Below are 144,179 nucleotides of genomic sequence, written 5' to 3'. Positions count from 1 at the left end.
TTTTTATGATTTTTCATGCATGTCTTTTATTTTTTCACTCCCATTTAATGCCCGTTAATGTATCTATGTATATAATACATTCACGGACAATGAATGGGTATATTGTATGTGAATTTTGTATGTAAATGCATTGTATTTGATGCTGTATTATTGCCCCTGTATGTTATGTTTATCAATCTGTATGGATAGACATACAGGGATAATAAGTGATTGTTTGGCTCATGTTTAGGTTCTTTTCATGTATGGATAATGAATTTTGCATTTTTATTTTGTCATTGTTGTGAATAATGTAGTTTGTATTTAGCTAAAGGCTTCTTTATGGTACTTACATTAGAATGATGGTGGTTACTTTAAATAAGAATTTTTTTGGCAATGGTTTGGCTTTAGCAATTTAATAGGGAATTGTATAATTGATTTGTATTGTATTTTAATTGTTTGAGGAAATGGATTAATTGACTGATGCTAATTGTATTGATGTTGGTTAGTTTCTAATTGATTTTCAGGATGGCATTGGTGGTTAGGGGACATTGTTCATAGTGTATTTTATTGTTACATATATTTTGCATAGTGTTATATGATGCACTGATTAATTGCATCATGTACACACAATGCAATTGTGTGACATTTCATAGACATTTGTGTAGCTGCATTTTGTTTTTTTTAGATTTGCAATGGCTGCTGTATTTATTTTAACATGCAATGTGGTGGTTTTAAGATTAAAAATTCATGTTTTGATTTGTGGATGTTTTATGTGTTTCATAATGGGCAAATAATATATTATCCATATCTGGATAATAGTTATTTGGCACCTTATTGTACTGTAGCTGTTGAGGGGGGGGGGGTATTGGCCCCAAGTGTATGTGGGTAGCCCTCCATTGTGGGTAGTGGGTGAGGGTGCTTAGGCCTCACGGGGTGGGGGGTTAGAGTGGGAGGGTATGTAGGCCTCCCGAGTGGTGGGTGAGGGTGGGTTAACCCCTTAATGACTGTAGCGGTTAATAACCGCTATGGTGATTAAGGGGTTAGGGGACATTACATTGGCTATTGTAATTGTTGTGCATGTTTTGCAGCACCTTAGTGGCATGGGCAGAATGAAGATGAGGATGAAAACGGCTTTCATCGTGTGTGCCTGTAAAACGTAAGTGTTAAATGTTTTTATTGTATTTATTGTAATTTATATGTATTTAAAAAGGCCAAATGCATTATTATCCATATTTGGATAATAGTAATTTTGGCCATTGCTGTATAGTATGTGTTAGGGTGTGTATTTAGTTAGAATGGTTGTTTTTTATTTTTGGAGGTGCAATAGTGGTACCGTAGGCCCGCGGGTACCCCGGGACTCCCGCAGTTACCCCGGGACGGCCGTGGGGACCCCCGGACTCCCGCAGGGACCCCCGCACTCCCGCGGGGACCCCCTCTTGGTGAGCCGGGTACACCCGCGTGACCCCCCGGCTCCGTCGGGACCCCCGCAGAATCAGCCGGGGACATCCGCCGGCCTGCTGTATGGGTCTACTCTGACCTGACGTGTTCTAATCAACGCAACTTTCGCGTTTGCTAAGATTGCGTTGCTTAGTGCATCCCGCTTAAGGGCAGAATTTCACGCAAACAGTGCTGCGATCGAGCAAAGTTGGACTTAGAAAAAATCCCTGAAAAAAGTAATCTTTAGAGTGCAAAGTGCCTGTTTGCATTGCTTAGTGCATCGGGTTGAGCCAAAAATCACAATCGAAGAGCACTTTGCGCTCTAAAAGTGACTTATCGGAGCTTAGTGCATAGCCCCCTATGTGTTATACCGTCTGCACTAGTGTGCTTTCTCTTTTCTCCTGATAAGGTTCTACACAGTTCACCATATACTACTGTAAATGTTTTTGCCACTGTTTTGCCACTTTAATATCATGCAGAAGTTGTGAGTAAGACCAGTATCCCCCGTTCCACATATTTCAGCTATTTCAGTTGGTAACTCATTACAGTATGTTGTGTTTATTTTTTTATTTTATTTTTAACTACTGAGTTGGGCTCCCCTGTGGAAGAAAATATGCTCTAGAGGAAGATGTCAGGACATCCGTCCACGAGCTGACGCAGATCCAAGAGTGGAAATACAGAAAGACAATGATCTTAAACATATCAGATCTACAAAAGTATGGCTGCAGAAGAAGAAATTGTACGTTTTAGCATGGCCTAGTTAATGCCCAGACCGAAACCCCATCAAAATGTTGTGGCAGGACTTGAAGCAAGCTGTCCATGCAAGGAAACACTCAAATGACAATGAGTTGAAGCAGTTCTGTAAGGAGGAATGGGTCAACATTTCTCAAAACCGATGTGAGAGGCTGACGGCAGTTACAGGAAATGCTTAGTTGAAGTCATTGCTGCTCTAGGGGGTGCCACCAGGTACTGAATCTAAAGGTTCACATACTTTGTCACTGTGAGGATTCGCCATCCTGGCGGTCGCAGACCGTCTCCTCACCTCAACAAGCCTTTCGTAACGGATACTCAGGATGCGCGATCTCGTGGTCTCAGTACGCACGCTGACATTGCGCGGCCTGATCCTCCGTCCGTGGATTTGGACCCCGTCTCCCGCTCTGACGCACGACTTGTGTGTTCGGCCAACCTCCCTGCTGACACGCGGTACAAGCCCCCAGACCTCCGTGACGCACGCAGGACGGCGTGCAAACTGTTCCGCCCCCATCCCCGATTAGGCTGCATCATAGGGCACACCTGTGTGCACCAGCAGCCTATCAGTGCTTACTTCCTGGTTCTGCCCTTGCTGGCAATTGGAGGCTCCGCCTTTATATACCTTCAGTCTGCTCTCATTCTTTGCTGAGCATAGTCTAGTGTGACGCCGTGCCTTGCTGCATTCTAGCTCCAGACCTTACCTTGCCTTGTCTTGCTGATAAACTTCTTGTTGCCTGGCCCTGCTTGTCTCCTGGATTCCGCACTTCTCCTCTCCTGATCCGACTCCATACGACCATTCACCTGTCTCTAGTCCTGACCTTGGCTAAGTACTCCAACGATCCGCTACTGTCCAATCCAGAACTTGCCTACTGACTATGATGATCCGCAACTCTCCACTCCTGAACCTGGCAAGTACTTTGACTATTCTCCTATCTGTAATCCTGACCTGGCTTGAACGACTACTCTACATCCTAAGCGCGCCCGCGTGGCTGTGGGTCAGCGTTAACCAATTCCCTACCTCAGCACCGTGGTCGTGCTTCGTTTGTGGTGAGCTACGCGTTACAGTCACACATGGAAATTGAATGTTGAATCATTTGTGGATTAATAAATATTGAAAAAGTATCATTTTTTTGTGTCACTTGTTTGATCAGGTTACTTTTTATCTATTATTAGAACTTAGATTAAGATCTAATAATATTTTAGGTTTGAAATATGTGGAAATCCTAAGGGGTTCACAAACTTTTTCTCGCCACTTGTACTTTAAATACATTGTGGCTATTGTAGACAATTGAGACATAAGACTCAGATTAGTTTTCTGTGCAAAATTTTAGGATAGATTGTGCCCAGTGCATGGGCAACCTAAGAAAGCATGCATTTAACAGGAAATATTTTATAAAAGATCCCTCTTGTTGCAGTAGAGCTATAGAGTGAGGAGCTAAGAAAATGAGATGCTGGGGTTGTGTCCGCCTGTCTCCTCCTGTTCTTTTTATTTTGCACTGCTTGTACTGCATTTCAACATTTGGTCTAAGGCTCCAAAAATTGTTTGTGAGTAGTGATGTTAATACTTTTTGAAGATCTCAAGGATTGGATGCAAGATAAATCAAAACTGAGAGAACTGTTCCTTACACACCAACAGCATATGTCAGCAGAAAAGGGAAGCTGGTAAAAGGGTCAGTGTTGTCCATCACATGAATAGCTGATACCTAAGAAGGGCTGGTAAGGTTGGTCATATAGTTGAGATGGCAGGTTCCACATGGTATTGGTGGTCATGACTCACTTTTCTATTGTGGAGGAATGAACCATGAAGAATACTTTATTTACACTCTTGATAGTTTCGTAACAATCTGGTTTCAAGATCTAGAATCTTTTAGTTCTAGGTAACTTTTTTCATTGTTTATCTTAAAAAAAATTAAAAACGGATTATTGTAGTGTGAGAAGAGGAGTGATGTAGGGAAGGGATTGCTTTTTGAACTAATTTTCCTACTTCCCACAAACCTCCATTATTACAATGGTAAGTAAAAACATTATATTAGGTATTCTAGTGCAGTGATGATGGAAAGCATCTATTTACCATGTATATACTTTTTTATTACATATAACAAAAAATTGAATGAACTGTTTTTAAGCTTCCTTTAATTTCATTATCAATATGGAAATAGTATTTTATATAAACAATGAATATGGCCCTCTGAGACTTTGGAACTCCTGCAGTCTTTGGTTATTGTTGGAACCCACATGCATATTTTGTTTTCAAAACTCTTTGATATTCTGGTTGTGGTGATGATTATGTAGAAAAATGATTGCTTTGGATTTTTTCTCAACATTCCTCAGATGGAAGAATTTTGTTTAATGAATAGATGTGGGAGTTGGTGAATACAAAAATAAATGGAAGATGAGCTATTTCAAGTAAACAGATTTGCCGTTTTAAAGGGCACATACAATGTGCATAAACCATTACTGAATCAGGTCAAAAGGCTTCTAGACAAAAGAATAGAAAATATTGCATACTTAAAAGGTCACACTGTATGATGAAGCTTCTTTGTGCCTCACCCCAACAGTGTGAGAGCTCCACTGATCTCAGCAAGGTATTCTCCAGATGTAAATATAATATTAAAGAGCTGCTAGTCAAATTTCAATGAATAACACTTTATAAACTTTCTTACATTTTTTATTTAATATTTTTATTTTACAAATATGTTTCACCACCATGACATATTTTATTATACAATTCTTCAGTATTGTCCTTTAATTGGGAAAAAAGATACCAAATAATATTTTGGGGGCTTATAAAAAAAATAATAATAATTGTTACCTTTCAGCCCTGATAATTGCAGTTTTGGAATCACTCAGGATTTGTTACTCAGTCAAAGAGAACTTTCACTCCAGTGAAAGCAGAACTATGTATATGTTCAAGGTTAGGCTTGAGGACCTAACATTAAAAAGCTAATAAGCATATTATAATTAAATAAAAATGAAAAAAAGACTGTAATACTACGTAAGCTGTTAGATGGCACTGTACGAAAAGGAGACTCTGGCGCCCAGAGAGTAACAATAAATTCTTATTGAGAAAAACAATGGACTATGGCGAAATATCAAGAACAGCAGTTACAAATGGAAACAATTTATTAAAAGTTTTTCTCAAGAGAAACAATTTAACGTTTATTATAGGCTAAAGCAGTAAAATTCCGGGCATTATTAAAAACCCTGCTCTCTGATTGGTTAAAATTACGGGCATTATCCAATCAGTAATGCCTGGAATTTTAGCAGCTTGCAAAGTGCAGTTTTCAATGTGTTTATTTCCAGCCAATCAGCTTTCAGAACAGCTGAGACAGGGCAGGGGATTGGTTAGAATGAAGTAACAGCTCTGAGACAGGGCAGGGGATTGGTCAGGAAGTATCAGCCATGGGTTGACTCCTCCCCCTCCCGAGCTGACTGAGATTTTCTGAGCAGATTAGTTGAATTGGGAGGGGGGAGATGGTGTCTGCAAAGAAGTAAGTGGCTGTCTGCAGTTTCTTTGTGGCTGCAGTTTGTGTGTGTCAGTAGTAGTATGTGTGTGCTGTGCTGTTGTGTTGTATATCTGTGTAGAAGTGCTGTGTGTGTATAGAGCTCCAGTGTGTGTGTGTCAGTGACAGCAGCAGTGTTTATGGGTGTAGCATGTTTGTGTAGCAGCAGTGTGTGTGTGTGTGTGTGTGTGTGTGTGTGTGTGTGTGTGTGTGTGTGTGTGTGTGTGTGTGTGTGTGTGTGTGTGTGTGTGTGTGTGTGTGTGTGTGTGTGTGTGTGTGACAGTGTGTAGGTGTGTGTGTATATGTGTGTGTGTGTGTGTGTGTGTGTGTGTGTGTGTGTGTGTGTGTGTGTGTGTGTGTGTGTGTGTGTGTGTGTGTGTGTGTGTGTGTGTGTGTGTGTGTGTGTATAGAGCTCCAGTGTGTGTGTGTGTGTGTGCGTGCGTGTGTGCGTGTGTGTGTGTGTCAGCAGCAGTGTTTATGGGTGTAGCATATGTGTGTAGCAGCAGAGTTTGTGTGTGTAGAGATGCTGTGTGTTGTGTGTGTAGAGGTGCTATGTTGTGTGTGTAGAGGTGCTGTGTTGTGAGTGTAGAGCAGGTGCTGTGTTGTGTGTCTAGAGCTCCAGTGTGTGTGTGTGTGTGTGTGTGTGTGTGTGTGTGTGTGTGTGTGTGTGTGTGTGTGTGTGTGTGTGTGTGTGTGTGTGTGTGTGTGTGTGTGTGCACAGAGGGGGCGGCAGTGTGTGGATATAGATATCTGCAGTGTAAGCGTATATAGAGGTGGTTTCATGTATTTACCATTTTATTTTAATAAAAAAATCTATTTAACTATACAAAAGTGTCTATTATTTATTAAATAAGCCTACATTTAGCCTATAATAGAAATAATCCCCTCAGAACAGGGCATTACTGGCCAATAATGCCCTGGCTGGGTTAAAGTCCCTCGGCTAACTGCCGTCGGTTAACGGACTGTCAGATTGTGGGTCCCATGTTAATCAGCGGCGGTGACTGTCGCATAAGTGGGCCCGGCGATGGATAAGGCGTCCGGCGGAACTGCATTATACGGCGTCGGATAAGGCATCCATCAGAAACCGGGATGTCAGTAAGTGATGACCACCTATATATGTAATTACCCATTTAACCTGTTCAGTTTCTAATTGGGTATGCCAGGGCCCTGGCATGGAATAAGCTCATGTAATGTGTCAGTAGAGATGTTTGCCACTTTTTCAAACTTTGAAAAATTTTACTTTTGAAAAAGATTGCAAGGAGTTAGGGGTGGGCAATTATTTTGGCTGGCAGGCAACTTCACAAGACTTGGTGAGATTTGTGGCCCTTACATTTAATATAGATCCTGACCAATTTCCCCCCACATTCTCCCCTACATCCCTGTTTCTCCCTTATATACTCTTCTTACCTGCATCTCCCCATATGCCCCCCTTTCAATATATTACTCCCTTCACTCTCTCACCCCAACTACCTTTCTCTCATTCTCCCCCCTCCTTTCTCTGACTCACTCATTTTTTCTCACTCTCCCCTCTACTCTCTCACTGCCCCCTCCTTTCTATAAGTCATTACACACCTCCCCTACTTTCTCTCTCACTCTCCCTTTCTTCTCTTTTAATCCTTCCACTTATCTCCCCCTCATTACTCTGACTCTCCCTTCTCTCTTGCTCTTACTCCCTTCCTCCTTTCTCTCACTATTTCCCCTTCTCTTTTAATCCTCCTACCCATCTCTCTCTACGCCCTTCTCTATCTCACTCCCACCCTTCTCGTTCAATATTTCCCCCTCTTCTCTAATTCCCTCCCCCTTCTTTCTAACTGATTTCCATCCCTTTTCTCCCAGTTTTCTCCCCCACATATCTATCTCTCTCTTCTCCCCATTCTCTCTATCCCTCTTCACTCTCTTGCGCCCCCCCGTTCTCTCTCTAAGAAATAATATATATATATATATATATATATATATATATATATATATTTATATATATATATTCATGTAGAGGTATTAGTACCGTGTTAGCCGAGCTTCAATAATCAAAAAATAAATAGATGATACCGTTCTGTGGCTAACAAAATGTACAGTATAGTGGGTTTGGGTTTTGTGCTTACTAAGACTGTGTATGTCGTATGTCGTATTTTGCTCACCCCTGAGTTAGAGCAAAATAGGTTAAGTGAATTTTGGCAAGTTTCACATCTCTACATATATATCAGGTATATCCTCATGTTATTGTTCATTTTCAAGAGGCTGATCAAGCTAACGGCTCCATTTGATTGCATCAACTATATCACAGGGCCGCAAATTTCGGTAGTCTGGTGGTACTCTGGTGTACCTGCATACAGTTTGATTGCGACAAATTTAAGTGCTTTTCCTAGTAATGTACTGGTAATGGTTAATAAGAGCTTCAATCAGACTTAGAACTATGCAACTAATTTTGACAGATTTATTATAAATCATTCTTCCTGGTAATATACAGGTTATTAAGAATTTTTTTTAGTGTTAGTGTTTAGTGTTTAGTGTGAGATGTGGTCTGCCTTGGAGGGGCTCAAGGGCTTACAACACTTTGGCCAAAGGGTTAAACTAAAAGACCATTTTATTCAAAATATATATATATATATATATATATATATATATATATATATATATATTTATATATATATGCAAATACAACTGTATGCTCATCTGCATGTCTTCCATTGTCACCCAGCATACAGCACTTCCACTGCAGCAAGGGATTCTGGGAAATGACATGCAAATGAGCACACAGTGTCACTTTTTGCCTCAAAAACCATTTTGACATGGTTCCCTATAGGCTTAAGCTTGCTGCATGGTCACAGCTTTGAGCACAGCCAGGGTTAAGGTGCATACCCAGGAAACCACCCACAGACAGCTGTTTCGACCTTGATGGGTCTCATCAGTGTGGGGTTGATTTTAATATATATATATATATATATATATATATATATATATATATATATATATATATTACAGACAAAGAATAGACTGCGCTCCTCAGGTGTAAGCTCAGACCAAATCACACTGATAAAAAAAATACATACAATATGTTATAATAAAATGCTGAGTGCCAATGTTTAAAAAGCTGCTGTGAACACAAATATATGCCAATACCAATATAAAAATGGCAAATGTCGGTGGTAAAGACTTCTGCACAAATGAATCCCTCCTGGATGATATTCAATGGATGATGAATAAAAAAATGTATATAAAAAAATGACACTGAATGTGTCAAAAAATGAAAAAATGAAAATGAAAAAATATATATAAAAAATAAAATAAAAATATATCAACCAAACCAAGGGTCCATGCTAGGATCTGGCTGCTCTCATCAAGGACCAACGAACTCCCAGAAATCTGTGAACAACAAAAAAGAAAGCGCCCGATCCTAGTGCAGCATGAAAAAGTACAATTTAATAAAAATGAATAAAACCAACAAATGTGAACTCACAAACAACGGATAAATAAAAGCATATATTGAGTATACTCAATCGCCAACCGCCCACGATGTGCCTTGGATGGCGCGCCCTCTCTCCGTCTGCACTCTCTCAGCTCTTCCGAACCGACATCCAGCAGGGGATACAGGAACAGGCTCACCACAGTGTAACCTGGAAGTCCTCCACAAGGTTAGTGTATTCCGGATAGGAGATCAGTATGTGACCCCGCGATGCAGGGGCTGTGAGAAAAATCTCTCTGCACTCCCAAAGGCAGTCCGTGTTAAGGTGGGCAGTGAGGATGGAGTAAATTGTGTATCACAGTGTGACAGCAGCTAGAAAACGCTCCTCCCTACGCGTTTCTTCACACTAGGTGATTTCACGGAGAGAAATGTACTTTTTCATGCTGCACTAGGATCGGGCGCTTTCTTTTTTGTTGTTCATATATATATATATATACAGTGGTTGACAAATCACCAAAAAATCTACTCGCCGAACAAAAAAATCTACTCGCCACGATGTTAAATCACTCGCCCGGGGCGTTCAAATATATATATATATATATATATATATATATATATATATATATATATATATATATATATATATATATATTGTGACAGAAACCAGGGGATGGTAATAAATTCCGTATATAGGGCTCCCAGGATACTAGACAGTTTCTATCCTGTTTGGCCTGGGAGTGCAGCCTTATAATACATACACTCCATCCCACAGTTTGGCAAGCGCTGGAACTGAGGGATGAGAGATCCAGACCAGAGTTTGTCTGCTGCCTGATTTCTGTCACCTGTCATGCTAATTAGGAATCAGGTATGAAAGACTGATTTCCTGTTTGCTCTGGTCTCTCCACAAGAGCCAGGAGGCTGGAAGGCTGCTGAACTACAGAGGGGAGAAGCCTCTTCCCCAAACAGGTTCAATCTTTCTGTTCATTTGTGTAAGACTGCAAAAGTACCTTGTTTTGTTGTTGGGAGTGGAAAAGCCACTTCCAACCCTGAGTCAGGGATATCTAAGTTAAGTTATCGCTCAGGTGAGCAGCTTTTGTTTTGATCTGTTTTCTGTTGTATGCACTGTGGCAGTCTCAGTGCCTGGGACTGAATAAACCAGGCATAGCCTGTTTAAAGGAACAGTACGTGACGCCTCATCATTTTAACCTACCCTAAAAGACCGTGTTCTAAACAGTCCCGGACAAACGACGGAGCCCCGGAGTAAGCCGTTTGTCACATATGGTGGAGAATGCGGGCAGAGCACTAGGGGGTCTGCGGGTTGAAGAACTTTGAAAGAAAAAAAAAAAAAAAAAAAAAAGTTTTTTTCATCCTCTGCAAACAAGATGGAAGACGTGGTGGGTGCGCTGGTACGCAATGTCGCTGCCCAGAAAGACGCGAATGAAACCCAGCAACAGCTGTTAATAGCCCAGCAAGAAACTAATGCAAACCAGCAGAAGACGAATGCAGCCCAGCAACAGCTGCTAATAGCCCAGCAAGAGATTAATGCCAACCAGCAACAGGCGAATGCCAACCAGCAACAGGCGAATGCAAACCAGCAAAAGACGAATGAAGCCCTGCAAAACGCGAATGCAAACCAGCAAGAGACAAACCGCTTGCTGAGAGAGGAGCAACAGCGGTTCGCTCAGGGCTTACAGCAGGAACTCGAGATCCTGAGGGGGACTATCAGTAACCTTCCACTGGCAGCGGCAGCCCCAGTTCCGAAAATGACCAGGGCAAGCCACTACCTTCAGAAGATGGGACCCTCGGATGATGTGGAAGCCTATCTTCTCACGTTTGAACGCACGGCACAGAGAGAGGGATGGCCAGAAGCTGAGTGGGCTGGTCTAATCGCACCCTTCCTAAGCGGCGAACCCCAGAAGGCTTACTTTGATCTAGAGCCAGCCGAAGCTAACGTCTATGCAAAATTGAAGTTCGAGATCCTCGCCCGCCTCGGCGTAACCACGGCTGTTCGCGCCCAAAGGTTTCACGCATGGTCCTTCACGATGGATAAAGCCACCCGAAGCCAGATGTATGACCTCATCCACCTCGCCCGGAAGTGGCTACAACCCGAGATCAACTCAGCCAGCCACATCGTGGAACGGTTGGTCATGGACCAGTTCTTGAGGAAACTTCCCTCTGCCTTACGCCGTTGGGTCAGTCGGAGTGACCCCCACAATGCGGATGAGCTTGTGGCCCTCGTAGAAAGGTACAATGCAGCAGAAGAGCACCCGCAACCCACAGTCGTGGAGCAACCCCACTACCCGAGGTTCCAGGACTCTTCCAGAGACGGTAAAAGGGTACCGGGGTTAAGGGGCGCTGAAGAGCGGCGACCCCCTTCACGCAGCACAAGCAACAGTGGTTCGCACACTAAGGGCAATAGCCAACATGGGGAGCCGGGAAAAGGCTCTAAGTGGGACACAGACTATGTACCTAAATGTGTAAATTGTCATGAGAGGGGCCACACAGCAAAAATCTGCCCACTAAATGATGAGCCCATGCAATGCAACAGCGTGGAACCTTATTCGCTGTTGTCCCAATGTATGGGCCCTAGCCCAGAGGACCCCTTGAATAACCATCTGTGGGCATTTGTAAAGGTTAATGGTAAGAGGGTTCGGGCACTTCTTGACTCTGGGAGCATGGTCACACTAGTGTCCGAATACCTCTTGCCCATTAAGAAGAAACAGGGAAACAGTTCACAAAGAGTGGCAATTTGTTGTATACATGGGGATAATCATGAATATTCCACTGTTGATGTTTTTTTTGAAACAGAGTTTGGTTCTTTAGATTTCAAGGTGGGTATTGTACCCAAACTGGCACATGATGTGTTAATAGGGACCGACTTTCCCCATTTTCTAAAAATGTGGTCCCCCGCTCAGAATAGCGCCCAAAGTTCAATAGCGGACCATAACGAAGTATTAGAAGAAACAAATCCTTTCCCTTTTTCAGAAATGGAGGTTGACGAGGGCCCAAATAAGAAGGGGGAAAAGGAGGAGTGCTGTAAAATTCCCTTCCCCATCACTACTTTGGTAGGGAATACCCCAAATCAAGATGTTGAGCAGACACTTACCACCCCAGAACCGGATAAGACCCTCGCTGACCTAGAGGTCAGTCCTGGGAGTTTTAAGAAGGCCCAGTGGGAGGACCCCACATTAGCGGTAGCAAGGGGAAATATACGGGATCAGAATAGTACTCCTGGCCAACCAGATAGGTCACTTGCTTACCCCTACTTCGAGGTAGAGAACGACCTAGTATATCGGGTTGATAAAAGGAAATCAGTTACAACTAAACAATTGTTGGTACCACAGACATTCCGTAACGTAGTATTACACCTCGCACATAGTCATCCATTGGGGGGACACCTAGGGGTGGAAAAGACAAAAGAAAAGGTTCTCCGAAGCTTCTATTGGCCTGGGGTTCTGGCAGAAATTACGAATTATTGTTCCTCATGCCCAGAATGTCAGATCACCGCCCCGTTCAAGGCGTACCGCAGCCCATTGGTACCCCTTCCCATAATAGAGGTACCATTTGACCGGATTGCTATGGATCTAGTAGGACCCCTAATAAAGTCTGCTAGGGGACATCAGCATATATTGGTAATATTAGATTATGCCACCCGATATCCGGAGGCAGTTCCCCTACGTAGCACCTCAGCTAAAAACATAGCAAAAGAGTTAGTAGTTCTGTTTTCCCGGGTCGGGATTCCTAAAGAGATTCTATCTGACCAGGGAACACCATTTATGTCCCAAGTAACGAAAGAGCTATGTAAACTCCTAAAAATCAAGCATCTCAGAACCTCAGTCTATCATCCACAAACAGATGGTTTAGTGGAAAGGTTCAATAAAACCTTAAAGAGCATGTTACGGCGGGCGGTTGATAAAGATGGGAAAAACTGGGATTGTTTGTTACCGTACCTGTTATTTGCCATTAGGGAAGTTCCCCAATCATCCACTGGCTTCTCCCCGTTTGAACTATTGTATGGCCGACACCCAAGGGGCTTACTGGATATAGCCAAAGAGACTTGGGAACACGAGGTTACCCCTTACAGAAGTGTAATAGAGCATGTTGCCCAGATGCAGGACCGCATTGCTGCAGTCCTACCCATAGTGAGGGAACACATGGAGAAAGCTCAAGAAGCACAGAGGAATACATATAATAAGGGTGCTAGGGTCAGAATTTTTTCTCCAGGTGATAGGGTACTAGTTCTGGTTCCCACCGTGGAGAGTAAATTCCTTGGTAAATGGCATGGGCCATATGAGGTCTTGGAAAGAGTGGGAGAAGTAAATTATAAGGTAAGACAGCCAGGTAGGAGGAAACCTGAGCAAATTTACCATATAAACCTACTCAAGCCCTGGAAAGATAGAGAAGTCTTGTTAACCCTAGTACCCCCAGGTCCGTCAGAGAATCAAGAAACTGACCCAGAGGTTAGCATAGCTGAAACCCTGTCTGTTCATCAGAAACGAGAGGTTCAGAATTTAGTGAGAAGAAACAAAGAAATCTTCTCTATACGGCCAGGTAGAACTAGCGTAATTGAACATGACCTAGTCTCTGAACCGGGGGTCCGAGTTAACCTTAAACCGTACCGAATCCCAGAGGCCAAAAGAAAGGCTATAAGTTTAGAGGTTAAAAAAATGCTAAAACTAGGTGTAATTGAGGAATCCCAAAGTGGGTGGAACAGCCCTATAGTCTTAGTCCCAAAGCCAGATGGTACAACAAGGTTTTGTAATGACTACCGGAAACTAAACGCGGTGTCAAAATTTGATACTTATCCTATGCCCAGGGTAGATGAACTTGTAGAGAGACTGGGCAAAGCCCGATATCTCACAACCCTAGACCTAACAAAAGGGTACTGGCAGGTTCCCCTCACAGAAAGGGCAAAAGAAAAGACAGCCTTCTCAACCCCAGACGGCCTCTTTCAGTATAAGGTGTTGCCTTTTGGCTTACATGGAGCTCCCGCCACATTCCAAAGAATGATGGATAAAATTTTAAAACCACATGCTCGGTATGCTGCCGCCTACCTGGATGATGTGGTAATCCATAGTGAAGATTGGCAATCCCACCTTCCAAAGGTCCAAGCTGTGCTTGACGCAGTCCGGTCTGCTGGACTAACTGCTAACCCCGCTAAATGCACTATTGGTCTGGAGGAGGCCAAGTATCTGGGATATTCTATTGGCAGAGGTTTACTCAAACCCCAAACACTCAAAGTGGAGGCGATACAAAATTGGCCAAGGCCAGTTACAAAAAAACAAGTAAGGACCTTTTTGGGGTTAATTGGGTACTATAGAAGGTTTATTCCCAATTTTGCAACTAAGGCAACCCCACTAACTGACCTCACAAAAGCAAGAGGACCGCTAATGGTAAAGTGGTCCCCGGAAACCGAACAGGCCTTTAGAAGCCTGAAAGAAGCTCTCTGTGCCCAACCAGTGTTGGTCACACCTGACTTCTCCAAAGAGTTCATAGTCCAAACCGACGCATCTGAGGTAGGGCTGGGGGCGGTACTCTCCCAGGAGTCTCAAGGTGAGGAGCACCCCATCCTTTATTTAAGTAGGAAACTAAATCCCCAGGAGAAAAATTACTCCATAGTAGAGAAAGAGTGTCTCGCAATAAAGTGGGCTGTAGAGACGCTCAAATACTATCTGTTGGGGAGAAAATTCCGGTTGGTCACAGATCATGCACCCCTTACCTGGATGTGTCAAAACAGGGAAAAGAATGCTAGAGTGACCAGGTGGTTCCTAAGCCTACAACCCTTTAAATTTTCTGTGGAACACAGGTCAGGGCACAAACATGGCAATGCTGACGGGTTGTCAAGGATGCACTCCCTAATATCCATGGTCGCTCATCCCTCGAGGTCTGAGCTGGGGGGGAGGATATGTGACAGAAACCAGGGGATGGTAATAAATTCCGTATATAGGGCTCCCAGGATACTAGACAGTTTCTATCCTGTTTGGCCTGGGAGTGCAGCCTTATAATACATACACTCCATCCCACAGTTTGGCAAGCGCTGGAACTGAGGGATGAGAGATCCAGACCAGAGTTTGTCTGCTGCCTGATTTCTGTCACCTGTCATGCTAATTAGGAATCAGGTATGAAAGACTGATTTCCTGTTTGCTCTGGTCTCTCCACAAGAGCCAGGAGGCTGGAAGGCTGCTGAACTACAGAGGGGAGAAGCCTCTTCCCCAAACAGGTTCAATCTTTCTGTTCATTTGTGTAAGACTGCAAAAGTACCTTGTTTTGTTGTTGGGAGTGGAAAAGCCACTTCCAACCCTGAGTCAGGGATATCTAAGTTAAGTTATCGCTCAGGTGAGCAGCTTTTGTTTTGATCTGTTTTCTGTTGTATGCACTGTGGCAGTCTCAGTGCCTGGGACTGAATAAACCAGGCATAGCCTGTTTAAAGGAACAGTACGTGACGCCTCATCATTTTAACCTACCCTAAAAGACCGTGTTCTAAACAGTCCCGGACAAACGACGGAGCCCCGGAGTAAGCCGTTTGTCACAATATATATATATGCACTGTACCGTGTATCTGTGTTAATGGATGTAGCACTGAGCTCTGTCTGTGTTTCATGTTCTGTCTCTGGTTTTAAAGGTACTCTGGTGTTGCCAGATTTCCGGCAGTGAAAAGGATAGATCTTAAAGCAAACGAGTTTTCTGTGCTATGTTATCCTGTTAACTGTCTTAAGTAGTTAGCTGATTTGATGTTTACCTCTAAGAGGCAAACGTGCCTGAAGTCATTAAAAGAGCCATTCCATATAGTGGCCCAGAAAAAAAGGTTTTTTTTTTTAAACAACTTCTCAAAATAATCTGCTTTCTTAGGAAGATTCAATTAACCTTATGGTAACATTTTCACTTCTTTAACTGTTATGTAAAATTAGTATTTTTCTATTTTCTTTGGGAACATTTAATTCCAATCTTATCTGATCATTTTTATTATTTCACAGTATCTCTTTAAACTAATTATGCTGACGGGGTGCGTGTGTGATGTCACGCAGATGCACGCAAGCTAAGGAACCTCAGTGCACTCTGCCAGCATATTCAATTATAACCCCCGATCGCCCACTGATCGGTTCCATAGGACCACCCAGTGTCCGGGGGAAGCAGCGGGGATGGCTAACAAGAGAACCCGAAGCCAAGGACCCACAATCTCTCCCGCTTCAGCTGCAGGCAGCCAGCAGTGGCTGAAAAAAACAAAAAACAAAGATCGCACTGCCGAGCTGAGCGCGCTTCATAAAGGTAAATAAAGAAGGCGAGAGACAAACTGCGGGACCTGAGGGGGATATCCCTGATAGAAAATCAACCCTTAGAACCTCTATAGTGAGAGCCACAGCAGAGGAGGGGGCAGGTGAGAGATCTGCTTCCAACAGTGAGCTGTATATGGCTGAGGGTGACACAGTAATCACAAAGCAGGACCTCCTGAACATGCTCAGAGAAATGCAAGTGGGCTTTCTGTCAGCTCTGGATAGAACTGTAAGGGAATTTAAAACAGAAGTTTCCTTACTGGCTAAAATAACTATGGAACTTGAAAACAAGATGGATATTTCCCTACAAAATGAGTAAAATACTGACGATGAAGTCCTGCGTCTCAATGACGAGATAAGAGCTATGAAAGATGGCATAGATAACCTGGAGAACAAGGAGCGGAGGCAGAATCTATGAATCCATCATGTCCCTGAGTCAGTGTCTGCAGAAGCCCCCCAAGCCATATCTAAAGAGAATGTTTATGTCAATTGACCCCCAGCTACAAGATGGCAATCTTTTGATGGATTGAGCCCATAGAGCATTAGGTCCGAGATTTGATGACCCTAAAAGAGGCAGAGATGTAGTTCTGAGACTCCACCAATATGCAACCAAGGAAAAGATTATAAAATGCTGCAGAAAAAGCTCCATTGAATTTGAAAACAACTCCTTCCAGATTTTCCAGGATCTGTCCAGGGTGACAATTAAAAGGAGGAGAGGACTGTGACCTGTAATGGCGGTACTCCAGGAAAAGGGTATTCACTACCGGTGGGAACCTGGTGGTAAACCATGAAGGCAGACTGATGTCGATCCGCTACTCCAAAGAATCAGCATCTTTTCTGTGGCGCTAGGTCTGACCCCCAGGTATGGATCGGGCCAGCACCAAATACCTTGAGAAGACAACACGGATGATGATCGATCAGCTGAGGGTGCGGTTGCCTGAAGATAAAAGATTTATGACCGACTGTGATGTTGTGGGACTCTCGCCGGGTTTGTGGCCATCTCTTTGACTGGCGAACCGGCAACCAGCGGCAACCCAGGGAAAGATACCCTGGAGGTATAGCTATATTTCGTTTCTCTTTTGATGGGGGATGGGGTTTTGGCCCAATGACTTGGAAAGGCTAGGTGTCTTTTGTCAGGGGACACCAAACCTCATGGACAAGCCAAGAGCAATCAAAAATGTAAGGTTAATAGACATTGAACATTGATAAAATAGGAAACCAGGTTTTTATATTTGTATTCCTACCCGGGTTCTTAGGGATTAACATGTTTTATAGGCCATTTTATATTCTAAGTGGGCCACAGTGAATGTGCGATCAGGGGAGGGTAAGCAGATAGAGGCGGGGTATGCAGGTTCTTGGAGCCCTGCATGCCCATTGTCAGGTCACCCACAGTAGGGCCATATGCCCACCAGGCCTGGCCACATAGGGTCTGGCTGCAAATCTGGGATGAGTGGCTATTTACACTCATCGTACTTTATAGTTTACATTTTTTTTTGTGTTCCCCAAATCCCGGAGGGGGAAAATCCCTTCCCTTTGTTTTTTATCCCCATGTGTTTCCTACAACCATTAAAGTCTCTAGATCACAACTTTCTCATGAGAGAGAGACACGATATCGGAAATGACTAGTCAAGTTCCATTAAAGTTAGTATCCCTGAATGTAAAATGTCTTAACATTTTAAACGTAGTCTAGCCCTAAAATAATTCAGGAACTTGAAAGCAGATATTGTTTTCTGGCAAGAGACGCATTTTGATGCTCTTTCCAAACACTTTCAGCGGGATATACCCTATAGCACTCTACTCTTCCTTTACTAGCAAAAAAAGAGAGGTTGCGATACTGATTAAATGGGACATTCCATTCCATGTATTGAAGGTTAAGAGATAAAGGGGAGGTCCTTAGGTGTTCACGGGCTTCTCTCAGGCCAACATATCACGTTAGTGAATATATATATATGCCCCCAATGAGGACAAATTGATTTTTTAAGGAAAAACTGGAATCCATGGAAGCTAGCCAAGAGCAACTACTGATATTGGGTGGTGATTTTAATATGGTACCAGACCCAGATGTGGATAAGTCCTCCCACTCAGATCAAGCACACTGTGCTATGACATATAGTGTAGCCAATAAATTTAGACTGCTATTTAAAGAATATGGTTTATGGGATGCTTGGCGTAGTTCACATACAGGACAGAGGGATTACTCCTTTTATTCACCCCCACATGATTTGTACTCCAGAATTGACTATATGTATCTTGAGTTATTGATCCACTCAGATCTAGGGCCTATCACATGGTCAGACCACGCCCCGTGGCAATTTTGTTCGATCCCCTTTTTTCTAGGATTCAATCATTCCATTGCAGGATGAACGACTCATTACTGAATTATCCAGAGATTAGCTCACAAATTAGAGACCCTCAAAAATTATTTCCATATCAACAATGGCTCCGTAGAATCAACATATGGCCATATGGGAGGCACATAAAGCCATGATCAGAGGACAGCTTATCTCAATAGCATCACACAGAAAGAGAACAAAAATAGAAAAACAAAATTCAGAAAAAATTGTAAAATTAGAACAATCACATACAAAAAATACATTGAGGAAAATTTATAAAATCCTAACCCAGGCAAGAGAGAATCTTAACAGGGTGCAATTAGAGGATGTAGAGAAAGCTCTTAAGTGGACCAAACAAATGTATTATAATAAGGGAGATAAGGTGGACCGTTTATTGGCTAATAAACTTAGAGGGGTCAGGTCAAGAGAATTAGTTCCTGCTATTAGGTTAACAGGGGGAGAAGTGCCTTATAACCCCTCAAAGACAGCAGAGGAATATGCTAAATTTTATACAGATCTCTATGATCTCGACAATTCAACTTCGAATGCTAAAGTCCCGGACCTGACCCAGATTGAGGCCTGCCAGATTGAGGAGATTGTAACCTCCCAAAACTATCGGAGGGAGACCATAAAGTTTTCAATCAAAAATATCCCGATTAGAGTTATTAAGAGCCGCTCCGGGCCCAGATCGTTTCTCAAATCTGTATTACAAAAATTTTATAGGAATCCTAGAACCATGTTAACTAGATTTATTTAATGATTTTATTAACGGGAAAAAATTCCCACACAAATGACAAAAGCCAATATAGTGGTTATCCCTAAAGAGGGTAAGGACCCTTTACAGTATGTTGTGGAAGCTACAGACCAATCTCATTGCTCAATACAGATCTGAAAATGTATAGTAACATTTTGGCGAACAGGTTGAACCCAATACTCCCTAGATTAATCCATTATGACCAAGTAGGTTTTGTGAGAGAATGCAGGTGTCGGATAACACAAGGAAAATTATTATAGATAGTGTGATAGATCAGATACATAAATCTAAGACGAAAGCAATGTTGTTGAGCCTGGATGCGGAGAAGGTGTTTGATAGGATAAGATGAGATTTTTTCGATAGAACATTCGAGACATTTGGATTTTCAGGCCTTGTTTTTACATGGGGTTTGGCCCTCTACAAGATGCCGATAACCACTTTGAAGAACCGGGGGTTGGAGGGTGAGAGGAATCTGATGACAATTAAGAATGGGACTGGACAGGGCTGCCGCCTCTCTCCTATTCTTTGTGCCCTGACAATTGAACCCCTTGCGGCAACAATCAGAGCTTCCCCAAATATACAAGGGATTAATAAAAAAGATGAGTGTAACAAATTATCTCTTTTTGCTGATGATATTATCATTACTATAGGTAACCCATTGACATCACTCCCGAATTTACAATCCGCTCTCCGGATGTTCAGGGAATTGTCTGGGTATAAAGTTAATGTGGGAAAATCGGAATCGCTAAATTTAACGCTAATGGAATGTGAGGTCGATGATCTTAAACGACATTTTGACAATAGGTGGAGATAGACCCATCTGAGGTATTTGGGGATATACCTTACTAGGAACAACAACTCATTATATAAATATAACTAAGATTAGAAAAGATCTAGAAGATTGGAAGTCTCAATATATTTCCTTTATATTACGTTTAACTGTGGTTAAGATTAATATTCTCCCCAGACTTCTATATTATTTCCAAACATTACCAGTATCTATCCCACATACAAATATAAAAGAAATCCAAAATCGTATTATGCAATTTATTTGGAAACATAAACAACCGAGAATAGCTAGGTCAATTATGTTGGAGTCTAAAGAGGGAGGGTGTCTAGCACTTACAAATAGTCTAAAATATTATATACAGATGCAGCGACCTTAATTCGAAATCACAGAGCTGTTTTCGTGCGCTCTGCTGTATTCCACGCGTCATTAACGTGGCCGCTCACACCAGGCACCTGTGTTTTCGCGGTTGCTTTGTGTGCATTTCTTGGATTCTCTTTCTTTGTGTGCAATGAAATGAATGCATTGTAATGTGTACAGTACTGTGCCAATTTCAGGTGTTTAAAAACCAGAACAATAAAATGCCACTTTCTGCACTCACCTGCACTCGCGTCTTTAGGCGGTAAGGTTGGAAGAAATCACACGCCATGATGTGGGTATTCTGAGGTATACAACGCGTGAAGTGTTCGAATAATGGCCGCTGAATCTGTAGCTTCTCATTTGAAACAAAACGTTTATTGTATTCCCCGGGAGGGTCCTATGCTTGGTTGGATCTGGGAAGCTCACTTAAATACCCAGTTGGCTTACCTACTCTGCTGTAGTCGAGTTCTAGGACTGGGTTTTGGAGACAGCATGAGCCGGCGGTAATCGGGATTTCTTTGAAAATCTGGCAGTTAGCAAAAAAGAAATACACAGTTATGTCAACACCATCTAGATTTACGCCCCTGTTCTGTAATCCAGGGGTTTCAGGGTTGGGGTTTTGAAACCTGGAGACTGAGTGGAATTCTAGAGAAGGTAGATTTATTAGAAAAAGATAAGTTGATGTCATTTGAGGAACTAATGAGAAAATATGGTTTACATCGGACAAAGGTGTTTAAATATATGCAGGTCCGAAATTTTGTGCGCCAGGATTTTTATGAGGAGGAATTCCCTAAATATACATAGTTTGAAGATTTATACAAAACAAAAAAATATCAAAAGGGCCTGATCTCATCCCTGTACCAAGGTTTAATCCCCCAAAAGGACACCCCGGTCCATAAATATATGGACCAGTGGCTCTGAATTTCCAGACAGAAATAACAAGGAAGGACTGGAAAGATATATGGGATAATGTGAGCAAAACTTCTATATATACAGTAACAAAGGAGAATATTTACAACATTTTGTTACGCTGCTATTACACTCTCAAATGTTTAAAGCAAATGTTTTATGGGGCGACCGATAGATGTTGGAGGGGATGCGGACAGATAGGGGACTTAGCACATATACAGTGGCGGCCGATCTGCGTCTAAGACAGCTAGATCCGTGGCTCTCAGATTATCCCGGTTAGGTGCATTTTTTTTGTCGTTTTCGCCCGGAGTGAACTGCGTTATTTTCGCGCTCGTGATATTAGCAATTTATTCTCGCTGTCTGCAATACTGCAATGCCGTGTAAAAACTCAGGGGGGCCTTTGCGAGCTGTTGTCTTGGAAGTCTATTACCTTCGCGGTTCAACCTACGTCAGTACACAGTCTGTGTGTGCGTGCGCAGTAATTGTAAATTTGCATATTTAAAGTATACATGCATTTGCAGTGCTGTGCTGCTGTACGGTATGTCACATTTGAAAATTGTTGAAACGCATAGGCGTGTACAGTACTGTAACAGTGTCACATTTCGGCATATACAGCGCTCTCCCCTCGCCCAGGATAATTAACTGCACTGCGGGGTATTTCAACTTCTTATCTTCTGTGCAATGCAGTACATCTCTCCCATACCATTCCTTTGAACGTGTCTCTGGTTTCAATCACATTCCTGCTTGACAGCAGGAATTTACTGTGCATGCGCCTGTAACTTCGCCCACCACTGCTTGCTTGCCTGAGTGAGTGACCAAAAAAAAATTAAAACATTTTATTGTAATTTTTTTTTCTCCACAAGAGACTGCAAAACCCATCTTACTGTATTACGATATTCAATCTGTGCTGTAGCTTTTGACTGCGACCCTGCACATGGTTGATTTGTGTGCTTTTTACGTACTGTATTTGGGGGTGTATTATTATGATGAACTGCCTTTTGAAATCAAAGTATGTCTTTAGCTTTGAACTTCATGCAGCTGTACCCTGCAGCCCCCTCCCCCACGAACGCTAGCTGAAGGATTTGAAATTCCCCGGAGTCGTTAATTTTCTGAATCTTGCCATTGTGTTCTGAATCCGTCCATAGCCTACCTACAAAGCCTCACTGCACCTGCGTGTAATCCTTTTAGAGATGGGAGCTAGCTGCTTACTGCGCATGAGTCACCCAACCCCCCCCCCCTCTCCACAGAGTCGTTAATTTACTGAATCTTGCCATTGTGTTCTGAATCCGTCCATAGCCGACCTACAAAGCCTCACTGCGCCTGCATGTAATTCTCTTTGAGATGCGCCTGTAACTTCACCCACCACTGCTTGCTTGAGTGCCCCCCAAAAAAATTTTAGTTATGATTTTTTAACTGTTATTTTATCCACAAGCCTGCAAAAACAATCTTGATATTACGATATTAAATCTGTGCGTTTGCCTGCACATGGTTGATTTGTGTGCTTTTTGTGTACTGTATTTGGGGGGGAACAAATTACAGTATTATGATGAACTGCCTTTTGAAATTACAGTACTCTACAGTACAGTACAGTATGTTATTTCTTTGAACTGCTGCACAACTAATCCTTCATCCCTCCCCCACGCACACACAAACTCTTATCGACAGACACCTCTGCAGAGTCATTCATTTTCTGAAGTTAGTTAGTCATTATGTTTTTAATCCGTCCCTAGCCAAGCGTCAATCGCCTCACTGCGCCTGCGTGTACTCTAATCCTTTTAGAGATGGGAGCTTGCTGCTTACCGCGCATGAGTCACCCAACCCCACCCCCTCTCCACAGAGTCGTTAATTTTCTGAATCTTGCCATTGTGTTCTGAATCCGTCCATAGCTGACCTACAAAGCCTCACTGCGCCTGCGTGTAATCCTTTTAGAGATGGGAGCTAGCTGCTTACTGCGCATGAGTCACCCAACCCCCCCCCCCTCTCCACAGAGTCGTTAATTTACTGAATCTTGCCATTGTGTTCTGAATCCGTCCATAGCCGACCTACAAAGCCTCACTGCGCCTGCATGTAATTCTCTTTGAGATGCGCCTGTAACTTCACCCACCACTGCTTGCTTGAGTGCCCCCCAAAAAATTTTTAGTTATGATTTTTTAACTGTTATTTTATCCACAAGCCTGCAAAAACAATCTTGATATTACGATATTAAATCTGTGCGTTTGCCTGCACATGGTTGATTTTTGTGCTTTTTATGTACTGTATTTGGGGGGATCAAATTACAGTATTATGATGAACTGCCTTTTGAAATGACTGTACTCTACAGTACAGTGCAGTATGTTATTTCTTTGAACTGCTCCACAACTAATCCTTCATCCCTCCCCCACGCACACACAAACTCTTATTGACAGACACCTCTGCAGAGTCATTCATTTTCTGAAGTTAGTTAGTCATTGTGTTTTTAATCCGTCCCTAGCCAAGCGTCAATCGCCTCACTGCGCCTGCGTGTACTCTAATCCTTTTAGAAATGGGAGCTTGCTGCTTACTGCGCATGAGTCACCCAACCCCCTCTCTCCACAGAGTCGTTAATTTTCTGAATATTGCCATTAACTCTGTGCCCAGGATATACTTGAAAACGAGAGGTAACTCTCAATGTATTACTTCCTGGTAAAATATTTTATAAATAAATAAATAAATAAATAAATAAATAGTGTTCTTAATCCGTCCATAGCCGACCTACAAAGCCTCAGTGCGCCTGCGTGTAATCACCCCCCCCCCCAACCCTTTGAGGCTTTGTTTACGGTAACGCTTTGGAAAATCCCTTCTCGATTTTGAAATGTAAATCCGATTTGCACAGCATTGTGAGAATTGAGAGTTAAAAAAACCATTAACTGATTCATTGGTGTACTGTAGGGGTGGGGGGGGGGTTGTGGTTTTTGTAAATGATTATGACTAGCAGGAATGTGAATAAATACTTATTTTATTTTATCAGGAACCAAAAAATACAAATATAAAAATAATCATGAATAATACATAATGCAGTCTTTATTAAGTTCTTTTGGCAGATTGAAATTGGATAAACATTTAGAAAACATTTCTAAAACATGGGGAAACATGAATAATGCACATTTATAAGAATATTATTTAATAATATATACTGTAATGTATTATATATATATATATATATATATATATATATATATATATATATATATATATATATATATATATATATATAGTAATATTGTTTTTTCCGTCTTTGTCTTGTTCCTCATTCTGTGTACAGTACAGTAGTTCATTGAGAGAGGAGAGGTTATGTGTACATCATTACTGCTGTTTATATACTGTACATTTTACTGTACAAAACAGATTAGACTGGACACAAAACCCCACCTCCCCCCAGGCCACCCTTTTTTCCTGAAATGACAAGAAAACAAAAAATTAGTGCAGTTATGTGCGTACTGTATTATGGCATTGTGTGATGTGTAGTACTACTGTAGATGGCTGGTGCTGCTTTCTCTGGAAAGAAAAAAATTGAGCAGTTAGTAGGCAGTTACTGTAGTACTGTCAAACTAGTCTATACTGGAACTACTGTATACTCTGACTACTGTTAAATACTATGTACTGTAACCTGATGGCTGGTGCTGCTCTCTCTGTAAAGAAAAAACTGTAACTACTGTATACTCTGACTATTGGGAAAGAAAAAATCTGTGCCATACTTACCTGTATCATACTGTACTTACAATACTACAGCACAGTACTACTTTCCTGATGCTTGCCCATTACGCGCGATGACAATGGGCAACACAGTGGCAATATGGTCTATATATTTATTGCAGCGTTCCACGGTGAGTACATCATTCCAAAAACTCATTATGCCTTTCAACAACTCATCCTTTTTGGAGGGTTTCGCCACTTTCCGGATATGGTCCTTCAGCTGATGCCAGACCATTTCGATCAGATTGAAGTCTGGCGATCTGTCATTGGAAAAAAAGGACAATTAGTTTAAGAGATACAGCAGTACACAGTAAAAACTGTGGGAAACAAATGAGACACGGTTACCGCACTTACTCCACTGGCGTCTTCACCCAGTTGATACCGCGCTCAAGGATATGCGGTGTTGACGCGGTGTGCTTCAGATCGTTGTCCTGGTAAAAGCAGTGACCATTCGGGAACTCGCATGTGATCTCAGGGACAATGTTGTCTTGGAAGAAAGCTTTACTCATGATTCCTATAGCAAGAAAAGAAAAGTGCTCACAAAATTGCAAAATAGTACAGTACAGTGCATACAGTAAGGCTACATTAGTAAAATACAGTGCATAAGACTACATTATATTTGATATATTTTACCTTCAAAGATGACAATGCATCCTGGTCCACGCTTAGAGATGGCACCCCACACATCACTTCACGGGGTGTTTTGGCCACGGCTTCAAAGATATGCGGCCTATTTTGTGGAATGCAAAGCTTTCAAATCTCTCCAGCAACACAGTAGACTCATCAGTGAAGATGCAATCCTGGAAAGTTTCCCCACTGTCGATCCATGCCTGGGCCTGGACCACTCTTTTGATTTTGTTTGCGTCCCTTATCATGGGGTACGCTCTGTAATGACAAGGAATAAATAATTTTAGCGATAAAGTACAGTTTCCTAAACAACACTTTTACCTCCTGTACTGTCCAGTACTAACCTCACACGTCCATATTTCCATCCAATGCTGCGTCTCATCTTCTTTATGCTGGTCTCGGATACAGCGAGATTGTGATTTTCCTGCAGAGTGTATTTGACCCTTAATGCACTCCTCTCATCATTCTCCTCACTTATTTTGTCCACCAGAAGAGTTGTCTCCCTACAATGTAAAGAAATTATATTGTTTTATTAATATGCAGCAATATAAAATCTATGTATTAATATACAAAATAAATATACCGTTGTAATATAAATATAAATATACAAAATATATATACAGTACTGTTGTAATATAAATCTACAAAATATATATACTGTTGTAATATAAATATAAATCTACAAAATATATATACTGTTGTAATATAAATATAAATATACAAAATATATATACTGTTGTAATATAAATCTACAGAAATAACAAAAATATTAAATACAGTACTGTAGATGTACTGTACAGTACATTTTTGGATTAATTTTTTTTTAAAAGTTTTATAAATATACTTACGCGTTAGTTACCCTTGGTGCCCTTTTGCGTTCTCTGTTTTTTCCATGTGCTTGATAGCTCACGGTGGTTGCTGGCACAACGAGGCCAGAAGTAGCTAACCAGCGTTGGATAGCAGCAATTTGGTGTCCGCTCGTGTAGATCTCCTTAATTCGCATGCTGAGATCCTTGGAAATCTTTTTAACAACCATTGCTGCAAGTAGAAAGAAATACAAACACAAGAATGTATATTCGATGTTTAGTCGATGTGTATTCAATGTGCAGTGAATCCACAAAATGGATGGTGTATTTATACGTTAATGACTCACATTAGAGTACACCTACTTTCAGCACCTGTACCTCGCCGCCATGCATAAAAGGTTACACACTTTGCATAGCCCACCACTCGATGATCTTTATCTGAACTTGCCCTTGTCCAGATACTGTACTGCATTGTGCCACCTGCTTCCATGGAACAACCCCGATTCTACGGATGCAGGAACCCTCTAGCCTCTGCCGTGCCTGTAATGCAGAAAAAGCGAAAGGTGGTTGCCGTTTCCACGCCAAGGCAAAAGCGACAGGCTAAGGCCAATAAAGAAAACCTTCTGCTGACCCCAAAGGCTAAGGGTTTTCATAGACGTCAGCCTTATTATGTCAAGAAGAAATACGGTGATGTACTCTCGACGCAAAACGAATGGGAGCCAACCCATAGAAACCGCAGACAACTTCCTCCCATACGCTTCGACGACTCTGCCGCCGCTGTCCCGGAAATCTTCAGCCCGTCTTCTACACCCCTCGTCCTCGACGCTGTCGCCGCCCTCCCGGAAACCCACAGGCCATCTTCTCCGGTTCTATCCAACGACGCTGCCGCCTCTGAAATCCACGGGTCACTTTCTCCTTTGCTCTTAGACGACTCTGCTTCTCGCCCGGAAATCCAAAGGTCACGTTCTCCATCCCTCTTCGACAACACTGCCGCTTCTCCTCTACCGGATATCCACAGGTCACCTCCTCCACCCTTCTTCGATGTCGCTGCCGCTTCTCTCCATGGAACCCCCATCTCATCCTCCGTTGCAACCATCCACCCAGATGTCCACACGCCATGCACAAGAAGCAGCTCGTTAGACCGGATGCTGAATGGGATAAGTGTGGATTTCCCCGGGAACTCTATTGTGCATGCTTCTGGAGACCATGTTAAATGTGGAGCAACGGATGCTACATATGGATCAACGGATGATACATATGTATCAACGGATGCTAGATTTGGATCAATGGATGGATCGATGGATGGAGAAGATAGAGGCTGACATAGCTGGTATACATCGTTTGCTCGGTGTTAATGCCCCTGTTTCACTGATGCCGGAGCAGGGGGGTGACATAGATGTGATGAATGGGAGCATCGACCCCCTTCCATCACCAAGCGCACCCCCTCCACCGGAAGATGTAATGTACATGTATGCCGTTGAGGAGGACATGACAACCCCGTCAAGACCACGACAGGAGACAACACGGCGACCAAGAACGGAAGAAAGCTTCCTCCCAGACAACCTACCATCGCCCGTCGCCTCAAGCACACCCGCTCGCAGAAGACCTACATTCGCTCGCATCGATACGGTGCCCAACATCACCCTGCGCGATCTGACACCGGCGCTTAGGGAGAAGTATAGGGTGATGAGTGCGGGTGCACCCCACAAGTATGCCTTGTTACTTTTTAAGCACCATGTTCCCTACTCGTTGTACTGCGACTGGGCCTTCAAAGAGAACTACGACGGAAATCGCGTAAAAAAGGCGCTTCCTGCCAATTTCTGAAAGAACATTCTGGATGAGATGCGGCGCTTTTATCCAATTACAGATCCTGTAATGAAAGGCGTTCGAGACTGCATTAATGGCGTTTTGCGCCATGCAAGGAATCGGCCATGGACGGACAATGTGGTGGACTTTCTGGATTAATCACGGGAACTGTAAGACCATACTGTTGTGCTGAGCTGTGCTGTACTGTACATGTTTTGACCTGCTGTACTTAAATAAAGAAGATGTTGTTGTGTGTTTTTTAACTTGTATTTATACATAAATGTTTTAACTTGCTGTACACACACACAGGACCTGCACAATTCCAGTCCCTGAGGGCCGCAAACAGGCACGGTTTTCAAGGTTGTCCTGAAAACCGGGCCTGTCTGCTGCCCTCGAGGACTGTAGTGGTGCAGGCCTGACTGACTGTTTTGCACACCATCCCACTGTACTGTATACTGTATGTTTCTTTTTAATAAAGTAGATGTTGCGTTTTGTATACTGTATTTTATGAATAAAGAATTTTTTTAATCACAGGTAAGACCATACTGTTGTGCTGAACTGTATTGTACATGTTTTGACCTGCTGTACTTAAATAAAGAAGATGTTGTTGTGTGTTTTTTAACTTGTATTTAGACAGAAATGTTTAAACTTGCTGTACACACACACAGGACCTGCACAATTCCAGTTCCTGAGGGCGACAAATAGGCACGGTTTTCAAGGTTGTCCTGAAAACCGGGCCTGTCTGCTGCCCTCGAGGACTGTACTGGTGCAGACTGTTTTGCACACCATCCCACTGTATATGTTTTGTCTTGCCGTTCTTTGATAAAGGAGATGTTGCGGTTTGTATATTTTATGAATAAAGAATTTGTTTTTAAAAAATGTGACTGTAAACTATACTGACTGACTGTAAATGTTTTTACTTTCTATACATAAATGTTTTCGCAACTGTTGCAGTAAACCATACACCTGTTGATGTTTTGAATTGCTGTGCACTTAAAATGTTTCTATATTGTACAGTATTTGTAAATAAATGTTTTTGTACTTACTCCACCAATAAAAGAACATGTTGATTTGTTTTACATTGTTCCATTGGCTCCGTTGCTACTGTAACAAAATACAGTGTTTCTAGAATGTACACTACTGTCCAGGCACACTGTACTGTATACAGTACTGTAGGCATGCTCAGTACAGGAGTATTAAAAAAAATAGAAGACACATACAGTACAGCACTGTATGTACTGGCACTGTATAGAAGACACATACTGTATGTACAGTACTGTAATACATGTAGAATAAATGCATAGTTTTTATTTTTTCGGTTTTATTACATAGTATACTGTTTATAAAAAAGTATTGTATACTGTACGGCCGCAAAACATCAGCATAGTGTACATCAGCCACTAAACTGTAGACTCCGGTATGTGGGTTTTTAAATCCGATTCAGCAATGTGCAGGCATTGTTAGACAAAGCGATAATATCCATCGAAATCCCTCCATTAGCCGTTTTCTTTTCTGAGGAAAAACAAAAAGAAAAGTTTTACTGTAATGGTCTAAAGAAGTTCCCAGCCAGTCCTACCAATAATTTTCTCGGGGGGCGTCTCCTGTTCACATGCGCATGCGCCTACCGTTGATGTAATGACACGCATATTGTATACGTTTCAAGAAGGTTCCAATGCGCATGTGCCTAGCGTTCCACCAATAGTTCAGTATCTGCAGTACAGTACTGTAGAAGCCGCTCAGTCAATAATATTGCTTACAGGAGAATCGCTTGACTTTTGAATCGCACCGATATTGATACTGTATTGTTAAAATAAAAAAAAACACAGAAAATAATACGGCAACAATACTCACCATAGAATTTCCCATTCAGCTGGCGCCGGCGCCGGTCCACTGCCAGTCCAGCGTTCTTGATCATCCACGTCGATAGTTTGCAGCGGGATTAGTCCACCGGTAGTCAGTTGATGAGGCTGGAAATTGCTTAGGTACATGCAAGCTTGATCGAAACTGCACGCGAAATCCGGCTCAGGCTCAGGGTTGTCACTGATGGCGGGACCGTCATTGGAAGCCGGTGCTGGTGCATTGGTTGGCAGTGACTGTCGTTTCTTAGTTGGTTCTAACACGACCCTTCGCCTTTTGCCGTCTGCATGATCATAGATACAGGAAAAAGCCGGTGATAAACACCAATACCCTCCAACAAATTGTGGCTCAATACGATAAAAACAGGGATCGCTACATAACCTTTTCCTTATTGCACGCTTCCACGTATGAGGAGCTGGCGAAAATTTGTAAAATTCATAGTTTTCGATAAAATACTGATAAATTTCAACAACTGTTGCCATCTTATCATCTGTTGCATTAATCGCGGCCCATATCAAATACGCGTAACTTCTGTCGGGTTTTTGGAAAACGGGCTGCACTTGAACACTCATGGCGGGCGGGTCTCTGGAGAATACTGTAACCGAAACTGGTCTTTTTCTTTCTTTAATATGAAAAGCCTAAATTGATACATTTTTGCAACCTCTTCCTTCAGTCTCAAGACCAAGTTACAATAGCACACTGTGGTATCTTTTTTAAACGAAACACCTGCAAGTCGACACATTACTGAAGCGCATGCGCATTACAATTCATGAATATCTGCCATCTGGCGGACACGCGAAGAATTGCAACCTATTAAATCCGAACCATTCTCAATAAATGCATCAACCGCGCGTCAACCGCACATGACCCGCGCATGACCCGCGGTTGGGAACGCAAAATGAATGTGGCATGCTCCAGGTGAAGTGCGTCGCATTCCAGGAAAAAGCAAGGGAAAAACCGGCGATGTGTTAGACTCAGATGTGCCGTGTTTGACGAGTCCTGGCCTCATCATTGGACATCCACATAGTTCAACGGGATGCCCTCTTCATGTTGGCTCAGGCTCAAAATACGCTCCATGTACTTTCCTTACATTGGACAATTGCATAAAAGAGCAGGACCCCCTCCTCGCCAGCTATGCTGCTGCTTGGCAGTTCCCCTGTACTGCCAGTCCTGTTGCTAAACCTGTGGGTGTATCTCCCTCTCCAAGAAATGACCAAACTGTCCCACTATCACTGCCCCCTAACGTAGAAGCTGCCACGGTCCCTAATCCTGATTGTACCTCCGGTTACTTAGACCCCAATGATATGTCTACGTTAACCCCATCCGATCAGCCCTGTGAGGTTCCCGTGGAGTATACGTATATTTCCCTAGCCAACGCTAAGGGTCTAGTGTTCGAGAACGAACCCCTTCTACCCTCTATTTCTAACCCAGAACCCCTAACTTCTGACCTTGATCTTATCCCTGTCTTAACCCATGCTAGTCAGGCCTATGAGTTCCCCACTGTAAATCCCTGCATTTCTCAGGTTTGTGTGTCTCTCCAAGACTATGAACCCTCCTTTCCCTTACTTTCTAACTCAGAATCTCCCATTCCAGCTCTTGAGGTTTTTCATGCTTTAACCCCTGCTAGGGAGTTCTGCGTGCTCTCCCCGTTAGAGAAGGAACACCTTCTACTTCCACGTTCTAAGTTTGAATCCCTAAGTTCTGTTTCCAAGGTCATTCCTGTATTTATCCCTGCGGGGCAGCCCTATGAGTTTCCTTTGTTAATTCCCTGTTCTCCGCCAGCCAAGGTCACGTCCTTAGCTCCAGAGGAGGAACTCTTTGTGTCCCCAATTACAGAGGAAAAGCTCCCTATTTTTGACTCTCAGGTACTATCTGTATTAACCCCTGTAAGTCCTTGCTGCCTCCAAGGGTAATGCTTTCTTTCTAGCATCAGAGAATGAATCCCCGAGTCTGACAGCAGAGGTTACACTGAATGACTTCCCTAAGGTTGCGGAGTCTTTGAATATTCTTTGCTATAGTTCCCCTGCTTAAGCGCATAGTCCCCTTGTCATGGAATCTGCAGTCATTTCTGGTTTCCCAGACACTCCTTACCAAATACCTTCTTCAGAGACCAGCACAGCTGTGGTTGCCCCCCTTGTACTGTCTGTGTTTTACTCTTCTCAAATCTTTGGGCTAAAAGCGTACAGTGGTCATTATGCCCCTCCTGGGGTTAATGTTGCTGTGTTCCCTGGAATGTTTGCTGACACACTCCTCCCATTCAAAAGTGATGCTTTTTCTTATGTACTAGCCAGAAGCCTGTACACAGTTCCCCCCTCTCTGAAATTTACCTTGTCAGTCCCGCTACTCTGAGAGGTAAAATTCACCCTTCAGATTCAAAAATTCTTCCCTTAAAGGCCATCCTTGCTTTTGGTCCCCCTGATGCCTCTGTCCAAGCAACCCCTCCAGAGATAAGCGTGTCTGTTGTTAAGCCCTTAGTACAGTCAGAGACCACCCTGCCTACATTACAAACTCTGGTGTTTAAATCTGAGCTATTTTGTTATCCTTCCCTTGCTAAACCTCAGTCCCGTAGCACCACATCTAAATGTACTCCATCATCCGTTGGGTTACTCTGGGCTGAAGTTAAAACTCCTGTGTTTAAGGGTACCTTCTCACACATGTCCAGCAAACCTAGAACTTCCCTGATTGCTTCTAAGTCACATACCACAGTATCTGACTTTCTCACTAGTGCTACCCAGTCACCCACATCACTTACTAGCAGTTCCGTTATCAGAATTTTCGCACTAGTAAACATACTTGCTTCTGATTTTGTCATGACTAGTATCCCTGTTAGGGTCCTTGCAGTTTTGGATAAGACTCTTTTTCCTTCTAAGGTTTCTGCTATTAAGAGTTTCCCCAGTTCCAATTTTCCGCTTATTGTCTCTCTAATTCCCATCATTACTCCCACACTACCCGTCATTGATTTCCAGGTACCAGCATCTGAAGCTAGTTCTTCTCCTACCAGTGTCCCTGCAGTGCTAGATGTTCCGGTTATAGATACGCAGGTCCCTGCTCTGTCTGATTCTCAAGGACCAGATATTAAAGCCCCAATGCCTATTCCTACTCCCACTTCTATGACAAGTATGATGCCCTTGGAGTACATTGCAGCACGTAGTCCGTCCCACGTGGTTGTTCTAATCTATGTAAGGACCAGCATACCTTTCTCGGACCCTGATGCCTTATCTGAAGTAAACCTTGCCGTACTCCAAGTCATCAGTGGGGGAGGGCAGCTTCTCTTCACTGACCATACGATAGTTCCTGAAGTACCACAGAATGACTTTAAATATAGGGTTTCTCTCCCTATTGTCGCTAAAACTTTCCACGCTGCCTTTTACTTTGCGATCTTTACTTCCCAGACAATATTACCTCTCCCTGAGGTTTCTACAGTATTTTGAAGCTCCACTGCTGTTTGCTTCTCTGCCTCTGCGAACCAATGGTCATCCCTCTCGGAACCTTCTTTTGCTCCTGTTTTTTCCTCTGTCTCGGAAATACGTATGTACCCCAAGATTTCGGTCTCTAGGCCTGGTTTACTGCTTGCCTTGTCATCTTCCATACCCATACCTGGCAATACCACCACCCACCCTATACCCTCGCTGAGCACTACATGGAAAACTTCTGGAAGAGAAGATCCCCTCAAATTCCTACGTGCAGATGTCGGCAAAGACTTTGTCTGTCCGGAGGGTCGCCCTGGTATACTTGATCAACTAGCGGTGCCGCTTGTCCTGAACCCTGATACCTTAACTAGGGACTGGGCTCCCAGCTGGGTTCCTTCTGCCGTTTCTGCTCCGGAACCCCCTGGTTCCTCACAGTCTTGAATTTCCAAGCCATTTCGCCTGGCAAGCCATGTACCAGTGGCTACTCTACCACCATTCTCATTTCATAGTACAGTACTCATCAAGGAATTGCTCATTTACGGATCCCCTTCCCGCCTAAAGCACTTTAGGAACAACTCAGTGTCCCCGAAACCCATGGACGGTCCTTTCAGGCCGCAGTTCTCACCGGGGGGTGGGGGTATGCAAAAGAGTGCCCACGAATCTCTGGACCACGATTCTACCCTCAATCCTAGACAGTTCAGGAAAAATTCCAGGTCCCCCAACTCTATGAGTGGTCCTATTCACCCGGAGGTCTCACGTGAAGGGGGGGGGGTGGTACTGTATGGAATCCACACCTCGGTTTACTGCTTACCTTGCCTTACAGACCTGTGCAGTCCTGGAACACTCCCCATGATATATTCTGCAGCTGTGCAAGCTATTACTGCAGCCCCAGCTTGGGTTCAGTCATTGGAGCAATGCTATCACACGCCCCTTTTGCTATTGGTTCGCTGACCTTTAAATACAGCTTTCCCACAATGCTTCTCTGCCGAACATAATCCTTTCTGGATGTCACATGTGTTTTGCCACAAGCCCTAGGCTTGTTATCTCTCGTTAAGTTTCTATGTTCTTGTCCCATGTTTCTAGTTCATGTCCTGGTTCCTGTGCTAAAGTGGAGGACTCTCCAGTGTTACTTCAGCTTCCTGTTTCCTGAGGTCAGCTGTCCTTCCATAGCAGAGGCCTGTCTATTGGTTCCTGGTGCCTGCTGCTCTCTTTCCATTGCAGAGGCCGTGTCCTGGTTTCTGTGCTGAAGCAGAGGACTCTCCAGTGTTACTTCAGCTTCCTGTTTCCTGAGGCCAGCTGTCCTTCCATAGCGGAGGCCTGTCTACTGGTTCCTGGGGCCTGCTGCTCTCTCACCATTGCAGAGGCCGTGTCCTGGTTCCTGTGCTGAAGCGGAGGACTCACCAGTGTTTACTTCAGCTCCCTGTTTCCTGAGGCCTGCTGCCCTTCCTTAGCAGAGGCCGGTCTACGAGTCCTGAGGTCTGTAGCTCTCTCTCTCCTTGCACTGGCTCGTTCTGGACTCTTGCGCTGAAGCACTGGTTTACCAGTGCTGCCAGGTGGTGTGCCCACTCCGGTCTGCCTATCCCTTCCTGAGACTGGTACCACGCGCAGAACCCACTCCCGCCCTGCAGCTATTACGCTGAAGCGGGAACTAGTTGACTTCCTGTTACCGAAACTCTGCTTGGATAACGTTTACCCTGATGTCTCCTATCCTGAACCTGGATCGTCCATTGACTACGCTGCTCTCTCCAGTCCCGACCCTGCTATGTACGACTACGAACTGCGCAATCCGGATCAGCCTGCGCGGTCTAAGGTCGGTGCTTATACAACCCCACTTCAGCCACGCGGTCCGACCCTGGTTTGTGGCGAGCACAACCGTGACATGAACATAATTGGCAAATTTCAAATTGTTCGGAAACTTCAGCAAACATATTGCACATCTAATTGTTAGTCAACCACATAAAAACAGAAAAAAAGCTAATATCACAAATGAAGCTATATATAAATAGATTAAAAACCTATCATGTAAAAAGTTTAGATAGGTATAAAATGGAAAAAAATAAACATAAAAGAATTACAATTTTTACTGATTTATTTAAAATTGTTGCCACCTTAGTAAGGAAAGATTACAGGGAAATACTAAATTTGATTCAGGGAGAAATCTGATATTCTAATCCTTATGAGACATCATTGGATAATGTTTCTGGAGGTTTTTTTGCCTTCTTCTAGATTAATATAAATGCAAATATAGGACACATACAGTATCTGTCGAGAGATGTATTTCTCTGGAGTCTCAAATTCTATATAGAAGAATTGGGGTACCTGATCCGGATCTTCATGGCAGATGGCATTGGATGGAGTTTCAGGCCTTTTCGGTACGTGAGTTTCCTGATTCCCCAGGAGTCGGAGGGCCAATGCTTTTAAAGGTATGTAAAATATTGAATGTGTGTAAATTATTTTTTTTACAGGTTTTTCTATTGGATATGTTTTTTTATGTTTTTCATTGCCCTTTGATTGATAATGTATTAATCTGTACCCCTTTAGGGTACCAATCAATACATTATTAGCCAATGCATTTTTTTGAAATTGCTTGCTTTGTTTTGAGGGTGATTTTTTTTCTATTTCAGTTTATTATGTGGATGTAATTGGTTGTCATTTTGCTGCCTTAGTTTTAATATTTTGTGCGATTGATATTCATTTTGAATTAATGATGTCTTGTGTTGGGTCCTACTTTTAATGGTTGTGTTGCCTAGTTGTTTTAATAATGAATTGCTATGTTGGTTAGTGATTCATTAAATTCATTGTTGTATTGGTTAGTGCTTTTATTAATTGCATTTGTTGGCTAGTGTTTTTATTTATTGAATTCGGGTTTTTAAGTGTTTGTGTATGTTTTATTATTGTGTCTTTTGGGCATTCATGTATTTTGATTAGGGTGCCCATTGACTGCTATAGTGGCTTATCATGCCCATATTATATGGGTATGATGTACCACTATACCACTCAATGTGTACAGGGTGGGTCTGGCAATGGGTACAGGGTGGGTCAGGGGTGGGTGGTTAGGCCTCCCGGGCAGGTAGCAGGGCAGGGTGGATTAACCCCTTAATAACTATAGCGGTTATTAACTGCTAATGTGATTAAGGGGTGAGGGGCCATTAGAATGTATTTTGCTGTGTATTCTTTCTGGCAATGGAAGACATGGACATGCCATAAGCTAACAAGTACAACCTTCACATTGGCAGGGGTAAGTAGAATTGTTTTTATTTACTTTATTTATGCTGCATGGCTAATGTTGTGTTTAATAATGGCAAATAATATATAATCCATATCTGGATAATAGTTATTTTGCCCATTACTGTACTGTATGTGTTATGGGGGAGGTGTATTTATTGCAATGTAGGCCATGTTTTTATTTTTTAAATACAGGAATGGTACCGCAGGCAAGCGGGGACGCATGGGGACCACCCGAGGACCCCCAGACTCCCATGGGGACTGCCTGAAGACCCATGGACACCTGCGGGGACCACCCTAGGGCCACCAGACCCCCGTGTGAACAACCCGAGGGCCCCCAGACATCATGGGGATGATCCAAGGACACCCAGACACCCACAGGGATCACCCATGGACCCCATTGGGGCCTGCTGGGACCACCTGGAGGCCCACGGAGCCTAGCGGAGACCACCTGAGGGTCCCCAGGCAAACGTGGGAACCCCCGTAGTGCACTGTGGGGCCTGCAGACACCCATCGGGACCACCTGGTGACCCCCACCGGCCTGTGATATTAATTCTGTGTGTAAAAAAATTAAATATGGTTTTATGTGGTGGTGCAGAGGGTGGGTTGTGTTTGGTGGTTATTACATATTTTAATTTAAATGTTATTACTAGTGTATTGTAGCAGGGGTCTCTGGAGCATAACCTTGTAGATTTGAGGTCCGGGGACCCATTGCTTCCCGAGATACAGGCCCCATTATGGGGTGCTGGTATCTCCTATGCATGTAAATGTCTCTTGTCACATGATCGGGACATTTCAATGCATAGGAGATACCGGCACCCCATAACGGGGCTTGTATCTCGGGAAGCAGGGGTCCCCGGACCTCAAACAAACACGGTTCTGCTTCAGAGACCACCTGCTCACATACACTAGTAATACAATTTAAAAATATTTTTTTCTGGCGAGATTTGGCAGAGAGAGAGGCGGCTCTCTATCTGCAATAGGTAGAACTTGCCAGGTGAGCTCGTTTCAGAGGGCAAACATCTCGCTGCCTGCACCTCGCAATTTTTGCTAATGTTGCTATCACTGGTTTTTGGGGATTTCTGCATACTGTGATAGCAACGCTGCCAAACATGGCGATTTAAAAAAATGAGGTTGTGTCAGTTCACCACAATGTATAAAAACATAACTTTCTGTACCAATAAAAAATAACTAATTAATGTGTACTGTAGTGAAATCAAAGTTACGCAAATATTCCGAAAGAAATTGAAACATCATTCCAATGATAAGGCAAATTCATGTCTTTTTGCTCCGACTATTTATCAATGCAAAAACCATGGAAAGGATAGATTTTTTCGAAGATTACTTAAAAATCACCTATTAATGTATCCATTTGTACGCAAACTATACATTTTAAGTTTTAAAAAAAAATATTTGGCTTCTCAAATAGGCACTTTTTTATATTTTAAAGGTTTTGTAACAGTATTGTACAGTATGTTATCTGTTTTTACTTCTCCAATTTGTTACTCTTCTCATTGATTTTTTTTAAACGGTCTTCAATTCCTAAAAAAATTATCCCAAAACTTACACTAATTGAAATTGTATACTAAGCCCATTTCAGTTAGAGATACTTGTAGACCTCAAGGAATCTTATATGAGAAGATTAAGCTGACATTTTGTAGCTCTGTGATGCCTTGCAGATTGAAAAAAAGTGAGAATAAATAGCAGGAGTATGCAGTATATTCTCCTTGTATTATGATGCATGTGTTGAACTACTCAGGAATTTGTGTGTTGTTGGTTACTTAATTGGTTAGTTCTCTGTCAGCAGAAGGATTAATTGTTGTTTAAGCAATGAGTGAGATATATGTACTGAAATGTCTTTGTTTACTTTGGCATTCCAGAATTCAGAGACTAATTTTGCTTTGAATTGCTTCCTTTGTCAATTGCACACTTCATTTGCCTTAAAAGGATTTTACCTGGTTGAATTAAATTATGTATGTTTCCTTGGTCTCTCAGGCTTAAACAAAAATGGAATAAAAATATCTTGTTAGTGTCGTCCTTCAAATAATATTATTTAGCTTATGTTTATTTTAGTAATATTCATATTATAGTTTCAGTGAATTAAAAGTAGCACATTAAAGAAATAATTATTGATAACACTAAGGCTGGGCAGGTTTGCAGGTTCGAAATCCAAACAGTATATTTAGGCCACGTGGAGTTGAACTTCTATACTAATCCATTTTAATTATGTTTAGAAACTGGGCAAACTTTTGAGTTCATAAAGAATAAAAGTCAACTTTGCCATAGTTAGAAAATTTGTCAAAAACATAAAAAATATTAGTAAAAAAAATAAAACTGGGGATGTGGCCAGCAACTGAATACAGCGGTCTCACAGCTTTGGAGCTCCGAGAAGAATATGACTATTTTGGTTTTATTACCCATACAAAAGGTAATCTCATCCCAAATCCTCAGTTTGTGTAGTGATACCCCAACCCAGCATTCAAGGTCCCCCTCACCCCCCCACCCTGTGGAGGGGAGCCAGAGGATTGCTCTGCATACGCCTTACAACGTGAAGGATGGTGTTCCTGTCCCACATGAAGCAAAACAAAATGGTGAAGGTCTGTGCTTTAGACTTCAGGCCTTGTCTTACAGCAGCGACAGACTGAGGCAGGCGGGCCTGGGGTGGCCGGACCTCGAGGCACACGATCAGCAGGCTGCAGCAGGTAAAAATAAAAATAAAATAATAATATATAGATGAGACCCAGTCCCCAGGAGGGAAAGAGGCAAGGGAATCCGAGATAACACTCCTGAGCTGCAGTCTCCACATCAGCACTGATGAGTGCCTGCATTTCTCCGCCTGCTCGCTCTGAACGAGAGAGGTAGTCGTGCTGCATGGAAACCTGGTGTGTCTGATGCTCAACAGAACAGCCCATAGAATATGGGAGAAGCATCCCCCACAGCAGCAAAAGCAGGGGGGCCATGCGGCAGACCATGCCGAGGCCATGAGGCCTACTCTTTCAAGCATCCGCACACCACCTTGTCAGTGCACCCAACGGAGGATGGAGGTGAGTCCTCAGTACTAGGGTGGAACTAAGAAAAGGCCTCATGAGTTAGGGGGCATCTCAGCACACACCAGACTATGGTAGCTACTACGTGGTCACAAGCAAATATACATAACCTCAACATGCTTCTGAAGACCAAGAAAACTCACCCCTTTTTAATAAAAAAAACTCTGCTATAGCATAGCCCCAAGAGCAGGAAGACACTAATGAGAGACTGTTCTGACTCAAAGTCAAATGTTGAGCAGGGGGCTTCCCTTCAAAGGGACTTGAAAACATGGGTGGGTGAAATAAAATCAACCTTCCACAATGAACTACAGCAAGCCCTAACAGATTAAATCTGATCTTTCCTCTATATTCTCAAGAACTTTTTCCCTTTAGACAGAAGCTATGGATGAAGTTATTCAGAAGCAAGTGGATAAATACATCTGTATCAGATAAATGCAATAGCAGATTGCCTATATGCTGGAAACCCAAGAAGACTCTGAAAACCTAAGGGTAAGCCTCCTCCCAGAGACCCCCCCCCCACAAACGCTTTTATCGTGACAAAGCACACCATGCACTAAGACCTAGAGAAGTGGATGGGGGTCGGCCAAGAGACATAATATTAAGGCTGCACTATTTCACGGTGAAAGAAGAGATCCAAAACCGAATGATAAACTTCAACGTCATCACATTAAGAGGGTGTGGACCTTCAAATTTTCAGCGACAAAACACAGATTACTCTTATGATGAGTAGAGAACTAGTGTAAGAGATCACAGGCTTCCTGAGAAAGCAGGATGTTAAATACATTCAGAATACAGGTCACAAATAAAGGCAAAACTGCATCCATGAAACTTCTGAAGGAGGGCACCAAATTCATGGCTATCCTGGGACTGGAGGCTCAACCAGAGATATTTAAGCCCAGGGACATCCCCCAGCAACAGCCAGCCAAGCAGAATTGCATTAAACCATGGGTAGGGCGAGGGACGCTCAACCCAAAGGGAGGGGTACTCGACGGATTTCACAGCATGTTCCACTGGATTTGCCTCCCCATTAAGAAGCCGCCTCCTTCCTAGGTACTGTAGGACAACATGGCAGACCTAGGTCTTGCATTTTAACTGTAGCCGTGTTCCTAAAGGACAAAAAAAAGGATTATGTGCTACAGCGCTAATGCTTACCAATAAATAGTGAACTATAACACTAGTAATAATATCAAAATGGTGCCTAAAATATAGGAAAGGCTGCCTGGACCAAGTGAAATCATTACAAATCACATAGATAGATAACAGAAAAAAAACGGCGCCTCAAAAAACAGTTCAGTGAAAAAAGACCTGACCATAATGGAAAAGACCGGTCCTGTTGAAACTAGAAGTCCTTTGTAAAGTCTTTATAGTTGTCTCATATATTTGGAAAGAAAATCAGAGACCGTTCATAGTGTATAACTGTAGGACACTTCCCCACAGGTGTCCCCCGTGGGTCCGCAGGTGGTACCCGTGGGCATCCGGGGGTCCTCAGGTGGTCTCCATAGGTCCCTGCAGACCTAAGGTACCAACCCTGTATGTCAACAAATAAACATGGCCTACATTTCAATCAATCCTACCCCCATCCCCCCGCCCAAGCATACAGTAATGGGCAAAATAACTATTATCCAGATATGGATAATACAATATTTGCCAATTATTAAACACAACATTAGCCAGCATAAATAATGTAAATAAATACAGTTTTACTTACCACAGCAATATGCTGGCCGTCCTCCTCACAATACAGCAGGTCCCTCTGTCCTCCGTTGCCAGAAAGATACATACATATTAAATACATTCCAATGGTCCCTAACCCCTTAATCTGCAAGCGGTTAATAACCGCTATAGTCATTAAGGGGTTAACCACCCTAACCTGATACAAACCTGGGAGGCCTAAGCACCCACCCCGGGCCCACTATACCCTCCCTGTATCCATTGAGTAGTATTGTGGTACATCATACCCATATAATAAAATGAGCATGATAAGCCTCTGTTGCACTGAATGGGCACCATAATAAAAATACATGAATGCTCCAAACACACAATAATAAAACATTAGAAAACTGCAAAAAACACAATTCACAAAATAAATACACTAGTCAGCTAATCTAATTAATACAAGCAATAACCACATCAACAATGAATTAATTAAACTATTAACCAATCAAAACAATTAATTAATAAAACAACTCGGAATTATTTTAAACAGTAACCAATCAAACCGATTAATTACTAAACCAACTCGAAATTAATAGTAACATTAACCAATCAAAACCCTTAATTAAAACAACATTAACGAATGAATTGAAACATTAAATTACTGTACAAAGAAATAAATGTAAAAAAAATCAGAAACAACCATTAAACGCATTAGCCAACACCATACATCATTAATTAAAAATGAAAAACAATCGCCAACATTTTATTTCAATAAAGCATAAAAATAACAAACAATGACATGCACATAATAAACTGCAATAAAAAAAACAGCAGCAATACAAAGCCAGAAATGCCCCCAAAATATTGTCCTAATAATGTATTGATCTGTACCCTAAAGTGGTACAGATTAATATATTATCAGTCAATGTGCTCCCCAAAAAAGGAAAAAAAAACATTGAATGTAAAAAACTGTAAAAAAATACATTTACAAACATTCAATATATTACTTGCCATTAGAAGCACTGGCCCTCCGACTTCCAGGGAAACAGGAAGTTCATGTACTGCGAAGGCCTCAAACAGCATCCGATGCCATCCGCCATGAAAATCCGAATCAGGTATCCAAGTCTTCTTTCTTCTATCTTTATGGATAAATTGGCAAAAGCGCTCCAATGCCAGGACAATGAGGTATGATGATGCCAAAACCACCTTCCAAAGGTATCAGTAATAACGAATATTGATCGTGAGATATATGATAATCAAAATGGGTACTATCCTCCTGAAGACCGGTGGTAGGTAGTACAAGCCACCCACAATCAATCTCATTGGCAGGTTCCCCTCAATAGATGCAAGTACTCACGTAACCTTGGTGTGGTTGGCAGGCTGTGCAGCTTCCAATGATGACTGCAAAGGTAAAAAACAGTGGGAGGAGCGCACAAACCAAATGGAGCAGAAAGGACCCAGAATACAAAAATGAATAAAAGGGCACTTTAATGTGTCATGAGACCCATCCAACGCGTTTCGAACGTCACAGCGTTCTTTATCAAGGATAATTATACAGTGTAATACCACCCATAAAATACCCTCTTACCTGCAAGCAAGTCGCGCCAAAAACGGCACCGCGATGATGTAATGACGCAATGCGCGCCATTGCGCATGCGCAGAATGACACGGCGCCGTCTAAGGGCGGAAATGTCAATACAAGCAGGAGGAAGCTCAAACAAGAAAGGGCAAATGCATACAGCAACTGAAATAAGATTAAAAAAAACATAACAAATAAAGTAAATGACTAAATACCTTCTATATCCCTAGAAAACTAATGATAAAAAGCAAAAAAAACAAAATGACATTATAAAATACAAATAACCCAAAAAATGTTAAAATGAAATTAAAAACAAAAAGAACCTAAATAGCTAATAATAAAAAACAATATAAGACTATGCAAATGTTAAGTAAACAATGGAATAACAGTTGGAAATAAATAATATAATAATATAACTGAAAATAATACTGTGTAATATGATAAACACAAGAAAAAATGCAAAAAACAAGCAGAAAAACATACAAGAAAAAAGAGGGGGCAACAAGAAAATATATTTATAAGAATATATATATGGTGAAAAAATAAAAGTACCCCCAGACCCTGTGGGCACCCCCCTCTGGTGCACTGAGGGGCCTGCGGACACATATCAGGACCACCGGGGACTACTGTAGGCCTGGGGTATTAACCATGTATGTTAAAAAATAAATAATGGTTTTACATTATGGGGGGGCACGAGAGGGGGGGGTTGTATTGATGCTTAGTAAATGTTTTTTAATATACATTTAATTCCTAGTGTAGATGTGCAGGGGGTCTCCAGAGTAGAACCGCTTTGGTTTTATGTCCTGGGACCCCCTGCTTCCCGAGATACAGGCCCCGTTATGGGGTGCCGGTATCTCCTATGCATGGAGATGTCCCGCGTCACTTGATCAGGATATCTCCATGCATAGGAGATACCGGCACCCCATAAAGGGACCTGAATCTTGGGAAGCAGGGGGTCCCCGGACCTCAAACCGCTCTGGCTCTGGAGACCCCCTGCATATCTACACTAGGAATAAAATGTATATTAAAAAACATACATTTCGGGCGACATTTTCGCTGGGAGAGGCGGCTCTCTCTGAGCAGCTCTCTCTGCAGCAGAAACGAATCGGCGAGTTAGGCCTTTTCAGAGGCTCGATCCTATCGCTGGCAGCAACTCGCTCGTTTTGGGAATTTTGCTATGAACGGTAATGAAGGCTTGCTGAATACCGTGATAGCAACGCTCCAAAAAACGGCGATTTAAATTGGCTGTTGATATTTTTTATCAACCTTAACTGAATAATGCCCTTGAACTCCACGAGAAAGAGGAGGATGGCCATTAGGGATTTCACGAAAAATATGGGAGATACCTTTATAATACAGGAGACCCACTTAAATAGAGAAGATACAGGGAGACTAAAACATACTGTAGAACTTTCCCTCTCATCTTTCACTCCCAAGCCCAGCACAAAAGGCTGTAGTAGCGATTTCTTTTGAGGTTGACCCTTCCCTTCCCCTTTGACTTCACAACATCAGATAGATATTGTGGTGGGAAGACTGGGAACAGAGGAGATAACATTGTACACCCCAAATGAGAACCAATCCCATTTCTTCATTAAGGTTTTCCCTACCATAATGAAACATTAAAAAGGTCATCTAATCATAGACCTAAATACAACTCTAGACCTCACAAAAGATAAACTAAATCCCTCATCCACAACTCCCATATCCTCAGCTCAAAAACATTGAGAACCAGTGTAAAAGAATATGGTCTTGTGGCTACGTGGAAACTAGCAAATCCCACCACGAGAAGTTATTCATTTTACTCAGCCACCCAAAAACAATAATCCCACATCGACTTCATACTAGCTTCTATCGAATTGTCAGGTAACATAATAAGGGTCGAAATCGAAAACATGACATGGTCTGACGACGCTTCAGTAACATTAATCCTTAAAGGCAATAAACAGACAACCCTCACACCAAGGTGGAGAAAAAACAATATTCTCTTGGGAATCCCTGAGATGAGAGACTTCATCAGGGATGCACTTCTTCAATACTACAGCCACATTGACAATAATAAAGTCTCTCCCTCCACACTCTGGGTGGCCCGCAAAGCTACCTTGAGGGGAACACTTATAAGCATGGCATCACATAGGAAAAAAATAAGAAGGCCAAAATCAGGAAACTAAATGACAAATTGTACAAATTAGGGACGCTGTACAAGGAATCCCACTCCTCATTCTGAGCACCAATGTAGACAAAACTAGAATAGCGCTTAAACAGATTCTAATAGAAGAGAGAGAGCCTTATGCTGGACAAACCAATTCTTTTATGAGGCAAAATAACCTCACCGGGGAGGAAAGACAGCGGTCACGGCCGCGTAGCAAGTGAACAAGGCTGGACTGTGCTGTGAAAAAATCTTCTGTATTATAACATGGAATAGTACTCTTTGAGAAAGGCCCGTTGCGGCTGAAACGCGTTAGAGTTGCGAGAGGTGCCTCCCTCTCTCTCTTTTTTAACTTCCATGTTATAATAAAGAAGATTTTTTCACAGCACAGTCCAGCCTTGTTCACTTGCTGCGCGGCCATGACCGCTGTCTTTCCTCCCCGGTGAGGTTATTTTGTCTGCTATTTCTACCATACAGCTTGGAGCACGCCGCAGATCAGACGGATTTAAAGACATATGTGAGTCATTTATTCCTCATTTGTTCCTTCATTGTGGAGTCCCCCAGGCGTTGTGGGTTACACAATGTGTGATTAAAGGGGTCTGGGTGGGTCCACAGACTTCCCCCTTACATCCCTAGACAATCATTGCTATACCACATACCTAATAGGGGTCATTTCATATTGTTCCTCCACACCCTGTCCATTTGGACACAGCAGCATTCTTTATTAGTCAATATGGTTTTTAAACAAAGCCCTGCAGCACTGGCTTATTGAGTGGGGAATGTCCCTCAATTTTCTCTCTACAATTCTTTTATGAAAAGGGAATAAGGCAGACGGAATACTAGCATCCCAGCTTCGGAACAAGTATAAGCAAGTCTAAATGATATGCTATAGAAAACTCACTAAACAACCTCATGTACAACCCCTTAGAAATTAAAAAGGTTTGGTAAATACTGTACTACAACAATCTATACAATGTAAAAACTTAAAAGAAGTTAGAAACAACACAGGCCGAATAAATTGATATTTTCCTGAGTGAATGTGATCTTCTCTCCCTGGACCGTAATGAGTCCAGCATACTGGATGACCTGATTTAAGTGTACGTAATTAAATCTCTTAAAAACACAAACTGCCCCAGAACCAGAAATTATAACATTTGTATTTTTAAAAAATTGCCCACATTCTGTCCCCTTCCTCACTAAACTCTTTAATCATACACTGTAATGAGAGGTTCAGACCTTCGACTTGAGATGCTGGAAGCCTAAAATATTGTAATACCAAAGAAGGGCAAGGACCCTTTTCTGTGCCTTAGCTATAGGCCCATATCGCTATTTAACATACTGTAAACATCTCATTTTTCGCTAAGGTACTTGTGGACAGACGTTCAGAGAGGTACACAATTAGGAGGCTTTATAATGTGAAATTATAATAGGCTTTATTGTGCCTATTCTTTTTCATCAGGAAATTATCCAAACACAGGGGGGGGGAACAAAGCTTCCATTCACTTGGGAGTATTTCTAGTGAAATCCTATGCAATTAGTTCACATCTCCCTTAGTCAAGCAGTTCTCGCAGCCCCAAAACATATAGCATGAAAATAAGCAGATATAAGCAGTCTCTTAAGAATAATAGTCTTATCTGTTTCTTGGAGGGAAAATCTCACTTCCTGGTTCAGCTTCAGGTGCAGTAGTTTTCCCTATGTCTTGAATTCAGCTCTGCTGTGCAGAGCTCAAGACCGCTCAGCTCCAGAGATCTGGGTTTCTTTTTGTCAGTCTCTCCTGGGACTCAAGAACCTCTGCTCTGTCTCTCCAAAGGTCAGCTCTCAGTCAGAGCTAGGGAGGAGTTACTTCCTGTCTCAAAGGCAGGCTTTTTCTACTACCTGTAATCAGGCAGGTGGTGCTAGTTAATTTGCTACCAGCAGTTAACCACCACACTGCTGGATTAGAGGCACCTTTGTGAACAGAGATAAGTCCCCTGTTACAGTCCTAGCAAACACCTTAATAAATTCCTCGTTAAACTGATTCATCCAGACCAAGTGGGCTTCATACCACAGCGACAATCATCTGATAACATACGCATAGCCATTAATATTATACACAACAGCAGTTATTAAAAGAGCTACAGTGATCCTGAGCCTGGATTCTGAAAAGGCCTTTGACAGGGTATCTTGGAAGTTCATATTCAGAGTAATGAAATAGATGGGTCTTGGAGAGGGTTTCATTAAAGGTATCTGGGCTCTCTACTCTAATCCAAGGGCCATAATCCACACATCATAATCCACACTTCTAATCGTGTAACCATAACAAATGGAACACACTAGGGTGCCCTTTGTCCCCCTTATTGTTCGCAATATGTATTAAAACTCTTGCATAAAAAATCTGCCTACAAGCAAACATCACCGGGGTTCTATTGGGAACAGTAATTACATAATGTCTCTGTTTTGATGAAGCTGTTCTTCTTTCCCTCACCAATTCACAGATATTTCAACAGAGTCTCTTTGATCTCCTAGATGACTTCAGTAAACTTTCCAACTTTAAAATTCACTGTACAAAATCAGAGGCTACACCTCCCGACAAAAGAAGCCATAACCCTTAAGAAGCACTTTCCAATAATATGGAAAAGGGATACGTTAAACTACCTCAGGGTGTACAGTATATAATTAAATCATTTAACAAGCTATATGAATCAAACTACCCAGCTCTATTTTAAAGGCTAAAAAAGACTTAAAAACTTGGCTTTCATACCAGATCTCGTGGTCGGGCAGGATAGCCTTGGTAAAAATGAATTTACTCCTCCACATTATTTATCTTTTTCAGGCCCTCCCTACTTCAGTACCAATCTCTCAAATCCACAAACTAGAAAAAGCAGTGACAGACTTTATATGGCAGTGTAGGAAATCAAGAACAAAGAAAAGTACCATGATTCTACAATGGTCTTGGGTGGTTTGGCCAAACCAGATTTATTCTGCTATTAAATTAAGCCCTTTATGTACTCGTCCTCCCTGAAGGGTCCTAAACACTGGGGTACATAGAAAAACATAAGCAGGGGTGGATGATATGTTGCCCTCTTATAGCTTGATAGAAAGGACAGACCCCCCAAAATCAAGGAATCATCCAATCTTAGCCCACTCCCTACAAATCTGGGATCAAATCTGCAAAAAACAAAATAATATCTCATCCATCCCACTGCCCTTGTCTCAATCATGGACATCCCATCCCCAAGTGGAGGACTCTGGGCATTACTAAAATTAATGACTTCCAGTAATAAAAATTTTATAGGCGATACAGTTAAAATACAAAAATGTATTCCAATATTTACAAGTGAGACACTACATATCTTCGATCCTTAACACAACATATATGTTAAGGCCCTGTAGGAGGACATGTGCAGAGGTACACAATGGAGACTGTTGTAAGGTGAAATTAAAACACGGCTTTATTGTGCCTGTCGCTTTAAACACAGCAAAAAATCAACATAAGCGAAATAGTGAGCCAAAAAAAACCTGCTCCACTTTGGCATATATGTATCCTTATATTCCAGCCCCTTTTAACTGGGTGGCTACCCAAGCTATTCATCAGCCCAAGTCATATAGATATATATATATATATAGACAACAGTCATTGAAAAATAAAGTCTTATACGAAAAGTCTTATCTGTTAGCTGGGCTGCTGTAGGGGAAGCTTCTCTGCTCTCTTCGATCCGCACCCGTGTGTGCTAAGGCAATCTCCGGGCTCCAGGTTAGAATCTTGTCCCCTTTGTCTTGTGGTCAGCTTTTCGCTCAAGACATCTGTCCTTCCTTGGTTCAGCCCAGTTGTGGAGTAAGGAATCTCTGCTCTGTCTCCTCTTTCAGCTCAGGTGTGAGCTAAGGAGTCTCACTTCCTGTCTCAGAGGCAGGATTTTTCTACCACCTGTCATCAGCCAGGTGGTGTTAGTTAATTGCCTACCAGCAGTTTAACCCCCACACTGCTGGATTAGAGGCACATTTGTGAACAGGGATAAGTCCCCTGTTACATACCACCCCTGTTTGTGGGAAGCTCGGGCTTACCAAGGCCAAAGCCCATCCTTCCACTCTCATTCGAGATCTTTCTGTGACTTGAATGAGAGTGGATGGAGGAAGAGAACCCTCTGTCCCGCTGGGATTGGAGCCCTTTCTCCAGTTTATTTTTGTCTCCTCCCGAAGGTGATTGAGATCAGCACTCCTCAGTCGCTCGAGGAGGACTTTTTCCACATAAAGTCTTTTTACCGAGTGCTCGGTCATGGTATTTCCGTTGCGTCGGGCACTCTTATTTTTGTAGACAAACTGTATGTCAACAGTTGTAGAGCAGTTAGGACTAGCCCTTAGAGTTTTCCACTCTTGAAGCGCTCTTTCTGCACCTCCTCCACACAACGGAGTCGCCAGTTCAGCTTCTTTGGGACTGAGTTGCACCTCCACCTCCCTTTCCAGAGAACTTCCTATCTTTTCAGCTTCCTCAGCTAAGGATTCTTCTGGCTTTGATTCTGAACTCCTACCTCTGTTTGTTGCCTGTTGGGCAGCTGCAGGTTTGGCTAGTGCTTTCTTAGGTGGCTCAAAGTTCGTAATCTTGTTTTGAAGGTGCGTGGAGTCCCCAACTCTCACTGTACCCTTGTGCTCACGGGCATTAGTTACTGTGGGATACCGGTGCTTGGGCAGAGCAAATACCTTTTCCCGTATTGGAGGAATCTGTAAGTTACTGGTCTGCAGAGTCTCACTCTGTTTGAGTGCGTCTTGCAAGTCTCTTGTTAGGGATTTTATCTGCGCACTTTGCTTTCTCTGAGTCTGTATCAGTGTCTCCTTCATATTCTGGAGCTCTGTAATTTTTGTCGTCAAGGTTGCCGCTGCGTCTGTTTTCTCCTTGGTGTACTGACTCAAGGGAATGGAACAGTCTCTCTGACTCTCCAGCTCTTGCTCCAGTTTCTGAGCCTTCTCCCACTCCTTCTCATACAGCGTCACCTAGTATCGAAGCTCCGCCTCCAATGATGCTCTGAAGACATGCAACGTGGCCTTTAGCTCCTCATACTGCTCTGTGGGGACGTACTGGGTATTCAGACGTTCCTGCAGCGCTTGTACATCTTTAGCAGCCTGCAGCTTTTCTTCCTGCAGCGTTTGCTGCTTCTCCTCGGCATACTGGAGGTGCGTACGCAGACTTTGCAGTTGGTTCTGCAGACGGTGCTCTGCTTCAAACTTTTCATTTTCCAAAAGTTTATTTATTTCTTTAAGCTCGTGCAGCTTTTCATTCTTTCCATTGACGTGTTCTGTCAACTCAGAATTTTATTTTTTTAATCTTAAATTTTCTCTTTTTTCAGTCTCTGTACTATTCAGAGCCTCCTTGCAGTCCACCTTCCATTTTTGCACATCTGCTTGGAGGCGGGCTGTCTCCTGGCGTGAGACTTCCATCTCCAGGTTTAAGTTCTGAAGCTCCTCCTGAGAGACTTTGAGATCTAAGTTAAGATGTAGGATAGTTTTCTTTGAAATGTCCAGCTCCTCAGTGAGACTGTGAAGTTCCTTTCTGGAGACTTCCAGTTCTGTGCGGCAGCTGTTGATCTCATGATGTGAGGCATCCAGTGCTCTGCGGAGTGTATGAACCTCCTTCTGAGATACGTCTACCTCTGTCCGGACACTGTTGACCTCCTGTTGTGAGGCATTCAGCTCTATGCGAAGAGTGTGCATCTCTTGCTGGAAGATTGTCATCTGCTTCAGTGCCTCCTCATACTTCCGCTTCAGCTTAGCCATCATTTTATCAGATTGGCTCTGCTTTTCATCCATGGCGGTAATAGTAGAGTTTGCAGTATCTAGCTCAGTCTTGAGATCGTCCAATTCTGTCCTGGCCAAAGAGTACATTGTGAGCACATCATTCTGTAGCTTCACGTTATTTTCCCGGAACCGATTACAGTCATGCCTGGCAACCTTCAGGGCATCCCCAGGACTGGTCAAGGGATCGTCACTCACCGGTTCCGGCTCCGCTTCCCTGGGATGGTTGGTTGAGGATTTTTCACTATTAGCACTGGATAGACACTTCTTTGGGGCAGATGACTTCTGCCTTGGGCCCTCTGGATATTCGGTCATCCGCGGGAAGACTTCTCCATTTTCTCTAGGCTGCAGGGCATTTCGGACCCCCTTTTCCTCCGCAAGATCTGCGGATGTGTCTGTTCCTTCCACGGTAAGTGAAGAACCGCTTTTCTTTTTCTTTTTTTGCCTTTTTGTTTTGGATGACACCGTCCCCTCAGGGATACTGGGGTCTCCATCTTCATTTGAAATTTTAGCAGCGTCACTGGATCCACCTGGCTTTTATTGCAACTGTAATAGCTGACGGAAATTTCGGTGGTCCACTTCTCCCGCTCTTTCTCCTGCCGATCATATTCGTCATCATAGGGAGCGGTCATTTCGGTTCGTACCGAGTTCAGGCACCCCCACCATTCTTGGGGTGTTTTGTGAGTGTGACTCGGTTTGGGTTCCCCATAAGAGATGTCTTCCTCCTCATCGGACTGGAAGGGCCACTCTTCCATGGGGTAGTGTTCATTACAGGAACTAATTTTCTCCCCTATTTTTACAGAGTCTGTATTTGACTTCAGCTGGGTGGCCATTTTAAATTCAAAGAGTTCTATTTCTTTAAATACAATGCTTGCTAGCTGCCCATTTTCTGGCTTCAGCAAAGGCATTTGCTTTAAACCATTTACTTGCTATGTACAATCCCTCCGCTTCAGCAACAGAATTTGATTTTCTGCTTGAGTTCAGTAATTTTCAGTCTCATCTTTGGGTATTATGGCATTCACTCTTCACACTTTGGTTGCCTCTTTTACTCCCAAGATACATAGGCAGACTTTTTTACTTACAGAAAAAAAACATTCTTTGCAGTGGAATATTTATTTCACTCCCGGAAGGGTGACTCAACACTCAGCACTTAGCTTTGGAATACCTTTTACACAGTTCAGCAATCCCTTTTTCCCCAGTAGGGCAATTTTACACTCAGCATTTGTTTGCTGAAAATTCCCCTGCTTCAACACAGTCTTCCATCAATTTTCACACTTTTCTGCATATACTCCATTCACAGCTGGTAGTCCTATGCGGTGTGGCAACCTTTATTTGCAGAATCAGTACCGCTCGTGGGTCACCATCTGTATTCACTGCTTCAGCGAAACATTTGAAAACAACAGAGACCTATCCCTTTTAAGGGCTAACTCACTTCTTGAACCCTGACTATGGCTGGAATGCAAAACCCCTATTTCAATGACCATATTACACTTTGTGATTGGCAAATAAGGTTTACCTGCTTCAGCAGTCTCTCTCTCTCTCCTCTTGGGATTGGGAAAAAGAGTCCATCTGTGGTTTTGTGAGTTTCAGTGCAGTGTAGATTTCCTGCCTGGGTGTGTCGCTTTAACTCTGATCTCTGCTGCATGTGATTGTTTATGTTTCTCAGGCTGTTTGTAGGCAAAAAGAACAAAAAAAAATTCCACAGGAAATCTCCGGGTCCTAACTTCAAAGACCACCTCTCATCCCACTTCTGACACCATATGTAGGAGGACATGTGCAGAGGTACACAATGGAGACTTTTGTAAGGTGAAATTAAAACAAGGCTTTATTGTGCCTGTCGCTTTAAACACAGCAAAAAAATCAACATAAGCGAAATAGTGAGCCAAAAAAAACCTGGTCCACTTTGGCATATATGTATCCTTATATTCCAGCCCCTTTTAACTGGGTGGCTACCAAAGCTATTCATCAGCCCAAGTCATATAGATATATATATATATAGACAACAGTCATTGAAAAATAAAGTCTTATACGATAAGTCTGATCTGTTAGCTGGGCTGCTGTAGGGGAAGCTTCTCTGCTCTCTTGGATCCACACCCGTGTGTGATAAGGCAATCTCCGGGCTCCAGGTTAGAATATTGTCCCCTTTGTCTTGTGGTCAGTTTGTCACTCAAGACATCTGTCTTTCCTTGGTTCAGCCCATTTGTGAACTAAGGGATCTCTGCTCTGTCTCCTCGTTCAGCTCAGGTGTGAGCTACGGAGTCTCACTTCCTGTCTCAGAGGCAGGCTTTTTCTACCACCTGAAATCAGCCAGGTGGTGTTAGTTAATTGCCTACCAGCAGTTTAACCACCACACTGCTGGATTAGAGGCACATTTGTGAACAGGGATACACTGGCGACACACTTTATTCGAGCTCGGCTAGTCCCACGAATTCGGGTATACCCGGGTGTATTGAGGTTTGTGACTGTTTTCTGCCCGAGTGCATTGAGGTATTTTCCAGGCAGGGATTGAAGCATTTTATTCCCGCTGGCTGCAATACTGCACAGTATATATATATATATACTGCATTACAATTCATGAATTTATGCCATCTGGTAGACACGCAAAGCATTGCAGCCTATTAAATCCTAATCATTATCATTTAACAGATCAGCCGCTCGTCAGCCAGGCATGAACCCAGGCTGGGAAGGCAAACGCAACGGGGCTTGTCAGAGGTGAGGAGCGGCGCATTCCAGGTATCTGCCAGGTACATACTGGGTATTTGCTCGAATAAAGTGTGTCGGTGCAGTAAGTCCCCTGTTACAGGCCCCTTATAACCTTTGAGCACATTTTTTTCAGAAGCCAAATACCACAAAGGTACGATAGCCCTGTTTTATCTGATTATAATTTGTGTGTTGACAAATAAGTCAACCAACCAACTTGTTATCTAGTGGTAAAAAGACATTGGTGCACGTCTGGAGGAGGAGGAGTGGGAGGAGATATTTTAGTGGGGGGCCAGGTAATCCAGATGCTAATCTATAAGAGAAGCAAATTTTAAGGTCCTCCACAGATGGTATTATGCCCCAACTTCTCCACGTTTTATTTTCCTAACTCCTCCACTCTGCTGGCAAAATTGTGGACATGTTGGTACATTTAAACATATCTGCTGGTCCTGCCCCAGAATTTCACTATACTCGAGAAAAGTAAAAAGATTGATAACCCAGGTTATGGGCATTGCCCACCCTGAGATAGGGGCATTTTCTTGAATAAAAAAACCATTGAGCAAATAGGTAGAAATATGGAATCACTGCTTAAACACATGCTCTCGACTGCCAAGGTGGTGATAGCTAGCCACTGGAAACAAGAAAAACCACCAGTTCAACATAGCCAAAATAAAATTAATAACATAATGCCCATGGAGAAACTCACGAGACTCTTTAAGAACCAACATAAAAGCTCCAAAAATATATGGAAACCATGGAGAGAATATGTGAGCTGATCTGGTCGCTAGGGAGATCTCCCCTGCGGGTGGACAATGTTGGGTAACATGCAATGGTACACTTAGCATTCTCATTAAAAGTATATTATAATCTTTGAATGTATGTATATATGTATATGCTATGTATTACCCTAGCAATGGACCTTACCCCTTCACCCTCACTCCAACCCTATTATTTTCTGTACCCCTCCCCCCTATTTACAAAATCAATAAAATAAATGTTTAAAAAAATGAGTTTTGGCAAATTCAAAAACCAAACCAAAACCATAATTGCGGTGAAAGTGAACATAGATAATACATTGTGATATGTATTGATGGATGCAAACAAACTTTTTTTTGTTATTACCTTAACATTTTATATATCACTTATTTTTATTGCACTAAATACAAATTACTGAAAAACTGTAACTACAGTGTATTCAAAGGGGGCTATTTGAGAGAGCAAATTGATCAAAATCCTCCAAAACCATTGCAATTTCCTAGATTGCCTTGTGTTTATGCCAATCATCATTTATGAAGCATGTTCTAATTAGTTTTTTCTCTGTTTGCCTGTGTTGCCCAAGCTAATGCTAATTGAACTATTAAGTGATTTACTAAAGTAAAAATGGTGCTTTTATGGGTGTATTCCCAATTTTGCCCTGCAGCAGCAATTATAAAAATGCAGAGTTGTAAATCCTTAGGTACTTTATACAGTTTAACACCTTTATTTTGCCCTTTTTTTTGTCCTCTGAGATGGTCTTAGGGATTTACTTTTCTAGTAGTCATAAGTGAGCTCCATTATATGTAAAGAGCTTAATTTGAGTGCACTGCTAAATATTGTATCAGCTTTAATTTAATAGTATTAGGTAAAAGTTAGGGAAAATGTGTGTGTGTGTGTGTGTGTGTGTGTGTGTGTGTGTGTGTGTGTGTGTGTGTGTGTGTGTGTGTGTGTGTGTGTGTGTGTGTGTGTGTGTGTGTGTGTGTGTGTGTGTGTGTGTGTGTGTGTGTGTGTGTGTGTGTGTGTGTGTGTGTGTGTGTGTGTGTGTGTGTGTGTGTGTGTGTGTGTGTGTGTGTGTGTGTGTGTGTGTGTGTGTGTGTGTGTATATATATATAAAAATATATTTAATATATTATAATCTCATTAATATCTCTATTCCCTAATTATTTGTGGTATTAATACTAAACAACTAATTTATATACAAATTTTCACATGCAGTTTATTTTATATAGAAACTCACGTATATATATTTTTGTTTGTATTTACTAACATTGACAACATAGCCTATTTAATAATATTCATTGTGCTCTCACTACATTCACTATCACTGTATGTCACAAAATACAGTTAAGATTGCATTTACTAATCTATTTATATATTTTATATATATATGCAGTGCATTTTCCTATTTACTACAAAACATGCCTTTGTTAATTGTGTGAACGCTAAAACGCCCTGAAGTAAATAGCCCACCAATAGTCCTTGATTAATTCAGACAATTACACTGGCGACACACTTTATTCGAGCTTGGCTAGTCCCACGAATTCGGGTATACCCGGGTGTATTGAGGTTTGTGACTGTTTTCTACCCGAGTGCATTGAGTTATTTTCCAAGCAGGGATTGAAGCATTTTATTCCCGCTGGCTGCAATACTGCACAGTATATATATATATACTGCATTACAATTCATGAATTTATGCCATCTGGTAGACACGCGAAGCATTGCAGCCTATTAAATCCTAATCATTATCATTTAACAGATCAGCCGCCCATCAGCCAGGCATGAACCCAGGCTGGGAAGGCAAATGCAACGGGGCTTGTTAGAGGTGAGGAGTGGCGCATTCCAGGTATCTGCCAGGTACATACCGGGTATTTGCTCGAATAAAGTGTGTCGGTGCAGTATGTAGATTAGAACATCATTTTTCTAATTTTTATTCTGAGGGCCCATGCAATAGACAGAGGAAATGTTCTTCACTTGGCTTGTTTTGTGTATCCACTGCCATTTAGTGAATAACCTCCTAATAATATTATCAAAAAGAAATAGCATAGAAATTATCTCACATGAAATATTGTTTTAAAGTGTTTCCTAATGGCATGTATGCTGAGTAGCACAGTTTTATATACTGTACATTGAGGTGTATGGATTAAATGTCACATTTGTAGCAGGTGATGGGTTAAGAAGTCTGTCAGTCAGTAACGTACTACTTAACAGTAGGAAAGAGCTTTAGAACAAAACCCTGAGGACTGTCATGAGGATTTGTTTATTGTGAAAATGTCAGCACAAAAAGTAGGGCACACACTGAGCTAAAACTGATATAGGACGACGAGGACGACGGTGAAACCTCACGTTCATCTGGTGCATGGGCTGGTCCCATAAAATGCCTTTTTTATTCTGACAAAGTGTGAGTGTGCATTTGTCTTGTCCATGGATTATTAAACCTTATTATCTGATTTTATACAAGGATCGGGCGCTTTTTTCTTCTCTTATATATATATATATATATATATATATATATATACAGATGCAGTGACCATTATTTTAACAAATCATGCAGTGTATACCTCAGAATACCCATGTCATGGCGTGGGATTGCTTCAAACCGTACCGCCTTAAGACGCGAGTGCATAAAATGGCATTTTAGTGTTGTGGCTTTTAAACACCTGAAATTGACACAGTTGCACAGTACTGTACACATTACAATTCATTCATTTCATTGCATTTAATTGCACACAATCCATGAAATTCAAACAAAGCAACCGCGATAAACACGTGTGCCTGGGGCGATTGGCCGCATTCATGCCGCATGGAGTACAGCAGTGCACACGAAAACGGCGCCGTGATTTCTTAAAATAATGGCCGCTACCTCTGTAACTCATAGAATTTTACATCTTAGGTAAATTTCAGCATAAATGATCTATTTGTAATTTTTTAGTTTTAGGTTTGCTTTTGTAAAGTGAAAATACTTTATTTTAGTATATCCGTAAATATATCATGATTTTTTTTATAAGACAATATTCCTTTACAATTTTTCAAAAGCATTGGTTAGTTCATTGTTCACGTCCTACTTTTCTAATCGCACTGTCATTGTTTCCTTTCCTGGTGTCTTCTCCTCTTCACTCCTTATTTTTGTCGGGATTCCACAAGGCTCTGTCCTTAGTCCTCTCCTATTTTCACTGTACACCTCTTGTCTTGGTGAACTAATACAATCTTTTGAGTTTCAGTATCATCTATATGCCATTAATACCCAAATTTAACTCTCCTCCTCTGATCCCTCCTCTCTCACTTGCTCTGTGTCACCAACTCTCCACAATCTCCTCCTAGATATCCCACTTTTACCTGAAGTTTACATATCCAAAACTTAACCAATACTCTTTCCTCCTTCCACTGCCACCCCTATACTGAAACATTCCCTCACTCTTAATAATACCACAATCTCATCAACACCACAAGCCTACTGCCTAGCAGTCATCTTTGACTCTGCCATCTCCTTCAATCCTCATATTCAATCCCTCACTAACTCCTGCCATCTCTACCTCAGAAAAATTGCTCAGCTATGCCCTTATCTCATTCATGATACAACTAAAATCCTAATTTACTCATTTATCTTGTCCTGCCTTGACTACTGCAACCTTCTTTCTGTTGGAATTCCCCTTATTCACTTGTCCCAACTCCAATCATTCAAAATGCTGCTGACAAAATCATCTAGCATGTCTGCTGCACCACTATGTAAATCCCTTGACTGGCTTCCAATATCCTCTAGAAATAATTTTAAACCCCTAGTTCTTACTTAGAAAGCTCTCAACAATGCTGCCCCCATTACACCTCAGCCCTCATCCCCAAATATATCCCTAAATGCACCCTATTTTCTGCCCATAACATCCATCTTTCCTCCTGTCTTATTACCTCCACTCATTTCCACCTACAAGACTTTCCCCGTGCTGCACCCTCTCTCTGGAATTTCGTACAACGCACCATCCAACGCTCCCCTAACATTAAGACATTTAGAAACTCCCTGAAAACTCACCTTTTCAAGGAAGTCTATCTGGCATACCACAAACATCCACCCACCCCTCCAAACCTATTGGAACCATTTGTGCAGCTGAACCAAACTTCAAGCTGACATCCCTTAACATCTTTACCCTAAACCTTAATTGGATCAGCTGTGCATCTGGACCATACTCCACTGTGAGGCAAACTCCTTCACACAATGAGCAGCCACTTCACCTTATGTTTCAACATTGCCCCGTATTCCCTTGGGATTGTAATCTTTCACGAGCAGTGCCCTCATTACCTCTTTGTATCTGTTAGTGCTTGTTTGTCTTTATTTGGTATGTCATTCTGTTTATGTAATATACATAACACTGTACCCAGCTTGTACCACACTGTGGGATATGTTGATGCTTCATGAATAAATGATATTAATAATAATAATCCAATAGCCACAGACAAGAAACTTCCGAAAAAGTCCATAAATAATACAAGATTGTATTGATTACTGTGGCAGTAGCATCACTGACATGATCAGGGATTTCAATCTCTTTAATATGGTCTACTACATTATTGGTCTGAACATAGAATTAATTAAGTGCATCAAAGCCCAACTAAACCTAAATAAAAACTGGTAGATAACATTGTGAAAACACTGTAGCTGTCTAGTATAAGTACAGGAAGACAGAAAGCAGCAACAATATTGTAACTGCGCATGTGATGCTAATGCAAATAGTGCTTCTCTTATACTGTAGTTAGCAGCAACTACTATGTCAGCACATCTCTGATTTTCTAATGTTAAAATTGACCTCAATAGAGAATTTTGTATAAAAATGTTCCAATTGTCAGTTTATTTATAGAAATGAAGTCCATAGTGTGATAGAATACTAATCATTTAATAGAATTCACAAATGAACAAATACAGTAGGTTAAAATGTAGTGTGGGAATGAATTGTATCTTTCTAAGAAAGCCAATTATATTGATCAGTGTAAAAAAAAAAAATACTGCTAATGTTGCCTTGGGAAACTATGTCCAAAGCTGCCGTTTCAGTGATCAAGTTAATAGTTTGTTTGTACAGAGGAACCCCACACAACTTTTGATCAAAAGGTAACATACACAAGCTGATGCAAACATTTGAACTAGGCTCCTCCGCTTCTGTGTCAAAGCCTTTACTGACTGAGCCACTGCTTGATCCCCTATGGAAATATTTTAACGTTTGGAAAAATGAAGCCTTGAAATTTAATAAAATTTTATGTAATATAGGTAAGAGGTATCTATGTAGTAATCTGTTAAGGCTAATTTACTACAAGTCTAATACAGAAAGAATATATATATATTATTATTTTTTGGAAAACAAATATAGATTGTTAGTCTAGTCTAGCATCTGCATGTATAAAACCAATGGGAACTGCACCACTTCATCTCAAATGTGTTGTTATCTATCATGCTGTGTTTGTCTTTCACTCCAAAGTTATCTTTGCGATACAAATGTAACCATAATTTCCACATACTGTATGGTAGTGTAATGGATCATTCATGGCAATGATAAAATGGCTTTTGCAAAAGATAGAGCAATTTAATGAGAAAAAAATATTTAGAATCCATCTTTGAATTGTGTTAACATTTTATAAAGGAAATGTTTGTACCACTTTTAACATGCCAGGATGAGCCACTTTTTGAGCAACTGGTATCCATTAGAGATGTACAAAATGTTTCCTAATGATTACTACATACAGTAGGCAAAGTTTGACTTTTTTTGCGAACAATTTCACAAACCCCATTTGAAGACAGTCCAACAACTAGGGTCAACGCTGACCCTTTTTAACCAATCTTTATGTATTTCTGTGTGAATTTTTGCAAAATTGTACATTTATATTTCTAGTAACCTGTATTAAATATTGATATCACAAGGGTTCTGTGAATGTAGAATATAGCCTGGCAGTAAGGAAATGTGTACAAGAAGAGTCTTTATTAAAAGTTTGATGTTTCAGCACTTAGCACAGACCATTATTGATTTACAGAGTACCATATACCAGATATGACGCAGACCCATTGTGTTTTCCTGTGATGCTATGATGGAGTACTGCATTATGTGGATAATTTATTTTTTAAGTAGACATATTCATTGGCATTATCTGTAATTAAATTATGTTAAATACTGTATATGACTAATTTGCAATATGGAGAATATGAAGTAGGAATATTTGTGGTATGAGATACTGAAACAATTTTAAAAAGTTTCCTTTTGCTAAATACATTAAATTATTATTTTCAATATAAATCTAAGTCTATACATTGTAAAGATTATAATACTGTAAGTAGAACTATTTTTGCCATTTGATATGTGGTTGAAATGTAATCCTGAGCATTCATTTGTACTTTAGTTTCATTTCTAGCTACTTATGGAACAGCCTTTTTCACAAAGTTGAAATTGAGCAATTGTAAAATCAAACACAAAACAACTACTTTAAAATGAGTCCGATGAATTTTAAAGTTGCAGTCACACTTAACCAAATATGTGAGTTGCAATTAAGGTACTGTATATCAGTCTGCCATGTCGCACCTTCATTTGCATTTTTAGCATTGGCGTAACAATTTAACATAGGTTTAATAGCTTTTCGGTTTTTAGACACTGAAACGTAACTTCCTGCAGCACTACACTAATAAACATTCCTTTACTTAGCAGAGATTAAAGAAACAATTTTACATTAACTGTGATTGTTCTTAGCAGAGTACTATTGCACACAAAAAACAATGACTTCATTGAAGTCAATTGCAGTATCCAGGTGATGGCGCCCCTGGTCTGCACTGTTGCATTTTAATAAATAACCCCCACATAGTTTACAGAGGAAATAATTCTTCTAGATTCACAGTTCCCACTTGTAAAAGCAGTTTTAGAAACTACACACTGTTCTCTTGAGTAATACAAAAAAATATTATTTTATATCAGTGTTTGTCTGTGGGATTCTGCTAAAGATTGTCATGATAACATCTCCATTTATCCTTAGCAATGCTTGATGTACTGCACCGACACACTTTATTCGAGCAAATACCCAGTATGTACCTGGCAGATACCTGGAATGCGCTGCTCCTCACCTCTGACAAGCCCCGTTATGTTTGCCTTCCCAGCCTTGGTTCATGCCTGGCTGATGGGCGGCTGATCTGTTAAATGATAATGATTAGGATTTAATAGGCTGCAATGCTTCGCGTGTCTACCAGATGGCATAAATTCATGAATTGTAATGCAGTATATATATATATAATGTGCAGTATTGCAGCCAGCGGGAATAAAATGCTTAAATCCCTGCCTGGAAAATACCTCAATGCACTCGGGCAGAAAACAGTCACAAACCTCAATACACCCGGGTATACCCGAATTCGTGGGACTAGCCGAGCTCGAATAAAGTGTGTCGCCAGTGTATGAATATTTTATCTCCACAAATTGGTAAACTCGCATGCAGTAGCCTGGTTCTGCCACAAATTAGTAAATTTCGATCTGATTGCAACTCTGATCGCAACTAGTAAAAATCATAAAATTAGTAATTTTTTTAGGAAAAAAATGCATTCGTTCCATTTTCGTAAGGATCACAAATTAACTCATTTGTTTTAGTAAATTATCTATCTCCTTGTTCATGCTGTTGTTAGACCTATATTTCCTATATATGTACTGCCAAATGACGAGGAAATAATATACTGTACACAATTAGGTAACAAACACACAGATACCCAGCCAGCTCTCAGAACCCCCCCCCCAAATTACCACTATATATATATATATATATATATATATATATATAGTCCAATAAAAAAGGTATCACCTAATACTGAAGAACTCATTTATTCTGCACTATATATATATATATATATATATATATATATATATATATATATACACAGGTAAACCCCGTTATAGCGCGGTCCTCGGGGTCCACCCCGAGACCGACCACCGCGCTAGTAACGGGGTCGCGCTATTTTTTTTAAAAAAAGGCCGCCGCGCACCTGATCGACGCTCCGGTGGGGTTTTCTCGCGATATGTAAGCTGGGGTCCGGTTGCTAGGGCCGCCTGGTTACCAGGGCTTGTGACAGGTAGGCTGGACCGGCCTGTGACACACCCGCTATGCCACCTCCTCTTGGCCAGTGAGTGAGCTGCTCCTGCCCGGCTCCTCCCTCCTGGCCCTGCGGCTCCTTCCCAGATGAGATCCGCCTCCTGCCTGGCAGTGACGTGTCCCTTACCTGGCGGCTTGTGCGGGGTAAGGAGAGGTGTAGTACCGGGGAAGGAAGATCTGGGCCTGCGGTGTGAGAGGATCCGGAGAGCTGAATGGATAGCGAGGTCCCCTTTGCATCTCTCAAATGTGTCCCAATACCCCCCCTCCTCCCGATACCCCCCTCCTCCCGACACCCCCCCTCCTCCTGATTCCAGCTCCGCTCTGATCTCAGCAGCCGACACCAAAGGTAGGGAGGTGGCGTGAGAGGTGTGGTGTAGTGTGCTGTGAGAGTGTGTTGTGAGAGCTGTGTGCAGTGAGAGTGTGCTGTGAGTGCTGTGTGGTGTGAGACCTGAGTGCTGTGTGAGCAGTGTGCAGTGTAGAGTGTGTGCAGTGTGTGCAGTGTAGTGTGTGCAGTGTGTGCAGTGTAGAGTGTGTGCAGTGTGTGCAGTGTAGAGTGTGCGCAGTGTGTGCAGTGTAGATTGTGTGTAGTGAGTGCTGGGAGTGTGTGCAGTGTGTGCAGTGTATGCAGTGTAGAGTGTGTGCAGTGTGTGCAGTGTAGAGTGTGTGCAGTGTGTGCAGTGTAGTGTGTGGAGTGTGTGCAGTGTGTGCAGTGTAGAGTGTGTGCAGTGTGTGCAGTGTAGAGTGTGTGCAGTGAGTGCTGGGAGTGTGTGCAGTGTGTGCAGTGTAGAGTGTGTGCAGTGTGTGCAGTGTAGAGTGTGTGAGCAGTGTAGAGTGTGTGCAGAGTGTGCAGTGTAGAGTGTGTGCAGTGTGTGCAGTGTAAAGTGTGTGCAGTGAGTGCTGGGAGTGTGTGCAGTGTGTGCAGTGTAGAGTGTGTGCAGTGTGTGCAGTGTAGAGTGTGTGCAGTGTGTGCTGGGAGTGTGTGCAGTGAGTGCTGGGAGTGTGTGCAGTGTAGAGTGTGTGCAGTGTGAGCAGTGTAGAGTGTGTGCAGTGTGTGCAGTGTAGAGTGTGTGCAGTGTGTGCAGTGTAGAGTATGTGCAGTGTGTGCAGTGTAGAGTGTGTGCAGTGTGTGCTGGGAGTGTGTGCAGTGAGTGCTGGGTGTGTGTGCAGTGTAGAGTGTGTGCAGTGTGTGCAGTGTAGAGTGTGTGCAGTGAGTGCTGGGAGTGTGTGCAGTGTGCGCAGTGTAGAATGTGTGCAGTGTGTGCAGTGTAGAGTGTGTGCAGTGTGTGCTGGAAGTGTGTGCAGTGAGTGCTGGGAGTGTGTGCAGTGTGCTGTGAGCAGTGTGTGTGCAGTGTGTGTAGTGTGCAAAAAAAAAAAATTATAACGGGAGCCACGTGAAAAACGCATTATAACCGATTTTGCGGTATAATGGGTTGCGCTATAACGGTATACACTTGAGTGGACTGAGAGACTCTGTCCTAACGCACACATAGTGTGTCCTGTTGGAGCAAAGACTTCCCGTTACCATCACGGAGGCTACGACGAGAGTGACCTGGAGACGATCTGGATGCTGGTGATTGACCACAACTACGGAGCCAGATGACATCTGGAAAGTGTGGAGGTCCACATACCTGAGGCATCCCCTTCTATCGTGTATCCTGTTGACAGCTGTGTGGTAACTCGTGTAATGTTACACAAAATGCTTATGTTCTATTTTTTTGATGTACGCAGAATACTTACCCTTTTTAACTCTAAATATGTTTTGATATGCTTCACCATTTGCATTTTGCGCTTGTTTTTTTGTCTTTTGTCTCTAGCTCTTGGGAGTGTTGAGCCACTCTGTAACCCTAGCAGCATACGTAACGAACCAACGGTTTTGTATGGTTATTTCTTATCACTTCCACAGTAGGGTTGTGCTTGATAATATTGCCTTTAACAAATTATCAATGAGGGTTTACTCAATTTAGAGGTTTCACTGTATAGACATTGTTCTCTTAACACAATTTGGTCTTTTTTGGGTTGCACACTGTTTTTTTCTTTCTTTTTTCATATATATATATATATATATATATATATATATATATATATATATATATATATATATATACACTGTATGTATATGTGTCAAAAGGAGTGCTACTGGGCGTGGCTAAATGTATACACAAGAAACAAAGAAGTCCAGAGCAAAATCCAATGTGACAAAAATACACAGTGAAATACCTATATATCTCTTGAAAAAGGGTTATTTAGTTAGCCCTTTGGCCAAAGCATTTAAGTCTGCAAGTCACTTAAAGCCATGACCAATTCACAGGTCCTAACACTAACTGATAAAAATTCTTATTAACCTCTATAATTAAAGGAAGAATGTTCCTAGCATTGAACCTGTCACAACTAGCTGCATGAAAAAAAAAACCCTGTTTACTTGGAAAGTTAGGAGGGGCGAGCTTAAACCCTTGGAGGGAGGAGCCACTGACCTCCAAAACAGCTGAGACCAGCTGGACAAAGTTAACAAACACACAGATACCCAGCAAGCTGTCAGAAGCACCCCCCCCCCAAATTACCACTATATATATATATATATGTATGTATATATGTGTGTGTGTTAACCTGAATGTAATAGGTGATGAAATTGAAATGTTAGCATCAAAACATGTGACATTGTATGTGTTGTTTATGATAATATATCAGTCCTGTAGTATAACATAATACTTTTTTTATTATTATTATTCAATAATGACATTTGTAAACCATCCTTTGATTTCTATAGCAGGTTTTAGCCCACCTCTTCTATATATTTAATCATGAATGCATTCTGAATATCTGGACTAACATTCTGATTAATTTCTTCAAACAGGTATGTTTCTGTAAGCTGAATTCTCCTATAAATTGAAAGAGAACTTAAAATCGAATTAGCTATTTGGTATGTTTCTGAGTTGATTAGACAAACCACTCCCTTAATTGTTAAACAAATGCATGTGATCAGAGTATTTAAGACAGTCTATCTTGACTGTGAGTAACTTCAAAGTGTCACATTTAAAGTGTCTGTAGAGTTCATTTTGGAGTTGAAATTGGAGGTGAAGATTAGAGGAAGATCTGGACTCTGCACAAGAATAACTTTGCAACAATGAGAACTTGACTTTCTTAATGCTGTGATAATTTCTCCTCTTCCTATCCTCCAATAACTGGGAAGTGTCTCCTCCTGCATCTCACTATGCCCTCCCTATTGCTTTTTCTGTTTAATGTTTCCTCACTTCTTTGTGAATGTCTCTCTCTCCAACTTCCCCACAATCCACTGCACCATTATTTATACCCTCTGTCCCAATAACTTCTTTACCCCTCAATAAAAAAACACCCACACAAATCCTCTATTCACACCACCTATCTATGCCTTCCTACTGCTGGTGATCTCCCGTAAGCCCGAACCCAGACATACAGTACACACCTGATCTCACCCATGCCTCCCTGCTATCTCTTCCCCTGTAAATGGTGCTAACTTTCTGATTTAATACGGAGTAACCTTAAAACTCACCACACAAATCAAGCATCCCAATAGCCTGCACTCATTGCTATTGTCCCACACCCTCAGTCACTCCTATCACCCATTGTGGCCAAGAACTTCCATCTACTGCACTTATTCCCTCACATGTTTTCTCTGTAAGTCTGCCGTCATACCATTTAGATTGTAAGCTCTTGGGGGCATGGATTTCCTTTCCTATTGTCTGATGTTGCTACACTTATTGTATTATTATAATTCCCCATTCTGTATTCTTTGTTAAGCTTTGTTCTTTGTTACACTTTTGGCACTATATAAATAAAGATATACAATACATCCCAAACAGTGCAAGATATTTGCAACGCTTTCATGTTTGGATATGTTGTCAATATTCACAGCCCTTGAGCTGTAAACTGTAGCAAAAGATAATGTTAGCGTAGTAATATAAGAATACATTGTAGATGCAGAGCTACACTTACTGCAGCGGCCATTATGTTAGTCACACAATCAGAATGTTTACAGTTTGATAAAAGGAGCACCAAATTATAATTATTGCCATCTTAGGTAATAATGGAAAATTATAAATTGTCACATTCTTAAAAAAAATGTATTTGTATATATAAAGGGTAATGCAGTTTTTTGCATATATACATACATACGTTTATTTATTGAGGTTTTTTACAAACTAGACTACCTGATGAAAGGGGTTAGTCCACTAAATATTATTAATTACCTCTCTCACTTTGACAAATTCATGTGTAATAGCCAATTGTTATTGAAACCTTTATTCATCATCATGTTAATTTAACTAGACAAAGATATCCCAGGACATCCCAAGATATCCCAAAACACCAAACCAGCCAAAACCACCAACATGACAACCCCACCCCTTACTATTGTGCCTAATCCCAAGCCCCACACACACCCAAGTTTGGGAAAACAATAAGCAAATATGTTTAATAATAAGATTTTTTTTTTTTAAATAAACAAATTGTTCAAGAACACAAAAAAAACAATATTGGGGATATAAGCACATTTATTTCCACCCACTTTTAGCAGAGATAGGGTCTTGCTGAGCTTAACGAGTGCTGCATCTTCCAGCTCCTCAGGTGGACACATTTCTACATGCAGGAGAGGGCAGAGGGGTGTATGTAGATGTGTTAGCAGGAGTACTATCTGTTGACACAGGAGGAGTTTCTTTACTTATGGGGCATAGTGTATTTGACCTCAAGATAGTGACGGCCTGATTTAAAAGGCCACACATCTGGTCATTATTATGTTATATTTGTGAAGATATCTGTGTCATATAAGTCTCCAAACATTATAGTGAAATGAAAAAAAAATCAATTATGGCATTATTTGCCTTACTGGCCTGGAGTCGTTCTTTTTGGAATTTAATTAGCAGCTTTTTTTTGCATTGTGCTGTTTGAGTCTGAAAGCTCCTATTCACCTGTGCTACATCTTGGTAAAGTAGAGCAAGTTTATGCATCAGCATCTTTTGATACATAACTTGTTCTGGGTAGAGCTGCATGGTCTCCTATGAAATGCTCATTACAGCTGCACGTGGAGCTTCTGGTGGATGTTCAACAGGAGCCACTGTTTCTGGAGCTGGGAGGTCTTGTGTTGTCAGCTCTAGCACCAGTATTTATACAGCTTCAGAATCTTCTTCCAGTGTCACATCCTCTGCAGCCTCTGAAGAGGATAATCAATGTGGTATGAGTTAGGGCCTATTTAGCCAGCAGCAAACACTATAATATAACAAGAACACTTCACCTTTGTACTAATTATACAATTATTACTTTGCTTTAAAAAAGTATATTGATCAGTGTTGAAGTACAGGTGCGACGATGAATATTCTAAAACTTGCCTTGGAAATTCTGGGGCAATATCCAGGTAATGCTGCCAACATTTCTGTGAAATATCTGCAAACAGACTAATGGCCCATCGGATTAACACAGCGGGGATCCCTGGCAGTCCCATTCAAACTGAATGGGACTGCCTGGGACCCCTGCTGTTTTAATCCGATGGGTCATTAGTTTTTCTGCAGAAATGTCACAGAAAATGTTCCAGCATTACTGGGGTATTATTGGTGATTGCCCCAGATTTTCCAAGTCAAGTTTTAGAATATTCGCTGTCGCACCTGTATATTAATTTTTAGATAATGACAATGTGTTTGGTATGATGCGTGACAAGTGCAGTATTACGTGACATTTATAGTCCAATTAGGAACGTTTAAAATAAAAACATAATGTATGAGGCATGTTTCGTTTAGATGCACATAGATCCCAAATGGTGTTAACATCTACTAATATGTTTGTTTTATTAATAACATTTACATGATGATTATTGTTAAGAGTAAAATATAGCTAGATGGTTTGCCACACAGACATCAATGAAACCGCAGATGGCAACTACCTCATCACTGCCTACTTGCAGAATCTCTGCAAACCAACTAATTGCCCATCAGGATTAACACAGCAGATGTCCCTGCTTCTGTATGGGACTCCCGCTGTGTGAATCCTACCGGGCTGCCTCAGTCTAGAAGAGCTGCGCAGTGAGAGTAGACAGAATTAGTCACTCTCTCTGCACACTGTGCTGCTTTTATTTTATCTCAATAACATAGGATTGAAGAAGAGAACCTCCAGAAATGCATTAATTTCAGCCGCAGAGACCCCCTGCTTCCTGAGTTTCAGGACCCAGTATGGGGTGTCGGTATCTCCGACACTTTAAAATGTTCTTGTCAAGTGACACGGCAGAATTAAACAGATAAATACTGGCACCACATATCGAGGCATGTATCTCAGGAAGCATGTTTTTTTTACATGACGTCACTTAAAGGGAATGATGCCAGCCAATCAGAATGGCTGTGCTTCATTTGCCTTTAAGATGACGTCACTAAATCCAAGATGGCCGGCGTCACATGGTATTTCAGCCAATCAGAGTGTGGAATTGGTTCCCACGATCTGATTGGCTGAAATACCATGTGACGCCGGCTTCGTGACGTCATCTTAAAGGCAAATGAAGCACAGCCATTCTGATTGGCTGGCATCATTCCCTTTAAGTGACGTCATGTAAAAAAAATAAAATTAAAGTCGGAACATGGTTTGAATAGCCAATCAGGTGGCTGTTAACCATTTTGAGGCTAAATGTGACGTCACAAGCCCTATTTAAGGCCGTGACGCCTCATTTGAGCCCAAGAAGCCGACGAGACAGCTGGGATTTAACATGGGGTATTTTGGATTGACAGATGAAGAAAGAAGATAAAGAAGAACAAGAAATGGTGACAGAAGAAGATAGAAGAAGGTTTTTAAAGAAAGAAAAAAGAAGATTGGGGTACCTCATCCGGATCTTCATGGCAGATGGCATCGGATGCTGTTGGAGGCCTTCAAGGTACGTGAGCTTCCTGTTTCCCCGGGAGTCGGAGGGCCACCGCTTCTAATGGTAAGTAATATATAGAATGTTTGTAAATGTCTTTTTTCACAGGTTTTTTCATTGAATGTGATTTTTGATTTTTTGGGGGAGGCACATTGACTGATAATATATTAATCTGTACCACTTTAAGGTACAGATGAATACATTATTATGACAATATTTGGGGGGCATTTCTGACTTGGTATTGCTGTTGGTTTTTTTAATATTAGTTTCTTATGTGGATGTCATTGTTTGTTTTTTTCATGCTTAATGTAATAAAATGTTTGCGATTGGTGTTCGTTTGTAGTTAATGTTGTATTATGTTAGCTAATGTGTTTTATGGTTCTTTCAGAGATTGTTTGAATGTATTTATTTGTCTTTAAATGTTTACATTCATTAATGTTGTTGTAATTAATTGGTTTGATTGGTTAGTGTTACTATTCATTTTGAGTTGGTTTAGGAATTAATTGGTTTCATTGGATAATGGTTTAATGAAATAATTGTTGATGTTGTTACTGCTTGTATTGATTGGATTATCTGGCTACTGTTTTTATTGACTTTATTTAGGTATGCTAATGCAGTGTTTAATAATGGGCAAATAATCTATTATCCATATCTGGATAATAGTTATTTTGCACATTATTGTACTGTATGTGTTAGGGCGGAGGGGGCAGGGGGGTCATGTATTGAGGTTTGTTAATTCTTTTTTTAATATACATTTTAATTATAGTGTATATGTGCAGGGGGTCTCCGGAGCTGACCCACGTTGGTTTCAGGTCCGATGACCCCCTGCTTCAGGAGATACAGGCCCCATTATGTGGTGCTGGTATCCCCTACACTTTCAAGCGTCCGCGTCACGTGACCGGGACATTGAAATTCTGCAGGGGATACCGGCACCCCATAACGGGGCCTTTACCTCCTGAAGTAGGGGGTCTTCGGACCTGAAACCAATGCTGTTCAGCTCCGGAGACCCCCTACTCATGTACACTATAATTAAAATGTATTTATTTATTGTACGATCACCTGTAACAGCCTTGAATGATGATGGCAAATCTCCATGCAAATGTTACAAGCGGCTTTTTTTTCTATCAGCTACAGTAGCGTACGTAAAGGTTAAGAACGCTAGCAGGGGGAAAATACATTGCACGCACGATAAGCCAGTTTTATTTATTTATTTATAAAATATTTTACCAGGAAGTAATACATTGAGAGTTACCACTCGTTTTCAAGTATGTCCTGGGCACAGAGTAAAACAAATAATACATGGTTACAAGTACAGTTACATAAATGAACAGGGTATACATTATATACAAGACATTGCGTGCACAGTTAAAGAAAATATATATTATGAGCGTATTAAACAGTTACAGACCAGACTAAAGTGTGAGACAGCCTTAGATTTGAAATAACTTAAACTGGTGGTGGATGTGAGAGTCTCTGGTAGGTTGTTCCAGTTTTGGGGTGCACGGAAGGAGAAGGAGGAACGTCCGGATACTTTGTTGAGCCTTGGGACCATGAATAGTCTTTTGGAGTCTGATCTCAGGTGATAGGTGCTGCATGTGGTAGGGGTGAGGAGCTTGTTCAGGTAGCTGGGTAGCTTGCCCAGAAAGTATTTGAGGGTGAGACAGGAAAGGTGAACTTTGCGCCTAGACTCTAGTGATGACCAATCTAGTTCTTTGAGCATTTCGCAGTGATGTGTGTTGTAGTTGCATTGGAGAACAAAACGACAAATTGAATTGTAGAGGGTGTCAAGTTTACTAAGGTGGGTTTGAGGAGCCGAGCCATATACTATGTCTCCATAGTCAATAATTGGCATTAGCATCTGCTGTGCAATACGCTTTCTGACCAGGAGACTTAGGGAGGATTTGTTCCTGTAAAGTACCCCTAGTTTGGCATAGGTCTTGGTTGTCAGGGTATCAATGTGCATCCCGAATGTTAAGTGGGAGTCAAACCATAAGCCCAGGTATTTAAAACTAGTGACAGGTGTTAGGGTGGTGTTAGCGTTGGTTCTAATCAGGAGCTCAGTCACTGGAAGCTTTAAAAATTTAGTCTTGATCCCAAATACCATTGTTACAGTCTTGTCAGTGTTTAAAAACAGTTTGTTTTGGGAAATCCAGTTTTCGAGTCTCAAAAAGTCAGACTGAAGTATGTGTTGAAGGTCAGAGAGGCTATGGCTGTGTGCATATAGGATTGTGTCATCTGCATACATGTGTATTGAGGCTTCCTTACAAGCTGTGGGAAGATCATTAATGAACACTGAGAAGAGTAGGGGCCCCAGAACAGAGCCTTGCGGGACACCACAGGTGATATCCAGGGGGTTGGAGTTAGAGCCTGAGATGGACACATGTTGGGATCTTCCTGATAGGTAGGACTGAAACCAGTTTAAAGCATGTTTCCCTATTCCAGAGCTCTGGAGTTTGTTAAGCAGGATAACATGATCAACTGTGTCAAAAGCCTTTGCAAAATCTAGGAATACTGCACCAGTGAGTTGTCCCCGTTCCATTCCACACTGGATTTCATTGCAAACTTTTAGCAGGGTAGTTACGGTGGAGTGTTTGGGACGAAACCCAGACTGGAATTGGCTAGGGAAATTTGTCTTGGTGTAGAAATCGCTTAATTGGGAGTGGACATATTTTTCCATAACTTTGGATAGAATTGGGAGAAGTGAGATTGGCCTGTAGTTTGAGACAGTGTTTTTGTCCCCACTTTTGAAGATTGGGACAACTCTGGCAGTTTTCCAGGTCTTAGGGATATGGCCTGCAGACAGGATAGAGTTGACTATGGACGCAATTGGGTTGGCAATGGCTGGGGCACCAAGTCGTAGGAACTTAGATTGTAGTAAGTCGGGTCCACATTGGCTGCTTAGTTTTAGTTTGAGGAGCATTTGTGTAATCTCCTCTTCAGATACTGGGCTAAATTGAAAATTGTGGGCAGTGTTGGGAGGGGGTGGGACTGTAGGGATACTCCCAGGATGAGATTCATATTTGGGGATTGTGCTGCGTTTCGCTAATAAGTTAGTGGCACACCCCACAAAGTAATCATTGAATGCATTTGCAATGTCAGTGGGGTTTGTCAGAGTAATATCCCCCTTAGTGATATTACTTGGTTGTTGATGGTTAGGAGGCTGGAATATATTGTTGATAACCTTCCAGAAGTTAGCTGGGTTTGATGTATTTTGGTGGAGATTGTCAGAGTAATATTGTGCCTTTGCATGCCTTATTTGCCTTGTGCACATGTTCCGCATGCATCTGTAGTGACTGAGATCCTTGGTAGTGCCAGTTACTTTGTAGCTTTTCCACAAGGCATCCCTAAACTTGTAGAGTGTTATAAGGTCAGTTGTAACCCATGGAAGGTGGGCCCCCCATACCCTTATTTTGCGTAGTGGAGCATGGGTATCGCAGAGGTTTAAGAACTCGGATTAGAAATAGTCGAGCGCAGTTTTGGGCACGTCCGATAAAATATGGGCTGAGGGCCTTAGTGAATCGCGCCGCCGGCTTCATTTTTTATCGGACGTGCTAATTGTTTTCAGGCCGGCGCAAAAGCTCTGAGCTTAGTGCATAGCCCCCATAGATTTAGAAAAAATAAGAACATCATCGAGGTAGACAATTACAAAAATGTTGAGGACATCTCAAAAAATATCATTCACAAATTCTTGAAAGAGAGCTAGGGCATACAGAGCCCAAAAGGCAGGACCAAATATTCGTAATGGCCGTCTCTCGTATTGAAGGCCATTTTTCCATTTGTCCCCTTGTCGAATGCGTATGAGATTGTAGGCCCCACGAAGATCAAGTTTAGAAAAAATAGAAGAACCTTGTAGACGAGCAAACTATTCTGAAATGAGTGGCAAGGGGTAACTATTCTTCAGGGTTATTTTGTTAAAACCCCTATAGTCTATGCATGGACAGAGTGAACCATATTTCTTCTTAGCAAAAAATAATCCAGCCCCAGCTGGGGAGGATGAAATTCTAATGAACCGTCTCTTTAAATTCTCCTAAATATATTCTGACATAGCCTTAGTCTCAGGGAGGGACAAAGGATAAGATCTACCCTTAGGAAGGATGGCATCGGGCAGAAGATCGATGGTACAATCATAAGGACGGTGAGGAGGAAGAATTTCAGAACGAACCTTATCAAAAACATCAATGAAATCTGCATTTACGTCAGGAAGCATGGGTTTGTTAGGAGTACTGTAACGCTTGCGCTACCCACAAACAAGGCAAGACCCCGGTACTGAGATGGGAAGGTGCAAAGCCACGCATCCACAGCAGCGGAAGCGTGCCTGGAAGGTGGATTGTCTAGCGTTGCCGTGTCTGGGTTGGAGAGGGTTAATCAGTATACTTGCAGGTCCTGGGATTGGAGAGAGTAGAATCGTAGAAGTCTGTTAGCCGTGGTCTGGGATTATAGATGGTAGGATAGTCCAGGTCCGTTAGTCGTGATCAGGTATTGGAGAAGTTGCCATAGTCGAGGGTAAACCGAGGTCAATATCCAGAGGGGTTCACTTACAAGCCGGTTTGGTACATAAGAGGTTAATCTGAAAGAAAAGACTGGAACAAGGCAAGAAACAACTATAGGAATCAGCAAGGCTACACCGAACTATGGTGATCACTGACTGAGAGCAGGAACAGGGTATATATAGGCAGACAGAACCAATGGGTCAGGGGGTGGAGCAGAGGCGCGGCCCCAGCGGAAGCTGGGATAGGCTGCAGGAGACAAGATGAACAAATGAAGCTTGACACGCAGCTGGGGATCATTGCACGTCGTCACGTGCGTGCGCCATGCATGAGAGCAGCGCGGCGTGTCCAGGGGGCGGAGCCAAGGTCCGTGGCAGGGGCTGAAGAGCTGTGGGTGCGCGCGCACTCTGTAACCAGAGCGGGGTTGTGCGCATGAGCGGAGAGTGGAGCAGCTGTGGCAATAGCACATGTTAAAGGACGTGTTCCCCGATTCCTTACAAGTACTGATCTCTACGCCAGCGATAAATTGTACCAAGGATACAAGAGCAACTTCAGAGGCAACATCCCATTGTATAGGTCTCTTGTCTGTCCAGCCTTTAAGCGGATTGTGTTGTTGGAGCCAAGGAAGGTCCAGAATTACCTGTACAGAGGGTGAATGGATAACATCCAGTGAGATCTTTTCCTTGTGACAGTCAATCGTAGAGAGAATAAGAGTAGGAGTCTCTAATGAAATGAAGGCAGGCTGGAGAGGATGTCCGTCGATAGCCTCTAAACCCACCGGTATTGATTTCTTGATCAGAGGAATCATATGTTTGGTAGCGAAATCTTGATCAACAAAATTTCCCCCAGACCCGGAATCAATGAAGACAGAGGCAGAACCTAGGAAGCCAGGACCCTCAAGAAAATTGACAGCATGACCCTGGTAGGTAGACCTCTCTTAATAGGAGTGGAAGAAGAAATGGTACCAAAGGAGACCCTTTTATACCTCATTGGGTGTTGGCGTTTCCTGGCTTTGTGGGACAGTGAAGCACCAGGTGACCCGACAGTCCGCAGTAACGACATTATCCTTCAGTTATCCGAAGTTGTTTCTCTGAAGGGGAGAGCTGGTGACTTCCTAACTGCATTGGTTCTGGAGCCTCAAGAGCTGGGAAAGTAGAAGACAGACTGGGGACAAGAGCAGTTTGTGTGAGAGAACATGAGTGATGGCACTCAAGCCTCCTTTCCTGAAGGTGTTATCCACCCTAATGCACATGGCAATAAGATCCTTGAGCATCGTGGGTCTTTCTTGAGTAGCTAATTCATTCTTTACTGACTCGGAGAGACCTTGCCAGAAAGCTGCAGATAACGCCTCATCGTTTCAGGCCGTTTCTGCCACGGTCGTCCGAAATTCCAGAGCGTATCTTGCAAACGATCTGTGGCCCTGTGAAATGTGAAACAAAGAAGAAGCAGCAGTAATCTTATAGCCAGGGGTGTCAAAGACTTAAATTCTTTCTTGAAGTGTGGAAAGACTTGAATAAGCTCCGGTCTCTGCTCCCAGGTGGGGGGTGCCCATGCCAATGCCAATGCGTCTCCGGTTAATAAAGCGATAATATACGCCACCTTAGATCTATCAGAAGTGAAGCGGTTAACTCAAACTGTATGTAAGTTAACATTGTTACTCAAATCTTTAGTTATTCAACTTTTTCTTTCTATTGCACTCACATGTAATTGTTGGAATTTACGCTACTATATGTTATATGTTTACAATGGTTACAGTACTGTATGTGAGCATTTAACAATACTATGTGAGTACTACAGTATATTATAAGGTTGCATATCAGTTGAAAAAGGCTGGACCTATTGACATTTCATTAATGGCAGCTAAGAATGTGAAAGGTACTGTATGTGTGATACTGCTGCATATTATCATATTATCATATAATCAATTAGATTGTAAGCTCTTCGGAGTAGGGACTCCTTTTCCTAAACGGCCTCACAAATATTCTTCCGTATTCTTCCGTTTTTCATTTGTGATAGCCATTGAGGTTCTGGCTTGCATCCTACCCAATATTTGGTGTTAGCATGGTGCAATATTATTAATCAGGACAAGATTTTCCGCATCTAAAAATGTGTTGCTATGTTACCGTATCCTCTCAACAACTTCATGTTGGGAAGCCGGTAACATTGAATCCCTTGGGCCTTAATGCTGTGCCTTGTCTCCCTCACTGCTCCTTCCGTGTCCCACTGACTTGTCACTCTCTCTTCTCCCCTCCGGCCACCTACCCTGGCTTCTTGCTGAACTCGCCTGGGCACCAGGCCTTCTACGCTCCTCCCCACCACTCCCCTGCTGACTCATTTCACTCCAATTCCTATAGTCCTCCTCCTGCCACCCGTCCTTTCACTACCACTCCTGTGCTCCTCTCACCCCTACAACTCCTGCACTCCTCCCTTAGCCTCACTCTCCATACACTACGCTTTCAACAGTAAGTCCACTCGCCTCCATCTTTCACACATACAGTAAACAATACAGAAGCACGCAACAAATATGAACACAGAAGAAAAACAAATGAAAAATGAGAGAAAAATATTCCCAAAAGCACCCATAGAGACAGACAACAAACCTTACAGGACACCTCAATCAGATATACAGTATCTCTTTTATTCTCTACTTCAACAAATAAACCACATAAAAAATAAATAAATATATATATAACAATAAAAAAATAAAGTGATGGAGGAGAGGGGAGAATGTCACTTCAGACCTCTTCACAGGTGAGTAGTTATTTCAATTCTCTGGTGCAGCGCCTCTATCCTGCAGGGCTCCTGTCACAGACATGGGTTCTCTCCACAGGCGCTCCTCCAATAACATAGTCTCAGACCATGGACGGTACAACTTGTTTATTGAAACCAGCATACAACATATACACTCCATCTTCCCTGAACTATGTCCCGAAGGCTTGAGGCCCCTGAGGGTAGTCCTTTACCCCCTTTCCCCTGATGGGCAGGGTAGAAACACAACCCACTCCCTAAGGAGCAGGCTGCATTGGGTGAACCCTCACTAACTGAACTCTACATTTGGGTAGGGAGCCATCTTTTATACATGGGGAGGGGCTAGTAACCATGCCCCAAGGCTGGGAAGGTTTAGATGACTGAAAGGCATCAAACCATACTACATGTGACCCATTAGTACCTTACCCCAGGCATGATGCTCCCAACTGCCACTAGGCCTGCACCTGGGAATGGCAACAAATTAACACCAGTGAGGAGACTCACATGCTGGCCCATGTGAAAGGAATTTAACCCTATATAGTTTAGGTACAATCAATAAATTTATAACAAAACATACCATAACAGTCATAACAATAAAGTGCGTTGTTATAAAACACATTAACATGGCCCTTCACAATAGGAGAGCCCTTAACCATAGCAGCACCGCTCCTGCTCTGTAAATAGCGCACACCTTACTCATTTTGCAGTATAGTTCCTGTGCTACTAATTAGCATTTTCCATAATCATTGCAGCACAGCTCCTGCTTAATAATATCAGGCTTGCAGATTAAGCGGCCATTTCTATCAGTGACGGTTACACAGAAACAGCGCCACTTGCCATGCTCACTCATATATTCCACCCTATCCATGTAGATATTGCACCCCACATGCCACACTTTTATCAAATAACCAACCCAGTTGTCTCGATTGTGCACCTGACTGCTACATTTTGGTGCCAGATAGTCCAATGCAGCATTACGAAACCATTCTTCTCTATGCTCTTAGGTTTCTCTCATTAGGGGTTCTGGCAAGTATGGTAATCGTACCCATGGGATTTGACGTACCTTTGAATAAGAATCCTGTCAGCCCTGCTGCTTTTCATTAAATTCTACCCCTCCACCTGCCCTGACAGTACCCAGAACATTGGTTCCTGGTAGATAGTTTCACCCCTAGCCATCTCCAGAACTGGAGAGGAGACAAGACCCATATCGTAATCTTTGCTGCAATTACGCATCACCTCGGCTGCTTGTTTAGGGGTGTATTTCCCCTCTTTCCACCAATGTGCTAGCTTGTCTCCCTTCTCCATTACAAACCTAGTCCTGTCCAGATGGGGCACATAACCTCTAAACATAGGATCAACCAGTTCAAATAAACCCCTCCCACATCACATTTAGCATCAACATTACTTTTTGGGGTAACAGCCATTGCAGGTAACTGTGGTCGGGGCGATAGGGGTCTATACTTCCCACTAAACCCCAGGGACTCCTTTCGGTGTATCAGGGTAGCAATAGGTGATGTAGCATGGGGTTGGGCCAGCACAACATTTTCCTGCTGCTGCTCGTAGGCAGCTACTGTACCTCTACCAGCGCAAGCAATGTGTCCTGGGCCATATCGGCCACAAAATAAGTCAGCCACTGTCTTTCAGGGTCCGGGGTCTCGGCCTAGCAAGAGACCCAACACGAAAATCCGGTTTCCCTTTTACGTTCTGGTGGCCGCGTCCCATGCCTGCCAATGGCATAACCACACTGGCATCAGAAGTGCCTTCAGAAGTGGAGCCCAGATCTTTCAATGCCATCTCCTCCGTGGTGGATTCCAAGGCCTCTTTTAGCCCTCAGCAATGCAGCAGGAACAAGTTCCATTTGCAGTCATCAAGGGAGGAGTTGGTGTTGATGCCGTTCACTTCCACATATGGAACGACCTCCAGCATGGCTAAGATGACCTCAGGCGCATGAACATCAGGCGGGACGTTGGAAGCAGAAATGAGGGATGAGTCATCAGGCACAGAAACGATGGAGGTACCGGCCGGTACTTCTATCACCGATGCAACAACGTGGTCCCGTCGTCCAGACGCCGGTACCGCAGTTTCATCCAGATATCCTTCGCAACCAGGAATTGCTTTTGGCTGGAACTGGCCAGCGATGGCACCGTGGATAATGCTTGATGTGACTCCTCCACACCAGCCAGTATGGAATTGGGTAAGTCCACAGTATCATGGTATAGCAAAGCGGGACTGGAAGAGCTTTCCTTCCGGATACTAAGCCTCAATTACCAAGCTCCAAAGTCGACACTCCCCACGTAGAGTTCTCCACAGCAGTCAGTGTCTTTTACCCGTAGGCCAGGGTAGAGCATATCTTGAACCAAAGCCATGTAATCCCTGGCTACATCCGCAGAGGAACTCTCCATTATTGCCTGCAACTTGTGGGTCAACCGGGTAAGGGTCCGTACCACTTCCAGATGGAGCATAGACGGCTCACCGGGTTTAATTTACTTCAGCTGCAAGTAAGGTACATCGCACCGCTGGCAGCAGGAAGAGATGTCCAAACAATATCTTATAAATGCACCACATCATGCCTGTACAAGCCTTTACCATCACCTAACTCAACATGCCTTACAATGATACCCCCAATAGATTTTACACACCCAGCCACTGCTTTGTTAAGTTTCCTCCTTCAAAGCTTAAAAGGCCTGCAGCCTTTCAGATACAAGAATTTTAAATGTGGCACTATCTCTGACACTATTACATTTAGCTTAAGGAATGCAATAGAAACTTCAGTTAAATCTTAAATTAGTTGAAAAGTCTGAACATTCCCAATATCATCACCCCCACATGCATGAATATAATTTGGCAACCCCAACTTATTTTTATTTACCAATATCTCTGGTAAAATTTGTTGTTTCAATTTTAAGCCGCCTATGCCTTAACCAATGGACTGAATACTTTTCGGCTGCTAAATCCAGATGAAACCACAAAATTGCTGACTCACTCTCATAGCTTCTCAGTGGATTAAATAATGTCCTATTTGCTCCTAAGCAGAAATGCTTTTAAGTAGAATGAGAAAGATGTGGTAAAAGTGGACACCATCTGTTGCTTCTGATTCCTGCATTTGAATTACGCTGGAAAGGAGGATATTTTCAAATTATGCACTTTGTTCCACCAGCCTCATCATGTCTCAAACTCTATTCATATTTCGCCATCTCTCCTTACTTCACCACTTCTCAGTTCACAGGAACTCCTCTCTTATCTGAGCCCTCTGTCACCACACAGCTATACCCCCTTCACTAAAACACACCCCTACAAATCATCCTCACACATTCTCTTTCTGTCCATGCTTCTCCTCCTCGCTTCTGGGGATATCTCTCCCAATCCTGGTCCCTGCCTTATTTCTACTTGCTCTCGTCCTCGCCTTCCACATGCAAATTCTACTGCTTCGGGTATAAAACCCTCCAACCTCATACCCATCCCCTGCCAACCTCCCTCCTCTCTTCCTTTCTCATGTGGCCTTTGGAATGCTCGCTCCCTCTCTAACAAGTTCCTCTCTGTGCATGACTTCCTTCTCTCTCACTCTCTGCTCCTATTTGCCATAACTGAGACCTGGCTCACTCAGACTGACTCTGCTCTGGAAGCTGCCCTCTCTTATGGTGGCCTTTCCTTCTCCCACACTCCGCGCCCTGATGGCAGGGGTGGAGGAGTGGGGCTCCTGCTCTCCTCTCTCTGCCGCTACCGAACCGTTCCTATTCCTCCCTCTCTTGCTTTTCCCTCCTTTGAGGTTCACACAGTCCAGATCTTCTCTCCTCTCCCGGTCCATGTGGTGATTATCTATTGCCCACCTTCCTCTACTCATCCCCCTTCTGCCTTTCTCTCTCACTTTGAATCCTGACTCTCTTTCATTCTCTCCTCAGACTCCCCTGTTCTTCTCCTTGGGGACTTCAACTGCCACATTGATGACCCATTTCTCCCTTGGGCTTCCCGCTTTCTCTTTCTAACCTCTTCTTTTGGCCTTCAACAGTGGACTGAAGCCAGCACCCACAAGGATGGACACTACCTAGACCTGGTTTTCACTAAAAACTTCTCTCTCTCTGATTTCTCCATTTCCCCTTTTCCTCTCTCTGACTATTACCTCATTTCATTCTCTCTATCTCGCTTCTCTCCATCTCCATCTCCATCTTGCCCTCGTTTTTGCAGAAACCTGCGCTCTATTAACCTACCAGCTCTTGATTCCACTTTACACCCCTCCCTCTCCTCTTTCAGTTCTGCTTCAGACCCAGACAACCTGGTCAGGAACTACAACTCTGCCTTATCTTCCTCTCTTGATCTTCATGCCCCGTTTTCTCTCTGCCGTCCTCGCCCTTCTAACCCCAGACCCTGGCTAAACTCCCACACATGCATGCTGCGTTCCTCCACTCGTTCCTCTGAACGCCTCTGGAGGAAATCTCATACACTCGCAGACTTCATTCACTACAAATTTATACTGTTCTGTTTCAACTCTGCCCTCTCTCAGGCTAAACAAACCTACTTTTCATCACTAATCAACACACACAAGTCAAACCCACGCCGACTCTTTTCTGTCTTTGACTCTCTACTCAGACCACCCTCAGCTGCCTCCTCTTCTTCCTCCATCTCACCTCAGGACTTTGCTGACTTTTTTAAGGAAAAGGTGGAATCCATACGTCAGAACATCCCATCTGTTGTCTCCTCCCATCCCACACTGCTTCCCAACTCTCCTCCTGCCTTTCTTGACTCTTTTTCCGCTATCTCGGAGGAGGATGTGTCACTGCTGATCTCCTCTTCTACCTCTACCACTTGCCCTCTTGATCCCATTCCCTCCCATCTCCTAAAACCTCTTTCTCCTTCTATAATCCCTATGCTCACACAGATCTTTTCCTCTTCCCTCTACTCTGGTACCTTTCCATCCTAATTCAAGCATGCAACCGTTATACCATTACTAAAAAACAGCAAGCTTGACCCTACCTGTCCCTCTAACTATCGACCTGTCTCCCTCCTGCCTTTTGCCTCCAAACTCCTTGAACGTCTTGTATTCTCTCAATTGCTACACTTTCTCAACACCTATTCTCTTCTAGACGCTCTACAATCTGGCTTCCGCACTGCTCACTCTACTGAAACAGCCCTCACTTAAATAACTGACGACCTCCATGCAGCCAAAGACAGAGGTCATTACACTCTGCTCATATTACTCGACCTCTCTGCAGCATTTGACACCGTGGACCACCCTCTTCTCCTTCACATTCTCCATACTCTTGGTATTCGGAATAAAGCTCTATCCTGGATCTCCTCTTACTCTCCCATCGTACTTTCAGTGTCTCTTTTGCTAACACCTCCTCCTCCTCTATTGATCTCTCTGTGGGGGTACCCCAGGGCTCTGTCCTGGGACCCCTTCTCTTTTCTCATTACACACTCTCTCTAGGTGACCTAATCACATCTTTCGAATTTAAATATCACCTCTATGCTGACGACACACAAATTTACCTTTCAACCTCTGACCTTACACCTGCTATACAGACCAAAGTTTCTGAATGCCTCTCTGGAATATCATCCTGGATTGCCATCCACCGTCTGAAACTTAACATGGCAAAAACAGAGCTCCTTATACTTCCTCCCAAACCTGGCCCTACTACCTCCTTCCACATTGCTATTGGAAATACGATCATTCACCCACGAGCCCAAGCACGCTGCCTAGGGTTTACACTTGATTCCTCTCTCTCATTCTCCTCTCATATTCAAAAAGTTTCTAAAACTTGTAGCTTTTTCCTCCGCAATATCACAAAGATACGCCCTTTCCTCTGTTTCTCGACTGCTAAAACTCTGACTCAGGCCCTCATTCTCTCACGTCTCGATTACTGCAACCTCCTGCTGTCCGGCCTTCCTGCCTCTCACCTGTCTCCCCTACAATCTATCCTAAACGCTGCTGCCAGAATCACTCTACTCTTTCCTAAATCTATCTCCGCATCTCCCCTCATGAAATCCCTCCCCTGGCTTCCGATCAAATCCCGTATCTCACACTCAATTCTCCTCCTAACTTTTGAAGCTTTACATTCTTCTGCCCTCCTTACATCTCAGCCCTAATTTCTCGCTATGCACCATCCCGACTCTTGCGTTCTTCTCAAGGATGTCTTCTTTCTACCCCCTTTGTATCTAAAGCTCTCTCCCGCCTTAAACCTTTCTCACTTTCTGCCCCACACCTCTGGAATGCCCTTCCCCTCAATACCCGACTAGCACCCTCTCTACCCACCTTTAAGACCCACCTTAAGACACATCTGCTTAAAGAAGCATATGAATAGCACTGGATAATCCTGGACACATGATACATAAAGCTTGGCCCCCTGCAGACGCACTTACTAGAATTCCCTCCTACTGTCTCTGTACGTTCTCCCTACCTACCAATTAGATTGTAGCTCCTCGGAGCAGGGACTCCTCTTCCTTAATGTTACTTTTATGTCTGAAGCACTTATTCCCATGATCTGTTATTTATATTATTTGTTATTTATATGATATGTATTACTACTGTGAAGCGCTATGTACATTTATGGCGCTATATAAATAAATCAGACACTATTAGAGAAATGCTGCACACCTCAAAGTAGAAAAAATAGTAATACAGTTACCGGTGCTCCAGTGTTTGCACGAAAGCCTGCAATCAGTCCTGAACAGATGAACAAAGGAACATAGGGCACAACGGATTTAGCAAATTCAACTCATTTATTGAGCCAACACAACGTTTCGACCAGGATGGTCTTTTTCAAGTGACAATGGCATGAATGTATTTGTGCATTGTGCATGCAATGTATTTATATATAATGAATAACCCTGCTCACTTAATGTAACCATGTATTTGTCATCATAACTCTGTGCCCAGGACATATTTGAAATCGAGAGGTAACTCTCAATGTATTACTTCTTGGTAAAACATTTTATAAATAAATCTCCTTGAAAAAAGCCTTCCAATTGGCATAATAATGCATCATTCTAAAGTTAAATACCCCAACAATGATTGCAACTGTTACATTTAACTTCTGCAGTCTTGTCAACTGGCAGATGTTATTCCATTAACCTGCTATCATACCATGCCAGGACATACTTGAAAACGAGAGGTAAGTCTCAATGTATTACATCCTGGTAAAACATTTTATAAATATGTAGGGATGTGGTAGGAACCTCATATGTGTGTTCAGTGTGTGTTCAGTTGGTGTTTTGACTCTGTTCAGGAGAGTCATGTGGAGGTCTGCAACAGTGTTGCAGAGGCTGATGCAATAGCTGTGAGTCTGTGCAGCTCAAGGCAGAAAGGCTCTGTTGACCATTAACCTGCTATCATACCATGCCAGGGCATACTTGAAAACGAGAGGTATGTCTCAATGTATTACATCCTGGTAAAACATTTTATAAATATGTAGGGATGTGGTAGGAACCTCATATGTGTGTTCAGTGTGTGTTCAGTTGGTGTTTTGACTCTGTTCAGGAGAGTCATGTGGAGGTCTGCAACAGTGTTGCAGAGGCTGATGCAATAGCTGTGAGTCTGTGCAGCTCAAGGCAGAAAAGCTCTGTTGAGGAACTACAACTCCCATGAGCTCCTGGGCAGTCACCTGACTTGAGGAGCCAATCGGAAGGCTAGAATTACAGGAGGAGAAAAGGGAAGCGTGGGGGAGAGGCCACGCTAGTCAGAGGGGCTCTGGAAGGTAAAGGAGGAGGGTGTATGCATGCAGGGGGTCCGTGACCCGCCTGCATACGCTAGCTTTACCCCCAGGCCCTTAGGAATATCCCTGAGCCACAGTAGGTTGCTGTGCTGCAGGGACGCCCATAGTGGTAGCGATCAGTCACCTTACTGTGTAGACAGTTAGGGACAAGCGTGCGGAGCAGGTTTGCTGGTGAGCTGCTTGGGACCAGACAGCTTCACTGCGGACATCAAAGACAAGAAAGGATTTGGCTGATCCTTTTCGAAGCATTACCGGTCACGCCGTGACCGGAAGGTATTTACGTTAAGTGCACCAACACCGGTCAACAGGTGCTGATCCCGCCTTAGGCGTAACTCTTTGAGGACACTAGTGAGTGACCAAAGGCCTAATACACGGAGTTATTCTAGCTACTAGCGCAAGGACACGGTGTGTGGGGCACGCGGTGACGGGACCCGGACATACTCATTAAGAGCGTGGCTGAGCCACCACTGTACAGGACAATACTCATTAAGAGCATGGCCGAGCCACTCACGTTATAAGGACATTACCATTTAGCTGCGTTAAGGTTATATTGCATTTTAGGTTATGTGTTGGGTTATATGCTGCGTGTTTATTAATATGATAGAGTGCTAAGGTTATTGTGCATATAGTAAAGTTGGTTGCATCATACATGTGTGTATATATGTTTCTTGCCCAGGGGAATCTCACATCACGGGGATCCTGGGTAAGTGGAGGCGCTGCGCTATAAGTGTTACCCCAGGCTCCCAGCTAGCGAAGGCTCAGATCTCCTGGAGCCGCAGGTGCGAGCAGTTACCCGTAGTCGCTTTAGCGTGTCAGAAAAGGGGCTACAAATAAATAGATAAATATCAATCTCTATTTCCAGAAAGTATAAAGTGTCAGTCGGGCCTACTGTTTTATCTGCTGCTTGGGGCACCCTGAGTTGTTTAGCAAGCCATTGGAATGATAATAGCCTTTTACAAACATTGGTCTCTTTAGGGCCTGCAAATAAAGAATCATGCAGATAATTTACGATGAACTTGCTTCCTGTCTCCATTTTTAATACCCAACGTAAAAAAAGAAGCAAACAGCTCAAAATAATAACACCTATCAAAATAATACCACCCTTTAAACTGAAAATGTAGAATGTTAAAACATTCTGGATCAATGGATAACAAACAGAATGCAGATTCAATGTCTACCTTAGCTAAAAGTGCCCATGATTACATTGTCATGCAAGCTCAAGGCCTCAATCAGACGATGCATAAGAAAAACTTTACATTTTCAATTCCCATGATTTCAAAAATCCCCCACTGGATAAGACAGATGATGGAATGTTGACAAAAATGGTGAAAGACCCGGCCGGGGAGGATGCCGACCTAGGGGCCTATGCAGAGAGCAGCGAATTTTAAAATTGGCGAATTTATTAAAAAGTAGCTTTTTTGGAGAGTTTTATTCTCCATATGCAGAAAAGTGCGAATTCTGCTATGTTTAACATGGATGCGTGTGGCGAGTTTAAATTGGCGAGATGCGCGCTTCAGAAATATGTTAAAACAAATTCGCGGCTTTTTTTTTCCCTTTGCAATGGCCGCGAGCGGCAGTTTTTTCTGGCGAGTTAAAACTGAGACAATCGCGCCATTTTATTGGCGCGAACAGCCGCTAGATGCCGTTCGCGCCTCTCTGCATACGGATATTTTTAAAACTGGCGAGATTGAGGTTCTCGCCAGCCGCGAGGCGAGTTTTATAACTAGAAAAGAAAAATTGGCGCGTTTTTCGGAACTCGCCATTTTCTGCTGCTTTCTGCGCGATTTTCTCCAAAAAATGGCGAATTTCGAAATAGCGCTGCTCTCTGCATAGGCCCCCTAGACGGAACACAAGAACTTTGCCGGATGGTAACACCAAAAACGTCCGCCAGTTGAACAAGGGACAAAGTGGACAGGGTGAGTCATCAAACGTTAGTTTGTTACACTTCTCACACATTAAGTGATGGCGTTAACCCTTATATCACATAACGTTAAGGGCTTTAATAGCCCAACCAAGAGAAAAATAGCTTTCACTGACTATAAACGAAAACACGCAGATGTCCTAATGTTACAGGAGACTCATTTTAGCAAGACCAACGCGCCTAAATTCCTAGACAAAGACTATGCCCAGTTCTATCTTTCCTCCGCACCGGTTAAAAAACGTGGAGTGGCCATCTTGTTCCATAATAAAATCCCATTTGTAGCCCAAACTATTAAAAGAGACACAGAGGGACGCTTTGTTATACTAGTGGGCACGATACGGGAGCAATGCATCACAATAGCCACAATCTATGCCCCCTGCGAGCAGGACGCAGTCTTCTTTGAAGACTTTTTTCGGACTCTACGCACCGTCGAAAGGGGCGGCGTAATACTCGCAGGGGATATCAACATGGTCATGCAACCAAATCTAGACAAATCAGGGAATACGGGCACAGTACATAAAAAAGTGGGGACCTCTTTACGCAAGGGCCTCAAAGACAACCAACTGACTGACATATGGAGAGAACTACACCCGACTGATAGGGACTATACGTTCTATTCCCACCCACACGGCTCCTACAGCAGAATTGATTATTTTTTCGTCTCTTGCCAACTGGTTCCTCTGGTCTCCCGAGCTGGGATCCATGATATTTCATGGTCTGACCATGCACCGATAGAGCTAAGGTGCGAGCACATCTGAACAGGCAGACCAGGAGCGAACTGGAAGCTCAACGAATCAATCCTAAAAATTCCTGAGATTTATGAGACAATAAAGGAAGAAATAGTTCAATTCTTCCACACAAACACAGGCTCTGTAGATTCCCAGTTTGTATTATGGGAGGCTCACAAAGCGACGCTGAGGGGCATACTAATTAGCACCACAGCTAGGAGAAAACGGGAAAGGGACTCAAAAATTATGAAGCTTCAATCGAGATTACACTCCCTTACATCACTCCATAAGAGTAACCCAGACCTGCAAACCCTACAAGAATTGAAAGATACCAAAATTGAACTAAACATGTTGTTGACCTCCAGGGCAGATAACGCGCTGAGTTGGTCTAAGAGGAAATTTTATGAAAAAGCGAACAGGCCGGATACTATGCTGGCTCGAGCGTTAAGAGACAGACAAGTGAAGTTTAATATCCAAGCTATACGCTTAAAATCAGGCACCCCCACGGCCAACCCTAAGAAAATAGTAGAAGAATTTGGTTCGTTCTATGAAACACTATATAATGGAGAGAAAGTGGCACATAACACTAAAACGAGCGAGAAGCTGAGAGATTTCTTAGCCAGCTCAAAACTAGGGAGATTGACAGAGGCAGAGAGAGAGGCCATGGGCGCTGATTTCACTATAGAGGAGGTGTCACAAGCCATTAAGGAACTCAAACCCTCAAAAGCCCCAGGGCCAGATGGCTTCTCGGGGCTATACTATAAGAAATTTGCCAAAGTACTAGCCCCTAGGTTGCTCCACGTGTTCAATGCAATATTAGCAGGAGCCCCCATCCCCAGAGAGATGTTACAGGCGTCTATATCATTAATCCATAAACCAGGTAAAGATCCGCTGGACTGCAAAAGTTATAGGCCCATATCCCTAATCAATACTGCTATTAAAATATACGCTAAACTATTGGCCAATAGATTATGTCTAATCCTACCCAGACTTATACACCCAGATCAGGTCGGATTCATTAAAGGCAGACAGGCAGCGGACAATACCCGGCGATTTATTGATCTGGTAGAATTGGCCACTAAAAATAACACACAAAGTATGCTTTTAAGTCTGGATGCAGAAAAAGCTTTTGATAGGATAGACTGGCCTTACCTGAAGGAGACGCTTGCGGCATTTGGCTTTGGGGATCAGGTGAGTAGAGCGATTCTCTCGCTGTACTCAGGACCTACCGCCAGGGTAATACACCAGGGCTTTCCATCTCTCCCCTTTCAAATTAAGAGTGGCACGAGACAGGGATGCCCATTATCCCCTCTCCTGTTCGCTCTATGTATAGAACCACTGGCGGCGCAAATTAGAGGCAACCCGGACATCTCAGGGTTAAACGTATATTCTCAAACACATAAAGCGGCCCTGTACGCAGATGATATCCTACTAATTATTTCAAAGCCCCTCACCTCCTTGCCAAACCTATTGGATTTATTGGACAGATTCTTGAGCATTTCGGGATTTAAAATAAATCAAGCTAAATCTGAAGCCCTCAACATCAATCTCCCTAGACACGTAGAGAAGTTATTGCAACTGAATTTTAACTTCCACTGGCAACAGAAATACATAAAATATCTAGGAGTCCACATAGCCAAGAACACCAAAGACATCTACAATGCAAATTACCCCAACCTAATTCGGACGTTGATAGCTGACCTCCATAAATGGTCCTCTATACGAATATCCTGGATAGGTAGGATACATAGCGTCAAAATGAACCTACTGCCCCGTATCCTATACCTTTTCCAGACGTTACCAGTGCCACTCAGACTGAAGGATTTGCTCTCACTTCAGTCTGCAATCTCTAAATTTATCTGGGGAGGGAAAAAACCGAGAGTCAACAAATTAAATATGAAAAGATCTGTCCTAGCAGGGGGCCTAGCGGTACCCTGCCTGCTCTCATATTACAAAGCGGCTCAATTAAGCCAAATTGTTCAATGGCAATCCAGTCCACATTTAAAACGGTGGGTGGAATTAGAGAGTGCTGCCTGCGCTCCTTTAAAAATACGCAACTTGATTTGGCTACCTAAAACAGCACGACGATCTGCTGACATGCCGCTTTCCTCAATGACCAACTCGTTGTCTATCTGGGAGGCTAATAAGACTAAATACTCTCTCACAACGAGTAATTCTTCGATGTCCCCAATTTGGAACAATCCCAAGTTCGCTCCTGGCCTTCTGGAGGGAGATGCATCAATTTGGAAACAAAAAGGTTATATACGAATTAAAGATCTGGAGGGTTACAATAGCAAGATTAAAACGTTTGATCACGTCAGAGAAGAAAAAGATATACCCCACTCAGAATTTTTTAGGTACCTCCAGCTTCGAGCATTTTATAACAAATTTGCCCCATACCCCCCCCTGACGTCATTCGAAAAGCTCTGTCTGGCAGAGACCGACACAAAGGGACTCACATCACAATTGTACAAGGAAGTAGTTGATTCTGCGAGCTTTAGACAGCAGCCACCGTCATTTAGAACCCAATGGGAAAGAGACCTGGGAGAGACATTAGAAGATGACGAGTGGAACGCTATATATATGGCCACGGCAAAAAGCTCCATATGTACCGCACTAAAGGAGAACGCATATAAGGTCCTAATGCGGTGGTACCTCACCCCAATGAAATTAGCCAAGTTCGTGCCTGGATCCTCCTCACTATGCCCCCGGCAGTGCGGAGGATCGGCCGATCTGTTACATATGCTGTGGTCTTGCCCGCGGATCTCCCCACTATGGGAAGAAATTAGACATTGGATACAGAGAGTCTTCGACCTCACTATTCCCCCAGACCCATGGCTATTCCTCTTGAATAGACCACTAACGGGCCTGTCCAAAGCAAACAATAAACTAATAGCACATTTTGCAATAGCCACACGGAGCGAGATAGCAGCACTATGGAAACGCCCCGAAATTCCAAGTATCCCAAAGATTCGAAATCGATTGTGGTTTATCTGCCAGATGGAAAAGTTGACGAGTCTAGTTAACGACACTGGCACCAATTATCTCAAAGTATGGACGCCTTGGCTGGCGCAGACGGATATCCCCGGGGTTGAGAGGAACACAATCTGGCTGTGATAGATGCAGGTGCGTTCTCCTTTAGGAGCGGAAACTCAGCTCACGACGACTACACAGACAAATAGACAGAACGCCTACAGAGGTGTTAAACTGGAGAGGACGCAACCCACAAAGAACCTTACTAGGAGCGGTGAAGAGACCTAGCACGAGTCGATGCTCCTCTTCCGGCCGCGCCACCCCTTTACCCCCTTCCTACCCACCTCCTTTTTTTTTTTTTTTTAATTTATTTTTTTCTTTATTGATTTTGTGTTTGTCAATTTGAATCAATCGTACTATGAATTATGTTATTATCTTTATTGCTAGTCTACCCAAAACAATCCGGTCGAGAAGGGCCCGAAAAACCGGGATATGTCTCACAAACTGACATACGGTACTGTCTATTGCGGAGATTAACACTAAAAATGAATGTAATGTATACTGTATTCTGTATCACTTGTTTGGAAAAATGCAATAAAATTTAAGTTACAAAAAAAAAATGGTGAAAGAAAGAATCCCTTATATTGTGGCACTTGGAGAAAAAAAACCCTAGTTAAAACTTAATATTTATTATATAATTTTAAAAATAAAACTGTTTGGAGGAACCATAAATGCAGGACAAAAAGCTAAATAAAATAAATTAAAAGAGCGGAGAGGTCGAGAGAGACGGAGAGTGACGTCGGCTCATCGGAGAGGTGTGGGCTTGTGCACCGTCTGAGTGCTTCGCAGACTGCGTCCGTGGGCAGCAAGAGCACTCAGACTTTAGGGTCAGTCTCCACCATTATTATATTTGTTTAAACTTGTCCTGTTAGAGGTTGGATATACTGACATTGCCAGAGCTATATGTATGGCTGCTTCACATCAGCAACCAACTATATTTAGCCAGGCTTCACCTTAAACCAACACCTCTTCATCAGACATGTTTTACTGAGAGTGTGTGTAATATACCCCATCCAATCCGCATCTTATACACGATTGGTTATAAGGGATTTGAGATATAACATTATCTTAATTACATCTACTCACTTATGACACAGATAGACTACCCATACACAATTAAAGGGTTAAATAAAGTTTAATAAAAAGGAATATACAGAATATTGCTCTATTAGTACCCTTACCATACCTCTCCGCTCTTTTAATTTATTTTATTTAGCTTTTTGTCCTGCATTTACTGTATGGTTCCTCTAAATAGTTTTATTTTTAAAATTATATAATGAATATTACGTTTTAACTAGGTTTTTTTTTCTCCAAGTGCCACAATATAGGGATTCTTTCTTTCACCATTTTTGTCAATACCCCATTCCCTGTGAGCACCACCCTCCCTTTACTGTTTGGTTCTCTTCTCCCTCTTTATATGCTTGAGCAGGGTAACATCTGCAGTATCCACTATATGCAGATTTATCTCCCTATATAGATGATGGAATGTGCCTGAAGAACCTGGCTCTATTGTTGGGACAACAACTAGGGGAGAAAAATGAAAATGATCAAAAGGTGGGGCTGAAAAGGGGTGTGTTACTTACCCAATAACAATTGTGTGTCTAATTTTTTTTCACTACTTCTGGGTGTTCCTCTACAGATTTCAAGTTATGCACCCATGCCAACTTTTAGATACCTACAGAAGAAATATAAAAACCTACTAAAAAAAAATCATTTTTAAATTTCATTTGCCTACGGCTGGTCAAAGTACCTGTATAACAAGGCAACATGCTCTCTAATTTCCTTGGTGTCCTCACCTTTCCCCACGTATTCTCTGCCATATACTGTACTATTGCCATGGGTATGAAATGTGAGGTGATTTCCCACACATGATGAGCATTCATGTCTCAACTTGCAAGCATCATGCCCATTCAATGGGCTTTGTTAAAAATCTAGCACATTCCCTTTCTAAGTGCTGCTGCTGACCCGCTAAAATGTTGTGACCTGGTGGCTATTTGAAATAGGAGTATTATGCTGGGAGATCATCATTAATAGCCAAAGATCCACCTCTTTAATTTCTCAGGTCAGAATAGGGCAGACTGTTAATTTCTGTCTAAATTGTTATAACATACATAAACATAAAAACTTCATTTTATACCTTAACCTCTCGCCTCCCAGCCATAAACCCATACTATCTAACAAGTCATTGGCTCTGTCCTCCAGCCAGGAGCCTAAACCATTCATAACCAAAAACAACGAGTTAAGCTTATATTAATACTGGCTCAATTTAAAACATTTCTTAACTTCACAGACAACCCACATTTTTATTACATCTTTATTAACTAAATTGACACAGACACCATAATTTTTCAAAACGAAAATTTGGTGTACGGAGTTGCTGTTGTTTTGCCACATCTGCCAGTTTTCTTAATACTCAGCTAAGGGAACCCAATACCTCTCTTAATGGGACAGAAAATTAGTATAATGATACTTCTCCCATATACTGTATGCATGAGCTGCTTCAGCGAACTCCTGCTTTCCAGCTGGAAGGTGAAACTCCTCTGTAGGACCAGATATACTCTGTATTGATTCATAAATTCCTCTTCCAGAATGCCTCTTCCCACACTGTGGGATCACCCTCCCTGAGGATGTGTTACAGCTAACTCTGACCTCCTGTTAGACATCGCCATTGATGACCCCATGCTCCTCCTCCTTTCCTAGCTCCTCAATGCCTCAGCCACATGTGATGGCATTAGAGGCCTCCTCATCCATGGAGACCTTGTAGGAGGTACTCCTTCACCACCCTCCTTTCCGTTCTCTACCTCTTCCTGTTCTGATGGGATTACTTCAGCATATTTTCCAGTAGGCTCTGGATATTGCACTGTAATGAATACCGTGATCAATGTGTGTGATGCCACATATGTACAGGCATTCCCTAATATTTACAAAAGTAAAAACTGGGACACATTAAAAATATATTTATAAAACAAATGACATCACCAACTATGCCCCTTCCCCTTTATGTCTCTCCGTCCCTCTCTGTCCTACTCATACACACACACAAATACACCATTCTCTATCTCCCCCACACCTCCATTCTCTTTCCCCACCCCTCCATTCTCTCTCCCCCCATCCCTCCATTCACTCTCCCCCATGCCTGCATTCTCTCTCTCCCCCCTCATCTATCCATTCTCTCCCCATGCTGTGTCTCTCTCTCCCCATGCTGTGTCTCTCTCTCCCCATGCTGTCTCTCTCTCTCCCCATGCTGTCTCTCTCTCCTCATGCTGTGTGTCTCTCTCCCCATGCTTTCTCCCTCTCTGCCCATGCTGTCTTTCTCTCCCTATTCTGTGTGTGTCTCTCTCCCCATTCTTGACCTTAACTGTCACTGTGGAGCATGGGTGGGGGAAAGCCATCTTGGGCCCTGGCAGCAGACACCGGAAGCTTTCACTGACTCATTTCCGGGTCTTACTGCTTGGGATCCGCTGAAACTAACCCTGCCCCCACCCTCTGCAGCTGCAGTCAGACCCGACCTCCGCTCTCCTCCTGCTCTCCTCCCTGCCGGCATCCTTCACTCTCTGCTGCCCCCCCTGCTCTGATGTTCAAAACCAGGACAATCAGAAAAAATTGACATTTTAAAGAATGTCAGGCAACCAGGACAAACCTTACAAATCGATGGTTGTCCCGGCTAAACGGGACATCTGTCACCCTACTGTATCTCTAAGCCACCTCGTAAACTGTCAGACTGCTTTTCATTCTCCTTTTATGCCAGCAGAAATGGCTCCCACTCTGATGACAGTGGTAAAGCTCAATATTGCTTCAAACTATCTCTTCACTGGTAATGCTGTATAAGAAAATACATTGAAAATATATTGAAATTGATGCAGGGTTTATCTGTATAATTGAATAATACAGTAATATCATTAATTTCTTAATTGTACTAATTGCAATTAACTAGATACTCTAGTATCATAACATAGTTATTAATCATTATTGTTAACAGTAAAATCAACAATGCGACAGTCAGTGCACTTACAGTATGTTTGCAGGAATCCAAATATTAACTGACTTTACAAACAGGTTTTACTTTATAGTTTTGTGTATTTAAGATGCAACAATCTGTGTTGACAGAATTACAGTGAGGCATGAAGACTTATAATAAATTAGACAGAAGGATGAATGTAACGAATGAACTGGAAACTGACACAACCACAGTTGTTGCTTTACTGCTCTTCCTGCATCTCCCCCAACTTAGCAACAAGACCACTGCCAAAATAGTATCATCATACTTTTGCAGAAATATTATTTGCTGAATATTTATTTTAAACTTCATCATGAATGTAATAAATGATGTAACATTAATAGTTATAGATTAATAGTAAAACATTCCAGCTCAATATAATTTTTTTTTTTCCAAGTACAAATTAATGCAGCAGTCCATGCTTGGCAGTTTAAGTAACAGCCAAGAAAACTTACCTAGTAGAGACAATGCATAGAAAAATTACTATTAAGTGGGTACAAATTGTATACAAAAAACTTGTACAAAAATATAACTTGATGCTTATCTCTACAACAGCTTGGTCAAAAAGCAGTAACAATAGTCACAAAAATACACTATCACATATCTTGGGTTCAAATATAACCTCTAGACTGATGACAAACAATTGTACCTTTCAAACCCTGACCTGATATCAACACGGCTCTGCTCCGAAGACCCCTTGCTCACATACACTAGTATACAACATTCTGGCCATTCTTCCTCCAGAAGAGGTAAATGAGGATGGTAGTGTTAGGACCTGAAAATTGGTCATGCTGTGATGTTGGCGGCAAGCTTATAACGCTTTGGTCAAAGGGCTTAACTAAATGACCCTTACTCATGAGAAGATTAGCACTTTGGATGTAGCAGTGGGCTTTTCTGTCTTCTGTTGTATACATTTGGCCATGCTCAGCAGCACTCGTTTTGACACAAATATATATGCTTTATTTTTGATGTGGTTGGTTTTGGGGTTCTTGAGCTTGCTGGGATTGTGTGTTTATTCATTTTTATTTTCAACTGGTATCAGTTGTTTGGAGGTTGGTGGCCCCTCCTCCCAGGGATTAAGCTCACCCTGCCCCACTTTCCAATTAGTAGTTTTTTTCATGTTCCTGTGTACAACAGATCCACTGTGATCATTTTCCCACAGCAGAGGTAAATGAGGATTTTATCAGGTAGTGTTAGGACATGCAAATTGGTCATGCTGCAGGCTTATAATGCTTTGGACAAAGGGTTTAACTAAATGACCCTTACTCATGAGAAGATTAGCGCTGAAGTATTGTACTATGTATTTTGTAACTTTGGATGTAGCACTGGACATTTCTGTCTTTTGTCACATTTGGCCACTCTCAGCAGCACTCCTTTTTGACACAAATATATATGCTGTTTATATGATGTGGTGGGTGTTATGGTTCTTGAGCTTGCTGGGATTGTGTTTATCCTTTTCAATCTATCCTAAACACTGCTACTAGAATCACTTTACTCTCTCCTAAATCTGTCTCAGCTTCTCTCATGCTGAAATACATCTCCTGGCTTCCTATTAAATCCCGTATTACACACAAAATTCTCCTCCTCTCTTTTAAGGCTGTACTCTCTTCTGCCCCGCCTTACATCTCAGCCCTAATTTCTCACTATACACTTTCCCGACTCTGCTCAAGGATGTCTTCTTCTTCATTTATTGCAATAGAATAGAAGCACAATCACAAAGGTTCAGGCCTACAAGGCCTTTCCTGAGCCCCACCTATCCAAGGAAAGGCCTTGCAGGCCCGAAACTTTGTGATTAAGCTGCTGTTCTATTCCAATATATTAAGATCTTTTGACACCAGTCCCGGAGTTAATATTATCCTTGCAAGGGTATATATCTATGAGTTTTTCTAAGTTCTATCTCCTTTCTTTGTATTTTTGTACTTAGTGGAGACAAAATGGCAACTGTGACAGCCTCACATCGGGAGATGAAGTTGTGGTAAGCCATTGATCATCACCACCACCATTATTGTTCTGCAACTTTTTTTTTTTTTTCCATCAATATTACCTCCAACATTTATCATTATCATATCATTATAATATCTGGCAAAGGGAACATCTTTTTCCTTGAACATAATTTTGAATAAAACTTCTATATTTATAAAATAATAATGTTTTATGTTGAAATTGGCTATAGCCATTGTACTTTTTTTTTTTCAACTCATTACCTGCCTATGTATTAAACAGATCTTTTTACATTGGTTTCTAAAGTCTATTCCTGCATGTCTATGTAGGTAGAGTATTATCAGGTATTTGTCCCAAGAGGTGAGCAATGTGCTCAGTGCTTAGGACTCAAAACCATTCAAAGCACAAGTACGGGCAAAGTACATTTTGTATTGTTTATTTAATGATCGGTGATAAAGCTGTCACATCTAAAGCTAACCTTTCTAAAACATTGTAAGACTTAGATGAGGAAAGGAACACTCAGATGAAACAGCGATTCTCATTGGAGATTTTCTCTAAAGTTCTGACTTTGAAGCTGCTAGCACTTGCTTGCTCTCCCCGCCACCCACCTTTTATTACCACTAAAGGCATTTCTTTAAAAATTATTTGTGCTGTGAGCACAAAAGTAACAATGTAAACTGCAACACCATGCTAAATATAGGGTGTTAACTATTGCTTCAGGATACAAACTGCTGCTCAGAAAGTGCTGGGATATACAACTTTACAGCTTAATGTTGGATTAAGTTTGCTTTTGTCATTTCACCTTGAAATCTAGCAAACAACAGGCATGTCAAAACAATTGACATAATTTTGCAAGTAAATAAATAGAATTTACTGAAAGTACAGTACAATCAAAAGTATAAAGTTTTGTGACAAGGGCTAAAGTTGACATTATAAACATCTGTACTCAACTAGTAAAAATATACTTTCACATTTACAAAATATTTTTTACTTTTTTGACATATTGTACGTAACTGCTTATCTGCTGCAGTTTTTCCTGTGAGCTCATCAAAGTATTTCTAAATCAATGGGGAGTGATGTTGTGTCACTTGGGATGTTATCATTTAAAGTACCATTTTTATTTTCAGCAGCTGAGTTTGGCTATAATATAATGATTTCAACTTTATAATACAGTTTTAAAAGATACCCGCTAATGCAATGAATAGACTAGAGAGAACCCTTAACCCATCTAGCCAATAAAGTATACAATCTTAGGCACTTAAGAAAAAATATATATATATATACCGTATATTGTGTGTACCTAGAATTTATTTACCCCCAGCTTCATAATGCAAGACCAGCAACCAACCTCACAATGATGAGACCCAAAGGTCAAAACCGTTCTCTATGAGCAGTTTTGCTGGCCAAGGGTTCCTTATAATTACTGTACTTTTTAGAAAAATAAAAAATTTGAGCAGTAAATCAATCTCAATTGACCCAAAAGGTTTCAAATTACAGTAGGTTACAATGAAACTGCACATGGTTTATATAATCCTTGATGCTATGACATTGTCTCATTATACAACACAGACATATTCATACAGCATGTCATGTGGGTAACAAAATACAATATCTATACATAATGTCAAGGATGCATAGTGTTAGACAGACAGATACTAACACAAAGGGAATGATAAGGAACCAATGGCTATCTTTCTCCAGTTTTACCACTCTGACGCCTATAGTTGATGACATATTAATCTCAGCTGCCCAAGCCCTTAGAGGATGTAAAAATAACCTTAAGTAAGGACATTGCCAGCTAACCAATGAATAAAGAGAACGCCATTATGTAATTCCAATGAAATTTGTTTTCCCTATTATATAGCTTGCCAACTTCTAATAGGACAACAGAGGTTGGTATTTCAAGAACTATCTGTGGCCAGGGTGGTAAATCTGTGGCCAGGGTTGTAAATCTTTGGCCAGGGGGGTAAATCTGTAGCCAGGGGGGTAAATCTGTAGCCAGGGGGTAAGCAGAGTGTAGTTTCAGAGGTAAATGTTCGTTTAATTTGGAACAGTTCTGCTATAGCAAATTCACTCAAATTCAGTAACTGGATGTTAGATGCATTTAGGATTTGAAATCCTCCACTTTACTAGTCTATATTTGTGTGTTTCAGTTTAAACATGGAAGTGAAAAATAATGATCTGTGAGACTGGGAATAAATCGTTATCACGCTCAAACCCATGTGGTCTCATATGCAAATAAGTAGCTGGCGATAACAGAAAGATTGACATGTTTCATGAGTGCCACCCAAGAAAGCCTGGCTTTGAAAATATATATTTTTTTTCTAAAATTATTTCCATTTCCTTACCCAATTACCCATCTACAGAACCAAATACGCATTAATGCATTATTTATTAGTCTTGTACAATTTGTAGTCAGTTTCACCAACTGTCATTCCATATGGACAAAAAGCCCCAAGTTCTAAATCTGTTCATTTTAATTATTTGCTATGTAATCAAACAGGTCTAGGGTTAACAAGAACAGGGTTCCTACTACTTTCCTTTCATAGCATGCTTAGCAGATTAATTCAGTAAGTCTGTTATACAAGCCGGTAAAGGGCTAAAACCACTCTCAGTCCTGCCCAAGATAAAAAAAAAAAAAAGACAACTAGAACATAAAAGGTGAGGAGAGCATTGTAGCTTTTCTGTGTTCCAAAGATCTATGTAAAGCCTCCATAATCCTTCAGATTCTCACTTGCCCCTTGTCTAAAACAGATGTGAAAGCATTCAGAACATATATTTTCTTACTGTGTTAGTCGTAACAATCCATGATCATAGAGACTTTTGAGGTTGTTAGGTTTAGATGTAAAGTTATCAGCGATGTTTGTGATCCAGAGTAAAGTAAAATTTTTGAAATGTGTCACCTCTCCCATCCTACCGTGCATAAAAATATGCAGCACTGATAGAATTGCACAAATTGACTGAAATAGTATGTCAAAAGTTAATTTTAAAGTGCAGGAAGAATATGCAAATGAAGCCTGTAAATCTACTGCACCATCATTTTAATAGCATAAGTCATTCAGCCTTTACACTTCAGGAAGGAAAAAATGGTGCAATGACTGAGCATGCCAGCAAGTGGTATTTTGTGCTGCTATTCTCCAATTGCAAATTAAATACCTTATCCAAAGATGGATTTGATTTTGATGATATAAAGGTGCTGCTGTTTGTGATTGTTCGCATATAATGGTGGATTTCTGACACAAAGTTTATTAATTCGTATTCCTGACAGAAAAAAAAAATCCTGTTTTTTTTCTTTTTGTATTTCTTGTTTGTATATTGAAAAATTAAGAACATTCATTGTATAATTTTTGAGCAATTTGCTTAAAATCTACTCAGATGTTGTGTGTTTACCATCATTTAATTTTAATTGTGTGAGAAGATACCTTCATTAAGCACTAATGTTATAATCCTTCTTTTCGGCCACTATAAACACCTCAAGCATATGTATACTGTATGTGTTCTGCTTCAGCAAAAAAAACCTTTACCTCTAGTCAAATTATATAAGTGCAATAAATAGCACACAACTAGTGCTAACCAATAAACATGCTAATTATGCTACTTTTCATTCTAGTAGCCTGGAACTTGATAAATAGCAATCTATGTTTTGTATAGTGTTTTAGATTACAATAATACAAAATATGGTAATTTGATAATTGAAAATACACTCTAACTTTGAAGAGGTAAGGCATTTTGAGGTAATATAAGAATATTTGAATTTAGATTAGAAAGACATATTGCTTCATTGAGAACTTAACAATAATATAGATGTGAGAATTTTACTCCACTGACAAATTATCCTCTAAGTGAGCCATTGAGTTTAAAACAATGTAATTTTTCCATAAAGTTGGTGCAAAAAACACCACCCAACATTATATGCATTCTTCTCTTAGCATAAATAAAATAATAATATGCTATATTACATGCTGCACCTATATTATCTCACTTAGTATGTAACAAGTAATTAGGGAAAAGTAGTTAAAAATTAACTAGGGGAACGTTTTATTAAGGATTGACAGGTTCACGGGTTTAAAATCCAAACTTCAACTCATTTTTCGGAAGTTCGAACTTTGGACCAAAGTTTTGAATCTGAGCAAAACAACACAAGAAATGCTAATCCTCTATTTATTTATTTTAATTAGGCAAACTTTTAAGTTCCCAAACGGAAAAACCGTATGAAATGTAAAAAAAATTCACTCACATTTTGAATAAAAAAAATTCTACTTGTGTAGAACTGTAGCCATAATTTTGTAACAATCCAAAACCAATTGATTTCTGGAAAAACTAAGAAACAAAAAAACCTGTGAAAGTGCCCACCCTTAGGCTAAGGCCCCGCTGCCTCAGACCACGCACCCGCACTGCAGACAGGCGTCACGTGGAGAGGCACTTGGGGCCTTTTCTGGTCCAAAGGGATCATTTTTGCAGTGGGGAGGCGTGGCCAAATGGGTCAGGGGGCGTGGCCATGACAGGGGGGCACGGCCATGATGGGGGGGCGGGACCGCCCCTCAACCGTTCAGCCCCTCAACTGTTCAGCCCCTCAGCCCCTCAGCTGTTTAGCCCCTCAACTCCTCAGCCGCTCACACACACAGACAGGCACTCACGCACTCAGGCACACACATACACATACACATACACAGACAGGCACTCACGCACTCACAAATACACACAGGTTGAGGGGTGAATCGGAGCCCGGGGGATCAGAGCAGGGGGGAATCGGAAGGGGGACCCCCCCCAAGAGGAGAGAGTCTATGGGAGGGAGCAGGGGGGACTTATTTGGTGCTGCAGAGTTTATTTAAAATCTCTGCTTTCCCCCCACACTCTCATCCCCACTCCCCGAAGCCTCCCCTCCTCATTGGCTCACAGCCACACCACGTGACGCGTTGCCGCTTGGGATTACAATTCTCTTGAATCCCCTGGCGTCTGACGCATCACAGCGTGTAGTGAGCTGAGCAGCGAGGGGGGACTGGGACCAGCTTGGGAGGATTACCCTGCTGGTGGGGAACGTTCGTGCGGCCGCCCGTGCCACCGAGCTCAGCGGGTCCCAGCCCTGACTTTATATGGACCAACAGGAGGAGATTGTGAAGAGTTAAGAGACGCATGCATTATCACTTTACTTATTGCTTATAATCAGTGTTCGACAAACCTATACATTTGCTCGCCCCGGGCGAGTGGATTTAACCCCCGGGCGAGTAAATATTGGCCCAAGCAGCAGACGTTTGGTACTACTGCTGCGGCCAAGTTTATTCGAGCATTTGCCCGTTCTTGGCCGCAGCAGTATCATGGCGCGCGCCGGAGGGTGACGGGCGCGCGCCGAAGCAGCGGAAGAGCGCCCTCCGATCGGGGCGCTCTCCCTACCGCTGCCGGGTCCGCCGGGTCCCCCGGAACCCCCTGCCGCCGTCCCGCGATCGCGGGACATCAGGGCTCCCTCGGGGAGCCCTGGACGCGCGTGCAGGGGGCGCAGGCTCCCGATGACGCGTGACCGCGCGTCGGTGACGCGCGGCACGCCGAGGGGCGGCCACTAGCAAGCCGGGAAATCTCCCGGCTTGCGGTACCGGCCACACTTTAATAAAGTGTGTCGGTAGTGTAGGTGGCGAGTAGATTTTTTTGTGTGGCGAGTAGATTTTTTGGTGATTTGTCAACCTCTGCTTATAATTGAAGTATATAAATTTTTGTATATCAAGCTAATTTTTTCTCTTTTCTTCTCGGTTGATCAAATCTCTCAGGTCAGTCAGTACTGGGGACTCTGGGAGCTTAACATCAACCCTTTTCAGAATGTCAGACTTACAGTGTTAGTGTATTTATAGTTGGTCATATTGTACAGCATGTAGAGATTGAAAATTCTTCAATGCATTTTTTTGCTTAATGTTATACTAAAATTACACCAATTCAAGGCTGTTCCTTCTTTATAGACAAACTTATTACATTTATTATAATGGTTTTTCATGGTAACCAGTGGAGAAAGGTGAAATACTTTAGTTGAATGTCTTAACAATAGCTAGCTACACATGTTGATACCCTTGAAATACAATAAATACCAATTTTGCTTTTCATTTAATACAATTGTATGTGCAATGCATGGTGCAACATCAATAATAACACCAAGCAAGCAATACTAACTATACAATCAAGGAAGACTAATAATACTATTGATCTGAAAAAGAAAGATAGAGTAAAGATAGCAAATGTATATTAAAATATTGAAAATTGCATGATAAATTCATATTACATTATAATTATTAGAATCTTCACATTATCCATCTGGCAAACATAATAATATCCCAATAACTGGAGCTTATTCAGAGCGGCTCTGTTTGTTGCAACTGCACTTTTCATTATATACTGTACACTGTGCACTGAATTTAGTATATAGTAGTTTTGCCCACTAATCATTGTCAGGTGCAAAAACAACTCTGGAATAATGTTTCAGGCTCTCAAATGAACTGCTCAGACTCTAAAAAATGTCATGTCTGTTGAATGAAATAAACAATACACTAAGAGAATGGCAGGCATTTTTTTTTAAAGTCTTGAATTACAATCAATAGTTTTAAATCATGCTACTATTTCTGGTAGATATTGCACAAAAATGTAAGTCATATGTTACTGCTATAAAAAATATTTAAGTATACCAAAATTACATACTTTGATAAAATATACATGATTTTGAATATATATATATATATATATATATATATATATATATATATATATATATATATATATATATTATAGATTATGTGATACATAGGGGTTCATGCAGTAAGCAGCGGAAAGGCAATTCTCGCCACTTTCCTGCCAAAAATGGCTACCCCTATTCAGTAAGGGGCGAGAAGGTGGCGAGAATAAAAAAAACGCCAGTTTGGTTGGCGGTTTTTTTTTTTCCGCCTGTGGCGAGGCGAGAAGGCACTTTCCGCCTAAAATTGAAACATTTTCCACCACGCTGTATTCTAGTAGTGGCGAGTAGCTTAGTGGAGCTATTCGCCACTCTAGAATGGCATTTTTCTGGTGAATCAGCCACGCAAGAAAAAGTTGGCAAGTTGATGGTGAGAGGCTGCAGATGAGCGGCGGATCGGCACTTAGAAAAATTTCTGGCATTTTTCCTGGCTGGGATTGATGCCGGTGGTCTCCGTAGCTGATACCATTAATACCAGCACCGGCCCCCCCCGGCATGCATCCGAAGCAGGAAAAATGCATTTAAAGGCCACTTCATTACTCTAGCGGCTAACCGCTAAGGCAATGAAGGGGTTAAAAAACCGTGCCAGGTTTATTGTGGGTAGCGGGGGTGGGTGAAGGGGGTATTTGGCCCTTGTTATTTGTTTAGGGCTTGCGGGGGGGTTGCGGGTGCGCTTAACCCCTTCACGACCGTAGCAGTTAATACCGCTACAGTCATGAAGGGGTTAAGGCCCCCGCTACCCACCTGCAAGCCCTAAACAAACCACCATTGGGGCTCATACCCCCTTCACCCACCCCCGCTACCCACAATAAAAAGAAAACACACACAACAGCCCCACACTAACTAAATATATATATATATATATATATTTATATATATATATATATATATATATATATATATATATATATATATATATATATATATATAAATAAATAAATATATATATATATATTACACCAACAACACCTATACCCCCTAACATACAGTATAGTAATGGGCACAATGACTATTATCCATAAATGGAAAATAGTGCATGTGTCCATTTATAATACATACAGAACAATAAAGACATTAAATACATAGCACTCACCCATGTCCGGCTGCCACGATGAAGGCCATCCTCATCTTCCTCCTGCCCATGCCCCATCCGCTTCTGCAAAACAGACACAAGAATTAAAACATCCAATGTAATGTCCCCTAACCCCTTAATCACCATAGCGGTTATTAACCGCTACAGTCATTAAGGGGTTAACCCACCATCACCCACATACCCTCCCCCACTACCCTCCCACCCCCTGAGGCCTAACCACCCTCACCCACTACCCACAAGGGAGTCCTACCATATACCTTTGGGTCCAATACCCCCTCCCCCCACCCCAACACATACAGTACAATAATGTGCCAAATAACTATTATCCACATAGGGATAATACATTATTTGGCCATTATTAAACACATTAACTAGCATAGTAAAATAACGAAAATTCTACTAACCTCTTCAATAAGAAGGCCCCGTCGCCAGCATCATCCTTGTGGTCCGTTGCCAAAATAATACATAGCCAATACATTGCAATGCCATTCACATATCAATGAACCCCTTAATCACCTTATCGGGTACTAACCGCAAATGTAATTAATGGGCTAAGCCATCCTGGCAATGCCAATATCACTGATCCATAACATCCTCAATGAAATCAAAAGAAATTTCCTAAACAAACCTAATGTAATCATCCAATCTAAAGCATCAAATGCCAATCCAAAGCCTCAAATGCCACTTAAAACATTGCATTTACATTGTATACATGCTGCATAAAATGTAAGCTACATGTAGACGCTGCAAATCAATGTTAACAATACAATATTCCAAATAAAATAGCATTACATCAAAAGAACTATACAATGTAATCCAATAAAGTCACCATCAATCAATTAACATACATTAATTACATCCCCAAACAATTAAAATAGCATCCATATCAATTACACAATTAACTATAGCAACCGTTACAGAGAACAATTTACCATCATACAAAATAGGACACCAACAATTGTAATATACTAAAGCAAGCCTCACCATGACCTAAAGTACAGCATAGAAGCCCAAAAATTACATCTATCTAATTATAAAATACATTTAACACACATCTATGCATAGCAGCATAGCCAATATCATTTACAATAGTGCAAAGAAAGCTTTTAGAACACTATCATTTCTTGTAACGGTTGCTATGGGACGCTATAAACATGGTGGCGACACTGCCCATCTGATCACACATACCGGGGCCTGTAACTTGGGAAGTAGGCGGTCCCTGGTCCACAAAGCAATGCGGTTCAGCTCAGGGGACCCCCTGCTCACTGTACAGTGTTATTAAAAAAATATTCATGCTGCTTCGCTACCATAGCAGATAGCCGCAAAGGTAAGGAACGAGTCTTTATTGATATGTGTGTTTTATTCATAGTGTAGATGTGCAGAGGGTCTCCGGAGCTGAACCGCTTTGGTTTTAGGTCCGGGGACCCCCTGCTTCCCGAGATACAGGCCCCTTATGGGGTGCCGGTATCCCTCTGCTTTGTTTATATTCCGCGGTCACGTGATCGTGACCTTTAAATGCAGAGGGATACCGGCACCTCATGAAGGGGCCTGTATCTCGGGAAGCAGGGGGTCCCCGGACCTGAAACCAATGCGGTTCAGCCCCGGAGACTCTCTGCACATGTACACTATGAATAAAAATGGTTTTAACAATAATTTTTAATGTGCCGATGTTTGCGCCGAGAGAGCAGCGGATCTCTCTCTGCGGCAAACACATCTCGGCAGGGGACGGTTTCTCGGCAGATTCTCGCCAGGCAGCCGTCTCGCCACCGGTTACTAGCCATTTTATCAAATGGTGGTGGCTAATTCATTCACCAGGGATTCGCCCCTTACAGCATAAAGCGAGTTTAACACGCCAAAAACATGGCTAATTGCTAAACTGGCTAATGCATTTTTTCGCTGCTTACTGCATGATGCCCATAGTGTGTGGGTGTATGTGTGTGTTTGTGTGTGTGTGTGTGTGTATATATATATATATATATATATATATATACACAGCAGCGGCAGCATTTATTCTTACTAAACACTGGCATGTACCTGGCATGTTCCTGGAATGCCACTCTGTTCACCTGGAGCATGCCGGGCTCCTTTTGCCTTCCCAGCCAGGCGCATTACACGGCAGACGCGCGGTTGATGTGTTAATTAATAATGGTTCAGGATTTACTAGGCTGCAATGCTTCGCGTGACCGCCAGATGGCATAAATTCATGAATTGTAATGCAGTATATATATGTATATGTATATATATATATATATATATATATATATATATATATATATATATATATATATATACTGTATAACATCAACCCCTATAACCCCTAACATACACATACAGTACTGTATATGCACATCAATGATACTATAGGCCGTCCCCTGGCGAGATGTGTTTGCAGCAGAGAGAGAACCGCTGCTCTCTCTGTGCAAACATCGGCACATTAACAATTATTTAAAATACATTTTTATTGATAGTGTAGATGTGCAGGGGGTCTCCGGAGCTTAACCGCATTGGTTTCAGGTCTGGGGACCCCCTGCTTCCCGAGATACAGCCCCCTTTATGAGGTGCCGGTATTCCTCTGCGTTTAAAGGTCCCGATCACGTGATCGCGGCCTGTAAACAAAGCAGAGGGATACCGGCACCCCCTAAAGGGGCCTGTCTCTCGGGAAGCAGGGGGTCCCCAGACCTAAAACCAAAACGTTTCTGCTCCGGAGACCCTCTGCACATGTACAGTATGAATAAAAAACATATATAAATAAACACTCGTTCCTTACCTTAGCGGCTATGTGCTACGGTAATGAAGCAGCATTTCTGTATTTTAATAATATTGTACAGTGAGCAGGGGGTTCCCTGAGCCAGAAATTAATGCTCAGGGACCCAGCTCCTGCACAATATTATTAAAATACAGAAATGCTGCTTCATTACCATAGCCTGTCATGTTTTTACTTGCTTTTCCCTTTCCCATCTTCATCTTTTTCCTCCCCTTCCCTCCCCCCTTTCCCATCCCCTTCCCCCCCCCTCCCCATTCCTTTTTTCCCCCTCCCCCCTTCCCCCCCCCCTCCCCCCTCTCCCCTTATCCCTCCAGTCCCTCTTCCCCACTCCCTCCTCCCCCCCCCCCTCTTCTCCCTCACCTTCTCCCCCCCTTCCCCTCCCCTCTCTTTTCCTTACCCTTCCTTTATCTCTTTGCTTTCATAATTATTTAGATATTAAAAAAAAAAAAAAGATTTTTCATGATTTGATACTATTCCCATTGAATTTCTATCCATATGCATCTTCCATATACTGCCACATTATGATGAGATAAAGTTATAAATAACATGTGTAGAATGTTTTAAATGTTCGAATTATCCTGTCAGTCTTTTGATTTTCCTATCCCATTCATCTGGGTCTGTGATAATATACAAGTGAATGATTTTTGCTTTAAATAACCTCAAGGAGTATAGATTTCATGTGTCATTGACCTTTCATTAATATACCAACAAGAAACTATTTGATATATGTCTATGTTTTTGGTCACAATGACTGGTCATTTTTTATGTATTTTTGTATTTTAACTTTTTCATCTGACATCTACAGTATGTTGACTATGCGGACTCTATGTTTCATAATGAGGTGATCAATGATTATTATACTAAACACCTGATACTCATTGTGTTGATTGATTTGAACAGCTGTCATAGGTTTGCTGGTGTATAAATGGATGTCTTGTGATGCAAGCGAATTACTCTTTTGACAAAGGCCTTCCAGGCCGAAACGCATCAAGAGGACTCGCTTGCACCTTGTGCAAATAAAGCTTATTTTTATCCCACATCAGCTTTCATCTATTTTTGTGCTGTGCGACGCATCTTTCTCTCCTTGAGAAGTTCTTTCACATTTATATATATATATATATATATATATATATATGTATACACAGTATATATACACACGATGAACCAATATACAAATAAATGTAGAAGGGTTATCAAAAGCATACTGTCCTACAACCAAACACTTCTCCATACAGACACTACATTAAAATCAATTTCCTTTAATAATCCTAATTGATCTCACAATCTATATCATCACAAACCAATGAAAAACCTCACATTCCAATATATATGATGCATAAAATCTATGCACCATATACATTCTGCAAATGAATCAACCAAGTAAACAAAAATCAATTAGCAATCATTATTTACATCCCTAAACAATTCACACTTCATCAAGAACAATGAAACAATTAACTAATTCACGCCTTGAGCAGAATAATTTAGCCTGTGAAAAAATACAGTACCGACCAGAATACAACCTTTAAAACCAAGGCAACACACAATACAATACCAAGGAATACATCTATCTAATTTTAAAATACTTTAAACTCACAATAACATAGCAGCATAGAAAAATTAATTTAAAACACATCAAATCAAGCTTTTAAAACAACAGCTTCTGTCACATGGTACTTGAACCAATCAGAATAGGGAAAGACTTCCCACGTTCTGATTGGCTACCATACCATGTGAGGGCGGCCATGTGTCTTTTCATGACGTCATCTTAAAGGCAATTGAAGCAAAGCCATTCTGATTGGCTGTGCTGTCATTGCCTTTAAGTGACGTCATAATTTTTTTTTTGTCGGCCAAAACACATGGTTTTCACGGCCCAATCAGGACCGTGGGAATCATGACGAAAAATGTGACGTCATAGGCCTTTAAAAGCCTATGTCGTCTCATTTTGAAGCCAGACGCCGCGGAGGAAGGACCTCCGGGCAAGAAACAAGACCAGGGCTTAACCCCTTCATGACCGTAGCGGTATTAACTGCTACGGTCGTGAAGGGGTTAAGTGCACCCGCAACCCCCCGCAAGTCCTAAACTCACACCAAGGGCCAAATACCCCCTTCACCCACCCCCGCTACCCACAATAAAGCGGGCACGGTGAGTTAACCCCTTCATTGCCTTAGCGGCTATCCGCTATGGTAATGAAGCAGCATGTCTGTATTTTAATAATATTGTGCAGGAGCAGGGGGTCCCTGAGCATTAATTTCTGGCTCAGGGAACCCCCTGCTCACTGTACAATATTATTAAAATACAGAAATGCTGCTTCATTACCGTAGCACATAGCCGCTAAGGTAAGGAACGAGTGTTTATTTATATATGTTTTTTATTCATACTGTACATGTGCAGAGGGTCTCCGGAGCAGAAACGTTTTGGTTTTAGGTCTGGGGACCCCCTGCTTCCCGAGATACAGGCCCCTTTAGGGGTGCCGGTATCCCTCTGCTTTGTTTACAGGCCGCGATCACGTGATTGGGACCTTTAAACGCAGAGGGATACCGGCACCTCATAAAGTGGGCTGTATCTCGGGAAGCAGGGGGTCCCCAGACCTGAAACCAACGCGGTTCAGCGCCGGAGACCCCCTGCACATCTACACTATCAATAAAAATGTATTTTAAATAATTTTTAATGTGCCGATGTTTGCGCAGAGAGAGCAGCGGTTCTCTCTCTGCTGCAAACACATCTCGCCAGGGGATGGCCTATAGTATCATTGATGTGCATATACAGTACTGTATGTGTATGTTAGGGGTTATAGGGGTTGTTGTTATACAGTATATACTGTATATATATACAGTATATACTGCATTACATTTCATGAATTTCTCGGCTTCAAAGACAACAGCTCGCAAACGCCCCCATGCGTTTTTACACGGCATTGCAGTATTGCAGCCAGCCGGAATAAAATGCTAAAATCACAGCCGCGGAAATAACGCTATACAGCCCGGGAGAAAATGACACAAAACCGCACATCACCGGGATACTCTGAAATTCGCGGAGCTAGCCAAGTAAGAATAAATTTGGTCGCCACTGTGTATATATATATATATATATATATATGACAGAAAATATAGACAGCGCCCTTCACACACTATACCTAAATTGCTGCAGCCCTGATAGATGTGGCAAGAAATTGCACCAGGCAAATATGCCCAATAAACAGTGGTGTGAAAATAACTAAATGTATTATGGCAGGAAAAACTAAAAGTGACTATTGGATAAAAACACAAAAGCAAAAAAGAAGTGTGCATAACATATAAAAATAAAAAAATTAAAAAAAAGCAATAAAAAAGATATTGCCAATTGATGTGGGTAAAAATGACACTGAGTGTCACTGGGACTTAACTAAAAAATGCAAATATAAAAAATGGGTTCATGTGATAGGCAATGAAAAATTCAATACACGATTATGAACCTATAAATGCAGTGAATATTAAAAATACTTAAGTCCACATGAGTCCATGATAAGTTGATTTGCAAAAGGTCCAGGCTGCTTCTTCTTGGGCTCACCGAACTCCCACAGTACCTATTAGAGAAAAAGAGAAAAGAAGCGCCCGATCCTTGTGTAAAATCAGATGAACAAAGTTTTAATATCTCATAGACAAGACAAATGCACACTTACAATTTGTCTGATAAAATAAAGCATGTTATGGGACCTGCCCATGCACCAACTGAGGACTCCTCGGTCTCTTCTTTGTGTGTGAGTGTCAGTATTGGCTCCAAAAAGGATGTTGCTGTCAGCTGCTGTCTCCAGGGGAGTAATCCTTAGTGTTTGTGAGCACTCAATCTCCACATGCAGCTGCCATTTAGCCTTTCTTCTCACACTTGAAACCGGAAAAAAATCTTCAGGCAAGTCCTTGCCTCCTCACGCTGGTGCTGAGAGCTGCCCTGTCACTGTAGGCTCACTGCCAGATATCCCTACGCGTTTCTTCCGAATACTGACACTCACACACAAAGAAGAGACCGAGGAGTCCTCAGTTGGTGCATGGGCAGGTCCCATAACATGCTTTATTTTATCAGACAAATTGTAAGTGTGCATTTGTCTTGTCCATGAGATATTAAAACTTTGTTCATCTGATTTTACACAAGGATCGGGCGCTTCTTTTCTCTTTTTCTCTAATATATATATATATATATATATAACAAAAGTTCAATGAGCCTATTATTTTCCATCTTTGCTGCCTCATTGTACAGCCACCTGAATCGAGCACCCTGAGTCAAGGTAACCCATGCTGAGTAACCAAACACAATACATGATGTAATCTCCCGATTTGCTGGGCAGGGAGGGTTACATATGTTTTACAAATGTATGTATAAACACATGTTAAAGTTATATAACTGTAGCATATACTTAATTCAAAAAAGGAACAAAAACCAATATCCCCATTCATTTATTAATGTAAAATCTATAGATTACATAGAATATTTTTTATTATTGATTATGTGTATATATATACAGTATGTATATGTATAATGGGCTCATTGAACTTTTGTTGATAACAGTCTTTTTATTCATGTCCCCTTTGCACGGGTATTACTCGCACTCACATTACAATGTTGTACTGGTTTTTTTTTTAACAGATTTACATAAATATGGTGCTTCCATTATTGCCCACTCAACACAACAAATGGAGGTGCATTATTTTAGTTGTGTTACTTGTGTCGGACCCGGCCCCCCTTTGTTTCTTCGGGACAATCATCGGTATTACCCTGGTTACACTAGGCCTATACGTGAATCCTGGAGGGTCCTTTACAAGTGAACACAATACCTTTTGACCTGTTTTAAAATTACAACTTACATACTGACACTGAGCAATATTAATGGAGATGATTCACTGACACCAGCGAGCTCCCTTTCCTGAGGCCCTCTATGGCATGCTGTTTTCCTATCTCTTAGGTATTTTGGACTCCATTACCCGTCTTTTGAGATCCTAACTTAAAGGGACACTGTCCCCATCTACAATATAATATAGTAAGGGGGCCTGATCTATGGCAATACTTTATGAACATCCCTATCTACTCTCCTCGAGACCTCTCCTCTTGTCCTCCAGGAACCTGCCTTCCAGACCTCCGCCCCCTATCTCCTGACATCATTATCCCCATGTATAGATACACTAGATGGCGCTCGAAAACTCTCTAAACCTCTAAACAGTGCAAGTGAATATTAAGTGACAATCAATAAATTCATTAAATAAAGTGCAGTGAGGAGGGGAAAAAGGTGAAAAACACTCAAACCCTTGGAGGGCTGTTTCAAGGTCCAAACGGATACATAAAAAAGGAAAAACCAGGGGAGCAATAGTACCTAAGGAAAAATAAATACAACTACCATAGTGTAATATTGTTAAAACAAAACAGTGTAGAGTAAAAACTCTCAACATTGCATTGGCAACACACTATATGGTATCAGCAGTGTCCAATAGCAAATGGGAGCAAAAATAGGAGGTAGTATCAATCTCAGAAGAGAAAAACACAGAGCCCAGATAAAAATGAACAAAAACGATTTATCCAACACCAATAAAATTGGAGGCTTACAGGATTCCAATAGTATAACAGCATAGGAGGTGGGGTACAGGTGGTAACCGAGTAGCGATCTCAGAGTCCCATCACACCGCCGCTGCCGCCGCAAGTCTCCGTTCTGCGTCTCTACCAGGGGCCGATACGTCACTTCCGGTGTCTCCGCCGATTGAAGTTGACGTCACGGAATTTCCCAGCAGGCTCTCTCCCTCTGAATCATACACTGAGGGAAACGCTCTACGCGTTTCGCCGTTCTTAGTGACAGCTTCGTCAGGAGTAGCAGTGACCTATTAGAAGGTTCTTTATATACCCCCAAACTACCAATGACCTATCCTCCTATAGGTCAATGGATAATAACCTCTATTACCAATGGAAAAAGGCTAAATGTCTCTTCCCTGGCATAGAAATTACACAAAATATACTATAAACTTTATACATTTCACTTAAAACAAATAAAGATAAAACATAATACTAAATCCTCCTTTACAAACATAAGGAAAATATAAAAATATCATAATAGATGTATTAAATAAATTAAATAATACAAATCTATGTTCAACAGTAAAACACATTAATTGCAAATATATCCCTAATCTCATTGGTTTAATAGAGAGAATATAGGAGAGACGTCGATTGATAAATCTCGGAAATATGAGAAAAATACAGAATTAGTAAAAAATACAATTAGTAATAAACAGCATAAGTACTTTATCTCATCAACACTCTTATTTTAACTTTAGTCAGCATACATGTGCCTTATATATAAAAAAAATCCTAATATAAAGCCAATGTTAAGGGTAAACTTATTGAGTACAAACATCTACAAAAATGTAAAGAAAAACATTCAATTCAAAATCTACATTTAGACCTAGGGGTATGAGAGTGTTAAGGGAGAAAATCCAAAAACTTTCTCTCTTTTTCAGTGCAATACTTCTATCTCCACCCCTCCAATGTGGCAGCACTTGTTCTAACACTGTAAATCTAAGGCCTGATGTATCAGCCTGATGTTTCTGAATAAAAAAAACCTTTTACTTGGGATAACCATCTGTTTCCTTCCTTTATGATTTTAGGTAATGCACTGGGTGCTAATTTGTTTTTAAGTGCCTTAGCTTTCTTAAAAAAAAACATTGGTTTTTCGGGGACTATATCTCCCAATACCGAATCATTTTAGACAATGTGCCAGTGTTTGCGTATAATTTTGGTGATTTTTTCTGACTGTCTGTTATAATTTGTCAGAAAAGAAAAATCTAAATTTTTTATTCGATTTGGTTTTTCTTTTCTCATTAAGTAGATCTTTTCTTTCTAGACCCCCTGCTTTCTCTATTGCATCTTTGATGATCTTATCTTCATACTTTTTTTCCCTAAACCTATCCTGCAAAAAGGTAGATTGTTTATGAAAACTATTAATATCTGAACAGTTTCTCCTAATCCTCCTTATTTGTCCATATGGCACATTTTGTAGCCATTTCGGGTGATGGCAACTTGCAGGAGATATATAATTATTAATGTCAACATCTTTAAAGAAAGTCTGTGTACTGATTGACCCATTCTCATTTTTCACAGTTTTCATTGATAATGTGTCAATCAGTGACAAATTATAAAAGACAGTCAGAAAAATCACCAAAATTATACGCAAACACTGGCACATTGTCAAAAATGATTCGGTATTGGGAGAGATAGGGCCTCATGCAGTAAGCGTCGATTAAGTGAAATCGGCAACCTTACCGATTAGTCATGTTAATGGCGATTTTTCCTCTCCGTATGCAGTAAGTGCCGAATACATTCAAAATCAACCCGAAAACAAATCCGCCCACTCTCACGATGATTAGCCGATCACACACAGGTGTATCGGCGTGCGTGGCGGGGTGCTGATAGGTTGCCCAATCAAAAATCTTGCTGAATCAGGCGAAGCAAGCATGTATTGGATAGCGCGCCATATTTAAAGGCAACGTGTACTGTTAATCATTCTCTGTGTTGTTGGGAGTGAGAGAGAGAGAGACGCACAGAGCTGGCTGATTGAAGATTTGCATATTGACTGAGAGACTTGTTGTGTATTGGGTGAGCTTTGTCCATTGTTGTTTTGTTTACATCTTTGTCTTGTTTTATATGTGGAAGTGTTTCGTGTGATTGGCTGTACATTAGTTGTCTGTTTTTTGTGAGTGCTGGAAGTATGCCCGCAAAGCGTGGGAAGAGTGATGCTGGTGGGAGTGGGAGTGCTACTCGTGCAAGTACGCGTCGGAGTGAACGTACTGTTCAGGGGAGTGATGTTGCTGGTGCACCGAGTGGTGTTGCTGGGAGTGGGAGTGCTGTTGCTGGGAGTGGGAGTGTTGTTGCTGGGAGTGGGAGTGCTGTTGCTGGGAGTGGGAGTGCTGTTGCTGTGAGTGGGAGTGCTGTTGCTGTGAGTGGGAGTGTTGTTGCTGGGAGTGGGAGTGCTGGTGCTAGGAGTGGGAGTGCTGGTGCTAGGAGTGGGAGTGCTGGTGCTGTGAGTGCTGCTGGTGGCGCAGTTGCTGATGGGGTGGATGGTGGTGGCGTGCTTGCTGGTGGGCAGCTTTTGGAGTCTCTTCCATTGGAAGAAGGAGAATCCAGTCAGCACCAGCCAAGCTCTGACCCTAAACCTGCTTGGAAGAAACGTGTGGAGAAGCCACGTAATCCTCGCTTCAATGACCAGGAAAATACAGCTCTTGTCACTGGCATTCTGGAGCACTATGACAGTATCTATGGACATTTACTAGGTAAGTGTACCTTTACATTTATTATTCAAATACATGTGATCCTAGGTCATCTGAGTTTTGTTCATATGCAAATATGGGTTCAGAATATCTTTCTATGTTAATTAGTCTGGAAACACAGCTTTTTATCATGCCTTACAAGGACAACTAAACACAGGCGGTCAATTTGCCATAACTGCATACAATATGAATGCAACCTTGCTTACATGTATAGGTTTAGTAGTGAATGCTCATGTGCTTCACATATTACACCTAAAACAGCATGTTTGCTATCTCTTGGAACAGCTAGCAGTGTAGGAAACTGGTGCTTCTATTATTATTAATTTACCTCATATATTTTATATGTTTTTCAAGGGCGGACAAGTTCAGCAAGCAGAAAAGAAATGTGGGACACAATAGTCATTGGTGTCAATGCGTGTGGGAATCATGTGAGGGACAAGCGGAATGGTCACAAGAGATTTGATGATATTAGGTCCAAATTGAAAAAGAAAATACAACACCAACGCGTGCATGCTACTGGCACTGGAGGTGGGCCGACACCACAACGTCTCATATTAAGTCCATTGGAGGAGCTGCTTCGGGCAAAATTACTTCCCGTCGTCGTGGAAGGCTTACCTGGTGACCATGATATAGGAATTTATCCCTCACAATTTCCACCAGGTGAGAAATATTAATGTACGTGTAAAAGCGTGTCGTTGCTTACAGTTATTTTGCATATTTACACTGCTTTTTATACTGTCTTCACAATATAAGCATACCTGCATCTATATATGTATATGTCTGATTCTGTATATATATATATCTCAAAATAGACATATATGTTGTAGTCCTACTAAAAGCAGTAACTAATATAGCACGTGCCATTGTGTGCTCATTTACATGTGAATTCCCAAAATGCATTGCTGCAGTGGAAGCAATTGATGGTGGGCGAAGATGGGGAACAACAGGGTAGTACACATGTGTAACACATGTTAATGAGAAATTATTACTAGCTACAGGTACAGAACATAAATATGTATAATATTATTGTGTATTTTATTTATTTTACTCCGACAAACATGACATTACTGCCTATTTTAAGCATGCATCAAATATATTGCATGCAACGGCCTACAAACATCACTTGCACTAACACATCTATAGTTGTTTATGAAAAGGTCCATTTTTGCTTTAAGTCATATACAGACAGCATAATGAGGCACACGTATCATATGTTATGTCATTGTTTTCATAACTTAAAAAACTGCACACGACTATTTAGCTCATCTACCATTGTGTTAAAGCAGCTGCAATTAATATCTCATCACAGCATACACTTCAACAGAGGGGGTGGGGTTCAGCACACACACTAATTACAGCCTCATTTTAGGGTCAACTTAGTTCACACCATTTTCACCTGTTTCAAGTAATTGAAAGGTGTGGCTGATTAGGCTTTTCGGGGAAGTGAATACCGTTCTTACAACCTGACTAGCACAACTGAAGTTAATCACACTCATTTGAAAGCTTCACTTTAGCTACTAAATGCCCCAACAACTCATTACTTATCAAAGCGTACGTCACACATTAGTTCACTCATATCTATAGTTGAACTACTACTATCAACGACACATTATCACACACTGCATGTGTTGTCTTGTTGAGTCACAGCCACTTTCATGTGTGCCACATCTTATATTAATGTACCACACATATCCTCTACCAAAAACAACACTTTTTGCAATATGACCACCTTCATGATAACCATTGTGAATGGTCATCTCATGATAGTTATGTACATTATGATACTGATATCACTACACAACATATGATTTTTATGTACAAATTTTATCTATTTATCCTCACGCATTACTGCAGAAACATAGTATGTTTTATGTTAGGGAACTCAAAAGTTCTAAGTACACAGGCATGTACATTGTTATTACAACTATTTATGTTCACTTTCACACACACATTTTGGGTTAAGGAACTGATGCTGTTACGTACTCATAAATACAGAACATACAATAACTGTTTGTTCAATATTTACACATGTAAATGTAAAACTTATGTTATTGTTATATATAGTTGCCCCTGAAGGACATGTGTCACCTGAGACGGAACAAGTGTCTTCACCTGGGTCAGCCAGCTCAACACACCTAGAAGGTGAGTGTATCAGTTGGTGGCCATATAATATGTGCTCTTCTATATGTTATGTTGTCATGTTCATTATTTGTTTTGCACATGTTCTTTAAATAGGATTACTTAGTGTATGTGAAAATGAAGTGTAAGGCAACATGTATTGTGTTAGTGATGTTAACTATCATGTAGGAGTTGTGAGTTTACAGCAAGTTTTCATTCACTCATATTTCATACTGAGTCCAAACATTATTCTTAAGTCAAGGTAGTTTTTAATGTGAGGTTATAAAACGTATGGAAACATGTTAGTTGTTACTTATGACACAGTAGAATTACATAGTAACACAGCAGAGATTAACATGCCATTTAATAATGTGTACATTTATTTGTAGAACATGATGAAGAGGATTATGATGATGATGATGATGATGATGCCGCCGCCGCCATAGACACACAAATACAAGCAAGTGACCATGAAGAGGTTCCAATTGAAACTGTTTTACCGCCAAATCATCCAGCAAATACCACATATGATGCAATTGTAGCTTCTGAGGGAAAAATTGTGGAAGCAGAAAATCGTCGCCATTCTGACCTGATGACAGTGCTGGAAAGGATGATTGCACTGCAGGAAGAAACAGTTTCACAATTGGCACATCTCCACAGAGTCTTCATTGAAGTGCCTAAACAGTTGCAAAAAATCAACACCTCATTCGAAGCATTAGTTGTTCAGCAAACACAAGCTAATTACTTGAGAATGACTAATGTATCACAATTCAACATCAACACCTCACAGGCAGGATCTGTTCATGCTGGCCAGTTTTCACCAAATTCATCTGATCTTCATTCACCAGGTCCGAATGTTACCGGTCAAGTAGCAGACATTGCTGTGCAGGTTCCTGACGACATCCTACCGCTGCCATCTGTACAAATTCAGCAGCTGACACCTACAAAGGAGGCGACAAAAACAAAACAAGACACACATGAAACAGACCAACCATCACTTGTGCAGTGTCTACCAACTTGCTCACATTTGTCAGTGGGCACAAGCCCTGTCCGTGAACAGTCACTACCCAAAAGCCCTGTAGGTGAGTCACTGCCCAAAAGCCCTGTAGGTGAATCGCTGCCCAAAAGCCCTGTAGGTGAATCACTGCCCAAAAGCCCTGTAGGTGAATCACTGCCCAAAAGCCCTGTAGGTGAGTCACTGGCCACAAGCCCTGTAGGTGAACAGTCACTACCCAAAAGCCCTGTAGGTGAGTCACTGCCCAAAAGCCCTGTAGGTGAGTCACTGCCCAAAAGCCCTGTAGGTGAGTCACTGGCCACAAACCCTGCCCGTGAAGTGCCAGAGGCCACTCAAAGTGGCTCTGTTGTGGCTAAAGTTGGTGGCAAAAAAAAAAGGAAAATTCAAGAGACAACAAGCAGGCCTGTTACTCGCTCGCAAAAGGAAAAAAATAAATAAATTTTATAATTCACAAAATATGTCTTTGGCCTTGTTTTGTTGACTTCAGATTATCTAATTACTATTGTATGTATGCTGAAGACTGTGTTGTTTCCAAACTTTCAAGTATGTTCTTGTACACGTGAATTTTTGGAAATGTTAACACTCCTAATTAATGAATAGTGTTATAAATATTGATGTATTAATCGTCTGTTCAGTAATGGTCCACCAGGAGCCAGTTGCTAAGTTTAGAGAAGCTGCCATTGACTTTGCAGCAAAACATTGCATTTGGGTGTGTTAATTGATGTAATCATTGCATGTGCATATTATTTTCATGCAATTATAAAAGCACCTATTTAACTGCAAACATCTTTCTTGTACGTGTACAGCAGGATTTTGTGTTAAATATTACTTACCTTTGGTGGCCATTGTAATGTTGTCCTTTAATCATTTATGTGTTCTTGTTTCAAGAACATCTCTGAATTTATACTAATATATATGTAGTATGTATTGATATATGCACACACACACACACACACAGACACACACTGTGTGTGTGTCTGTGTGTGTGTGTGTGTGTGTGTGTGTGTGTGTGTGTGTGTGTGTGTGTGTGTGTGTGTGTGTGTGTGTGTGTGTGTGTGTGTGTGTGTGTGTGTGTGTGTGTGTGTGTGTGTGTGTGTGTGTGTATATATAGTACTATCTAAACTGGTATAGATGTATTTACAAAAAACATACACTTCATGCTTCCTTGTGAAAACACACTATTTTAATAATACAGGCCTAATGTTTGACAACTATACTAAGGGGCCTATGCAGAGAGCAGCGAATTTTAAAATTGGCGAATTTATTAAAAAGTAGCTTTTTTGGAGAGTTTTAATCTCCATATGCAGTAAAGTGCGAATTCTGCTGTTTAACATGGATGCGTGTGGCGAGTTTAAATTGGCGAGATGCGCGCTTCAGAAATGTGTTAAAACAAATTCGCGCCTTTTTTTTTCCCTTTGCAATGGCCGCGAGCGGCAGTTTTTTTTGGCGAGGGAAAACGGAGACAATCGCGCCATTTTATTGGCGCGAACAGCCGCTAGATGCCGTTCGCGCCTCTCTGCATACGGATATTTTTTAAACTGGCGAGATTGAGGTTCTCGCCAGCCGCGAGGCGAGTTTTACAAATAGAAAAGAAAAATTGGTGCGTTTTTCGGAACTCGCCATTTTCTGCTGCTTTCTGCGCGATTTTCTCCAAAAAATGGCGAATTTCGAAATAGCGCTGCTCTCTGCATAGGCCCCTAAGTGTGAGCCTCTAACATTATTGGGTGCAAACAAATGTTTATTACTTAATTCACTCATGTTTATCACCATTTAAATAGGTTTCATACAAGGCCTACTTACTGCCATCAATATGTTGTGTGTACTCCTGCAATATAAAAAAAATAACTATATATATATACATATATATACACACACACACACACACACACACACACACACACACACACACACACACACACACACACACACACACACACACACACTATACATATAGTACAATATACACTTTATATATATATATATTTATGAGAGAGATATATTTATATATATATATATAGATACACACGTATTTAAATTCATGCAGACAGGTAGTTAACCAGACTTTCAAATACACACAGAAATGTATGTGGGAAAAAAAACATTTCATTTTGCAGGTGTGTATTTACTGATATGGCTGTCTAAGCACTATTTTCACACAGTGCTCTTTGTTATTTTTCAAGAAAACTCAATGTTACTGAAATAAAAGTGTAGGAATGTTTTCACAAACGAGATAAAAAAATGATACATGTTTTTCCCACATTCGGCTATCACTAACCACAAAAGTTAAACCAATTAAAAGGACACATCCAATTGGCGTTTGAAATAAGGAGTAAAAGTAGTTACTTTTGTTGACCTTGAAAACGAAACACAGGAATTTGTTAGCCATTGAGCAGAATCATTTTGATGAGCAAAGAACACAGAACTGCACACATCTTTTGTGCTACTCTGACATGGCTGATGAATTCGTTAACAATATGAATCCACTCTTAGGTTATAAGTACATGGTTTCAGAAGCAATTTTGAACAGTCGCGGACACAAAGCGAGCACACGCCAAATCTATGATTTGATTCGAGCAAAATATCCTTATTACCAAGACCGTAGGCATGCGCGGAATTTTAATTCATGAATAAGATTCACTTTATCAACTAATGACTTTTTTGAACGTGTGCAGGATAAGCTAGAACACACCTATGGTTTCTGGAAGATTGCAAAGGAAAAGCATTTTACCCTGAAAGAGGGCACATATATTGTTGTGAAAGGCATATTTATTCCTAATGCCAATAGCAATGGATCCGCTACTACTGTTCCGTGTGAATCGATACCTGCTGCAATATCTGCACCCTCCATTCCTGAAACCCACATTGTACAAGAACAAAAGTACTATGATTATGTACCAAGCCTTTCAGCTGAAAATGCATTGGAATGGGAACCCGATGAAATGAACCTACCTCCCGACCAATTGTTTGAAGAAAGCAGTGGCGATTCCTATGAGCATTCATGGAGGAGATGTGTGTCATACTGGATTCAGCGGGTGGGTCAAGCGTGGATGAAAATGCCTTGCATTTCTGGAGCGACCAGTTGCAGCCAGACGAAGAGTTAATTCTAGAAGAATGGTAAATATAACAACCGTTATGCGTTGACTGTGCGTTTAAATGTTTTTTTTTTTTTTTTTTAACCACCATTTTCACTTTCAATGCGTGGATACAGCGTAACATTGCAGACTGCATAACATGTAGCGATCACAAAGAAATTGTTGCCGAATACAATATAGTATAACCTGAAAGAGTAGTACACATTGCTGACGGAATAAATATACGTACTTTCCTATCCCTTTAACCATATTAGCAACATTTTAACATAACTCTAACACATACCTGTTTTGTTATCATGCAACATTTAAAAGCGGGTCCACCACGTATGACGTGGGACCCTTGTCATGGCCCAAGGCGTCCTTAAAAAGGATTACGGATGTAAGTCCCGCCCCCAAGCGACGTGCGCGCCTCAAAGCCTATTGGCTGTCATGTTTTGTTATAGTAACGGTAACTGCAGTGTGTCATGTGTGCGGCTCAGTGTTTGTAGGCGTAAACTGGGCGTTAGCCGAATGTTAATTGAGTGGGAGGAGTGTTAGCGTGCGTTTCACGCTGGTTTAACATGACGTCACACGTATTGCATTTGCGCATTGTGTTATCGGCCGTCCTTTCTGTCCAAACATGTCTGTTTAAAAAGAATACAGATGTACTCGTTTAGAACGAATGTAGTTTCGTATTCATTGTATTTGAAATAAAGATTTTATGTTTAATGGTATTTTCAAGATGTATTGAACGCACAACGTACGCTTTGTTTTGCGCCTGCGCTAACAGTTAGTGCAGCCAAGCGTGAAGTGCGTGCGCACACTAAGATGTGCGCGCACATTTTTCAGTATACAGGCAACGTTCACATCATATACATAGTTATGCCTGCTACAAATTTAAAGAAACATTACATACTGATGTACACTTGTACTTCTAACATATAAGTGAGTGACGTGTGTATGTACACAATCATATAGAGCTGTGTAATGCGTTGTCACGGATACATATATAGTAAGGTGCCATATTTGACCATCATGTGTTTGCTGTATTTCAGAGATGTCGGGGAAGATACAATCGGATCAATGTATGATTTCAGAAGAGTCTACCTTTATATGAGATGATTGTGAGGAGGAGCCACCGACTACTATACTACATATGGAACTAATTTTATATTGCTTGCAGCGCTTATTAACAAACAATTAAAAATGTGATACCCTTATGCCTATATTGCATAAGCACTTAATTAACATAATGATGTTGCAAAATAGTGCCTCATGAATTTTTATTGAGTGTTCTTTAATGACTACTATCATTTTATGGCATGGTGTGTTTTATATATAACAACCATTCCCACTCTGCTAACACATTTGTGAATTCTATTGTGTAATGGAACGTATGACTGTCGAAACTATGTAACAATAATAATAATAATAATACTTATAATATGAGCATGTTCATGTATAGCGCTGCTAGTTGTACACAGCGCTTTACAGACACATTTTTCAGGCTGAGGTCCCTGGCCCGTGGAACTTACAATTTATTTTTTGCCGCCTGAGGCACAGGGAGATAAAGTGACTTGCCCAAGGTCACAAGGAGCCGACACCGGGAATTGAACCAGACTCCCCTGCTTCAAAATCTCAGTGCCAGTGTGTGTCTTTACTCACTGAGCCACTCCTTCTCCCAATGTAAAGGACACTTACAACCAACTAGCCATTTCTTGTTAAAAATCTCTTGTTACATGGGTATGTTGATAAAATGGTTTGGGACTGTAGCAAATAATGTTATTGGCCAGATGTTGTGGTCCCCTACAATGCATGATGTTCTGATTATGACATCAACATCATGTAATGAAGTACGTTTCTGTGTATATTTCATTAACCTAACTAACTATAGTTTACTGTGTTTATTAAACGTTCTAAAAATACATAGTATAGTCAATATGATGATATAAGCTACCATAATAAAGCTGGTGTTATCATTTGTCGGTGTTATACATGGATCCTACACAAATTGATACAGACACAAACAGTTGTCTTACAAAGTGTGTCTATGCTAATGTGCACGTGATTGACGTTACAATTGTGAGAATACTTGATAATTATCATCATGATAATGATGAAGTGACGTGATTTATATAGCAAAAATATTACCAACATTGTCATATTGGTAAATTAGAAATGCTAAATGACAGTAACATTTGCAACAAAATTGTGTTTTCTGTTAACAGTTTTACACTTGGTACATGTAGGACACATCCACACACGTGTGACTTATACATACACATGTCACAAATGTAAATTAATGTTGACTATTAATTCCTAGCATTAAAAAACACCTACATTGCTAAATATAAGATGTAGTACGCATTGTTGTGATTACAGGCATTCATGCATGGAGTGTTATGATCAGTCAATTTCATCCGTGATGAATGAGCTCCCGTAAGTAAACAAATAAGTACAGTTATCCCCTTGTCTCCAAACACATCAATATTACATTAATGGAATTTATAAGGAAACATACATAAAATGTGATGAAATGTGAGTAATCATTTTCTAATACAATGCACATGAAAGCTCAAGAGTAGCTAAATGCATATACATGATACAGAAAGTACATGTATGTTACATTTGTGTTAAAACCAATATGTAGGGTTTTTACTTCAAATAATTATAGGAAGATTGAGGTAGGCACATCTTATGAGAGATGTCAGCAAATATACATACCATGATCAGTCATACTGGAGATATACCTATAATGCAAAGGAACAATATATAAATTGCAAACATTGACATGCCATCTTCAGTACCGTAAACAACACAGCAAAGTGTGTATTTGGTGTTAAATGTGCAACACCATGTATATTTCATGACATTCAAAATGTAAATCAGGCTGGTGTACACATCATATGGATGTACATGTTACACTGCACCAATAACATTGTATGTAAGCATACTAGAAGCATGAATGAGTATGGGCATAATATGTGTATTGTGTTAGCATAAGGAACAACACAATGCTAAAATATTAGTGCTTTGTTACCCCAGTTGTATTCACATACACACAACTAAAGTAAAATTGAAGAGGGATTATATAACCTGTGCAACAATAACATACCGGTGCCACATCCCTTTGTGCACACAGCAGAGAGAAGAAAGGTGTGCAACCCATATTCATCTGTGTCCTACCAGAAGGGTATATAAAAAAACATTATTGTTAAGATAACATAATGTAAGTATAAAAGTAGAACTTGGAACAGATATGTTTTTACTTACAAGAAAAAAATGAATTGATGAGATTCTGGCGTGTCTGGCCACCACTGGCTGTTTGTTCATTTTCAGCAGCTACATGGGTGGGATGCTCGTCTACCACAGGCTCAGCTAGGTCTGACTGTACATTGTGCCTGAGTGCAACATTGTGCAAAATGCAACAGGCAAGGATAATATCAGACACTTTTTGAGGCTTGTATAGAAGAGCCCCACCAGTTCTGTCCAGACACCTAAATCTGGTCTTGAGTAGGCCAAATGTCCTCTCTATAACAGATCTTGTAGATATATGGGCTGCATTGTACCTGTCCTCTGCTTCAGTTTGAGGGTTTAGCACCGGAGTCAAGAGCCACGGCCTAATTCCGTATCCTGAGTCACCTATAATAAATGGAGCACACATAAGCTGACATTAGTGATCAAATTGTACAATGCCAACATTCCTAAATAAAAATGTGTTTTGTGTTATAACATGTAAATGTGTACTCACCCAGCAGCCAACCATGTTCAAAATGTCCCTCTTCGAACGCATGGAAGACTGAAGAGTTCCTCAGGATGGAGGAATCGTGACTGGAACCAGGGAATTTGGGTACCACATGCATTATCCTCATCGTCGCATCACATACCACCTGTACATTGAGTGAATGGTAGTGCTTACGATTGCGGTACACATGCTCACTCTGACTAGGTGCAATCAAAGCAACATGTGTGCAATCGATTGCACCCAGCACACATGGTATCCCTGCTATATTATAAAAGCCAGTCCTGACTTCCAGCCACTCTGTCGCCTCTGTAGGAAAATGAATATAATTCCTAGCGCGTCTATTGAGTGCATAGAGAAACTGGGTCAAGGCACGCGAGAATGTAGATTGCGAGACCCCGCCCACTATGCCCACAGTTGTCTGGTATGACGCGGAAGCAAGATAATGTAATGAGCACAGCATTTTAACAAGCCCAGGGACTGCACGACCTCTGGCTGTGAAAAATCTAAATCTCCCCTTATCTCCTGATAAAGAGATAAGATTGCTGCTGAACTCAAACGATAGCGACTTACAATCTCCTCCTCACTCATCCCATCTAACAGGGTTCTCTCCCTGTACAGACGCGGACGAGGCACAACTTGTCTCCTCTGTCTTCTCCTCTGATCTCCTGTCCCTCTACCTGTCCCTCGGCCTGTCCCTCTCCCTGTCCCTGTCGTATCCGCGTGACTGTCCCTGTCACTGTCCCTCGGTGTGTCCCTCCCTTGCCCTATATGATTCTCTTGATCATCAAGCATGTCATAGAAAAGAATGTTCCTCCGTCTCCTAAACAATCTCAACATTTTGAAATGAGTAGCTGTGAATGAGCAGGTAATGGGCGTCCTTTAAATAGGTATGTGATGATGTCAGGTGACATAGTAAAATGCAAGGTGTTACATTAACATAATAAAGTACTTCTGTGGCAAGCTGTGTGCAGTTCTTGTTATAAGTATTTGTTGTGTGTATTCTGCAGGGAATGATGATATTTGGCAATGATGTGACGTGAACCTTTGTAGAAACATTGCTTGCAAATAAATAGTTGCATGTGCAATGCATGTAACACTTGTGAACGCAACAGTCAGTCATGTAATTAGACAAAAAGGCTGAGATTGACGTGGGAAAAGTTTTGTGTAACATGTGTAATTAGGCATGTTATTGTGACATGTTGACAACAATGAATAGTCGTGTGCATATGCATGCATTTCTGTAATGAGGATAGTTGCTATAGAATGAGTTTACAAGGTGTCCCAATGCTGAATTACTGTACATGTGTGTATAAGTTAGGTTGAAGTGCTTGTAATTCTACGGTTACAATGTAAACATGCGATGTGATTGAGCGTCCAATAAGTGACGTCATGAAAATAGGGAGGACCCAAAACTAGATGTAAACATGAGAAGACAGATGTACATGAACGTTTAAAGATGCGTGTCACATTACAAGCATTGTGTAATGTAAAGGAACATGAATATATGGTGTATGTGTGACATGTGTGTCATGTGTAACATCATGTAAATAATTGTTGCTCAGTTCAGTAAAATGTGTGATATGATGTGAGGTTCTCCTTTAAGAGTTGAGTATAGTATTTTCCCTTGGCACATCATCACATGATGAGTAATGTGACCCGCAAATGCTGAAAACATGTAAAAGTAGAATGTTATGCAAATAATACACGTCAGCTGTGACACAATGCAGGGAATGCCCCCACACTGTAATGCAAATGACGTTTGTATTGTGAGCAATGAAACGTAAACAGTACTATACTGTTATACGTCCCCGCTCCATTGACTCCATTGATGTACAGAAGATTTTTTTTTTCTAAGTGCCGTTCCGGCAGCCTTAGCGATCGTTCTCCCCTCCAAACTGCCAACTTTAGTTGGCGGGAGAAATTGGCCATAACATCTCAATTTCGTAGTGCCGATCAGCCCCGATAAGCTGTTTTTTTTTGTTGAATACAGCCGATTTAAAAAAGTGGCGATCAGTGGCGAAAACAGGCTTATCGGCAGGCGAATGGCCATAACAAAATAATCGGCTCCGAAACCTGGCGAAATCAAGCACTTATCGGCGCTTACTGAATCTCAAACCCAATTTTGCCTATAAAATGGCGATAATTCCCTTATCAACGCTTACTGCATGAGGCCCATAGTCTCCAAAAACCAATGGTTATTTTTAAGAAAGCTAAGGCACTTTAAACCAAATTAGCACCCAGTGCATTACCTAAAACCATAAAGAAAGGAAACAGATGGTTATCCCAAGTAAAGGGTTTTTTTGGTTGTACCACTTGTACGGCATGTAAATATAGAGCTGATGATAAATTTGGGTTTGTGTCAAATATTTCCAAACAAAAATTCCAAATTAAACAACTCCTAACATGTAAGACAGATCACGTTGTATACCTCATACAGTGCCCGTGTTGGCTACAATATGTAGGCCAGACCACTAGGCCTGTTTGGACCCGTATCCTCGAACATATTGGTAATGTGAGAAGAGGTATCACCACACATTTTCTATCTAATCACTTTATTCAGAAACATCAGGCTGATACATCAGGCCTTAGATTTACAGTGTTAGAACAGGTGCTGCCACATTGGAAGGGTGGAGACAGAAGTATTGCACTGAAAAAGAGAGAAAGTTTTTGGATTTTCTCCCTTAAAACTCTCGTACCCCTAGGTCTAAATGTAGATTTTGAATTAAATGCTTTTCTTTAAATTTTTGGAAATGTTTGTACTCAATAAGTTTACCCTTAACATTGGCTTTATATGAGGAGTTTTTGATATATAAGGCACATGTATGCTGACTAAAGTTAAAATAAGAGTGTTGATGAGATAAAGTACTTATGCTGTTTATTACTAATTGTACTTTTTATTAATTCTGTATTTTTCTCATATTTCCGAGATTCATCAATCGCCGTCTGTCCTATATTCTCTCTATTAAACTAATGAGATTAGGGATATATTAGCGATTAATGTGTTTTACTGTTGAACATAAATTTGTATTATTTAATTTATTTAATACATCTATTATCATATTTTTTATCTTTTCCTTATGTTTGTAAAGGAGGATTTAGTATTATATTTTATCTTTATTTGTTTTAAGTGAAATGTATAAAGTTTACAGTATATTTTGTGTAATTTCTATGCCAGGGAAGGGACATTTAGCCTTTTTCCATTGGTAATAGAGGTTATTATCCATTGACCTAAAGGAGGATAGGTCATTGGTACTTTAGGGGGTATATAAAGAACCTTCTAATAGGTCACTGCTACTCCTGACGAAGCCGTCACTAAGAATGGCGAAACACGTAGAGCGTGACCCTCAGTGTATGATACAGAGGGAGAGAGCCTGCTGGGAAATTCCGCGATGCCAACTTCAATCGGCGGAGGCACCGGAAGTGACGTATCGGCCCCTGGTAGAGACGCAGAACGGAGACTTGCGGCGGCAGCGGCGGTGTGATGGGACTCTGAGATCGCTACTCGGTTACCACCTGTACCCCACCTCCTATGCTGTTATACTATTGGAATCCTGTAAGCCTCCAATTTTATTGGTGTTGGATAAATCGTTTTTGTTCATTTTTATCTGGGCTCTGTGTTTTTCTCTTCTGAGATTGATACTACCTCCTATTTTTGCTCCTATTTGCTATTGGACATTGCTGATACCATATAGTGTGTTGCCAATCCCATGTTGAGAGTTTTTACTCTACACTGTGTTTTGTTTTAACAATATTACACTATGGTAGTTTTATTTATTTTTCCTTAGGTTCTATCGCTCTCCTGGTTTTTCCTTTGTATGTATCATTATCCCCATGGTAACAAAGGTTGGGGCCCGCATACACCATCCCGCTATTTACGCCTCACAGTAACCTGGTAACTCCATTGAGGGGAGGGGGGGTTACATCTATAATATATTTTTACAAATAGTACTTCTTTACTTTTAGTAAAAAAATAATTGAGCATACATGTACTGTACCAAATGACTGCCACAGCTATAAAAAACATATTACATGACACAATCATATATAAAAATACTAGAATTAATAATATTATATAAAAGTTACAAAATAAATAATTTTAGCATTTGAAAATACTCCTTTGTTAAACTTTAAGTGTTCCCCAGAAAGAGAAAAACAATGTGAATTAGGTAACAAAATAATAATAATTATGTGTTTTGTTTATGTTTGTGTAAAGTGAGCTTATATTTTGAAAGATAGACAACATCAATAAATATGATCAACTTTTAATAATATAGCATTTTGTTTTGTAATAATAATTAGCAATGCACAAAATAGAATTCTAATGTTAGACTGTAGAAATAATGTACTCAAAAAACATAGGGGCCGATTCACTAAGCTACGTTAACTAGCGCTAAAATGGGTTCTATCGCTCGGCCGCAAAAGGCTGAAGCCATAAGCGCTATTCACTAAGGCTGTTTGGTGCGTTTACGGCCAGCCTTGGCTAAAAGGGCCATAGCGCGCGATCACTTCCCCCCCCCCCCCTGTTATCATGCTAAAAGTTATTTAGCACGATAACTATTATAAACAAAGCAGCCTGTAAGAACTGCATGGAGACGCTGCGTCTCAATGCACGGTTCTTACAGGCGATCGTGCTGGCCAAATATGATTTTTAATACTAGTGTACATGAGCAGGGGTCTCCTGAACTGAACCGCATTGGTTTCAGGTCTGAGGAACCCCTACTTCAGGAGATATAGGCCCCGTTATGGGGTGCCGGTATCCCCTGCAGAATTTAAATGTCCCGGTCACGTGACACGTGAAAGATGGCTGGCCTCACATAGTACGGTAGCCAATCAGAGCGTGGGAACTCCATCCCAACTCTGATTGGCTCAAGTAGACCATGTGACAGAGGCTTTGGGGAGAATGGATGTGACGTTATTGAAAGCCTGTCACATGGTACTTGAGCCAATCAGAGTTGGGATGTATTCCCCATGCTCTGATTGGCTACAGTACCATGTGAGGCTGACGATCTTTCTTTTCAAGATGTCATCTTAAAGGCAATTGAAGCACAGCCAATTCTGATTGGCTGTGCTTTCATTGCCTTTAAATGACGTCATCATTTTTGTTTTTGTCGGCCAAAACACCTGGTTTTCACGGCCCAATCAGGACCGTGAGAACCATATGACGAAAATGTGACGTCATAGGCCTTTAAAAGCCTATGTCGTCTCATTTTGAGGCTAGACGCCGAGGAGGAAAGACCTCCTATGAAGAAAGAAGACCAGGGCGTGGCGGATGAAGATAAGAAGACCCCGGAAGAAGACAGAAGAAGACAGAAGAAGACGGAGAAGACCCCCACAATGGATTACAAATAGAAAAAAGAAGATAAAAACACTTGTGGATGGTAATGGTTTTTTTTATTTTATGGTTACCTGGTTCCTGTTGTTGGATTAGTTGTGTGCTTCCGGTTCCCCTTGATTGCTGTGACTGGTTCATCTAATGGCAAGTAAAAAAATAAAATGTATTTTATTTTTATTTTACAGGTTTTTTGGATTTTTTTTCCTGACATCCATTTTTTTTTTTTATGTCCATTTATTTGGCCTGAATGTATTTATGTCACTATGGGTATACATACATATAGGACAAATCAGTGGTTGTATTGTATGCTCATTTTTAATGTGATTCAATTGTTTTTAATGCTCTTTTATTGCACCTGTATTTATGTCTGTAAACAATAGATGGACATACATACAGGTATAATAAAAACTTGTTGGCTTGCCTTGTTTGGATGTTTTTTTGAATTGCAATTTGCTGCTTTGTGTAAAAATGTGTTGCTCATGTACATTTAATTTTTGCAGATGTTTCGTTAAAGGCTGGTTGCTATAGATTATTTTAATGGCTTATTTTTGGAAGATATATTTTGTTTGATGGTTACTTTGACAGATTATTTTTCACAATGGTTTGTTTGTTGGATTTGAAGTGTGTAATTGATTTGTATTGTAATTGATTGGTGATTGGATTAATTGATGGTAAATTAATTGTGTTGATGCTTTGTTTTTCTTTAATGATTGTATTTGTATCTTGTTTGGATTAGTGTCTTTGATTTGGAGCATTGTTTGACATAGTATATATGATGCAAAGATTAATTGTATCATGTATTAATTGCCTGCAGCCAATACTCCTAAGCAGATATGCTTTTAGGTAGAAATGTTTCAAGTAGATATGAAGTTTAAAAAGGAAGACTATTGTCACTCATCTCATCTCTTCTCTTTCCTCAAGTACAGTAAAACCATATTCCAAATTGTCTGTCTGTCCTGATATCCTCCCCTGCTGTGTATTTAGTTCTATTTAGGTAAAACCATATTCCAAATTGTCTGTCTGTCCTGATATCCTCCCCTGCTGTGTATTTAGTTCTATTTAGGTAAAACCATATTCCAAATTGTCTGTCTGTCCTGATATCGTCCCCTGCTGTGTATTTAGTTCTATTTAGGTAAAAAAATATTCCACATTGTCTGTTTGTCCTAATATCCTCCCCTGCTGTGTATTTAGTTCTATTTAGGTAAAACAATATTCCAAATTGTCTCTGTCCTGATATCCTCCCCTGCTGTGTATTTAGTTCTATTTAGGTAAAACCATATTCCAAATTGTCTGTCTGTCCTGATATCCTCCCCTGCTGTGTATTTAGTTCTATTTAGATATGAAGTTTAAAAAGGAAGTTCAAAAAGAAGTGAAAAAGTGGACAACACCTACTGCTTCTGATTCCTGCTTTTGATCTACGTTGGAAAGGAGGATATCATCTATCCCAGACTGCACATCTCAACACTTAATTATTGCTGTGATGCCACCTTTATTTTTTATATTTGCTGTAACCTCACTTATTTTCAAATTATGCACTTCCTTCCACTAGTCTCCTTATGTCTCTAACTCTATTCATATATCTCCATCTCTCCTTTCTTCCCCACTTCTCAGTTCACATGAACTCCTTTCTTACCTTCGCCCTCTGTCACCACACATACACCCTGCACTAAAACACACCCCTACAAATCATCCTCACACATTCTCTTTCTTTTCATGCTTCTCCTCCTTGCTTCTGGGGATATCTCTCCCAATCCTGGTCCCTGCCTTATTTCTACTTGCTCTCGTCCTCGCCTCCCACATACAACTTCTACTCCTTCTGGTGTTAACCCCTCCAACCTCATACCCATCCCCTGCCACCCTCCCTCCTCTCTCCCATTCTCCTGTGCCCTTTGGAATGCATGCTCCCTCTCTAACAAGTTCCTCTCTGTGCATGACTTCTTTCTCTCTCACTCCCTGCTTCTCTTTGCTATAACTGAGACCTGGCTCACTCAGTCTGACTCTGCTCTGGAAGCTGACATCTCTTATGGTGGCCTTTCCTTCTCCCACACTCCGCGCCCTGATGGCAGGGGTGGAGGCGTGGGGCTCCTGCTCTCCTCTCTCTGCCGTTACCGAACCCTTCCTATTCCCCCTCTCTTGCTTTTCCCTCCTTTGAGGTTCACACAGTCCAGATCTTCTCTCCTCTCCCTGTCCATGTGGTGGTCATCTATCGCCCACCTACCTCTACTTATCCCCCTTTTGCCTTTCTCTTTCACTTTGAATCCTGGCTCTCTTTTTTTCTCTCCTCAGACTCCCCTGTTCTTCTCCTTGGGGACTTCAATTGCCACATTAATGACCCCTCTCTCGCTTGGGCTTCCCGCTTTTTTTCTCTAACCTCTTCTTTTGGCCTTCAACAGTGGACTGCAGCCAGCACTCACAAGGTTGGGCAATACTTAGACCTGGTTTTCACTAAAAACTTCTCTCTCTCCGATTTCTCCATTCCCCCTTTTCCTCTCTCTGACCATCATCTCATCTCATTCTCTCTATCTCGCTTCTCCACTTCTCCACCTCTGTCTACCCCCCGGTTTTGCAGAAACCTGCGCTCTGTTCACTTACCTGACTTTGAGTCCACTTTACACTCCTCCCTCTCCTCTCAGCTCTGCTCCAGACCCTGACAACCTGGTCAGGAACTACAACTCTGCCTTGTCCTCCTCTCTTGATCTACATGCCCCGCTTTCTCTCTGCCGCACTCGCCCATCTAACCCTTGACCCTAGTTAAATTCCCACATGCGCATGCTGCATTCCTCCACTCGTTCCTCTGAACGACTCTGGAGGAAATCTCATACTCTCGCAGACTTCCTTCACTACAAATTTATGCTATCCTGTTTCAACTCTGCCCTCTCGCAAGCTAAACAAGCCTACTTTTCTTCACTAATCAACATGCACAAGTCTAACCCACGCCGACTGTTCTCTGTCTTTGATACTCTACTCAAACCACCCTCAGCTGCCTCTCCTTCCTCCATCTCCGCTCAGGATTTTGCTGACTATTTTAAGGAAAAGGTGGAATCCATATGGCAGAACATCCCCTCTGTTTCTTCCTCCCATCCTACACTTCTTCCTAACTCTCCTCCTGCCTTCCTTGACTCTTTTTCCACTGTCTCAGAGGAGGATGTGTAGCTGTTGATCGCCTCTTCTCCCTCTACCACTTGCCCTCTTGACCCCATTCCCTCCCATCTCCTAAAACCTCTTGTTCCTACTATAATCCCTACGCTCACACACATTTTTAACTCCTCCCTCTGCTCTGGAACCTTTCCATCCTCCTTCAAACATGCAACAGTCATACCATTACTCAAAAACAGCAAGCTTGACCCTACCTGTCTTTCTAACTATCGACCTGTCTCCCTCCTGCCTTTTGCCTCTAAACTCCTTGAACGTCTTGTATTCTCTCGCTTGCTCCATTTTCTCAACACCTATTCTCTCCTAGACCCTCTACAATCTGGCTTCCGCACTCCTCACTCCACGGAAACAGCCCTCACTAAAATAATTGACGACCTCCATGCTGCCAAAGACAGAGGTCATTACACTCTGCTCATATTACTCGACCTCTCTGCAGCATTTGACACTGTGGACCACCCTCTTCTCCTTCACATTCTCCATACTCTTGGTATTCGGAACAAAGCTTTATCCTGGATCTCATCCTACCTCTCCCATCGTACTTTCAGTGTCTCTTCTGCTAACACCTCCTCCTCCTCTATTGATCTCTCTGTGGGGGTACCCCAGGGCTCTGTCCTGGGACCTCTTCTCTTTTCTCTGTATACACTCACTCTAGGTGACCTAATAACATCTTTTGGGTTTAATTATCACTTCTATGCTGACGACACACAAATATACTTTTCAACACCCGACCTTACACCTGCTGTACAAACCAAAGTTTCTGAATGTCTCTCTGCTATATCATCCTGGATGGCCCTCCGCCGCCTTAAACTCAACATGGCTAAAACAGAGCTCCTCATACTTCCTCCCAAACCTGGCCCTACTACCTCCTTCCACATTACTGTTGGAACTACGATCATTCACTCAGTAGCCCAAACACGCTGCCTAGGGGTCACACTCGACTCCTCTCTCACATTCGCCCCTCACATTCAAAACATTTCTAAAACCTGTCGCTTTTTCCTCTGCAATATAACAAAGATACGCCCTTTCCTCTGTTGCTCGACTGCTAAAACTCTGACTCAGGCCCTCATTCTCTCCCGTCTTGATTACTGTAACCTCCTGCTGTCCGGCCTTCCTGCCTCTCACCTGTCTCCCCTACAATCTATCCTAATCGCTGTTGCCAGAATCACTCTACTCTTTCCTAGATCTGTCTCAGCATCTCCCCTCATGAAATCCATCTCCTGGCTTCCGATCAAATCCCGCATCTCACACTCCATTCTTCTCCTCACTTTTAAAGCTTTACACTCTTCTGCCCCTCCTTACATCTCAGCCCTAATTTCTCGTTATGCACCATCCAGACTCTTGCGTTCTTCTCAAGGATGTCTTCTTTCTACCCCCTTTGTATCTAAAGCTCTCTCCCGCCTTAAACCTTTTTCAATGACTGCCCCACACCTCTGGATTGCCCTTCCCCTCAGTACCCGACTAGCCCCCTCTCTACCCACCTTTAAGACCCAACTTAAGACACACTTGCTTAAACAAGCATATGAATAGCACTGTGGATATTTTGAACACATGATACATAAAGCTTGGCCCCCTGCAGACGCACTTACCAGAACTTCCTCCTACTGTCTCTGTACGTTCTCCCTACCTACCAATTACACTGTAAGCTCCTTGGGGCAGGGACTCCTCTTCCTTAATGTCTAAAGCACTTATTCCCATGATCTGTTATTTATATTATCTGTTATTTATTTGATTACCACATGTATTACTGCTGTGAAGCACTATGTACATTAATGGCCCTATATAAATAAAGACATACAATACAATATAATACAATGTACACATTGTCAAATTGAGTGTTTGTATTTTGATTTATTAGATATTGATTGAGCTTGGTGCTGTTGGATATTTGGAGAGATTTGTATTTGGCCATGTACAGTATTTATTTGTATATTGGTTAATCATGCATATACAGTATATATTCTAATACATATATATAATATATATATATATATATATATATATATATATATATATATATATATACCGTGTTCGACAAACCTATACATTTGCACGTCCCGGGCGAGTGGATTTAACATCTTGGCGAGCTCCTATTGGCCCAAGCAGCACACGTGTGGTACTAGGTGGCGAGTAGATTTTTTTGTTCGGCGAGTAGATTTTTTGGTGATTTGTCGACCACTGTATATATATATATATATATATATATATATACACATGATGAAGCCACTGTACAAATAAATGGGTGAAGGGTGGGTATCGGGTCAGGGTGGCTTAACCCCTTAATGACTGTAGCGGTTAATAACCGCTAAGGTCATTAAGGGGTTAGAGGACATTAGTTTGGCACTTTTTCTTATTTTGTATATTTTTCAACACCCCAGTGTATGGACGGGGAGGAAGATGCAGCTGGCCTTCATCGTGGGTGCCGGACAAGGGTGAGTACAAAATATATTTAATGTATTTATTGTATTAATATATATTTAATGGGCAAATGCATTATTATCCATATGTGGATAATAGTAATTTTGCACATTAATGTAGTGTATTTGTTAGGGTACGGAGGTATTTTTTTACAGTATTGTTTAATTTTTGGGGGCACACCATTGGTACCGTAGGCCCTCGGACACCCCCGGACACCCCCAGATGCCCCCGCGAGACCCTCGGACACCCCTGCGGGCCTTTTGTATGGATGGCGTGCCAGCAAAAAGGTAAACAAAGAAATATTTTCTAAGTCCAGCTTTTTTTGCGCCTGCCTTTTACTGGCGCGTTTGTTTGGCGCGTTTTTTAAGGCCGATTCACTTAGCGCTGCTTAGTGAATCGGTAGTAATGGCAAAAATCAGTGCAATAGGCTGATCGTGCGCATTTTGCGCCGAGGGCCAAAAAAATACCTTTTAAGAGCGATAAAGTGCAGTTATCACTGCTTTGTGAATCTCACTGGAGCCTTATCAGGCTTAAAGGGTACTTTGCTCTCTTAAAGCCACTTAACAGAGCTTAGTGAATCGGCCCCATAGTAGTGCACTCAAATTTAGAATTATCAAATCCCCCCCCAAAAAAATATGGGTATAATATCCCAATAAAGAACCCCCCCAAAACCTGGAGTCCAACTAACTGACAGCAAAATTGTAAGGGAAGAATTCAGCAAAAAAAAGAGTCTGCACTCAGCCATGTAGTTGAAAAAATTTATATTTTAGAAAGTACAAGTCAAGAGGTTCCAAAATCACTATACTGCAAATAAAAAAAGAGATACAGTACAATATAAATGCAATATAATATAATAAAAGGTTTATCCTGAAGATGTTGAGGATTTTTCAGGTGTGTCGGCACTTTTGCACTTTTTTTATTTAGTATTGCATCTTTAGTCTTTTTTGAATTGTGTTATTTTGATTTTAGTACTTCTTGCCTTGTGAATTCTTAAAATACAAAAGTAGGGGAAGGGGGAAGGGGATGGAGACCCTCGCATCAGCCTGTAATATGTAGTAGAGTAAAGTCAACAACGGTGCAACAAGGGGAGGGGACAGAATTATTACTAGGAGACAAAGACACCCAATGGACAGCACTCGTTGTGTATGATGATGTAATGGTGAGTAACTTAAAAGTATAATACTTTATTAATACTAATTAAAATTAATGTCAAAAGCGTTGAAATCAATGAACAACTGACAATGGTAACAAAACACACAAGACAGACAGAAATCCACAATACTAAAACTGAAACCTAGGGGGAGGGAGAGGATCTAACCAATCTGCTAAATAGCAGAGAGAAGCTCACATGAACACAGTAATTAACCCCCTAGTTCAGCAATGATAAAGTTAAAAGGCCTGTAAAGTAGATACAGGTAACGGTGGACTGACCATGCACATGTATATACTTAAATGCTATACAGAGTATATAACAGTTGAATGAGAACTCACTAGTGCTTAGAATCGTATAGCCATAGAAAGCAACAATGGTCTAATATGTCTGGTATTGAGGGACCCCTACATAGAGGGTCCAAACATACCAGAAATAAGCCTAACAATTCACAGATACAAATAGTTGTCAAAATTGTCATGAATAGTATGCACAAGAGCTCACAAAGTGTGATACTTAGCTCTGGGGCACGGATCTAGTCTGTATCCAGTTATAGCCCCCTAGTTCAAATGTGCCACTATAGCAAGCTTAATCAAAGGCATCAGACATAAAATAGTGAGCAAACACACACAGGTGGCAGAGGGGGGGAAGGGATAAATCCAATGCAGCGATTGTAATCAGCAGTTACACAGGAATACTCAGGGTAGAATAATGGTGTATACACAGTATCCCTTTCAAATGTACCGAGCCATCGTCATGGCTCACGAAACAAAGTAACGCTGGAAATAATTAGATGCTGTGAATCCAGCATGCAAAGGCATCATAACATTTACAATCTAGTAATTAAGCATACATTATGTCCCTTCACGCGTAAACCGGCACTTAGCAGTGCCTCTCACCCTCTGACCGGCATGTAAGCGTCATGACGTCAGTCCTATAGCCGCCACCCACCGGTCAGAGGGTGAGAGGCACTGCTAAGTGCCGGTTTACGCGTGAAGGGACATTATGTATGCTTAATTGCTAGATTGTAAATGTTATGATGCCTTTGCATGCTGGATTCACAGCATCTAATTATTTCCAGCGTTACTTTGTTTCGTGAGCCATGACGATGGCACGGTACATTTGAAAGGGTTACTGTGTATACACCATTATTCTACCCTGAGTATTCCTGTGTAACTGCTGATTACAATCGCTGCATTGGATTTATCCCTTCCCCCCCTCTGCCACCTGTGTGTGTTTGCTCACTATTTTATGTCTGATGCCTTTGATTAAGCTTGCTATAGTGGCACATTTGGACTAGGGGGCTATAACTGGATACGGACTAGATACGTGCCCCAGAGCTAAGTATCACACTTTGTGAGCTCTTGTGCATACTACTCACGACAATTTTGACAACTATTTGTATCTGTGTATTGTTAGGCTTATTTCTGGCATGCTTTGACCCTCTATGTAGGGGTCCCTCAATACCAGACATATTAGACCATTGTTGCTTTCTATGGCTATACGATTCTAAGCACTAGTGAGTTCTCATTCAACTGTTATATACTCTGTATAGCATTTAAGTATATACATGTGCATGGTCAGTCCACCGCTACCTGTATCTACTTTACAGGCCTTTTAACTTTATCATTGCTGGATTAGGGGGTTAATTACTGTGTTCATGTGAGCTTCTCTCTGCTATTTAGCAGATTGGTTAGATCCTCTCCCTCCCCCTAGGTTTCAGTTTTAGTATTGTGGATTTCTGTCTGTCTTGTGTGTTTTTTTACCATTGTCAGTTGTTCATTGATTTCAACGCTTTGACATTAATTTTAATTAGTATTAATAAAGTATTATACTTTTAAGTTACTCACCATTACATCATCATACACAACGAGTGCTGTCCATAGGGTGTCTTTGTCTCCTAGTAAGAATTCTTAAAATATACATCTTTTTTTAACTACTGTATATGACTATGTGCAGTGTTTTTTCTTGATCTCATCCCTTACTATTTTGCTTTCCGACTGAGGAAACCAGACATGCTGATAATATTAAAAAAAGTTACGGTTCTCCTCTCTTGCATTAAAGTAAAATAATTGCCTGGTTACCTGATGATACATATTGCATAATATTTCACTGCAATGGATAAAAAGAACTGCCAGATATTGGCAGTAGGGAGCCGTCCCCTGAATAATGGCTGGGGGCTGGCACCAGGTCAGACAGAAAGTCTGCACCCCAGGTGACTGTCCATCCGTTTGGTCTTGCTATGTGAAAACTAGTAAGCATAGCTTCCCCACACATAGCCAGGCGTGAAAAGTGACTAGGGCTATAGGGGCTTACGAGTAGAGATGGGCAAAAAAAAAGCTGATTCCTTTGGTCCTCAGATTTCCACAGATCAGTCTCAAAAAGGCAGATCCAGTTTTTCTTTTTCTATCACTGGCAATCGACATGACGGATTAATAATTTAAACCAAAAATGTTATCCAGAGATGAAGCAGAGAGGAGCCGAGGAATATAAAGAGAGGTACAGGCTCAAGCTGGAGTCATTTGTTGCAATGTTTAGCTTTGGGTTGGTTAAGCTGTGCGTTGCTGCGCATTATAGCGTAAAAATGTTAAAAAAATGTTTACCTAATAGTTTTTGCATTAACCAGCAGTGATTCACTGGTCTTTCAGTGAAGTGGGCTCTTGCCCTTGTCCGGCACATGATATTACTGTGATTGAAGGCACCACCTTGAGAAAGGTCCCACTGGGGGAACGAAACGTCGTTTTATGTGTCTTTTTTTTTCAATACAAAAACTTGTGATCAAACTTACCAGAGTGCTGTCTCCTGATCTCGTGCTTCAAACGGTATCATATGGTTTATTATTGCTTTATGGGACAAGCACCCATTTTTTCTACTTGCAAGTGGAGTGCCGGCTGCTTCTGTGGATTATATATATATATATATATATATGTATATGTATATATGTATATGTGTATATATATATATATATATATGTGTATAAATATATATGTGTATATGTATATATGTGTGTATGTATGTGTGTGTATATGTATATATATATATGTATATGTATATATATATATATACAGTATATATATGTATATATATATATGTATATATATATATATATATGTATATTAGGTTAGAACACACAGAGATATCGCTCAACACTTACATAGGTATTGTCCTAAACACTGTTAGTAAGTCAATTATTGTAAGACTGAACAGTGGTGCTAAAGATTAATAGAGATATACAAACAACAAGAGGAAAGCAACCTTTAAATAGCACACGGACATAAATGAAAGTATAACAAAAATGATATTTATTCAGGTGGTTAAAACAGGGATGAAAGTTAAAAGAAGAGGGGGGCTCAGCGCTGCCTAAACATATTGGACATGGAGGCAAGGGTCATGTAAAGATAAAAATTCAAGACACATACAGGGTGTAGGTGGCTATATCTAAGCACACCTACGTGACAATATATATATATATATATACAGTAGAGAGAGAGAGAGAGAGTTATTATTAGTTTTGATATTGCTGTGGACATTTTTGTCAAGGACAGTCATGGATAATATATCCAGTGCTGTACTGCAGCTTTATTTTCTATCATAATTCTCTACTTGAACATTATTGGCGAGCATAGATGGTTGCTTAGTTACACTATTAAAAAATAGCTGGTGTAAAAAATTATACCATGTTATTTACGTAAACAAAAGTGGGACCCATCTCAACTATTAATTAAAAACCAACAGACGGCAGGCATTTTTAACCTGCTTTGATTGATTGGACTTTCAGTGAAGTGAATTTGTCTCTGTCCCTCATGCTGGACATGTTACTGTGATTGGAGTATATCAAGTGAATATATAGCAGCAGTTATTATTAGTTTGCATATAACTGGGTAAATAATCTTATGGTCTTTTGAATAAATATTTGGAAGGTTGGTGTACAGTAGAGGTGGGGGAAGAAGACGGCAACATAATTTTTGTGAAAGACGTTGTGGTGATGGTGGTGATGGTGGTGACATTGGTGGTAATTAATCTGATAACATGAAATCAGTTAAAAGTAATGCTGTTGATACTGGTGATGATCCAGCTACAACTAGCACTCAAAGTCACAGTAAGTAATAGCAGAAGGACAATAATGTCGCTGGCAATGAATCGCATTAACAACAATTTCACTACAGAAGGCCCATTTCCAAACACCTCCTGCCCCCTCTCCCACTCCTCTAGTTGACAACAATGAACTTTCAGTTAAGTTCAGATATAGAAAGGGAACTGAAAGAGAAAGTTCAAGTCATCCGGCTAAGTCCCTACCGGTAGCTAGTATTTCTGAAACTAAAATGGATAATGTTTGTGGAAGCATAATATTGAGAATAATCATAAAACTGTCAGTACTACTGAGAAAAAAACAGCTCACCACTGAAAATATATGATGTGCTGCTTTGTTCTTCTATCTATCTACAACCACCACCACCCCCATCACCACTACCAATGACACCAATGCCAGCTTCTGTTGTGCCTAAGGCTGCTGACAGTGCCAACAACACACCAACTATTAATTCATTTTCAAAAGGCTTATCCTTCTTGTCACAATCCAAAAAAAGCAATTAGTGCCGAACATGTTCTGACATTGATGTTACTAGAATCTGAAGAGCTGCTAAAACAGTCTGATGTTGAAGAGGGAGAGTCACAAATTCAATCACAAGGACTTGATGACTTTGAGGAGCAGGGGGGTGTACATGATGATTCCTTCAAATATTACTTGTTATGATAAATGAGGATTCTAGTGATGAGTGAGATGTTGCTGATGCTGTTAAAGAATGTGATTTAAGTGACACTGGTGGTGGTGTTGATTGTGCACTGGGCAATGAAGATAAATATGATAATATTTCAGATAAAAGTGATGATACTGTGATCGATCTTCAATATTGTAAAATCCAGATTCAATGACAAGTAAAGCAATCAATATAATCAGGGATGATAATAATAATCACCCTGTATATTCATTGTTTAATAAACAGAAGCAGTCAACAACATCATGTACATTGATTTTGATGCTGATGAAGAGGAAGGAAACAACACACTCTTTTACAGATACGTCATCATCATTCGACAATTGGTGGTTCCGGTTGTTGTGATGACGATGTTGAGGATGATGTTGACCTCCCAGGGCCAACATCACCTGCACCACAACATAAATGATTACATTCACAAGTTCATCCAAACACATACTACCCACCCCAATTCCATTCATGGGGTCCCCCCCCCGCATCACAGAACCCTTTGGCCCCAGATCAAGCCCTTACACTTGGACAACTGGGAGCCTTCATGGGACCCTGCTTAATACTGAGATTGGCATGAACAACATGCTAGGAAGGATACAAAAAATCTATGACCTGCTTTGCCGGCGAAGAAGCGCCGGTCTCTCACATGAGGATAACGGACACAACCCATTGACCTGCGACAACAGACATGGACAGCAAACAGCACATAGGGAAAAAGATGACAGTAGCAGAGCCCAGAGAAGCAGGGAGCTGGATTTCCCCACTGTAGGATCCAGTGGGTATAATCCCATTTCGCTGTCACACGACAATCAAGCTTCCCACAACAGTGGCTAAAAAGGCCAGCTTAAGTGGTAAATATGTGGATTATACAAATTAATGGGGAAGGATACATAGGATAAGAAGGAAATGCAAATAACAGGGGAAGGGAACACACCAAGAGACAATAAGTAATGGAATATAGATAAATGATTAAGCAGTTTTCTGATACTCAGGAACTGTTGCTTAGAGAAATACCCTGACCAGTGCATTAACATACTGAAATACATAGATCAAATACACTCTACACACAAAACATATGGGGGAGCGATAGTATGGAGGACGTGCAGATGTAGCCAGCCTTACAGTTTTCAGTGCCACACAAAACAAAGTGTAAATCCCCAACATGTATTTGCATGTTTTGCAGCCCTGTGACTGCGACTACAATCTTCTTACGATAATACAATCTTCTTCAACTGACATATTCTTCTGGCAGTCTCTTTTAAAGTTTAACCTGTTAAATAATTGAGAAGAAATAAGTGCATTAATTACACCGTTCTGCTGTGTTGGAACACATGTGCGTGTGCTATGAACTGTATGGATGGAATGCACATGCACTTAATTGAATTTGTGTGCATGTGCAGGAGAGGTATTGCCAATTTAATGAAATGCATACCAATTACCTTAATTATCCATTCTAATAATAATAATTGTTTGTTCTTGTATAGCGCTGCTAGTTTTGCACAGCGCTTTACAGAGAACTTTTTTCATATGCAGTCCCTGCTCTGTAGAGCTTACAATCTGCTTTGGTGCCTGAGGCACAGAGAGATAAAGTGACTTGCCCAAGATCACAAGGAGCCGACACTGGGAATTGAACTAGGCTCCCTTGCTTAAAACTCAGTGCTAGTCAGTGTCTTTACTCACTGAGCCACTCCTTCTCTCTGGATGTGTTATTATCCATTATCACTGGATGTGTTTCCTACACGAACAAGGTGTTGACGGTGATCATCCTGCTGAATCTGAAAAATGGATGAAAACAAGAATTCACCAATGACAAAAAAAAATGACTGCATTAAAAACTGTGTATGCATTCAAAAATTTCATTTTTTAGTAATCAGTTTCATTCACTTATTAGTCGAGCCCACAGTTGCAAGGGTTCCAGCCCAGGATTTGGCTGGAACCTGTCCTTACTTGGCTGCTGTGGACATCTTGGTTGCTCTCAAGCTTCCTCCTGAACTTTATTATTGGCTGCACAAGTTCAGGGGCTTAAATAGCAGCCAGTGACTTCCATCTTCTGCCTGAGCATTGTATACGTTTCCCTGTGTTCCTGGCCACCTTGGGTTCTAGTTGCTGAACCTTCCATGTTCATGAGCTGTACCTGTTCCTGAGGCTAACTTGTTGCTGTGGCTAGCCTGTTCCTGAGGCTAGCCTATCCCTGTGGCTTCCCTTTTCCGGATGCTAGCTTGTTCATTTTGAATCCCTGTTGCTGACCCTGGACCATTCCCCCACCTCGCTGCCTTCCGCCTGCCCTGACCTTTTGCCTGTTGCCTGGACTCTGCACATCTGCCACCTGCCTGACCCTTTGCCTTCTTACCAACTATGGATACTCTAACAGGACTCTGTTTCTGGGCTCTGGTCGGTTAATTGTAATCCCTACCTCAGCCCTGCAGATCCGCTTCCTGATCAGAGACGAGCACGTCACAACTGTCCAATGATGCTGTAAA

General features: G+C 41.5%; 1 protein-coding gene across 1 annotated transcript; it reads left to right on the top strand.

Annotated features, from left to right (window-relative positions):
- Positions 1-78,900: 78,900 nt before the first annotated feature.
- On the top strand, positions 78,901-141,865 carry LOC142492376 (uncharacterized). Its single transcript, XM_075595023.1, has 8 exons — positions 78,901-78,957; positions 96,073-96,123; positions 96,419-96,508; positions 107,458-107,561; positions 115,368-115,594; positions 116,999-117,076; positions 117,442-118,134; positions 141,735-141,865. The coding sequence occupies exons 1-8, from the start codon at positions 78,901-78,903 to the stop codon at positions 141,863-141,865; spliced, it is 1,431 nt and encodes a 476-aa protein (XP_075451138.1).
- The last annotated feature ends 2,314 nt before the right edge of the window (positions 141,866-144,179 follow it).

Source organism: Ascaphus truei, chromosome 4 (assembly GCF_040206685.1).
Source record: "Ascaphus truei isolate aAscTru1 chromosome 4, aAscTru1.hap1, whole genome shotgun sequence".
Lineage (NCBI taxonomy): Eukaryota > Metazoa > Chordata > Amphibia > Anura > Ascaphidae > Ascaphus > Ascaphus truei.
Note: the sequence above shows the minus strand (reverse complement) of the source record. Positions and strands in the feature narration are given on the sequence as shown.

What these genes read in the sequence shown, in the direction of transcription:
- LOC142492376 (XM_075595023.1), top strand. Translation starts at nt 78,901, where the DNA reads ATGGCACCGTGGATAATGCTTGATGTGACTCCTCCACACCAGCCAGTA. An exon ending in ACCAGCCAGTATGGAATTGG is followed by an intron (nt 78,958 to 96,072) that starts GTAAGTCCACAG and finishes TTTTGTACTTAG; the next exon opens with TGGAGACAAAATGGCAACTG. An exon ending in CATCGGGAGATGAAGTTGTG is followed by an intron (nt 96,124 to 96,418) that starts GTAAGCCATTGA and finishes ATGTCTATGTAG; the next exon opens with GTAGAGTATTATCAGGTATT.